Source organism: Mangifera indica, chromosome 3 (assembly GCF_011075055.1).
Source record: "Mangifera indica cultivar Alphonso chromosome 3, CATAS_Mindica_2.1, whole genome shotgun sequence".
Classification (NCBI taxonomy): domain Eukaryota; kingdom Viridiplantae; phylum Streptophyta; class Magnoliopsida; order Sapindales; family Anacardiaceae; genus Mangifera; species Mangifera indica.
In genome coordinates this window covers 19,935,566-20,079,744 of record NC_058139.1, presented here as the reverse complement: position 1 = coordinate 20,079,744, position 144,179 = coordinate 19,935,566, and the positions used below count along the sequence as shown (strand labels likewise).

The window sequence follows — 144,179 nt, the reverse complement described above, 5'->3', positions numbered from 1 at the left end:
CTGGGTGTCTTCTTCTCTTTTTGGTTGTCTTGGGCGTCTTCTTCTTCTCTGAAACACTGGCTGGAAGAAACAAATCTCTATGAAAAAAGTATGAGTTTTCTTGCCCTTTTATGATATAAATTAATTTATATAGATTTGAATTTAATGCATCTCTGGGCCAAGATTATAATTCTGTTGCGTCTTCCAGATTTGTTAGCTTTCCAAGATTTGTTAGTTTCCCAAGACTTTTATTTTATTATAAAACATATATTAAATTATTATATATACTCTACATTAGCCTGCCTTTTGCTCAAAGTAGAATTAGACTCCATTAGCCTTTGCCGTCAATTAGAGATGGTAATTTGGGCCCGACTTTAGGGGCCCCGACCCTAGCAAGGAGGGGATTTCCCGATAAAAACGGGGAAAGGGGTGGGGATGGAGATGAAAAAAATCCCCGTAATCGGGGACGGGGATACATATGTCTCCACCCCGCACCGCCCCTCCCCTCCCCTCCCCTCCCCACCCCCTAAATCTAATATATTAATATAATAATTTATAAACTATTAAGTTATAGAAATTTTTACATTATGATTTATTAAAACTATAACTTTAATTTTACTAATTTTTGAATTATCAATTATTAGCTTTTACTAATTTCTAAACTATTAATCTAATATATTAAAAAAACCCCAGAATCTCATTATCATAAAATACAAATGTACCAAATTAATTCTATTTCAACTTCGGTTAGTCAATCCACCAGGTTTTACACCAAAAAAAAAAAACAAATTATAACTTGATAAAATCAATTAAAGTGAATAAAAAGTATTAAATTTAATGTTATTATAAAATTACCCTAAATCACATACATGAAGAGCTACTAATGAAGAGATTGATTATTGCATATTGTTAGATTTTATGAAAACTTTGTATTTGAGCTAAAATAACAATGAATATTTGTAGCTCTTATAACAAGTGATATTTTTGAAGAATATAATTTATTTTATTTATTGAAATACATAACGGAATTAAAATTTATATTTACGGGTATGGGGAGGGGATTTTTCCCCGCGGGGATGGAAGGGGGATGGGGAGGGGATTTTCCTTTGCGGGGAGGGGACGGGGACGGGGATTGACATCCCCTCCCCGCCCCTCCCCATTGCCATCCCTACCGTCAATGCATGCTTTCTTCCAGATGTGTCAACCTCAACCTTGGAATTCTAATTTATTATAAAATATATTTTAAAACATTAAATTTATTTTTGGTACAAAATTATTTTGTTATATGTTATTTTAAATTGGTTGGAAAAAATCAATTGTTGTATTTTTTTAATTAAAATATAGGTTATTGTATTTTTTATAAAAATTTCATATTTATAAAAAAAACTCTATATTTTTTATATTTACACGTTTCCCCATGTTTCCGTTTCCTACTTTTTTAAGGAAATACGTTTTCACGTTTCCGTTTCCGTGCTACCTAGCTGGTAAGGATAGAATAGTTTGAGCGCCTAATGGTTTGTTTTGACTATTTCTACATGGAATGAGTTGAGGAACAGAAAGAGGGAACTAAGGTGGGCTAGACATGTCAATGGTTGAGTCACCCCAGCTCTGGCTTCGCCCATCGGGTTGAGCCTTAGGTCAGCATAGTTATAGGCCTTCGGCTAGGTTAACTCTTACAATTTCTATAACCAAAGGTCCAACCTTATATATATAGGATTTGGCTGGCCATTTAAACAGATTTTTTAAAAATTTTTAATTAAAAAATTTAAACATAAATTATTTTTAATTATTAAAACTGATAACAGTACCCTGAACATTTTATTTATAATTTTTCATTTGTAGTAGAGAAATACTGTGGTTATATGATGAAAAATAACACAAGTTTATAACATAATACAAATAAATTAATTTACATACTGTATAATTACAAACATAAATAAAATATATATACCATACAATTTATCTACTTTTCTTCAACATCCAAATTTCTGAATTCATTTGACATTGGATCCATTTGTAATATTTTATAATGATAAAATGGAAATGAAAATGAAGTTATAAATGCAAAAAATTATTATTTGCGAATTCAGACAGTTTTCAAAAGAGAGTTAATGAGAGAAAATGAGATTGAGAGATTTATAAATAAAATTGCAAATGAAAAAGATTTGAATTAGTTCATATAGAAAAAAGTTAAAATTTAAAACAATGATAGTAGCCATTGAAGGTTTTTGCTCGTGCTTGTGATAGAAGTAACTAAAGTTTCCATCATTTTTTTATTTTTTTATTTTTTTAACAATAAAACTATGTGTACCCACTTTGGGTACACAAATGTATACACATTTATATGTATCATCATGTGATTGGATGATTTTGAATTAAAAATAAAACAATAACCAATCATATGATAACACATATGAGTGTGTATACATCTGTGTACTCAAAATGGGTACACATAGTATTGCTCTTTTTTTTTATTATTAAACAGTATTGAGCTAAATTGAACCAACTCATGCGTATAATATTAAAGTTTACAATCTGATTCAGAAGGCTTATAGATCGAGTTCGATATATTACAGTGTCGAATTAAGCCTGAATTCTAAAGTTTGAGTCACACCTCTATTTGATTTGACCCAATTCACATCTAAGGTGGGATGACCTAATTTGGCATAAGAAACGTATTCCAAGGCATGTCATAATCCTCTAGCTAGCTATCAAACAAAGGCTCCTAATGCAAGGTAAACTGTTAAGTTGTGGGATAATTAATGATGCAACTTGTGTGTTATGCAGCCTTCACGAGGAAAGCCTTAGCCATCTCTTCTTCTAATGTGAGTTTAACTAGGGGGCTTGGGAAGCAATCTTGGGGAGACGTTTTAAATATAGTGCTTTGGATTGGCCCAACTACATTGATGAATCAGCAACGGAATGGAAAGGAGAACAATTGAAGTTTGTAATAGGAAAATTATACTTGGGAGCCACAGTTTACGAAATCTGGAATGAAAGGAATGTCAGAATATTTTCTAAGAAATGTTTGCCCAAAGAATTCCTCGTGGAGGAGATTAGACGGCTTGTTAGAGACAAAGGGTGAAGTTGTCTAATTTCTATCCTTCTAGTATCGCACTGTTAAAAATTGGAGTCCCCCTAACTATTGTTTCAAAAACTTTTCTCTTTAAGTGTCTGTCTTGATTATTTAGTCTTTGAGTGTAGGTTGTTGTTGGCTTAGAGTCCAGTTCATGTCCAATGATGCTTCTTGGTCTTTCTCCATTTGCTTCTGTTTCTTCGGCTTATTTGCTTAATCAAGGTTGTTGTTTTGTTGTGTCTGTCGTCTGGTGCTCTGCAGGTTCTCCACTCCTGTTGCAGAGTGGATTGCTTGTGGCGAATTTTGCTTGGTATGGAATGTCTGTTTTCTCTTTCTGGTGCGGTGTTTTAGCCTTGGTTGCCATTTTGACTTCTTTCGTTAGCCATCTGGGGTTCTTGTTTGGAGGTTTGTATGCTGTGTTTTGGCCTTCTTGTGCTTTGGAGTTGCTTACTGCAGAATTTTCCAATTTTGTGTCATGTTGTTTGGGTCTACTTCAAGTTGCAGTAGGGTCCTCCCCTCTTGGTGGAGTCTTTGCTTGCTTATGACAGTTTCAGCTTGGTGTGGAGCCTCTGTTCTCTTTCTAGTGCAGTGCTTCTGCCTTGGTCTCGCTCTCCGCCACTTTTGTTTGCAGTCTGGAGTTCTTATTCGGTGTTGTGCTTGCTGTGTTTTTACTTTCTTATGCTTTAGGGAAGATTGTTGCAGAATTTTGCAAATGTTTGTTTCCTACAGTACGGGTTTGCTGCTAGCTGTAGGTTCATTTTTGCCTAACTTTGCTGCTCCATATTGGCTTGGTTTAATGGAGTTTGTTGTTGTCTATTACAATGCTTTACCTCTTGGGCACTGGCTTTGAGGAGTGAAGATGGGCTTGTGTCCGCATTTGGGAGCTGCAGGATAGAGTTCATGATGAAGTGCATAGTACAATTTCTTAGTTTGTTCTCCTTTGGTGGCTGGTATCCTTGTGGCCTGCAGATCTTGTTTCAGGCTATTGCTTTGCTATTTTAAGATTTGGAAACTGGATACGATTGTGCTAAATTGGACATTCACACTTGTGACTTAGGATTATGACTTGTTTTGGTACTGTTAAGATTTTGGATACGTCCAGAGTTGTTTCCTTGTATACTAGAGCTTTGCCTTCCTCTTTTACTGAGGTTGAGCTTTGGTTGTATTGCCTTTAGACTTTTGTTTTGCAATGTATATATTTATTTACCCAAAAAAAAAAAAAAAACTCTAAACAATGGCACAAATGTCTACTTCTCATCATGCCAGAAACCTGTTTGACAAATGCACAAAAAAAAAAAAAAAAACTCCAACTCCATCTCCAATTCAAACTTCTACTTCTCAACCTCCAACTCCATTGTCAACCTATCATTAATTTGCACCGACTGATCCTTTCTGCTCACTTTCCCCACCCAACAGAACTATTATATTGAAGGTCAGTTGCCCCTGCTTATACAAGCTTCTGCTTGTTAAGTAATTATTTGCTTCCTTTGATTATATTTGTTTTCATAGTTGATAATATTTGCTTTCCTTATGTGATTGTAATTTATGCTTTTTTTTTTTTTGGCATAGAATTAGAATTTCTTATTGAATTGTATCTATATAAATTGAACAACTCTTCATTGATAATATATGCAATTATTTACACTTCTTTAGAGTGTCAAACATGCTCCGGTGCCCCTTTGTTCTAAATATTGACTTTTTCACCTTTCAAATTAGGTTTCTTCTTTTAAATTATTCATAATTTGTAGCATGTAATTTCCAACTATGCACATCTTCTAGTGTTGCTCCTTTTTTTATGGTACCCCTAATTCGGGTCATTCTCTTTAGCTGTGAGGCGGCCAAAGTATTGACTTGGATCAAATCTGTTGTTTTTCTTCCATTGTATAGTCCTTTTAGCCACCCTGCATCACCACTATTGAAGTGTAGTTCCTCCTTGACCAACACTTGAGTCCAATCTTTTAGATTCATCTTCAACCTATTTATGATAAATTCAACATGCAATCTCTACAAAGCCTCTGATCAAACAACGACTAACTATTTTATCGACACCAAATTTGTATTTAACTCTCGTTATAGTTGCATTCTCTGTTATAGATTTAGACTTAATTGAGTATCAAATCAATGGTTTAGGTCCAAAGTACCCAAGATTCATCACCTCTATATATCTTTGCACTTCCATTATATTTGATGAGTTGTTTGATCTACTTGTTCAAGAGGAGCACATGTAGTGGAACTACTCTAGTTTGTCCATAAATTGTTGCTATGGTTGTCGCTTGCTCGTCAAAATAGTCATCCATTTCATCTAGTTCTTCTAGAAAGTGTAATTCTTATTTATAAAGTCATGACAACTACGAGTGGGGCCTTGGTGGTCAATCTAGTCCTTGATAGTTGCCTCTAACTTCTTACCAACTTCCACTGCTTTCTGTTTCGATTAATGTTTTTTCTTAGGATACTTGTCAAATATGTAACAAAAACAGACAATCTGTTTAAATTTGTTCAGAACATAACAACTTTGCCTATAAAACATATGTCATGACTATACCTCTTCCTATTATGTCAGTGAGTGATCCCTCCAACTCCACTTAAGTTCTTGACTTTGGTGCCACACACCGTATGATATCTAATGTCACTACTTTATCCTCTATTCAAATCTCATATTGGTATGTCATTTGTTATTGAAAATATTCAATTTTTTTTAATTTCACATCAAAGATTTATGTGTCTGTTTAAGTCTCCTAAATTTGAGATTATGTTATCTTACGTTTTGTGTATATCATCCCTATATAAGAATTTGTTGCCAATTCACAAATTTATATTTGATACTTTTTATTTTTGTTTTCTTAATTTGTTTAGTTTTGTGATTAAAGTCAATCGGCTAGAACAAACCCTTCTTTATTGTTATAGAAATAATAGTTTCTATCACTTCTCTCGTCCAACCATTTGCTTACTCTTTGTTTTGTGTTTCATTTTATCTATTGCATCATAATATTGACCATCCCTCATCCCTAAGGGTCAAGACTATATTATATTAATTATGTTTATCTTATTAACTAGTCTGGTTTTATGATTAAAGTTAATAGGATGGAACATCAGTTGTCTTCTCCTATCATCAACGATTACTCTTTGTTTTGTGCTTTCTTTGATTTTTGACGGTCATCCCTAATTTTCCAAATCTGGTTAGTAGGGTCTCCCTTGTGGAATGTGTGCTTGGAAGACCAAGTTTTTCAAGAGAAAATCTGCGTCCTTGAAGTTCTTGAAAAAAGATTGCTTTAAAAGCTTCTTGGCCGAGGGGCTATTAGATGGATTTTGATGAAGTCTAGAAGCGATCATATCTTTAGAAGACTTGGAGAACTTCTTGCTCATGAAATGGTTTTCTCATAAACAGAGAATGGAAAGCGCTTCGTTATCTTCACGAGCAATGATTTAGGAGGAGGGAGATGCAAGAGAGGAGCCCTTCCATGACCGAGTTCAAGTGCAGTTATACCAAAAGACCAAATGTCAGTCTTCAAACTGTACCTAGTATGCGAGTGTATTACCTCCGGTGCCATCCAGTACGGCGTTCCCGCCATGTTAATGAGCATCAACGGCGATGATGAAGTTGATTGGCCCCACCCTGGGACAGTATTTGTCTCGTAAAAAGACGTAGAGACGCTAAACTCTGCAAGTTTAACGGAACCGTTAGTCAATATGAATGTTACCGGCCTTTACATCTCTTTGTAAATTGTAAGTAGCCTTGGTTGTGAAGATAGGACAAAGCGTCTGGAGTTTCTTTAAGAAACATGGCTCCTGTAATCCATCCGGAAAAGACGAAGGTATAATCAACTATAAAGAGCTACAAGACATGAAGGGCATAACATAACAACCCATCAACGGCAATGGACATTGAAAGAACAGCGGGCCCTGAGAATATTTGGGTGGGAGAGAAGAGACATGGCCTTGGTTTCACGTGAATTTTTTAAAAATCGGGGCGAGATTGGGTCAAGATCAATGGCCTTGATTTCCGTGAGAGTTGAGTCCATAGGGACGCATGGAGCTTTGTAAACAACAGCACTAACACCAATGCCAATTTCATCAAGAATCTTGTAAGCCTTTGAGTCAAGTGGGTATTGAATTTTTTACTGTTATATTCCTGTTCATGATCTCGAGCAACCATGAGTCATGTTTAATGGCTTTCTGATGAGAATTGTGGGATTGGGTTTATGAATTTCGCAGAAGAAAATATAACCATCTTGAAGAAGCAAAGAAAACAAGAAAAAAGGAGAAAAATTTTTGGGCGGTTTTCTAGTGAGGTTCGAACGGGGAAGAAGCTGCTATAGCCAAGCAGCAATCCAATGCAAAGAGTAACTTATTCTCATCATATATAGTATGGCAACCCGTGAAGCTATAAAAGGCACTGTAACCGTCTTGCCCGATTGTAATTTTATTTTGTGACATGATATCAATCATGTTTTATTTCCAAGCACAGCATGTAGGAATGATGAAAGAAGAGATAAGCTAAAGAACATAATCATGCAACTTTTTCTCGCAATCTCTTAAGTAATAGAGTGTTTCAATTCAATCCTAAGTAATGAAACAGGACACCTGAACAAGACTATTAGTCAAAAAGCCCTACTGCTAAGGTTAATGGAGATTTGGTGCGAAATGCAAATTCAGTGCTACAGATAATGAATCTGTCTGTATTAATTAGTATCACAGGTATGGATGCCCTGAATTCAAGCTTGAAACCTGAGAACAACGGAACCCAAGCACACGAAAACAATGGAGAGAGCCAGAGATGCGAGGCCAACAGAAGAAGGAACTCGCCCTTTATCCTTCCTCAATGTCATCCCTTCAATTATAGGGTAATTTACCCATAAGATGTAAAATGAGAGGAAAACTTGTCCAATCATCTCATTCCAACTCCCTAAAATTATCGTTCTGGCAAATCCTCCGGCAAAAGCGATCATGTTCAATATGACCAAAGAAACTAATGGAGCAAGAAAGTTGGTTGAGGTTTGGAAGTTGAATTTACCCGTTTGGTATAGAGTAACTTCTTCACTATCACAGACTTTATTGGTCGGTAAGAAAGTTGGTTGTCTCATGCCAAAACACTTCAAGATAGCATCTAGAGTTCCATAGGAATAAGCAGTGACTGATTTTATCATCCACATCCGTTGTTCATTCCACCACGTCAGGACTGAACCTCCTTTGACCAGAACCTCAGCTAAAGTGTTTAGTTGGGAGAATATAAAGACAGACGAAAAAATCATAAAACATGGACTTGAAGCCTGCAGACAAAAAGGAACATCAGATGCAGCTGGAAGTTTGCATATGAAGAAATAATTGAAATTTGCCACTCAAAATGGGGAAATTTCACAGATTCGGCTGTGAATGGGGCCAACCATTAGCCTCTATTTATTATTTGTATTCACCTTAGTTGAGATTATAGTAGGCTTCAAAATGACTATAACTATCAGGATGAACATAGTTACCTTGGGGTAAACTGGAATGCCATTTAAGAGACATAGCTGAGGAACAGTAGCCAAACACCACAAGGGCAATGAATAGAGGGGCTGAAGTGAGTAGTAGGCATAACACATGGTTTGAAGCACAGACATTCTTGATAGCCCATAAACAGGTGGGCAGAACTTTGAGAAGGTAACTTCAAGTAAACCACAGTTCCACCTTGTACCTTGAACCAATGCGTCATCCAATTTTGTGGTTGCAGTGCCTAAAAATGCTGGCCGTGATGGATTACAGAAGACAGAATTCCACCCATTGCAATGCAGGATGAATCCAGTTAAGTAATCTTCTAGCATAGAGTGGTACAAGAATCCTATCTGGTTTCAAGCCAAAAAGAAAGGTGACTTAATGACATGAGAAGACATCTATATGTATACCAAATTGGAAGCTGATGTTTGTCAGAGATTGCTTGCCTGTTTACCCCATTGAGTCTCTTTTTCATAGGTGCAAGAGGCTAAAAATTGGGCTTCTTCTTGTAGTATGCTCGATGAGGTACCGCTACACATGATGTTATGCTGTTTGTTATTCTTAAGTGACATGATGAATTCATTTGAAGGACCAAAAGCTTGTTTGAGAGCAGATAGATCTGAATCAAAATGAAGCAACTTGTAGGTCATATAAGTTGTACCAAGATGAATTCATTTGAAGGACCGCTATGTGTTTAATTTCACAACCAAGACAAAGACAACATTTTCCAATTCTATCATTTGTACCAAGATGAATCAGATGAATGATTAATAGCGGTCATATCAAAAACAGGGGTATTATTTTATTCTCAAATCTTGATTGACTACTTATTTGCAACATCGTTTTCATTTATTGTTTTGTTAGCCACCAACTTTATAAGAAAAAACTTGGGACTTTACGCTCTGATGACACAAGAAGGCAGTATGCATCATAAATAATGGTAAAGTGGTTTAAATGGCACATAAAGCTTGCAGCATGTCATTACTGATCCAAATAATCTCCATTAGCATTTGGATCACAAGCAATTTTGAATGCTAGTTCCATTTTAAGTACTCTGAACAAAATTTTAGTTGATTAGGATAACGTGTATACCTTTCTGCAAAAATTTTCCATATAATGCTTCTCTCTTGATGTAATAGCCAGTTCCAGACAACATCGGTCCCTGAATTCCATCAACACCCGGCCACCTTGTCTGAAACAACATCAAAACATGAAAGGTTCAGCAAAATGACTACAAACCACATCAAAATTCATAGTTCTGGGAACCCTGATGTGATGCATCTACATTCATGGACAAATTAGTATACAATGTCACTTTCATTGTTAACGTACCATGAATGTAATTCTGATCTGGCTATCATAGATGTCAGTCTTACTAATATTGTGGAATTTCTGAGGGAATTGAACATAAGCCAGGGAGGGAGAGATTTTTGGATCAAGGTGGAAACACATAGCTTGCCTGGTAGATGTTGAGTCATTGCAGTACATGTCACAATCTAGTATCAGTATGAAAGAGGAGTTGCTAAGAATGCTGGAAACCCGAAGCTGAAACAAATGTGCAACTGTTTAATTCAACTTCATAAGGGAAAATGAAGAAAAAAATGAAACAAGAGAGACAGGTTACATACAAGAACATTAAGTGCTCCAGCTTTGGAATGGTGTGGATAAGGTGGCCTTTTCTCACGAGAAACATAAACAAGAAGAGGCATCCGAGCTTGGTGAGTACCCGCCATATCATCTGACCTACCATGTACCACCTGAAGAACGAAAGATTTCAAACAATTTCATAGTTTTGGAATTGAAATAATTAGGTAATGTAAGTACTAACACAACACATGAAACCTTTACCCATTTAGCAAAAAAAAAGATTTTTGATGAGTTAAAAGGCTCTTTTCTATGGTTACTGCACATACCTCAACCATAGGAGGACGGATTTTAGCCTTGAGACTGCCTGCTTCTTTGATCACTGCAGTTTCTTCTTCTCTGTGAAGGCGCTCTTTAAACAGCTCATACTTCATCTGCAGTAGTGTTAAATTGGGCACATGATGCACAGCATTTATAAACTAAAAACGTATAAAACAAGATAAATTTTTAAATGGTCTTGAAGAAACAACACTACAGAACCAAACATGTTAAAATTAAACCTTGACTTTCTCTTTTTCTTCCTCATATTCCACACTCTGAGTGACACCATGATCATCATGCCCACAAGAAAAATACAACTTGGGACACCTAGTCTTTATTCCAAACCGACTACAAAATGGAAGCCACGACCTAGCAAATACACAAGCCTCTTTCAAAGCAAGCAAAGTTAAAGAAGAAGCTCCATCATCCGAAAGATACACATGAAGCTTCTCCGGGGGATAATCAAGGGCCATAGCCGATAAAACAGTGTTCATTACATCAAAAGGCGGCTCCTTGATGGGGTCTGCAGTGCAAATAAACACATCCAAAGCTGGTAGTTCCTCGTCTTGCTGCAATCTTTCGGGGAACACTGTGCGATGAACAGGTCGCCATGTAAAAGCTTGGTGAAGGAGCCAAAGAAGAGAGAGTAACAACTCGGAGGCAAAGACTAGAAGGTGGGTTGATGAGAGTGGTGTGGTTGATAGAAAGAAGAAAGTCTGTAGTAAATAAGTGAAGTTAAAGCGATGGAATGGAGGACAGTATACAAACGATTGATTATGGTGGATAGTTTCTGAGGTGTGCAGAGATGAAGAGGAAGAGACTCCATTAATCAGAATGAACTGCAGGCAGAGCTAAGTGAATGACTACGCTCAGATTATGCTCCTCCCCACTGCCCAACAAACAATTCTTTTATGGCCCAAATCATCGTGTTCTTCATTCTCTTTCCCTGCCAGCTTCCCTCTCACCTAGTCTCTCTCCCTCCATCTTCCGGAGATGAAGACAAAAACAAAGTCATTGTTGGGAAGGCGAGAACAAGTTGGCATCGAACATCGTCCCTAAAGAAAATATTTTATGTTTGTGTTTCATCATCTTTATTGATGAAGATATTTTACTTTAGTTTGAGACGGAAATATTTGATCTTAGTTTTTGATAAAGATTATTTTATTTTTGTTTAAGACAAAATTAATTTAGGTGAGTGGTTGGGATAGAGAAAAGGAAAAAGAAAACAAAGATAAAAACTATTAGGGGGGGTTTGATTTGATTAATATTTTATTATTAAAATAAAAAAATTATTTTAAAGATAAATTATTTAAAAGATTATTGAGTTTAAATTATTTATGTTTGATAAAATTATTTTACGTAAATACTTTTGAATATAATTATTTTTAAATATTTTTAAATTATTTATTATATTAATTAAAAATAAATTTATTTTTGTCTCAAAAAATTAATAAATAATAATATAATTATAATAAAATCAAGATTATTTTGATAATTTTTTAATACCTAAAGCGAAGACGATAATCATGATACCACCTATATTACTTGTCACGTCAATATTGATAGTAAAAGATTACCGTAGTATTTTATTATTAATAAACTAAACAAAATTATGTAAATAATAAAAAATAGATTTTCGAATTAATCTTTAAATCTCTGAAATCAAACAACCCCTTAGGGATGATAAAATTTAAAAACAATTTTAAAACTCTAAAGAAAAAAATAATTATTATTCAAATTTTAGATTAAAAAATATTAAATTTTAAACTTAAAAAATATAAATAAAATTTTAATTTTTAAAAATATTTTTAATTGAATAATATTTTTATTTTTAATTTTAATAATAAATTTTTACATAATAATATATATTTAAATTTTTTAAATTTAACTTGTGAAACTTTTTCTTTGGTTGGGATTAAGTCTTTTGGCCTTGTTTTATTCATTTGGGGTTTCCTTAACTTGTGTGCAAATTTAGGTAATAATAATTGAAGTCACCACCACTTTTTTTTTTTTTGGATAAGAGAAGGGTCTGAAGAGGTCGTTTGAGTTCAGAGATTTAAAAATTAATTTAAAAATTATTTTTTATTATTTATATTATTTATTTGGTTTGTTAGTAATAAAATATTATGATAATCTTCTATTACCAATACTAACGTGACAGGTAATATAGATGGTAATCTGATTATCATCTTTACCTTAAGTAATAAAATATTATCAAAGTAATCTTGATTTTATTATAATTATATTATTATTTATTCATTTTTTGAGATAAAAATAAATTTAATTTTTTATTAATATAATAAATAATTTAAAAATAATTATATTTAAGGATATTTAAGTATAATAATTTATTAATATTCTTTTATTATCTTTTATCAAATACAATAATTATTTATATCTATTAAATTTTATTAAATATAGTGATCATTTATACTTAATAATTTTCTAAGTAATTTATTTTTAAAATAATCTTTTATTTTAATAATAAAATATTATTTAAACGAAACGCTTCCGAAAATAAAAATTATTTTGCAAGTGTTATAAGAATAGTTGCTAAAGTAGAAGGCATGAGTCGTCATTCAGCAATAGACAACATATGAAAGCCTGTAATTGTTTTAAAATAATTCCCAACTAAATATCATTTTATTTCAAAACTTTATTAAATAGTTTTTTAATTCAAATTTACATCAGTTTTAATTAAAATAATAAAAAATTTATTAATACAATTATAGATAAAGTTTTAATTACATATATAATCATATGTTTAAGAAATGAATTATAATTTTTTAAAATATTAGAGATTAATAATATTTTTCAAAAGGTGTTTCAAGAATTAAAGCTATTTAAAATTTTTGTAAATTTTAATATTATATTAAATATATAAATTTTTAAATAAAATAAGAGAAAGTATTTATTTACTTTTAATAAATTTTAAAAAATTAATATTTATATTTTCATAATATTATTTACAATTTAGTTTAATTGAATATTATTATAATATTTTTTACTTTAAAAGATAAATATGGTTAATTACATATTTATTATATTATTTAAATAAAATAATATAAAATTTTTTTAACGTTAATAAGTGGATGAATATTATTTTTTTAAATTTAAAATATAAGAATTTGAAATTGTATCAAACTTTGGGTGGGCCATAGTGATTTGGCCTTTTCAAAGATTATCCTGCACAGATTTACATGTGCGAGCTCCTAATAGGTCCGAGCCGGCACTGCGGGAGATTAGGTCGGTCTGTTTTGACTTCTAATCCCCTTGTGTCTTGTTTTCTTGGGCTCCAACCTCCAGTCCCACTTTTAATTTTTCCAGTGTCACGGGGAATTTTATTCAAATTAAGCTGTATTTTTGGGTTGAATCAACCAGTCCGAGCAATGGCCTCATAATTATTCATCATTATTTTAATAAATTAATTTTGATATGATATTAACGAGCCTCAAATCGATTTTAAGTACTTTATCTCTTAAATTACCTGTTGAAACTTATCTCAATTCAAATTCGTTACAGCTTTAAATGACACATGCTTCGTACTTTTGACTATTGATATGTTAAGCTTAATTTGAATAGTATCGATTTGATTTTATAAGTTAATTTGATTTGACTCAAATTTACTTAATTCAAATTTAAGAGTTAAGAGATATTCAGTTTAGTTTAGTTTGAATTTAAGTCGAATTTATAATTCAAATATGTTATTCAAATTCATGACTTATTTTGATTTAAATTCATAGTTTGAATTAATAGTTCAAATTTATAGTTTGATTCGATTTGAATTTATAGTTTGAATAAATGGTATTGCCCATTATTTAAGTAAAACAATATTGTTTTGTCAATAAATTATGAAATAGACCCATCAATCTGAGTAATGAACTCGAACCATTGATTTAAATAATAAATTCAAACAAAACTAACTCATAAATTTAAATCATTAATTTGAGTTAAACTTGAGTTTAACAAAACCAAATAATTTTTTATTCAAATTAAACTTGAATTATTATTAATTTTGACTCGATAAACTGATACCAAACTTAAATCAAATCATTTTTTATTTAAGTCAAACAGTCACAATATTCAGCCTAGACCGGGTTTGAATCAATGTTGTTTTTACGAAGTACTCCCATAAACTCAGGATGGGGATAATAATTAAAATAGGCAAAATTTTTCCCGCTTATACCTTTTTAGGCAAACGCATAATAGTTTTATTTTTATAAGAAAATTCTTTTATAACTCCAAAAATACCCTTCCAGCCCTGTATACGTAAGCGCTGGAAGGAAAACTTGAATGCGTGAGTACGTGCGGAGTGCGTGCGGTGCGTGTGTGGTGCGCACGGTGCGTGCGTAGTGCGTGCGGTGCGTGAGCAATGCGCGCACCCTGATTAATATATATAAACAAAGTGTGAGGGTGCGCGTGCAGTGCGCGCACCCTTTCTTTTATATATATATATATATATATATATATATATATATATATATATATATATATATATATATATGTATGTATGTATGTATATATATATATTAAATAATATAATAAATACATATATATATATATTAAATATTATAATATTTAATATAATAATAATAATAATTTTTAAATATATATTATATTATTATATATTATAATATAATAAATATATATAATAATATAATATTATATATATATAAAAAAAATATATGCACAGTGTGTGCACTGTGCACGCACTGCACACACACTGTGTACACCGCGCGCACCACGCACTCCGCAAGCACTCTGCACGCACCCACGCACTCAAACCTTTCTTCCAGTGCCTACGTATACAGGGCTGGGAGGGTATTTTTGGAGTTACAAAAAAATTTGCTTATAAAAGTAAAACTACTGTACGTTTACTTAAAAAGGTATAAGCGGAAAAATTTTTACCTATTTTAATTAATATCCCCTCAGGATGACTAGAAGATTAATTAATTGTATAAAACTGCATAAAATATTTAAGTGTTGGTGTACACTACATGCCACAAAATTACTACATAAGAATGGGAGATCCCAAGAACAAGAATACAATGAAAACCAAAATGGAGACGACAGTGATTGATGCTGGAATTCGTCCCTTGTCCTTCCTTATTAGCATCCCTTCAACAATTGCAAAATTTACAACGAAGATGTAAGCTGACAGCACAACTTGTGCAAACATCTTGTCCCAGTTGCCCACTGCAACAATTCTAGCAACTCCTCCAAACAAGGCTGCCATGTTGAGTATCATCAAAGAAGCCATTGGAATGAGAAACATTGCTGATGTTTGGAAGTCAATTTGACCCATTTCATATCTTGTAACTTGTTCATTGTCCATAACTTTGTTGCTTGGGACAAAACTGGCTTTTCTCAGGCCAAGCAATTTCATTATGGCATCCAAAGTTCCAAAGGTATGACATGTGACAGACTTTATCATCCAAATCCTCTGCTCATTTCTCCATGTCTTGATTGAACCTCCTGTTGCAAACACCTCTTGCAGATGTTTAGCGATGGCCGACGCGAAAATGACAGAAAATATCTTAAAAAATGGACTTGAAACATCAGGGTAGAGGGGGATGCCGTGGAGAAGATACAACTGGGGAATAGTAGCAAAACACCAGAGAGGGAAGCAATATAAAAGTGGGAATAATGAGAGTTCTGCATAGCACATACTCTGAAGAAAGGACATTTTTAATGGTCCATAAAACAAGGGAGAGAATCTGCAGATAGCAACATCAATCAAGCCAGTGCCCCATCTGGTGCCTTGAACCAATAAGTCATTCAAATTTGTGGCTGAAGTGCCCAAAAATTGTGGCCTGGTTGGGTTAAGAAACGTGGATTTCCAGCCTTTACAGTGTAAAATGTACCCTGTAAAGAAATCTTCAGCCACAGTTGGATATAGAAAACCCACCTGATGTTCAGGAGAGAAGCAACCACTGTTATGAAATGCCATAATAATTTGGTTAACAGTAATTAAAATTTGATCCACTTAGTGATGATAAAAAAGCTTGCCTCTTCACCCCACTTTGTATGATGTTCATAGGTGCAGGAGGCAACAACTGCTGTCTCTTGCAGCAATGCACTGGGCAAGTTCCCATCAGTGACATTGTTATGCTTGCAGTTTTCTTGAATGGATTTGATGAACATGTTGGAGGAGCCAAGAGAATTTCTAAGTTCCTCAAAGTCAATACCTGTTTATTAACATCAAAGCTTAAGCCAATCACGAAATTCGATCTTTAGAATAATTAGTAATCTGCCAAACATTGAGAGATACCTTTTTGGGTAAAGTTTCCATAGAATGACTCCCTTTTAATGTAATAGCCAGTGCCAGACAAGACTGGTCCTCTCAGCCCATCCATACCTTGCCATAGTACCTTTGATCAGTGCAGAGTACATAAACAACACAAAGTTAGATTAATTTATCTATAGCTATGTTTTGTGCTTTGGACTAAGTTTTGATTTTGTAATTACCTTATATGCTGATCTAAATTGACTGTCATAAATATCATTCCTACTGATGTTATAAAACTTCTGGGGGAACTGAACATATGCTAATGTAGGAGAAATTTTGGAGTCAAGGTGGAAACACATGGCTTGCCTAGCTGAAGTTGGGTCATTGCAGTACATGTCACAGTCTAGGCCTAGTATGTGTGGAGAATTGCTAATCACGCCTGACACCCGAAGCTGTAAACAAGAGTGTCAACTTAAGCAATATAATTTGTATGCATACATAAACACTTATCCTGAAGTGGGTGCAGGGAGATTTTACAAGAGCATTGAGGGCTCCGGCTTTGAAATGGTGAAAATGATCAGGCCTTTTCTCGCGAGAAACATAAACAAGAAGAGGCATATTAACATGGTCTTCTAGCACAGTCTCACCCGAAATGTCTTCTATTATCTGTAGAAATTAGAAAATCCCACAATATTTAACATCTAAGTTATGCTTCTTCTAGTTCTCTGCTCTGTGTTGCAGGATACAGAAAATTTTTACCTCAATGTCAGCAGGGTGATTTCGGCTGTCCCCAAATTCCCCATCTTCTCCAGCTCTCATCACACTTTCCTCAAACATCTCATATTTTTCCTGCAACTTATAAACTATCAACTACATATACATTCCCCTGAAGTACTTTGAATTACAGAAGAGAGTTAATAATTTCATCAAACCTTGATGATCTTCTTCTCTGCCATAAACTCACTATGATCAATGTTAATTTCATCACCATGAGGTGCAGAAAAAAATGCCTGTGGGCACCTTGTTTTGATTTTGAACTTCCTGCAAAAGGGAAGCCACAATTTTGCAAACCTGTAGGCCTCCTTCATACCATGTAAAGTTACAGGAGAACCACTATCATCAGATAAATAAACATGAAGCTTCTCCGGTGGATAATCCAGTGCCATAGCTGATAACACAGTGTTCATCACACCAAAAGTAGGCTCCCTCACTGGATCCACTGTGCATATAAACACATCAATGGCCGGAAGTTTATCATCTTCCGGCAATCTTTCCGGAAACACAGTTCGAGAAACCGGATGCCAGAGGTACGCTCGCCCAATGAGCCATATAAAGGTTAGAAGTAGCTCAGAAGCAAAGACTAGAACCCATGGTAAAAATGGTATGTCTCTCGTTTCTTGAAAAAGAGAAGAAACTCTATAGTAGATTAAGAAAGCTATAGCTATGGTATGCACAAGTGCATGTAACCTGTTGCAGATGATGGAAAACTTGTTAACATGGCAAAGGTGGAGAGGGAGATCAGAGTTCTCCATTGTTAACTGATAAAATCTTTTTGGTTTAAGCAAGAGGCCAAGAAATTCTAGTCCTTTTAAACAATTGGAACATGGACTAGTATGCTTGAAAATGATCGTAGCCACCACTGTTGACTGAAACAGTGCTGCAGGCTAAATGTTGTTTTCTTTCATTTTCTTCCAGTTTTTTTTTTTTTAATTTTTATAAATAAAAAACAAATTCTGTAACCATATGAATGATTCAAGGGTAAGATTTTATTAGATAATCATAATTATTATAATAATAAATATTAATATTAATCAATTAAGAGAGTATTTAATTTAGATAATAATAATTATTATAATAATTAACATTAATATTAGCTAATTAAGAAAATATTTGATTAAAATAATCGAAAAAACAAGCAATAAGAATCGAAAAAAACAGAGAAATCGATTTGGTAAAGAATAGTAGAATAAATTTGGTTGAAAATGGGATTTTTGGTCTCAAAAAAATAGAAAATGATTAGAGGAGAGTAAAATTGATAGATTTTGACAACTTTGACTATAAATTAGTAGGTTGAAAAAGGTAATTTGACAAATTCTCAACTAATAAAGGAGACTGTTAGTATTATTTTATTAAATATTAATAATAATTGTGGTAGATAGTAATACAATTTTTCCTTCTTGTGATAAGATACTTGAGGAACCAAGTCAAGAGTTGTCTTTCATGTAGATAGAAAGACAACAATGTCTTGTTGTGATAAGATACTTGACGAACCAACTCTTGACAGAAAGCCAAGTCAAGAGTTGCATATGATGAAGGCTAAGTTGTCTTTCATGTAGACAGTAGGCTTCCCTTGGCAACCAAGTAGAAAGAAAAGTTAAACACACACACACACATACACACACACACACACACACACATATATATATATATATATATATATGTATATATATGTATATATGTATATATATGTGTATATGTATATATATGTGTATATGTATATATATGTATATTAAATATGCCGAAAGACTTATTCCCTCCCAAGGTATAGTGAATACTTATTTCCACCCACCAATTTTCAAAAACCCAAACACCTACCCATAGTTTGGAAAATTGACACCTACCCTCCAAAATTAAGATAACATTAAGGGTAAAATCATCATTTAACAATACTATTTAACATTTATATCATTTTACCCTCTTAATTTGAAAAACTAACAATTTGACCCAAAATTAAGTTTTGAAAAGTGACATTTTCCCCCTACCTAGGGTTTCTAATTTTACCAGCGAATTTCCAACCAATGATGGTCGATGATGACAGTGATGACAGTTTGGACAATGATGACAGTGATGACAATCTAGACGAAAAGTCAAAACTCTTTGTATGAATTTTTGTCATCCAAACAAAGTTGACTTCGTCTGGATAATGATGACAATTCAGAAGAGACCAATCTCCTCATCTGGATCGTCGTCCAGACGAGGCCGACTTCGTCTAGATGATGAAGACCCAAAAACGAAGAGTTTCAACTCTTCGTCTGGATTTCATCAAATTCAAACGTTGTCAGTCCAATATTAAGCACTAGAGGGAGTGACGACATCGAGAGGGAGAGAGATCGACCATTGTTGGCTGGAAATTTGCTGGTGAAATTGGAAATCCTAGGTAGGGGGAAAATATCACTTTTCAAAACTTAATTTTGGATGAAATTGTTAGTTTTTCAAATTAATGGGGTAAAATGATATAAATGTTAAATATTATTGTTAAATGATGATTTTGCCCTTAACTTATCTTAATTTTGGAGGGCAGGTGATAGTTTTCCAAATCATAGGTGGGTGTTTGGGTTTTTGAAAATTGGTGGGTGGGAAGAGGAATTCACTATACCTTGGGTGATAACAAGCGTTTTGGCCTATTAAATATAGCTGCAAATTGACACCTAAATCAGCAATTTACTGTCACAAACGGAAAGAAGACAAGCAGGGCCTCATGAAAAAAGGAGAACCCCCACCCTATAGAACCTTATAGAGCAATTGCGAAAAAAAAAATAAAAAACGAAACAAAATACTATATAGACAAAAAACCTGTTTTACAAAGTAGAGCGTCTGAGAAAGTGAGAATATAGAAGGATTGGAAGGTTGCAGAGTTATCAAAACCGGATTGGATTAGCTGGTTCAATCAGAAACTAGTTCTTAATCTAGTCAAGTTTGTATTTAATTGTGAATCAATTGAAAAGTCAGTCAAACCTAAAAAAAAAAAAAAAAACAGGTTAACGAGAAAATTTTTTTAAAGAAATCCGATTTCATCTAACTTACAATTTACATATTATTTTATTTAGTATTACTATTTAAAAAATTTTAAATTTAATATTTAATATTAAAACCATTATTCTATTTATATTAATAAATAGAATAATGGTATAATGTTATAAACTGTTAATTTAACTTTTTATAATCATTCATTCAATTATAGTTATTTAAATAAAAACTATCCGGTTGAATTAATTGAATCATATATTATTGAAATAACCTATTAGACTACCGCTCTGGTTTTAAAAACATTGGAGGGCTGTTCTTCTTTGAGCAGAGAAAATAGTGAAGATTGGTGAATTGGGTAGATGGTCTTTCCCTCTAAACGGTACTGAAAAATTTTATTTAAAATTAGAAAGTAATACAAATCATAATCAATCAACAAGATTTTATTACTTGAAGCAATTTCTTCTAGTACTTGAAACATATTTTCAAAGTTATTCAAGAACGAAGAACTGGTTGCTTCTTATTTGTTCTTTCCTGCAATCATCCCTCCTAGTATTGGTAAACTGAGGATCAAATTTATAGAGGAGAGGAAGAGCTGCCCAAACATCTGGTCAATATTATTTTGAAGGCTCACTCTAATCACCCCACCGAAGAAGCAAACTATGTTTAGCCATGCCAAGATTGCCAACGGAGCTGTAAACATTTTGGCTCCCTCGAAATCGAATACACCCTTTTCATATTTCTCAAGCCTCTCTTTGTCCACAGCCTTGTTAGTTAATCTTGGATTTGCTTTCTTTACGCCAATCCGCTTCATCACCATGTCTAAGCACCCAAATAGGCTTCCAGAAACTGATTTAATTATCCAAATTCTTTGTTCATTCCAAACAGTTCTAAGTGTGCCACCGGTTGAGAGGACATCATATACATGATGACAAAGGGAGGAGAAATACAGAGTCAAAAACGCTGCAAACCATGGACTTGAAACCTGATATTGCAGTCAACAAGAGCAATTAGTTGCAACTCGAATGCATAAGATGAAATAACAAAATTTAAAAGGGAAAACAGAATTTTCTGATAGTTTACCTTGGGGTACAAGGTAGTGCCAGTCAAGAGGCATAATTGGGGAACTATGCCATACAAGAGAAGAGCCACAGAAAGAAGGGGCTGGAATGTGAAGTATCCATAGCACATACTCTGTAAAAAGGACATTCTTGACATCCCATAAGTGAGAGGACTGAATTTGGAGAGAGCTACTTTGATCAATTCTGAACTCCACTTCATGAGCTGTACCATTGCATCCTTCATGTCAATGGTTGTGCAGCCCAAGAAACATGGCCTTTCTGGATAAAGATAGACCGACTTCCATCCTTTGCAGTGCAATAGATATCCTGTGAATGTACTCTCCAACAAGCAATCATACGAGAACCCAACCTGTATTAAGTATTCAGAGCTTTAAGCTTCATTTATTTGGTATCAAAACCAAACTTCAGGAAGGATAAGTGATGAGTAGAAATAGATCACTTGCCTCTTTGCCCCATTGTGTGTTTTGTTCATACGAACAAGAGGCCAAACGCTTGGCCTCTTCCACTGTAGATTCTGATGAATCTTCTTGCCTAGTGACATCTTGTTCTTTGTTAGGCCTCAGTGAATCTATGAGCTTGTTGGAAGTACCAAAGTTCTTTTCAGGCTCAGCAAGAAACTTATCTGACACACCAGAAATAAAGCTTGTGAACAACATATAACTCCATATAAGATCTAATATACCCAGATAGTTCAGGTTCAAGATTTTCTACCCTCTTGATTTGGACTTCCGAATAATGCATTTCTCTTCATGTAAAAGCCAGTGCCTGACAGTAATGGTCCTCTTAGACCATCCATACCTTGCCATTTCGTCTGAATCAAGTGGATCAAAACTTAAAATCGACAGACCTTTTACCATTAATAACTTAATTCATTAGAATGCAAGGAATAGGAATTGTTTCAAGTACCTTGTAAGCTGACCTAGATTGCCCATCGTAGATGTCATTCTTGCTGACATTGTAGAAAACTTGGGGGTATTGAACAAAAGCCAGAGAGTGCGACATCTGGGGATCAAGATGAAAGCACATTGCTTGTTTTGCAGAGTTTGGGTCATTACAGACCATGTCACAGTCCAGAACCAAAATGTAGGGAGCATTGCTGATTATCCCGGAAACTCGGAGCTGCAATAACATGATTCATTAAATACTGCAAATTTCACTTGAGTTTGGTGCATCAATGTGAATATCCAATGTAGGTACTTACAAGGGTGTTGAGAGCTCCAGCTTTGAAACGATGAGGAAAGGATGGTCTTCTTTCACGTGAGACGTAGACAAGGCGAGGCATCTTGGTTTCTTCATCTTTGGACTCGAAATTATCGTTTCTTTTGTCATGTATTATCTACAATAAAACAGCCATGTACACAGTTAAAGATAACCCTTTAACTTGAAGAGCTTTATCCACAAGAATTTTTTTTATTTATTCTCCATTGAAGCTCCACCATAACAAGGGCTTGTTGAAATTGACTGATTTGATATGAAAAATTAAATAGAATAGCTGATAATGATATATTATTGTAGTGATTTTTTATTGAGTCAAGATATCATATTTGGGATAGATTTGAGCTGAGTCAAATTCAAACAACGGTGGATTTAAAATTGACTCAAATCTAGAGACTCTAAATTGAGTTAGAGCTTACTCAAACTAATAACGAGTTTGCAGATGAGTTGTCAAAAAGCCACCAAAGAAGAAGCATATAGGTCACTAAAGAAGTAGAAGAAGAAGATGGATCCACCACCATTGTCAATGAAAAATCGTCTAAGAAGATGAATTTGTCAGCAACTTTTTGACAACACAACAAAATCGACCCAACTTAACTCGAATTTGAGCTGAGGCTACCCTAGCTTAAGTTTAGAGTCATTCTAATCAAACACCACACTAAGTCTGAATTAACTCAATTTAGATGTATCCTTAATCATACTAATCTTTAAAGTAGTTATTTAAGTGTATAAATACAAAAGAATGTTGATTAGAAATAAGGTGTGTGTGTATATATATATATAAAATCTTTATGAAATAATAAAATTATGTGCACTTAATTTTATATATCAAATTAAGTATTTAGATTATATATCATCATATAGTACTCAATTATATGATGATACATTATCTGAGTACTTAATTGAGTATGAATAACATTGCTTAAACTAATTTTTAGCAGCATACCTCAACATAAGGGGGTCGATCCATCGACACGCAATTGTTTTCGTATTTTTCACCTACTTTCTCCACATTGCTCTTGAAATTTTCATATTTTGTCTGTAAAGATGATATATATACATATTATAATATCAGCTTATTGAAGTATTGATGTTTGTGAAGATTATAGTAGTAATTAATAACAATATTTCTACTAGACCAACCTTAATCTCCTCCTCCTGGACCTTGAATTCATCACTCCAAAAAAGCCTCTCATCATCAGCTAGCATCGAGAAATAAGCCTCAGGACACCTAGTTTTGATTCCATATTCCTTGCAAAAGGGAACCCAACTCTTAGCAAATTCAAATGCTTCTTTTATAGCATACAAGCTTACATAAGAACCCCCATCATCCGAAAGATACACAGACAATTTCTCCGTTGGATAATCAAGTGCCAAGGCCGATATAACAGTGTTCATCACCTCCACAGCCGGCTCCTTTTGGGGGTCAGCCGTGCATACAAACACATCAATTCCTGGTAGTCTAACATCACTGGGAATTTTTTCGACGGACACCGTCCGAGACACTGGGAGCCAACGAAAAGCTTGAGTGAGGGTCCAAATGAAAGCGAGGATGAACTCGGAGACAGTGATGAGAGCCCATGCAAAGGACAGTAGTGGGTTATTTTGGTGGAAAAGATTTGTAAGGCGATAGTAAAGCAAGAAGGATATGGCTGCCAAGTGGAAGAAAATATGAAGCCTGCTGGTTGTGGCACGAGATTGGTGAACTTTGCATGTGTGAAGAGCAGATTCGACCTCCATAGTGTTTTTGAGTTCTTGACTGGTTGGGGATGATTTTATGAGCTCACAAACTTGTTGATTGTCCTTTATATAGAGTTGCCATTCAAATGGCGCACAAAAATGTAAAGATGCTTGGTTTTGTTCGGTTTAATTAATTGTGAAATTGATATTAGTTTTTAATTCATTTAAGTACAAAACTACCAATTATCGAGTGAAGGATTAGCTGTTGCACCAATTGAATATAAGACAATTCTTGGCATTTTAGTTACTGGTGGCGTATGATTGAAGAAGTCTCTATGCTCATACCATGCCGATTGTGTAAATTCGATGAGTTCAACTAAATAAGGGCAATATTGTAAATTAGAGGGAATTTGAGGCTGTTCTGTCTTTTGCACGGGGAGGGCAAAATAGTCTTTGTGCAGGCCATATTTCTTATACCCCAGGTTAGTCGGTGGATTAAAAACGTATTAAAGTTGCATTTTACTATTCTCCATTTCTCTCTAAAAAATTTGTTCTGGTAGGGTTTCTTGTAAACACTAAAATCCACTTCTTTCTCTTGATCTAGCGATCTAATCTTTGAGTTTGTCTATAGCAGTCACTGTGGTGCTTGGGTTTAGAGTAGATTAGTGTTTGTATATTTAGATCGGTCATTATCAGCTCTGTAAGTTGTATATCTTGTTCCGATTATTAGCGGATTTGTTAGAGGATTCTTCTACCTTGGATGTAGGATTTTGATTTTGAAACCTGAACCAAATATATGTTGTTGTTTGCTTATTTTGCTATTATTGAGAGATTTTTGAACATTCTTTTACTAGAATCTTGATTAATATTTGCATTTGGTAATCCTAAAATATTAACAAGTGGTATCAGAGCTTATTTGTTTCGAATATTGTTATTTTTGTTCTGAAGTACTTTGCTTGAGTGTTGTTTTAGCCATTGCTTATGTTATTTACAGTAATTCTTGTTTACATGATCAAGAAAAGATTTAGGGAAATTAAAATAATTACCCTTTTTTTTGGAGCAATATAAAATTTACCCCAAATTTTGGGTTAAAGCAAAAATACCCCTTATATTAAAGTATTTAAACGAAAATACTTCAAATATCCCCTTAAATATCAAAACTACCCTTCTTAATTAAATTATTATTTTTTTAAGGATAATAAACAAATTTACCCCTAATGTTGGGGTTTAAACCAAAATACCCTTAATTTAAGGCATTTAAACAAAAATGCCCTAAAATAATACCAAAACTATCCTTCCTTTATTTCTATATAAACCACATATCTTCCTTCATTTTTAACATATCTGAGAGAGATTTCTGAAAAGAGAAAAGAAGTTCGTGTTCAGGATTTCGGGCGAGAAGAGAAAAGTTCGTCATTTCGAGGTATTTATCTCTGCTATTACTTCAATCATTATTATTTTATTAATAATGCAATTATATGTGATATTTTATATAATAAATTATAGTTGTGTGTAATAAGTAAAATAATAAAAATTAGATAGACTATGTTGTAAATATTATAGTAGTATAGGATAAAATGATATTTGTTAATAAAGGGTGTTAGAGGATAGTTTTGAATAGACAATATTAGAAGGTAAAATGATATTTTACAATGAAAGGTGTTAGAGATATGTTAGATAATATTTAGGAAAACATGATATTAGACAATGTAAAGGTAAAGTGATATTTCCACAAATTAGTATAACATTAATTAAAATTTTAAATAGCACAATATATAATTGAATTATGGAAAAAGTATAATTGTGCAATAGACATTTGTAAATAGTATTTTCAGTCATATTATTTATGTTGATTATATATTTTATTGTAGGATTAATCTAAATGGCTAATTTCACTACATCAGTGTCGTCCTCCCCCCACAGTCTCTGCTGGAAAACACGGCTCAGATCAGCATATGTAACTAACTTATACCCATGAAAATATGTCTGGAGGATCCGATCTATGGCCTTCGATGGAATATAGATGTCAATATCTACCATATGACTAAATCGAAGGTCTGTCATAATAGCAAACTCATATGGATTGAATCTGACATCCACATCATTAACTCGAAACCATAACTCTTCTCGCGAGGTCACCTTATTTACCACTCGAAGGATGAAAGAATATATTAGAACCCTACTAAATCGACTATCCTTCAAGTCTAGGAAGTGTCTGAAACAGGTACGTCGAAAAATTTGTAATTGCCTCTCTGTTAATAATTTTTTTATCACGGCTCCCACATCTCTATATCCATAGTGTTTCTCGGAAGGAAATCACATTTCATCCTTGCCTTTATCCTTGCCTTCATCCCTTTTCCTTTTTTGTGTAGCTCCCTATTTCAAAATTAAATTACGATTATATTAAATTTATATCAATTTTATTATAAATTATTCAATTCTATACATAGAAGCCTTATTTAAAAAACCAGATATCAAATTCGAATTATGCATGTCAAAAATCCTTAAGATGGATAAATTTCAATTTGCACCTCATATGGAAAATATAAAAAAAAACCTAAAATTTTATATAATCGCATTCTACCCCTGATAACTTTGGAAAAGTTCATTTTGCCCCCACCACATGAATTCGCTTGTCAACCGCACGAATTCGGGGGGTTGACCATAATTTTGCATGTCAACGAACTTTTCCAATTTATACTTTGCCCTACCACACGATAAAAACTCGCATTTTCACCCCCAACCACACGATATCGTGTAGTCCACGAAGTTTGGAAAATGGACAAAACAGCCTCTTCTTCAACAAATCTAACCACACGAATTCGTGTGGTCACTGCGCCATTCGCGTAGTGACTGTCGAATTCGTGTAGTTACATTTCACCTCCTAAATTTCGTTTTTCAAACTCAATTTCAACAACAATCAACTCTACACCTAATCTAATACAAAAGCCTCGAAAGGAATTATCAAAATCACCAATAAATCAAGTATTTTCGACAAAAGTTTCAAATCGGAACCCTAACGCTAAACACCCAAATTTCACATCAAATCATGAACCGAAATGCATAAAGAGATTACAAAGGTTGTTTTACTAACCTTTTTGTCCATTTTCGTGGTTGAAAAAATCGCGAAATCATCGGAGAAAATCAAAGTTGTCGAGTGAGCGAAAACGTGTCTTTGAATTTTCTGTTTTCGTGTGTTTTGGCAGAGATGCGCATGGTTTCGTTGATTTTGATATGAGGGGCATTTTCGTCTCTACACATTTTTTGGGCATTTTCATTTAACTGTTAAATTTAGGGGCAATTTCGTTTTGCCCCCTAATCTTTGGGGCAATTTAATTAATTTCCCAAAGATTTAATAACAATGCTCAAATATTAATATCGGTTCAAACAAAAATAGATATAGATAGATTTTATGGTAAAGGAGATTTTAATATGTGGAGGAAGAAAATGCATGTTATTCTTGTCCACCAAAAGTGCGCAAAAGCACTTAGTGGAGAAAGTGCTCTTCTAAAAGAAACGAACCCTGCTCAGAAATATGAAATTTTAGAAACTGTTTATAGTCTTCTAATATTATATTTATCTGATAATGTCTTAAGACAAGTTGATAATGAAAACACTGTTGGTAAGATTTGGTTGAAATTAGAGCATTTATACATGACTAAGTCTTTATCTAATAAAATTTACCTAAAGGAACAATTTTTTTAATTTTAAAATGGATTTTGCTAAATCTCTTAATGAAAATCTTGATGAATTTAACAAAATTGTAATTAGTTTGGCAAATATTGAAGAAAATATATCTTATGAAAACCAAACAATTATCATCTTGAACTTTTTAACTGATTCCTTCAAAGATGTTAAGACTGCAATAAAATCTAGTAGAGAGTCTTTATCTTTAAATTATGTTTTGGGTGCCTTAAAGTCAAAAGATTTAGAATTTGAATTTGAAAGAAAGACTATAAATGGAGGACTTTAGGTTAGGGGTATAACTGATGAAAGAAATAATCAAAGGGATAAGAAAACCTCCAAAAGTAAGAAAACTTGGTGGCAGTGTCACAAAAAGGATCATTTTAAGAAGAATTGTCTATAAAAAAAAAAATGTATAATTATAGTAACAATAACTTTGAAAATCAGAATATAACAAATTTCCTAGAAAAATATGATAGTGAAGAGGTACTTATGTTAATTAAGAGAATGTTTAGTGAGGAATGGGTTATGGATTCACATTTTTCACATGACACTTAGAAAGGATTTAACTCACTGATATTAAATAATTAAATGAGGAAAAAATGTTAATGCGCAATGATGAGTCATGTGATGTTTCCGACTGTTGGTTGAGTCAAGTTTAAATTGTATTATAGTTCTTTTAAAATATTTGAAAATGTTAGGCTAGTGCTAGGTTAAAAAGGAATCTAATCTCCTTAGGATTACTAGATTCTAATGGATATACATTTAAATCTAAAAGGGATGTTCTTAAAGTAATAAGAGGGTCTTTAATGGTTATGAAAGGTAAACTGAATCAAGGGTTGTACATCTTGGAAGGGTTTGTTGTGTTAGATTCAATGAACTTTATTGTTAATTCTAAAGACACGTTGTTATGGCATAAAAGAGTAAGGCACATAAATGTTGTTGGACTACAATAACTTTGTAAACAGAAATTAATTCTTTCAAATTAAATTGGCAACTTAAATTTTTGTGAAAATTATGTCCTAAGAAAGTCACAAAGATTTAGATTTGTCTCTGCTACTTAAAGAACTAAGGTTATATTAGATTATATTCATTTTGATTCCAATTCTCTACCTAATACACATTACTTCATAACTTTTGTTGATGATTACTTTATGAGAGTATAGGTCTATTTTTTAAAACATAAGAATTAAACTTTTAATAGTTTTAAAGAATGAAAAACACTTGTTGAAAATTAAACTAATAAATAAATAAAAGTTTTAAGAACAGATAATAATTTAGAATTTTGAAATAAATAATTTTTAAGTTACTGTAAAAAATCTGGCATTCTTAAACATAGAAACACCATAACATAATGAGTTAGTTGAGAGAATGAACAAGACCATTTTGATCAAAGTTAGGTGTCTTATGGCTGACTCGGGTTATAAAGCCAAGTTAGTCAATTGATTAAAAGAGCATTAGAGTTACATTTTACTATTCCCCTTTTCTCTCTACAAAATTTGTTCTATTAGGTTATAAACACTAAAATCCACTACTCTTTCTTCATCTAGTTGTTTAATCTTTGAGTCTATGTATAGTAGTCACTATTGTGCTTGGGTTTAAAGAATATTAGCATTTGTATAGTTAGGTCGGTCATCATCGACTTTGAAAGTTGTATCTTGTTCTAAGAACTAATCAATTTGCAAGAAGACTCCTTTGCCCTGGATTTAGAGTTTTGATTTGAAAACCTAAATCAAGTATATTGTTGTTGTTTGCTAATTTGCTATTATAGATTTGGATGTTATTGTTGATACTTGCAAGATTATCGAATATTCTTTTACCATAATCTTGATTAATATTCAAACTTGGTAATCCTAAAATATTAACACACTATTATGTGCATCCAATTATGCATGATACTTATAGTATGACAGAATATGATACGACACAAACAAAAAATGATATATATTTAAGATATATAAAAATTAGTACAATACAATACATATTACTCGTATAGATCAATACACTTAATTAAAAGTCATAATATGATAGCCGATAAGGGTGTGTCTGAGAAAATTCAAAATTTTAAGTGTAATTATAATATTTTTTAAGATAATGATGTGATATTTAGAAATTTATTATTTTATTATTTCTATTTTTAAAAAAACTCATTCAACACAATATGATAAATTATATTAAATTATTTGTATTCTAATATTATGCATTATATTATTAGAATAAATAAATAGATTTAAAGTCTTATGTTGGTAAAATTGAGAATTTTTAATAGATAATACTTATATTAATTAATAGAATAATCCTATAATATTATAAACGGTTAATTCAACCATTAATAATCATTCATTTGATCTTAAATTAAAACTATACGGTTCAATCAAAGAAATTATAAACTAGTGAAGTAATTTATTGGACTATCATCTTGGTTTAAAAAACATTGGAGGGTTGTTTTTCTAGGAGAGAAAATTAGTAAAGATTGGTGAGTGGGGCAGATGGTGTTTCACCCTAAAACAGTTTTGAAAATATTTTATTTAAAATAAGAAAGCGACACTGTCATAATACCTCAAAAGCTAGCTATTGAGATAGAAGAGTCCAAGGTCATATAAACCCCACACTAATTGTCCATACTTTCCAATGTGGGATCCAAGGCCCATACCTTGTACTTGAGATCCTAACATACCACTACGCTCTGCAGCCCTGACACCCACGCGGGCTAGCTGTGTGCTAGCTCTCTGCTAGCCCTAGGCAAACACTGCAATGCTGATATCACCACCCACATCGCACAATTGTAACTGGGAGACATGGTGATGGCTTTGAAAGCAAATGATACGAACCTTAGGAGAATCACACCTTAAAAGCTAGCTATTGAGATGGGAAAGCCCAAGGCCATATAAACCTCACACTAGTTGCCCATACTATCCAATGTGAGATCCAAGTCTCATAGCTTTCACTTAGGATCATAACAACTTTGAAGCAATTTCTTATAGTACATGAAACATGTATTCAAAGTTATTCAAGAACAGAGAACTGGGTGCTTCTTAGTTGTTCTTTACGACAATCATCCCTAGTATTGGTGAACTGAGGATCAAGTTTAAAGAAGAGAGGAAAAGTTGCCCAAACATTTGGTGAATATTATTTTGAAGGCTCACTCTAATCACCTCAACGAAGAAGCAAACTATGTTTAACCAAGCCAAGATTGCTAATGGAGCTGTAAACATTTTGGCTCCCTTGAAATCGAGTAGACCCTTTTCATATTTCTCAAGCTTTTCTTTGTCCATAACCTTGTTAGTTAATCGAAGATTTGATTTTTTTTACGCCAATCCACTTCAATAACATCTCTATGCACCCAAATAGGCTTCTAGAAACTGATTTTATTATCCAAATTCTTTGTTCATTCCAAACAGTTCTAAGTGTGCCACCAGTTGATGGGACTTCATGTACATGATGACAAAGGGAGGAGAAATAAACAGTCGAAAATGCCACAAACCATGGACTTGAAACCTGAAATTGTAAGCAATTAGCTGCAACTTGAATGCATAAAATGAAATAACATAATTTAAAAGGGAAAACAGAATTTTCTGATAGTTTACTTTGAGGTACAAAATAGTGCCAGTCAAGAGGCATAATTAGGGAACTATGCCATACAAAAGAAGAGCCATAGAAAAAAGGGGTTGAAATGTGTAGTATCCATAGCACATACTTTGTAAAAAGGAAATTCTTGACATCCCATAAGTAAAAGGGCTGAATTTGGAGATAGCTACTTTGATCATTTCAGAGCTCCGCTTCATGAGTTGTATGTACCATGGCATCTTTCATGTCAATGGTGGTGCAGCCTAAGAAACATGGCCTTTCCAGATAAAGGTAGATGGACTTCATCTAGTGAATGTGCTCTCCAACAAGCAATCATACAAGAACCTAACCTGTAGTCAGTATTCAGAGCTTTAAACTTCATTTATTTGGTATTAAAACCAAACTTCAGGAAGGATAAGTGATAGTTGACTGGAATTAGATCACTTGCCTCTTTACCCCATTTTGTGTTTTCTTCATATGAACAGGAGGCCAAACACTTGGCCCCTTCCACAATAGAGTCTGATGAATCTTCCAGCCCAGTGACGTTTTGTTCTTTGGTAGACCTCAGTGAATCTATGAGCTTATTGGAAGTACCAAAGTTCTTTTCAGGCTCAACAAGAAACTTATCTGACACACCAGAAATAAAGCTTATGAATAACATATAACTCCATACAAGATCTAATATACCTAGTTAGTTCAGGTTCAAGATTTTCTACCCTCTTGATTTGGACTTCCGAATAATGCATTTCTCTTCATGTAAAAGCCAGTGCCTGACAGTAATTGTTGTAATTTTTAAAGAGAAAAGAAAACATAGTGTTGCTATTAAAATAGAGAGCAACATATTTGAAGCAAGAAAAACTACATTTTATTAACTTTAGAAACATTACAATTTAAAGCTTAATTAATAACAACCCACTAAAGTCATGGTCCTAAGATTATGTCATGATCAAGAACATGAATTAATAACAACCTACTAAAGTCATGGTTCTAAGATTATGTCATGATCAAGAACATGAATTAATAATAACCCACTAAAGTTATGGTCCTAAGATTACACCATGATCAAGAACATGAATAAAAAATAACCAACACAAAAAACAGGAACAATTTGAAACGTTCAACTAAGCAACATTTATGATTCCATATTAGCAGTCCTAAACATGTCTTCTAACACTCCTTCTTGCTTTAAGAGCTGCAAATGTAACATCCGAATTCAGGTGTGTCAGTAAACTCCACTTCCAAAATTACCCCTAGAGTTGATTTTATAACTTGTTGTGTAAAGAAATTGCAAAAGAATCATAGAAAACTACTAAATGAGCAATATTTTTTAAAGGGGGTAAAATGGTCATTTTATAAAGATTCAAGGGACAAAGTGGGAATTAAAATTGAAGGGCACACTTGAAATTATATGGTGGTGCTAAGGGTTTTTGGTAATTGACTAAGGATAAAATAGTAATTTATGGAAAAGGTTAAGGGCAAAATGGTCCAAAAGGCTTATAAATTATATAATCTATTCATCTTCTTCCTTATTGCCGAGAACTCCATGAAATTAAGCTAAAGTTTTTCTCTTAACCAAAATTCGTCCAAAAACCTAGCTAAACCACCTAATTTCCAGAGGCCCCAGTTATAAAAAGTGTAGATCTGTCAATTCTGGTCAGTTCTAAGGTAAGAAATTTAATTTTTAAGATATGTGAAATTTGGGAGTTTGATGGATGATCATATTTTTGGTTGATTAAGGTTGCCAGAAAGAAGAAAAGAAGGTGAATAAGCTTAAATCACCAAATCAGCAAAGAAAAGGTAAGAATTTCATACTTTACATACTTGAAGTAAATTTGAGTTAGGTTATTTAAATAACTTTTACTTATATCAGTATGTAAGGTATTAGAATTAAGGTGATTTATGCTTAAAAGGATAAAGAAATTCATTATGATTCAGGATGTAATTTTTGGCCATAAGGGTAAAAAGGTAATTTTGGCCATAAGGGCAAAAATGTCATTTTATGCGATATAGGTTAATGTTGTTTAATTATGTGCATGTTATGTGAAATAACCCTTATATTAAGCCTATATTGTATAATTGAAATTAATTTGAGGCATGATATATATATATATATAAATGCATGAGAAAATAACATGATGTTTGAGAAGGAATGAAAAGAATAAGGGAAAATAACAAGTGCGCATATTTCATAATATGGATATATATGCATACATGAGGAATCATAACATATGCATGATTTAGAAAAAAATAAAGAAAGAGGAAAAATATTTTCTAAGTCATGCATGCTTTCATAATGACTCATATGATACAGGAAAGCAGAAAATATACTTAAAATCCTTACACGCCAGCTGTACTGTGTGGACAGCAAATAAAATAATCGGTTGTACTGTGTGGACAACCAGCTGTACTGTGTGGACAGCAAATAAAATAATCGGTTGTACTGTGTGGACAACCAGCTGTACTGTGTGGACAGCAAAAGAAAAATATCAGCTGTACTGTGTGGACAGCAAAGAAAAATATTAGCTGTACTGTGTGGACAGCAAAGAAAAATATTAGCTGTACTGTGTGGACAGCAAAGAAAAAAAAAATGCGTGTAAGAGAGAATTATACTTGGTATGGTGACTGCAAGTACTATCATATGTAGTCTAGATCGATCAATGAGAAAGAGAGAGAAACAAATTAGTAAATATTTTATGAAAGTCATTTGCATTAGAATTATGCATACAAGCCTGTGTGGCCGATAAAGAGTTAAGAAAGATGTACGAACAGAAAATAGAAATGTCATGACACTCATACATGCATAAATCATAATGAGTGATTCATATCTGTATAATAAGGAAATGAATCAATGTGTGAAAGAAAAGAATTATGATATGTGTTAAATGTGTGTTCTGTGTCAATTATTTTGTTGTAAATAGTTCAGACACGCTGAGTATGAAAAAAATTATAAAAGATTAATACTGGTATGAAATACTTTAAGTGTTTAGTATGATTTTCTTACTGAGCCATAGTCGCTCACTCCGTTTAATTTAATATTTTACAGGTAAAGAAATGCAGCAAAGGTTCCCGGGGAGCACTAATGAGACATGAGACTAAGGGAGGAAGGCACCATAATTTTGTTGACTTAAATGTTATAATGTATATATATATATATATGACTAGTTTTGAAAATTGGTTATAAAGTTTCTGTGGGTGATAATTTTTATAATTGTTATTATTATGTATTTATTTTACTAATTGTGGTTAAGTTGATAAAAATCCAGTCAATTGGTAGGACTGGTTTGTGTGAATTACAAATTGGGAGTGTTACAGGGCATAATGAAAAAAGAGAAAAATATTCCCCGGGCCCTCTAAAATAGGGGAACTCATGCCGTTTTTCTGTAACACACCCAATGGTTAGGAGAGGTTACAGCAAACACCAAGTTTTGTCCTTATATATTCAAACTTGCTAACCGGCAGTGGCTTGGTGAAAGTATCTACAACCTGATCTTCTGTTTTACAGTAGACAAGAATAACAGCTTCATCTTTCTATACTTTCCTTAAAAAGAATTACTTAATATTAAAGTGTTTAGTGTTCCTATGAAACACAGGATTTTGAGAGATAGCAATAGCAGCTTGGTTGTCAACAAAAATCTCTGTGTTTTCCTCTTGCTCTAAGTTAAGATCAATTAAAATTTTCCTTAGCCACAAAGCTTGATTAACAGCAACTGTTGCAGCAACAAATTCTGCTTCAACAGTGGATTGAGCTATAATTTCTTGTTTTTTTGAGCTCCATGAGAAAACACCAGAACCAAGTGTGAAACAGTAGCCTGAAGTGCTCTTCATATCATCAATGGAGCCTCCCTAATCGCTATCTGAGAAACTAACCAGCTTAAACTCTTTGCTCCTTGTGAATTTAATGCCAAAATCACACGTTCCTTTCACATATCTAATCACCCTTTTTGCGGCCTTGAGATGCCATTCGTTTGCACAATGCATAAACCGAGACAAAATACTTACAGTATTCAAGATGTTAGGTCGAGTTGCTGTGAGATACATTAAGCAACCAATCAGGCTTCTAAAATATGTTTGATCAATTTTCTCTGTTCCATCTTCTTTATAGAGATTTTCTTTTGAGTTCATCGGAGTGCTCATTTCTTTGCATTCTTCGAGTTTAAACTTCTTCAGAATTTCTTTGGCACATTTCTTCTGACAGATGAAGACTTCATATTCATTATGTTTTATTCCCATTCCAAGAAAGAAGGTCATTAATCCGAGATCTGTCATCTCAAAAAACTTCGTCATCTCTTGCCTAAACTTCTCCACACTACTTATGTTATTTCCTGTCACGAGCAAATCATCCACATATAGTGAGATGATAAGAATGTCAGCTCCATTGTGCTTGACATATAATGTTGATTCAAATAAGCTTTTAGCAAATCCCAAGTTCTGCAAATGTTCATTAATCTTGTTGTACCAAGCTCTTGAAGCTTGCTTCAATCCGTAAAGTACCTTTTTAAGAAGATAGACCTTGTCTTCTTCTTCTTTCTTTACATAGCCTTCCGATTGCTTTACATAAATCTCCTCCTACAGAAAACCATTCAAGAACGCCGACTTGACATCTAACTGGTATACCTTCCAATTCTTTTATGTTACAGCGGCGAGTAAAAGCCTAATGGTGTTGAGTCTAACGACTGGTGTGAAGGTATCTAAGTAGTCCACACCAAGTATTTGAGCATATCCTTTGACCACGAGTCTAGCTTTATACTTATTGATTGAGCCATCAGCATTAAGCTTGGTTCTATACACCCATTTGACTTCAATTACCTTTTTGTTTTAGGGTCATTCAACCAACTCCTATGTTGTATTCTTTTCAATCATGAATAGTTCCTCCTTCATTACAGCAATCCAATTTTGATTCGTCTTAGCTTCTTCATAATCTGTAGGTTCATACACAACAATATTACATTTTTGATAAACATCAGAAAGTAGTCTTGTGCCTCTGATAGGACTGGCATCCACCAGTTCATTCTCCCAATCTCCAATGCTTTGTTCTGTTGTGTCCAAAATAGGAAACTTAAGATTTGGCTCTTTTGAGGTTGGATCCATCTTCTTTGCATCATCCCAATTCCACTCTTTGTCTTCCATAAAGTGCACATCCCTACTTATAATAATTTTTCCAGTTTGTGGCTGGAAAACTTTATAAGCTTTTGTGACCAAGCTGTAGCCAATAAAGATGTCTGGAAGTGCTCTTTTATCTAGTTTATCTCTTTTAATCTGTGGAACATGAGTGAAGCACAAACATCCAAATATTTTAAGAAAATTCATAGATGGTTTATAACCATAACATGCCTCAAAGGGTGTTTGGTCCTTCACTGCTCTTGTAGGAAGCCTATTTTGCAAAAAAACTACAGTATTTGCTGTTTCAGCCCATAATTGCTTTGGTAGATTCTTCTCATATAACATACATCGTGTCATCTCCAATATGAATTTATTTTATCTCTCACTTACTCCATTTTGTTGTGGAGTATATAGAGTGGTTAATTGATGTTAGATGTCTGCCTCCTCACAAAAATGATTGAATGCTTCAGAGGTGTACTCTTTGCCATTATCTGATCTAAGAGTTTGAATTTTACTATCATTCTCATTCTTAACTCTAGCTTTAAAGTTCCAAAAGATTTGAGCCACTTCTGACTTGTGTTTCAAAAAAAAGATCCAACACATGCGAGTGAAATCATCAATGAATGCAACATAATAAAGACTACCTTTCAAAGAAGGCGTTCTTTGTGGACCTGCAATGTCAGTATGAATTAATTGTAGTTTCTTTGATGCTCTCCATGTTGCCTTGGGAAATGGTTTCCTGTTTTGCTTTCCAAACTGACATGCTTTGCAATTTGGAATATGATCATCAAGTTCTAGAAGATCATTTGCTATCTTTTTGGATTTCATCTGCAGCAGTCCCTGGTGATGATAGTGCCCAAGCCTCTTATGTCATAATTCAGTGATATTTTCTTTGATTGGGAAAGCAATTTGCTCCTCCTCTAATAGATTTAAAGCAAAACTTTTCCCTTTCATTTTTATTTTGAAAATATCTTGGTCGACTGCATCTTTAATCAAGCAACTTTTGTCTTCGAACACAACTGAACAAGTTGAAATCACAACTGTTCCTTTTCCTTTCATAGTTATATACTTGCCATTTCCAACTCGAACCTTTGATGAGTTTGCGTTGCTTAGTTCCCTAAATAGATCCTTGTCATGTGTCATATGGTTAGTACAACCACTGTCAATAAGCTAACTCTCACTTGATTCGATGCCAGAGAAACATGTAGCAACGAACAAGTGATCCTCCTCCTTTTGATCAGCAGTCTTTGCCTCTTCACCATGTTGTTGATTTTTGTTTTTGCAGATAGTAACTTCATGCCCCATCTGATTACATTTAGTACACTTAGCATTAGGTCTTCTCCAGCATCTAAATGGAGGATGACCTTTTTTTCCACAATGTTAGCAAGGTGGATAGGATTTCTTCTAACTTTCATTCTTTTCTTTTACATTGGCTGATGCTTTACATGCCCCATTTGATTCAAAATCCTTCTTCTTCTTCCTTTTGTTTTTGGCCATGTTTTGGTGATTGGCTGCCAAAGCTCCTTCGATTGTTGTATTCTCCCTCATCAGTCTTCTTAGTTCTTGTGCTTGTAATGCATTAAGCAATTCTGCTAAGGAAATTTTTGACAGATCTTTGGTATTCTCCAAGGTAGTGATAGTTGTTTCATATCTTTTAGGTAATGTGACAAGAATTTTTTCTACAATTCTTAAGTCAGTAAATTCAGATCCAAGAAGCCTTACTTTGTTTGCAATACTAAGAAGCTTGTCGGAGTAATCTTTAATCGTTTCAGAGTCCTTCATTCTTTGAAGTTCAAATTCCCTGATCAAGTTTAGGACTTGCATCCATTTAATTTTTTCATCTCCTTCATATTTTTTCTTGAGATAATCTCATATCTCTTTTGCTAACTTCAAAGAATGATACGAGTGAAGATGGTGGATGAGACTACAACAAACAAGCAAGCCTTTGCCTTTGATTTCTTTGTCTTATTTTCTTTCTGTGCTTTTATTTGTGCCATGGTGGGATTGCTCGGAAGTGTAGGAATTTCATAGTCTTCTTCTACTGCTTCCCAAAGATCCAAAGCTTCCAAGTATGTCTCCATTCGTACTGCTTAAATCTTGGAAGTTGTCTCCGTCGAACACCTGCGGAGCAATTGCGGAGAGACTAGCTTTTGCTTCCATGATCATCAAATTCACACAGAGATCCCTTAAGAAGATTGCTCTGATACCAAATGTTGTAATTTTTAAAGAGAAAAGAAAACAGAGTGTTGCTATTAAAATTGAGAGCAACGTATTTGAAGCAAAGAAAAACTACATTTTATTAACTTCTGAAACATTACAATTTAAAGCTTAATTAATAACAACCCACTAAAGTCATGGTCCTAAGATTATGCCATGATCAAGAACATGAATTAATAACAACCCACTAAAGTTATAATCCCAAGATTATGTCATGATCAAGAACATGAATTAACAACAACCCACTAAAGTCATGGTCCTAAGATTACACCATGATCAAGAACATGAATAAAAAATAACCAACACAAAAAACAAGAACAATTTGAAACATTCAACTAAGCAAAATTTATGATTCCATATCAGCAGTCCTAAACATGTCTTCTAATAGTAATGGTCTTCTTAGCCCATCCATACCTTGCCATTTCGTCTGAATCAAGTGGATCAAAACTTAAATCAACAGACCTTTTACCATTAATTACTTAATTCATTAGAATGCAAGGAATAGGAATTGTTTCAAGTACCTTGTAAGCTTACCTAGATTGCCCATCGTAGATGTCATTCTTGCTGACATTGTAGAAAACTTGGGGGTATTGAACAAAAGCCAGAGAGTGGGACATCTGGGGATCAAGATGAAAGCACACTGCTTGTTTTGCAGAGTTTGGGTCATAACAGAACATGTCACAGTCCAGAACCAAAATGTAGGGAGCATTGCTGATTATCCCGGAAACTCGGAGCTGCAATAACATGCTTCATTAAATACTGCAAATTTCACTTGATTTGATGCATCAATGTGAATATTCAATGGGGGTACTTACAAGGGTATTGAGAGCTCCAGCTTTGAAACGATGAGGAAAGGATAGTCTTCTTTCTCGTGAGACATAGACAAGCCCAGACATCTTGGCCTGTTCATCTTTGAACTCTATATTGTCCTTTCTGCTGTCCTGTATTATCTACAATAAAACAGCCATGAATACAGTTAAAGATAACCCTTTAACTTGGAGAGCATTGCCGACAAGATTTTTTTTTATTTTTTCGCCGTTAGAGCCCCACCACAACACGGAGTTGTTGAAATTAACTGATTTGATATGAAAATTAAATAGAACAGCCGAAAATGATATGTTATTGAAATCAACTGATTTTCTTGTTGGCCCGTACCTGTATTGGCCCATACCTGTAACCTTTGGGTAACCCGTCTAAATATGGGTATGGTTTTAGAGTTTTAGACCCGTACCTATTTTAGACCCATAACTGTAAATAATGAATTTTTGCATGCGAGTATTCATGCTTACCCGATTTTTTCTTTTCATTTTCTTTTTTCACTTTAATATCAAACTTACAATACACCTAATACAAATTTTACATATTTTTCCTTTTTCTTACATAAAATGAATTCAAATCCACCCTAAAATAAAAAAATTTGTTGTGTTGAAAATAAATTTAAAAAATATACCTATTAAACATTTTATTATAAATATTTATTCTATGTTTAATGCTAAAAGTTTTCAAATTTATAAAAAAATATTTTTATAATTTAAAGTAAATTTTTGTTCCTCCATGGGATAATTATGTATTTAAAAAGAAAAATATTGAAAATTAAGAAAATAATACATTAAAATAATAAAAACAAAAAAGAAATAACGAGAAATTAATATTAACGGGTAACCCGCAAGTTTACTCATACCTATTAGGTCGGGTATGGGTTTAGAAATCATCACCTATATAACTCGATCCGTTTTTCAATTTGTATCTATTTTACCTACATCTGTATCAACTTGATCCGCACCGAACTTGTTTGCTAGGTCTAGTCACTGTTGTCAATGAAAAATCATCGAATAAGATGGGTATGTCAGTGACTCTCTAACAACTTGATAAATCAACTCAAATTTGAGCTAAAATAACCCTAATTTGAATTCAAACTCATTCAAGTCAAACACCAAACTAAGTCTAAATTGACTCTTTCGAATCTACTTCTAATCATACTAACCTTTAAAGTTGTTATTTATGTGTACATATACAAAAGAATGTTGATTAGATATAAGATATAGATGTGATCTTTACTAAACAATAAAACTTTGTGTATTTTATTTGTCATCATGTATTAATCAATCATATAATAACATAAAATCTGAATATTTAAGTATTTAAAACTAGCTACACAAGAGCAGCATACCTCAACATAAGCGGGTCGGTCCATCGCCACGCAATTGTTTTCATCTTTCTCGCCTACTTTCTCCGCTTTGCTCTTGAAATTTTCATGTTTTGACTATACAGATGATATATATTATAATATCAGCTTATTGAATTATTGGTACTTGGGAAGATTATAGTACTAATCAACAACAATTTGTGAACCACACCAACCTTAATCTCCTCCTCCCGGACCTTGAATTCATCACTCCAAAATAGCCTCTCATCATCAGCTAGCATCGAGAAATAAGCCTCAGGACACACTGGTTTTGATTCCATACTCCTTGCAAAAGGGAACCCAACTCTTAGCAAATTCAAATGCTTCTTTTATAGCATACAAACTTACATAGGAAGCCCCATCATCCGAAAGATACACAGACAATTTATCCGCTGGATAATCAAGTGCTAAGGCCGATACAACAGTGTTCATCACCTCCACTGTCGGCTCCTTTTTGGGGTCAGCTGTGCATACAAACACATCGATTCCTGGTAGTTTAACATCAGTGGGAATGTTTTCGATGGACACCGAACGAGACACCAGGAGCCAACGAAAAGCTTGAGTGAGGGTCCAAATGAAAGCCAAAATGCACTCGGAGGCAGTGATGAGTGCCCATGCGAAGGATAGTAGTGTGTTATTTTGGTGGAAAAGATTTGTGAGGCGATAGTAAAGCAAGAAGGATATGGCTGTTAAGTGGAAGAAAATATGAAGCCTGCTGGTTATGGCACGAGATTGGTGAACTTTGCATGAGTAAAGAGCTGATTCGACCTCCATGGTTTTTTATGTTCTTGAATGGTTTGGGATGATTTTATGAGCACAAACTTGGTGATTGTCCTTTAGATAGAGTTGCCTTTCAAATGGCGTACACAGATGGAAAGATACTTGGTTTTGTTCAGTATAATTAATTATGAATTTGATATTAGTTTGTACTCATTTAAGTACAAAACTACCAATTAATGGTGGCGTACAAAAATTGAGTGAAGGATCATCTGTTGAATTGAACCCATTGAATACAAGACAATTTCTGGTACTTTAATTAATGGTGGCGGATGATTGAAGAAGTTTCTAAGCGCATATATACCATGCCCATGGTTACGAGTATCCAACATACATGATAAATATAATATGATACAATATAATACGATATAGATAAAAAAATATATGTATTTTAAGTTATATAAAAAAATTAATATGATATGATGTATATTATTTATGTGGATTAATACACATAAAAGTGATGATGTGATAATCGGTAAGAGTACATTTGAGAAATTTAAAATTTTATGTAATGTTTATAATATTTTTTAAAATGATAATGTGATAATTAAAGTTTTTTATTATTATTATTATTATTTTTAAAACCCTATTATATGATACGATATAATATATAAAATTAAGTTTTTAATACATTAGGTTATATTCCTTTTTATAAGGAGTAAGTTCAGTTGAAAAAAATGAGAACTTGCTCTTTAAGATTGCGTCGTTATAGGCCATTCCAGGTGGAATAGACGTTCCAAGGAAAAATGACCTTGACTTGAGTTCCAAAATAAACATTTTAAAAGAAGAATCAGTGTTCCAAGCTGAATCTTCAAGTCAAGGCAGAATAGCAAATGGCAAGGGGAAGAATGGCATTTATGATGGAACGACCTTCACTTGAACTCTAGATTCAAGGCAGAATGACTAACAAGAGGAGAAATGGTTGACAGAAAGACTGTTACCTAAAGCTAGAAAGCGTGTTTTATCAACCAGGACGTTTGTTTTATCACAGATATAAATTTGGTAATTATATAGATTTATGTGTAAACGGAGAGATCTAGGCAAGTTTTTAGATATGATTCTCTGTATATTTGCTAGAACTTGGAGGCTAGGGTATTAAGAAGAATCAAAGGAGACCCAACCGGCTGGCTACATCCAGTGGATTGCTATTAGATGTCCAGTTATTTGTACAAACGGAGACAAGTTTGGCTAAACATCATATGTATCATACATCATAAAGTAAAATTGGTTAAAGATAGGTAATCTTGGCCCCCTACTGTTCGCCACTGCTCTATGCTCCACGCTTATGAATTTGTCAATTGTGCCAAATCAAATAATCAATCCTCAAAGTTATTATAGAGTGGCATATCTGTTAAAACAGAGAAGTAGCGATTTGCATGTAGATGATCTCCAATGTTAACTACTAAAGCCTCAGGATTTGGCACGTCAGTCCATCCACTGATTTTTAATGAAGAACTTGGAGGCCACCAACATCAGGACAGTAAGGTAGGCATTGTCCGCGTGCTTGGATGTGCCCATTGTTAATGCTGGCTGCGGGCAGGTCGGATGGTAGTGACAATAATATACAAGCCCTTCCGTAAAATAACCCATGTCTTTCAGATCCTCTAGAGATGGCAATTCGATATGCGAGACTAGGTCTTCGATTCACCCTTCCTTGAACATGAATAAGATTCTTCAATAAAGACAAAAATGGTGACGAAGATAGCTAAAATCTCCGTAGTTGAGGATGGAGATTACAATAAATATATTCTCAATCCATTATTTTTCTAATTTGTCTTTACAAACCTTTGTATATTGATTATCCTTCAAAATTTTAAATTATTACAAATATACATTAACACTTGTTTGGGAAATTATTAAAAATGGCCAAAATACCCTCCCACTAAGCAAAAATGCCCGAAATCACTATTTTCAAGCAAAAATACCCAAATTCACTATTCCTAAGCAAAAATGCCCATTACTTTTTCTAAAAAACAAAAATTACCCTTCCCTTCATTTATATAAACCTCCTCACTCAATAGAAGGGGTTAAATAAAATTTTATTAAAATTAAGGGGGTATTTTGATATTAAACATTATAACAGCATTATAAATTTCTCAATGAAATTTTAGGAATAGATAATTAAGGGGTCAAATGAAATGTTATTAAAATTTGGGGGGCATTTTGATATATCGACTCGTATTTTTCAGATTTCCGAAGAATTTTTCGATTGTTGCCATTCTAGGGTTTTTCAACTTTTAGAATTCGAATTTCAAATCCGTTTTTTCAAATTTTACCATTTTACAATATATCGACTCTATTTTTCATATTTCCAAAGAATTTTTCGATTGTTGTCATTCTAGGGTTTTTCAACTTTTAGAATTCGAATTTCAGTTTCGTTTTTTAGAATTTTACCATTTTACAATATATTGATTCGTATTTTTCAGATTTTCGAAGAATTTTTCGATTGTTATCATTCTAGGGATTTTCAACTTTTAGAATTCGAATTTCAATTCCGTTTTATCAAATTTCACCATTTTACGATATATCGACTCATATTTTTCAGATTTCCGAAGAATTTTTCGATTGTTGCCATTCTAGGGTTTTTCAACTTTTAAAATTTGAATTTCACCGTTTTACGATATATCGATTCGTATTTTCCAGATTTTCGAAGAATTTTTGGATTATTGCCATTCTAGGGTTTTTCAACTTTTAGAATTCGAATTTTAATTCCGTTTTTTTGAATTTCACCGTTTTACAATATATCGACTCGTATTTTTCAGATTTTCGAAGAATTTTTTGATTGTTGCCATTCTAGAGTTTTTCAACTTTTAGAATTCGAATTTCAGTTTCGTTTTTTTGAATTTCACCGTTTTACGACATATCGATTCGTATTTTTCAGATTTTCGAAGAATTTTTCGATTGTTGCCATTCTAGGGTTTTTCAACTTTTAGAATTCGAATTTTAGTTCCATTTTTTCGAATTTCACCGTTTTACAATATATCGACTCGTATTTTTTAGATTTTCGAAGAATTTTTTTATTGTTGCCATTCTAGGGTTTTTCAACTTTTAGAATTCGAATTTCAGTTTCGTTTTTTCGAATTTCACCGTTTTACGATATATCGACTCGTATTTTTCAGATTTTTGAAGAATTTTTCGATTGTTGCCATTCTAGGGTTTTTCAACTTTTAGAATTCGAATTTCAGTTCTGTTGTTTTGAATTTCACCGTTTTACGATATATCGATTCGTATTTTTCAGATTTTCAAAGAATTTTTCGATTGTTGTCATTCTAGGGTTTTTCAACTTTTAGAATTCAAATTTCAGTTTCGTTTTTTCGAATTTCACCATTTTACGATATATCAACTTGTATTTTTCAAATTTTTGAAGAATTTTTCGATTGTTGCCATTCTATGGTTTTTCAACTTTTAGAATTCAAATTTCAGTTCTGTTTTTTTGAATTTCATCATTTTAGGATATATCAACTCATGCTTAATAGTAACATCACTCAAATCACATATCCATATATAACCACAGATAAAGTATATCATACACATATGCACATACAATAGATATATACATGTAAACATAGGAAGAACGATAAATAAACAATGAGTCAACTAAATATACATCTGCGAGCTACTCGATACAGTGAAAATACAACTGCGCCGCTAAACGTCGGTGCATAGAGGTAAACGACTCTCGGGGAAAATCGTAGCTCCGTGACAACGCCAAACACTCAAAATAAACATGCCACAGTCACCAGAGCCTAATCCCTGCTGAGGGACATCCATCGCTCGATGCAAAGTGAGGGAATCACGTCGTGGAGTCCTCCCAGAAGCTATCCAAAAACTTGTCGCCTCTAATAACGCGGGAATGAATGTCATATACGGTTGCATGCGCTGCTCAAGAGTCCCCATATTTCCCGAATATGATACCTCTGAATCGTAAACTGTAATCGACTACTCACGAAAATCTATAACTCTGGCGACCCAATGTACGTTGTCGAAGTTTATAGGGATGTAAACCTATAAATAGTGACAAATTTTAGTTAATTATCGTTGTCGTCAACCAATTCAATGTAATAGAAATATATATATACTATACCTGATCGACCATCCCCCATGGTTTGTACAATAATCCCGGGGTGTACGCTGCATCAACCATCCCATGAAGAGCCCCAAAAACTCAAACTCATCAATCGGTGTGGTCTACCAACTCTTCCAAGCTATCTCAATATAGCCTCCGAAGAATGTGTGGGCAGTCATCCAACGCTGGGAAACAGTGGCATGGTGCTCGTCCTGCTGTCGACGTAATAAAGCCAAAAAAGAATCCACATGCTAAAATGGTATAAACAATTTCACATGTGTTAGTTATTGGTAAATATATCAAACTTTTTCCCGAATTATATAGTATAGACAACTTACATCGTCGGTCAGCCACTAGCACAACTCTACCACAAGCCGCCAAAAACTATCCTTTGACTTCGACCCGATAAAGTAGACATCATGTGCGTCGGAAGCCACAGCTCTAATGTACCACGTGAGGAAAGATTCCTCACGCTCTGAGGCAGAGGATGGAATGGTCCTAAGTTACCGTTTTGCCCTCCCTTTGGGTGGATTCGTATACGGGGTGTGAACCAGTGGACCCTTTCGGACGATCCAACCACGTGTTGTACGAATCATCTGCATGATCCCAAAAAATAATTAATTTATCATTCATCCTACGTAACAATTAGCATTAATTGATTTATTTTACCTTCTTCATGTATGCGGGAGGAGGTTTAGCTGGAGAATCCTGAATCACGATCAAGTCCACCACACGTGCTCCTTCAACGGACTAGAAAATTGTAATTTTGAACATCTCAGTGACCAATATATACGAATATTTATATACTAAGTATGATTGATATACCTCAATATGGATGGCCTCAAAATCATCCTCTTGGAAGTCCTCCTCTTGTAAACCAATATCCACTATCTTTTTGGTCGAGCTCAGGATATCAGCAAGTAACCTCAACTTGAAAAGACAGATCAATCAATGACATTTTTAAAAAAAAGTTAACCTCAACTTCCGAGAAAGGTGTTTGAGGAGAACTCTCGATCGATAATATATCAATACAAGTTCCCTATATGCATGAAAAGGACAAAATGGTAAACAATATTTCATATAAAATATAATATCACATCTAAAAGTCAATATAATGTATAATAATTATTATACCTCATGTGGAGGATCTAAAGAACCTATATGAGATCCGACCGGATGGCCTTCATGAGGAAGACCCTATACGAATATATATACCCTATATTAATCGATAACCGAACAATCATAAAAATAAAGTTTCATTGATAAGTGACATGCCTCAGCTCGGACAGGTGATGCAACAGAAGGGCTAACCGGTGCGTCCTCCTGGCGACTACCCTAAGATAATAGTAATAATAACTTAATTAGTAACATTTCATATATAACAATACTATAATATAATAATGATATTTAACAATAAATATAAATTTGAAATGTCATACAAACCTCGTGTGGGTGATGGGATGGTATTGCGGTATCAATGGAGGAGGTCGGTTAGATATCGTCGTCCCTCTCCTATACGAATGTAATAATAGTTGTCAGAATAATAACACTGTAGACATTTTTTATAAGTAATAAATTAGAAGTGGTTTTACAACCTGAGCGACGAGGGCTGGATATGTACGCATGACGATATCCTCTAAACGAGTCATACGATCCTCTAATTGAGTCATCTGGGAAGAGATATTGTCACGAAAACTCGATATCTCACATAAAATCGTAGTACCCCAGTGCGCTAATGTAGCAACTAATGTAGAAATACTAGGTGCTACGAATAGGGGACACTGCTCGGTGGCATGATGGGTAGTGCGGTCCTCCACTCCAAGATGGTCTATCGTCCGTGGGCTCTGAACTACAGGGGAACATATAGGATGCTCCATAACAGGAGGCTGAATAGGCTCCTTATATGTCTCAGAAGTCTCGACGGGTACAGTTGAAGATAAGGAGGAATCAGCATCGGGTAAACCACTGTACTCACGAATCTCAGTGTACCATGGTAAACCCTCCTTGATCGATGATGGACAAAGAGGGAATGTGACATCCTCCTAATGATGAAGATATATAAGTCAAAATAATTGTAACATATAATGAATTAATCGACTTATTAGTTAACGAGTACATACCGGATCACCAGTGAAAATACGACCAATATGAGTCCAACTAGGGACGTCTCGCATACGCCACCTAAACATCCGTGGGGACGCATAGGGATCAACAAGGTCAATCCAATCGTATAACGTGTCCAGAGTCTCATATATCCAATACTGCAATATAATCATTTACGATTTAAATAAATCAATTCATATTTTTTCCAATTAATATATATAATCAATAAATTAAAACTAACCTAAAATGCGAAAGGAAATCCGTAGAGGTCATATCTATGCATCTCAGGCATCCGTCCAGAGCACACTCTGTCACTTGCTTATGACATAGACTCGTATGTCATCTGCCACATGGGGATACCCCAAAGGTAGGAATTAAACCCGTCCAGATGATCAATCAACTATAAATACTCTAAAGACACCTTCTTTCGTCGATCATTCCCTAGCAAAACGATGTGAAGAACACACAATAAGGCCATCTTTACTGCGTCAATTTCGTCATCCCCCCACGGCCTCGACAAGAAAACATACTCTAGGTCATGATACTGCACCTTCAAACAACCTCAAAAGTATGTATCTTTGATCCTATGTCTGGAGGAGCAAGGAATATATGAAGAAATATCAATGCGTCGGCTAAACGAAAGACCCGTCACCAAAGCAAACTCAAACGGGCTAAAACGAACATCAACCCCGCTAATCCGAAACCAAAACTTGTCTCTGGCAGAGAATCGATATAGTTGCCGTTGTAGAAATGAATGAACTAATATACCAGAGAATTTGGTCTCAGGTAAACAAAGAAGATACCCGAAACATGTCCTCTCAAATAGTTATAGTTACTCCGGGTCAGTGTAGACGTAATCCTAGATAATGTTGTACGTTGTGCACGACATATCAGATCTATCCGGAAGTGTCTGGACTCATCGAGGATTCGCAGCTCACTTTCAACACGTTTTCTTTTGCAAGAAATATCCTACGAAAATTTACAAAATTCGTTAGTCATTCATAAATAGCAAATATGTAAACAAATGTCTCCATGGAAAAATCATAAAAAGAAAAAAAATACAAAACAATAAAAAAGGAGATCGAAAAATTTTAAAAATAAGATTTCAGGATTGTAAAACAGTTAAAAGAAAAAAAAGGAACTGAAATTCGAATTCTAAAAGTTGAAATACCCTAGAATTGCAACAATCAAAAAATTCTTCAGAAATCTGAAAAATATGAGTCGATATATCGTAAAACGGTGAAATTCAAAAAAACAGAACTGAAATTCGAATTTTAAAAGTTGAAAACCCTAGAATGACAACAATCAAAAAATTCTTCGAAAATCTAAAAAATATGAGTCGATATATCGTAAAATGGTGAAATTCGAAAAAACAGAACTGAAATTCGAATTCTAAAAGTTGAAATACCCTAGAATGGCAACAATCGAAAAATTCTTCGAAAATCTGAAAAATAAGAGTCGATATATTGTAAAACGGTGAAATTCGAAAAAATAAAACTGAAATTCGAATTTTAGAAGTTGAAAAACCCTAGAATGGCAATAATCGAAAAATTCTTCAAAAATCTGAAAAATATGAGTCGATATATCATAAAACGGTGAAATTCGAAAAAACGAAACTGAAATTTGAATTCTAAAAGTTAAAATAGCCTAGAATGATAATAATCGAAAAATTCTTCAGAAATCTTAAAAATACGAGGTCATTAAATAGTAAAATGTGTCCGAAAGGCACAAAAATCAAAAAACTTAATCTCAAATTCGAAAACTACATATTGAAAAATCTTAAAACAGAAAAAACGGATATAAAATTCGAAAACTACACGTCGAGAAACTCTAGATATGAAAAATATCAATTTACCCCATGAGAAAATTTCTATTACAATAGGTCCAAGATTTATCCCTTGCCCCCTCAGTAATTTTTTAGTCTATTACCGCCCCTGCAGTTTCAAAATAGTTAATTTTCACCCCAACCCACTGTTATTCACCAGCAATCCACTGTTACATGGGAAATTTCAGAAATGCCTACAGTGGACTAAACTATTACGACCAGATCCCTAAGTTTTTAAAAAATCCCTTAACCCCCTTAACCCACTGTCACAGTGGGACTGTTCTTTGTCACAGTGGGAAAGCGTCGGAGTGCCGAATGCTTCGGACTGATTTTTCGACCAAAAATCTGTCATTTCAGCCTCCAATTTCAACATAAATCGAATCTACATACTCTATAACACAAAACCCCTCAACAAATTCAACGAAAATAGCCAAGAATCAAAATATATTAAGCATTGTACAAAATCGAAACTCTAATATTTCAAACCGCAAAATCTCACTCAAATCTCAATAATATGAACAATAACTTGATTCAAACAAGATTACGGAAGATATACTAACCTTCTTGACCATTTTCGCTCATCGGAAAGCAAGAAAATCGACGAAAATCGGCTTGACAGTGGGACGACAGTGGGCGACGGTTCACAGTAGGAAAAATGTCTATTTTTCTTTGGATTTGCACAGTGACAGTGGACGTTTCACAGTGGGAAATATGAAATTTTGCCTTGTTTATATATAGGGGTATTTTAGACATTTCACAAATGTTGGGCATTTTTGCTTTAATATGAATTTTTTGGACAATTTCACTTAAGCCCCCTTACTTTTGCCTATTTTTATAATTTCCCTATATTTTATTATTTTTCTATAAGGGACTAAAGGGAAAATATGAGAAATTTTCTCCGTCAGACTGGAGAAAGAAATTTTTCTCTTGAACAAATAGAGATCTCCATCATCCCCATCTTGAAGCACTGTTGCAGTCCACACGGTTGTTCTCATGGCATCCAGTAAGTGGGTTGTGATGATTTACAATATTGGACAGTGAGTTTTTTAGTTTGTTTTAACTGTCACTGTGACTACCTTTGTCATCAAGATGGTACAAGTAACAGGCACCATAATTAACACAGGCAAAATCTCTCTAAATTCAGTTCAATAACAACAACTTGGCTCGGTAATAAACAATATAACATCCTCAAAGTGAGACATAAATCACATTTTCACCTAACTTTAAATCCAAGAACCCCTGATACAAACATTGAAGCATACAAAACTAGATCCTGGACTCAACCCGGCAGAGTCAGATCAACAGCGAAACTAGACCTGTGGTATAACTGCATATAACTCTTTAAACAGTTTTGGTTTTGGGAGCCTTTTTATTCACTTGTCTCCTTGGCATTGAGTTCTTCATGCCAATGAAAAACAGCAAAGCCCCATAAAGTGCCACGCTCTGCAAAAATAAAACGAAAAAGGACTTAAAACCATGCTGTGATTCAATCAAGCAGACAGATAAGAAATTTTGAACAAGAGGGAATATGGTTCCAACATAGCTTATAAAGCATATTAAATCTTAATATTACTAACCTGTGTGAACTTGGAAAAGATTTGACCGAATTCCTTCTTGTCAGCATCGTAGTTGTAGAAATCATATAATATAGGGGCAGCAATAGCCTGACGCAGAAGCTGTAACCAAAGAAAAAGATGGGATTAATTCAGTTAATTGGAGTTACCACTGATTTTAGAAGCCGGAGAGACTATAATACCAACCAAAAGTATGCTCCAAGAGAACTTCCAATGATGAAAAGAAGGCCTCCCTCACCCTTCAGTGCAATAGCAGCAGCAACTAGATACTTGATCTGTAAAGGAAAATCGCCAATATTTCAGTAAAATCACTAGATTATATCCCAACAGTAAAGTTCCCAGAAATTTATGGGCTTCGCACTTCAACTTCTGGAACTTCATGCTTTGAGAAGACGTTCAACTTTGCTTCCAATGCCTTGGATGCAGGCCAGCCATCAATGCCAAAATCGTTGAACCTATGAGCATGAATTAAAAATATAAAAATGCAATAATTAGAATCGAAAAGTCTGCATTGTTACAAACATACAAGCTGTGTTAGGAAACAACTGCAAAAGCAGTTTACAATCATCTGCTGCACTTGAAATCTTATTTGCACCAAATTAAGTAATACCAGTGACTTTGAACAGCTGCATGATGCAAGTCTGCATATAACAAAAGATGAGCTTCACCATAACATTGTTCCCAAATGCTAAAACTCTAGATGCTCTGCTTAGAAATGAAAAGCATTTCTGGCAGCTAACTGACAAGTATGGGTACAGAGCAGCCTATGCTTTATATACTGCATAATAATCTTATTCTCAACTGAAGAAATCCTAAATTCAGAGTACTAACATTTCCATTCCATTGTTGCAGTAATGTGCTTCACTTTATTACTCAAAACATCAGAGAAGCAACTCCTTATCGTTTGTAAAAGTAACAATACATTAAATGGAAAATGAAATAGAAGAAGTTAATCTAACTAACATTTCTACTTGCAGACGAATCTCATTAATTCAATATCCGCAAATCTATTCATTCACAACCAAAGTCTCTTTACAGTATTACACATTACAATTCCTAGACTACAACACCAAATTCAAGGTCAAAATAAAAAAGAAAATATTGTAGAAGCTGTTCAAATTCTTCAACTCAAAATTCATTCATCAGATCCAGTGTCCAACATGTTTCCCAACACCAATTTCATGCAATTTTGGCTGAATTAAATTCATGCCCAAAACCAAAATTTTAAACAAAATTCCATATACAGATTCTAATTTGCATAATATACGCAATACGATTCATAGAAAACATAACAAATACGTATCCTAGGCTCTGATACCAATGTTGGGAATAAATAAAACATGTCAGGATCAAATTCCGTGAAATCTGTAAATACGGATTTGTATACCCGTTTCAATTTTCGATGAACGTCTTCGAATACGGCATGAGGTGCTGACGTTAGTCTATTTCCACGACACCATTTGCCCATGTTTTGCTTTTCCAATTGGGAGATAGGATCTGTGCATTTTTGGTTTTGCAACATAAGAGAGGAGGGACCTTTTTTCTAAAATAACGTGATAATCATGAGGAGACAGTTTGGACAATTTATATATGTCCAACTGCCCTCCAACTCCTTCTCATAACTGCCCATGGTAGTTATATTAAACCTAGTCGGATCGACCCGTCATGGGTGGACCTGGATCCAATAACTAGAAATGTCTGATAGATAATATTTATATTAATTAATGAAATAATTCTACAATATTATAAACTGTTAATTCAATCATTTATTTAATTACAATGACTTAAATGGATATGGAAATTATCTAGATGAATTGATTGAACAATAAACCAGTGAAGTGATTAGTTCAACTATTAATCCAGTTTTAAAAGCATTGGAGCATTGCTCTTCTTCAAGCAGAGAAAATTAGTGAAGATTGGTGAATTCGACAGACGGTGTTTCCCTCTAAAACAGTATTGAAATATCTTATTTAAAATCAGAAAGCAATACAATCATAATGAAATACCCAAATCTTGGTTATAGGTGAAACTTAAGGGGGCTATACGAAATCTTGCGCACATATGGGGGTTAAGTGGAAATTTTTCCTTTTATTTACTAATAAAGTCAGTAGACTTTATTTCTTCAACAAGAAGAAAAGAAACAGAGACGCAGACGCAGACGGGAGAAAAGAGAGAAAGAAAGGGGAAGAATTGAAGAAAGAAAAGAAAAGAAAGAAGAAGAAAAGAAAGAAAGAGAAGGAAAGGGAAAGGAAGAAAAAAATGAATTTATAGGAAAAGGGAATAGGGTGTTTCATTTTGTTTAAAAATTTTAGGGTTTGATATTATTGTTCAATTTAGGGATTTCCAAAATTTTAACCATGTTGTTTTAAATTGGTTTGATTAGGTGAAGAAGAAGGAGAAATAGCAAGAGATTTCAACACCGGCTTAGAGACAACCCAAATCAGTGAGTGGGAATAAGCTTTTCTTCTTTATAATTTTTTTTTAGTATAAATTACATTTAAAATCTTGTGAAATTTTATGGTACTTATTGTGAATCCTTGAAAACAATAGTGGCATGGATTGGTGGAAATCTCTCAAAAATAAAAAAGAAAAAAATATATATATATATATATAGTTTTCTTTATGCATGTTATGGATTTAGGTTATGGGTGGTTATAGAGTAAAAGTTATATTATTATGTGGATTCAGAATGTTTAATTAAGTTATGTTTAAAACTCAGTTGGTGACCAAGTGAAATTTTGGAACTTGATTAAATGGATGTTTTGTATTGTGGTTGAGTTGAAAGTGTTAGTTGATCTTATGTGAGTTGGAAGTGTTTAGTTGAGCTTCATGTGTGATTTACATTTGCTTATGGTGGTTGTGGCGCTTGCCGATAAGTATTGTCCAAAAAGGTCATAATATCAAGTCATTTTATTATTTATATATGGTGATAAGATAGGTTATTACATATTATGCAATAAATACTCTGTCTGTGCAATATTTATACCAGGTATGACAAATTTAGGTGTTTTGCCTGTGCGATATTTATACAGGTATGACAGAATTTAGTGCTCTGCCTGTGCTTTATTTCATGTCAAGTATGACAGATTTGAGTGTTCTGCCCATGAGAGATTATACTGGGTATGACAGTTGTTTTCCTCTTATTCTGCCTAAGTGGGGACACCCCTTGGGTATGACAAATTTACTTTTATATGATATTTTGATGTATATCTTTATATTGAAATGATATGGTATCTTTATATTTTAGAATCTTGATATGTAAGGAAACCTATAAGATAAAGATAGTATTGCTATTGAGATGGAAGTGGAAATTCATGAATGATTGATATGTTCCTATGAGATAAAGGTAGTATTGTTAATATCATTCTTGTGACAATCAATTTGTGTGAGGTTATTGTATGATGAATATTTCAAGTTAATGTACATGAGAAGCATGTGGTCGTAAGCAAAATTAGCATGGTGTTGGATTAAGGTATGGTATGTCATAGTTGAATTGTTAATCTCCCTTTAAAAAGACTTAAAGATTTGTGTGTGTGGCTGATATTACGGCAGAGTATTATTTGTTTGACATGCATTAAATATTCTCAAAAATTTAAATTTCCTACTCACTGAGCTTTTAGCTCACCCTTATAAATATTTACTTCCAGGATATCCTCCAAATCGTGTTGGATATTGTTTCATTGGGTTGCACCACGGTGTAGCATCCTTAGTGGGTGTCTTTATTTGCACACATCTATATAGACTTTTTGTTGTTTTTTTTATAAACTTATGAAATGTTGAAGGTTCGGAGGCCTAATTAAACTATTCTCATGATTTTTTTTGAAATGAGTGAAGATGTAAATTTTTGTTATGTATATGATAAGGTCAAAGGCCTGATTACAGGTTTATTTTATGATTTCTTGGCTTTAACCAGGATTTATTTTGACATGTACTCATCTAAAGGTCGGAGGCCTGTAGATGATATTTTATTACATGCTAGGATGTGGTGTAGAAAAGTTTTTCAAACAGGAATACAGGATGCATTTCGCCCTTCTAAGCCTATATTGGTATTCTCAGAGGTTATAGGATTAGCGGGTCAAGATAGGTCTTGTCAACTTGGTATCAGAGCAAAGGTTGTAGATTCTACGGGCATTTCAAAAAGCATGCATATAAGTTTCTAAATCACTTTAAATTATATTTGTAGACACTAATATGAGGCGATGCGGCCAGCCTCGCACAAGACCTATTGAGGATTTATTAACTCCTCAAGTTGTAAGAAGGGAAAATGAACTAGTAGAGGAAGTGGTAGGAGAGTCGATTGCCCATGGACCAAATTCTTAAGTGCCACCTATAGACTCTATTGTACATAGTCTTGATGTAGGAGCTGAACCAATAGCTGAGCCAAATGTAGAGCCTCAATTTGATAGGATTAATGTTGAGCAAGCTATAGGCAGACTAGCTCAGTTAGTCACTAGAGTGGCTCAAAATCAGATTCCAATGCATTAAGAGAGTGTCAACACCATTTAAAGAGCAAGAAAATTAGGTGCCAAAACCTTTGATGGGATCGGAGATCTTACAGTTGCAGAGTCATGGATGATTAGAACCGAGTGTATATTTGAGGTGATTGAGTGTTCAGACTCTCAAAAACTACAGTTTGCTACCTTTCTTTTGGAGGGTAAGGCATATCATTAGTGGAAAATGGTACAACAAAAATACCAAGATTCGACAACAATAACTTGGGGAAACTTTTGTCAAAAGTTTTCAAATCACTACTATTCAAGGGTGTACCAAGATGCAAAAAGAAGTGAATTTCTTAGACTAATCCAAGGAAGTATGTCGGTGGAGGAATATATGAATAAATTCGTTGAGCTCTCTCGGTTTTCCCTGTTGATTGTAGGAGATGAGAGAGAGAGGTGTAGAAAGTTTGAAGAAGGTCTCCGAGGGTGAATTAGAATAGTAGTGACTACAAGCTCTTCCTCAAAGTTTGGGAAATTAGTAGAAGCAGTCATAAGAGTTGAAGGAAGCCTCACAGAGACAGAGAAAAGAGAGTTTCAAGGATAAAAGCAGAAGGTTAGTGGTTAGGTTTCAGGTAGGCATAAAGATAAAATGTAGAAAAAAGAAGGCAAATTTTCTAGACAGTCAAGTGAATCATTCCAGAGTGTGAGATCCAAATCTCAAGGGGGTCAAAGATAGTTTCAAGGGCAACAATCAATGGGGAGTAACACTTGGAATCAAGGGTCTTTGGGAGGTACACCTTAAGGTAGTAAAGGTCAACACTTTCAATGTAATAATTGTAGTAGATTCCATTCAGGAAAATGCCAGAGAGAGGCCCTGAGTTGTTATTTGGTCATTTTAAAAAGATTGCCCTTTGTCATCTCAAGTTAGGAGTGTCACTCAAGGATCAGTCAAACAGAATTTCCAAAAGAGTAGTGGTCAGTATCAAAGACACCAAGGGCCTCAGATTGGAAAGAGGTCTAGTGTGGGTACTCAAGGGCAGGTTAGTGGTACTCATAGTGGCAGTGGTCAGCATAAAGGACTGGGATGACTTCAGGCTCAAGCACGTGTTTTTGCCCTGACTCAATAAGAAGCCTATGCCTCTCTAAATGTGGTTACGGGTATATTGTTCATCTTTAATCGAGAGGCTTTCACTTTAATTGATACTGGTTCTACTTATTCTTTTGTTTCTTATGCATTTGCAAAGCATGCCAATAAAGAGTTAGAACCTTTGGAATGTAAAATGGAGGTAGTTACTCCTGTAGAAGAGTCAATTTTAGTAGAGAATGTCTACAAGGGTAGCAAGGTAAAAGTGGGAATCCATGAGTTAGAGGCAGATTTGATTCTTTTGTCCATCCAAGATTTTGATGTGATTCTAGGGATGGACTGGTTAGCTTGTCACCGTGCTACCATTGATTGTTTTCGCAAGGAAGTAACCTTTAGAAAACCGAGTAAACCAGAGTTCATTTTTTATAGGGAGCGTTGCATTATTCCTTCTTATGTCATCTTTGTTGTTATTGCTAGATGATTCTTTCAAAAGGGATATCAAGCTTATATAGCACATATCGTAAACACTAGAGTTGGTGAATCAAAGATAGAAGATATTCCAATGGTTAGAGATTTTCTAGATGTATTTCTTGATGATCTACCTGGACTACCACTGGATGGAGAGGTTGAGTTTTCAATAGATTTGATTCCTGGTACAGCTCTTATATCATTGGCCCCTTATAAAATGGTTCTGCTTGAGCTGAGGGAATTAAAGGTGCAATTGCAAGAACTAGTGGAGAAGGGATTCATTAGGCCTAGTGTATCTCCATGGGGAGCACCGGTGTTATTTGTTAAGAAGAATGATGGAACTTTCAGATTATATGTTAATTTTAGACAATTAAACAAAGTGACAGTACGTAATAAGTATCTATTGCCTTAGATTGTTGATTTGTTTGATCAGTTACAAGGCGCTAAGGTTTTCTTTAAGATAGACTTACGCTCAGGATACCATCAACTAAAGATTAAGGAGTCAGATGTTCCAAAGACTGCTTTTAGGACTCGTTATGGACATTATGAGTTCTTGGTGATGCCTTTTGGATTAACTAATGCACCGACAGCATTTATGGATTTGATGAACATAGTATTTCGCTCTTTCTTGGACCGTTTTGTCGTGGTATTTATTGATGATATTTTGGTTTATTCCCAAAGTAAGATAGAGCATGAAGAACATCTTAAATTGGTCTTACAAATTTTACGAGACAAACACCTCTATGCTAAATTTAGTAAGTGTTAATTTTGGCTAGATAAAGTTGCATTTTTTGGGTATGTCATTTCAGCAGAGGGTGTTTGTGTCAACCCACAGAAGGTAGAAACAGCTCTAAACTAGGAGAGACCTACTAATGTTACTGAAATTAAAAGTTTTCTTAGTCTTGTTGGGTACTACCGAAGATTTATTGAAGGATTCTTAAAAATCGCAGCACCGTTAACTAAACTAACTCGAAAGGAGGTAAAGTTTGACTGGAATGTCGAATGTGAGCAAAGTTTTCAAAAGTTGAAAGCAAGATTGACTTCAGCCCCTGTACTTACCTTACCCTCGGGTACAGATGGATTTATGGTTTATAATGATGCTTCTAAACAGGGTTTGTGTTGTGTATTGATGCAACGTGGGAAGGTGATAGCTTATGCCTCTAGACAACTCAAGAAGCACAAGATGAACTACCCAACTCATGACTTAGAACTTGCAGTTGTAGTATGGGCATTAAAAATCTGGAGACATTATCTCTATGGGGCAACTTGTCAAATTTATACGGATCACAAAAGCTTGAAATATTTATTTACACAGAAAGAGTTGAACCTTCGACAAAGGAGATGGACTGAGCTTATTAAAGATTATGATTGTTCAATCGATTATCATCTGGGAAAGGCAAATGTCGTCACAGATGCACTTAGTAGAAAATCTTAAGGTGTTGTAGCATATGTGAAGGTGAAACCTTGTTCCTTGTTGATGGAATTAAGGACCCTCAAGGCGAAACTAAGTATGAGTACTTCAGGAGTTTTATTAGCTAGTCTTCAAATTCGACCCATCTTAATTGATCGAATCTGAGAAATGCAACATTTAAACCCTCATCTAGTGAAGTTAAAGAATGAAGTAAAGAAAGAATTGCGGGCGAATTTCATAATAAAAGATGATGGCATGCTTATGATGGGAGATAGAATTTGTGAACCAGATCACAAGGAATTAAATAAAGATATTTTAGAAGAGTTTCATGCCTCAGCCTATGCCTTACATCCAGGTAGTACTAAGATGTATCGTACCTTGAGGGATCGTTATTGGTGGCAAGGAATGAAAAGAGAGATCGCAGAATTTGTTTCCAGATGTTTAGTGTGCCAACAAGTGAAAGCTGAACATCAAAGACCTGTTGGACTTTTACAACCGCTTCCTATTCCTCAATGGAAATGAGAGCATATCACCATGGATTTTGTGTCAGGCCTTCCTCATACCAAGAATGGGTATGATGGAATTTGGGTCATTATGGATCATCTAACAAAATCAGCCTATTTTCTACCAATTAAAACCACACACTCACTTGATAAGTTGGCGAGTATTTATGTAGTTGAGATTGTACGTCTTCATGGTACTTTAGTATCTATAGTATCAGACAGAGATCCTAGGTTTACTTCTCTGTTTTGGCCAAGTTTACAAAATGCCTTGCGTACAAAGTTGAAATTCAGCATAGCCTTTCACCCTCAAACTGATGGACAGTCAGAAAGAACTATCTAGACCTTAGAAGATATGCTAAGGGCTTGTGTGATGGAGTTCAAGGGTAGTTGGGATAACTATTTACTTTTAGCAGAATTTGCCTACAATAATAATTATCAAGCTAGCATTGGAATACCTCCGTATGAAGCCTTATACGGTAGAAAATACAGAACTCCAATGTGTTGGAATGAAGTAGGTGAGAAGGTATTGCTAGGCCTTGAGATCGTGCGAGACACAAATGAAAAAATTTGTATTATTCGAGAAAGGCTGAAAGCAGCTCAAGATAGACAAAAAAGTTATGCTGATAAGTGTATAAGAGAATTGGAGTTCCAAGTAGGTGAAAAGGTGTTTCTACGAGTTTCACCTTGGAAAGGTTTACTAAGATTCGAGAAACGAGGTAAATTGAGTCCAAGATATATTGGCCCATATGAAATTCTTGAAAGAGTAGGTGTTGTCGCTTATCGACTAGCCTTACCACTTGAGTTATCTAAGATTCATAATGTTTTTCATGTTTCCATGTTTCGCAAGTATGTGCCTGATCCCACTCATGTTCTTCAGCAACAACCGTTCCAATTAAAAGAGGATTTGAGTTACCAAGAAGGGCCAAAGAGAATTATCAATGTGAAACAACAAGTGCTTCGTACTAGAACCATTCATTGGGTTAAGATGCATTGGAAAAATCACTTGGTGGAAAAAGCGACTTGGGAACGAGAAGAGGATATGCAGGCTCAATATCCAGAAGTGTTTCAATTAGGTACATAATTTTGAGGACGAAATTTTTTCTTTTAGGGGGAAGGGTTGAAATACCCAAATCTTGGTTATAGGTGAAACTTAAAGGGTTATACGAAGTCTTGCGCAAATATGGGGGTTAAGTGGAAATTTTTCCTTTTATTTACTAATAAAGTCAGTAGACTTTTCTTCTTTAACAAGAAGAAAAGAAACAGAGACGCAGACACAAATGGGAGAAAAGAGAGAAAGAAAGGGGAAGAAGGGAAGAAAGAAAAGAAAGAAGAAGAAAAGAAAGAAAGAGAAGGAAAGGGAAAGGAAGAAAAAAAAGAAGTTATAGGAAAAAGGAATAAGGTATTTCATTTTGTTCAAAAATTTTAGGGTTTGATATTATTGTTCAATTTAGGGATTTCCAAAATTTTAACCATGTTGTTTCAAATTGGTTTGATAGGTGAAGAAGAAGGAGAAATAGCAAGAGATTTCAACACTGGCTTGGAGACAACCCAAATTAGTGAGTGGGAATAAGCTTTTCTTTTTTATAATTTTTTTTTTGGTATAAATTACATTTAAAATCTTGTGAAATTTTATGGTATTTATTGTGAATCCTTGAAAACAATAGTGGCATGGATTGGTGGAAATCTCTCAAAAATAAAAAAGAAAAAAAAAAATATATATATATATATATATATATATATATATATATATATATATATATATATATATATATATATATATATATAGTTTCTTTTATGCATGTTATGGATTTAGGTTATGGGTGGTTATAGAGTAAAAGTTATATTATCATGTGGATTCAGAATGTTTAATTAAGTTATGTTTAAAACTCAGTTGGTGACCAAGTGAAATTTTGGAACTTGATTAAATGGATGTTTTGTATTGTGGTTGAGTTGAAAGTGCTAGTTGAGCTTATGTGAGTTGGAAGTGTTTAGTTGAGCTTCATGTGTGATTTACATTTGCTTATGGTGGTTGTAGCACTTGCCGATGAGTATTGTCCAAAAAGGTCATAATATCAAGTCATTTTATTATTTATATATGGTGATAAGATAGGTTATTACTTATTAAGCAATAAATACTCTGTCTGTGCAATATTTATACCATGTATGACAAATTTAGGTGCTTTGCCTGTGCGATATTTATACAGGTATGACAGAATTTAGTGCTCTGCCTGTGCTTTATTTCATGTCAAGTATGACAGATTTGAGTGCTCTGCCCATGAGAGATTATACTGGGTATGACAGTTGTTTTCCTCTTACTCTGCCTAAGTGGGGACACCCCTTGGGTATGACAAATTTCCTTTTATATGATATTTTGATGTATATCTTAATATTGAACTGATATGGTATCTTTATATTTTAGAATCTTGATATGTAAGGAAACCTATAAGATAAAGATAGTATCGCTATTGAGTTGGAAGTGGAAATTCATGAATGATTTATATGTTCCTATGAGATAAAGGTAGTATTGTTAATATCATTCTTATGACAATCAACTTGTGTGAGGTTATTGTATGATAAATATTTCAAGTTAATGTACATGAGAAGCATGTTGTCGTAAGCAAAATTAGCATGGTGTTGGATTAAGGTATGGTATGTCATAGTTGAATTGTTAATCTCCCCTTAAAAAGACTTAAAGATTTGTGTGTGTGTGGCTAATATTACGGCATAGTATTATTTGTTTGACATGCATTAAATATTCTCAAAAATTTAAATTTCCTACTCACTGAGTTTATAGCTCACCCTTATAAATATTTACTTCCAGGACATCCTCCAGATCGTGTTGGATAGTGTTTCATTGGGTTGCACCATGGTGTAGCATCCTTAGTGGGTGTCCTTATTTGCACACATCTATATAGACTTTTTGTTGTTTTTTTTATAAACTTATGAAATGTTGAAGGGTCAGAGGTCTAATTAAATTATTCTCATGATTTTTTTGAAATGAGTGAAGATGTAAATTTTTGTTATGTATATGATAAGGTCGGAGGCTTGATTACAAGTTTATTTTATGATTTCTTGGCTTTAATCAGGATGTATTTTAACATATACTTATATAAAGGCCGGAGACCTATAGATGATATTATATTACATGCTAGGATATGGTGTAGAAAAGTTTTTCAAACAGGAATACAGGATATATTTCGGCCTTCTAAGCCTATAATGGTATTCTCAGAGGTTTTAGGATTAGCGGGTCGAGATAGGTCATGTCATATATTAATTCAACAAGAGTTTAATTTCTTATAGTACATGAAACATATATATTCAAAGTTAATCAAGAGCAAAGAACTGGGTGCTTCTTATTTGTTCTTTCCTGCAATCATCCCTCCAAGTATTGGTAAACTGAAGATCAAGTTTAAAGAAGAGAGTAAGAGCTGCCCAAACATCTGGTCAATATTATTTTGAAGGCTCACTCTAATCACCCCAACGAAGATGCAAACTATGTTTAACCATGCCAAGATTGCCAATGGAGCTGTAAACATTTTGGCTCCCTCGAAATTGAATATACCCTTTTCATATTTCTCAAACTTTTCTTTGTCCACAGCCTTGTTAGTTAATCTAAGGTTTGATTTTTTTACGCCAATCCGCTTCATCAACATGTCTATGCACCCAAATAGGCTTCCAGAAACTGATTTTATTATCCAAATTCTTTGTTCATTCCAAACAGTTCTAAGTGTGCCACCAGTTGACAGGACTTCATGTACATGATGACAAAGGGAGGAGAAATACACAGTCGAAAATGCCACAAACCATGGACTTGAAACCTGAAATTGTAAGCAAGTAGCTGCAACTTGAATGCATAAGATGAAATAACAGAATTTAAAAGGGAAAACGGGAATTTCTGATAGTTTACCTTGGGGTACAAGGAAGTGCCAGTAAAGAGGCATAATTGGGGAACTATGCCATACAAGAGAAGAGCCACAGAAAGAAGGGGCTGAAATGTGAAGTATCCATAGCACATACTTTGTAAAAAGGACATTCTTGACATCCCATAAGTGAGAGGGCTAAATTTGGAGAGAGCTACTTTGATCAATTCAGAGCTCCACTTCATGAGCTGTACCATGGCATCCTTCATGTCAATGGTGGTGCAGCCTAAGAAACATGGCCTTTCCGGATAAAGGTAGACCGACTTCCACCCTTTGCAGTGCAATAGATATCCGGTGAATGTGCTCTCCAACAGGCAATCATACGAGAACCCAACCTGTATTCAGTATTCAGAGCTTTAAGCTTCATTTATTTGGTATCAAAACCAAACTTCAGGAAGGATAAGTGATAGTTGACTGGAATTAGATCACTGACCACTTTACCCCATTTTGTGTTTTCTTCATATGAACAGGAGGCCAAACACTTGGCCTCTTCCACAATAGAGTCTGATGAATCTTCCTGCCTAGTGACATCTTGCCCTTTGTTAGACTTCAGCGACTCTATGAGCTTGTTGGAAGTACCAAAATTCTTTTCAGGCTCAGCAAGAAACTTATCTGAGACACAATAATTAAAACTTGTGAACAACATATAAATCCCATAAAAGATCTAACATGCCCAGAAAGTTCAGGTTCAACATTATTCACCTTCTTGATTTGGACTTCCGGATAACGCATTTCTCTTCATGTAAAAGCCAGTGCCTGACAGTAATGGTCCTCTTAGCCCATCCATACCTTGCCATTTTGTCTGAATCAAGTGGATCAAAACTTAAATCAACTGACCTTTTACCATTAATTACTTAATTAATTAGAACGCAAGGAATAGGAATTGTTTCAAGTACCTTGTAAGCTGACCTAGATTGCCCATCATAGATGTCATTCTTGCTGACATTGTAGAAAACTTGGGGGTATTGAACAAAAGCCAGAGAATGGGACATCTGGGGATCAAGATGAAAGCACATTGCTTGTTTTGCAGAGTATGGGTCATTACAGAACATGTCACAGTCCAGAACCAAAATGTAGGGCGCATTGCTGATTATCCCGGAAACTCGGAGCTGCAATAGCATGCTTCATTAAATACTGGAAATTTCACTTGATTTGATGCATCAATGTGAATATTCAATGGGGGTACTTACAAGGGTGTTGAGAGCCCCAGCTTTGAAACGATGTGGAAAGGATGGTCTTCTTTCTCGTGAGACATAGACAAGGCGAGGCATCTTGGCTTGTTCATCTTTGAACTCTATATTGTCCATTCTGTTGTTATGTATTATCTACAATAAAACAGTCATGAATACAGTTAAAGATAACCCTTTAACTTGGAAAGCATTGCCCGCAATATTTTTTTAATTTATTCGCCATTAGAGCCGCACCATAACAAGGACTTGTTGAAATTGACTGATTTGATATGAAAATTAAATAGAACAGCTGAAAATTATATGTTATTGTCAATTATTTTCTTGTTGGCCACTTCCATGCGGAAGTTCTTCCAGGAGTTGTTGTCATCTGATATGTGTTGGCAGTGTTGCTATGGGAGCTAGCCAGCTACTACCTCATTTTCTCTATGGTTGGCTGTTTTTTGTAGTTGTTTTTTACAATGGCTTCCAACCCGAATTTGACTCAGGATAGAGATGGAATAGAAAATAAATTGAAACGTGTTCATATATATAAATTAGTAATAACCCGTACGCATCACGATAGTATATTATATATAGAACCAAATTAATCTTGGACTAACATGGATTTGAGATGAGATGAGTTCAAATAACAGTTAGTTTGAACTCGGTTCAAATCTATAAAGTCTATCTAGAGTTCGAGTTCGCTCAAGGTGACAATGAGTTTCAAATAAGCTGCTGGAAAGCTGCCAGAGGAAGATTAAAGCCAACCAAAGATGAAGAAAAGAAATAATCGAAAAAGATGGATTTGTCACCATTGTCAATGAAAAATCATCAAATAAGATGGATATGTCAATGACTCTCTGACAGGTTGATAAAATCGACTTGGTTTGACTTGAATTTGAGCTGAAGCAACCTTAATTTGAATTCAAACTCTTTTAAGTTAAACACCAAACTAAGTATAAATTGATTTAATTCGGATCTACTTCTATTCATACTAACTTTTAAAGTTGTTATTTATATGTACATATACAAAAGAATGTTTATTAGAAATAAAGTATCGATGAAATCTTTTTTAAACAATAAAACTTTATGTATTTTATGTGTTATCATATGATGATATATAATCTCAGTATTTAAGTACTTAAAACTGGCTACACAAGAGCAGCATACCTCTACACAAGCGGGTCGGTCCATCGCCACACAATTGTTTTCATCTTTCTCGCCTACTTTCTCCACATTGCTCTTGAAATTTTCATATTTCGACTGTACAGGTAATATATATATTATAATATCAGCTTATTGAAGTATTGATTCTGTGAACGTTATAGTAGTAACAAAACAACAATTTGTGAACCACACCAACCTTAATCTCCTCCTCCCGGACCTTGAATTCATCACTCCAAAAGAGCCTCTCATCATCAGCTAGCATCGAGAAATAAGCCTCAGGACACCTGGTTTTGATTCCATACTCCTTGCAAAAGGGAACCCAACTCTTAGCAAATTCAAATGCTTCTTTTATTGCATACAAACTTACATAAGAACCCCCATCATCCGAAAGATACACAGTCAATTTATCCGCTGGATAATCAAGTGCTAAGGCCGATACAACAGTGTTCATAACCTCTACTGTCGGCTCCTTTTTGGGGTCAGCCGTGCATACAAACACATCAATTCCTGGTAGTTTAACATCACTGGGAATGTTTTCGATGGACACCGAACGAGACACCGGGAGCCAACGAAAAGCTTGAGTGAGGGTCCAAATGAAAGCCAAAATGAACTCGGAGACAGTGATGAGTGCCCATGCGAAGGATACTAGTGTGTTATTTTGGTGGAAAAGATTTGTGAGGCGATAGTAAAGCAAGAAGGATATGGCTGTTAAGTGGAAGAAAATATGAAGCCTGCTGGTTATGGCACGAGATTGGTGAACTTTGCATGAGTGAAGAGCTGATTCGACCTCCATGGTTTTTTGAGTTCTTGAATGGTTTGGGACGATTTTATGAGCACAAACTTGGTGATTGTCCTTTATATAGAGTTGCCTTTCAAATGGCGTACGCATATGGAAAGATACTTGGTTTTGTTCAGTATAATTAATTATGAATTTGATGTTAATTTTTATTCATTTAAGTACAAAACTACCAATTATTGAGTGAAGGATTATCTGTTGAACCAATTGAATATGAGACAATTCCTGGTATTTTAATTAATGGTGGCGGATGATTGAAGAAGTTTCTAAGCTCATATATACCATGCCCATGGTTATGAGTATCCAACATACATGATAGATATGGTATAATATAATATGATATAATATAAATGAAAAATTATACGTATCTTAAGATATATAAAAAAATAGTACAATATAATATATATTACTAATATAAATTAATACACTTTTTGAGTATGTAATAGTTGGTCGAGTATTTTGGATTAATGGAAAGTGGAAGAATGTCATTCCCGATGGAACGACCTTCACTTGAACTGTAGATTCAAGGCAGAATGTCTAACGAGTAGAGGAATGTTTAACGGAACAGCTGTTACGAAAAGCTAGAAAGGGTGTTTTATCAACCAGAATATCTGCTATATGACAGATATAAATTTGGTAATCAAATAGATTTATGTGTAAACGAAGAGATCTAGGCAAGTTTTAGATATGTATATTTGCTAGAACTTGGAGGCTAGGCTATTGAGAAGAATCAAACGAGACCCAACCGGTTGGCTATATTCAGTGGATTGCTATTAGATGTCCCTTTATGTGAACAAAAGGAGACAAGCTTGGTTAAGCATATAAAATTGGTTAAAGGTAGAATCTTTTTCTTTACCCACATTGATTACGCAATTATATATACATTTATATATATCATCATATAATTAAATATTATTTTATCTTTAATTTGAAATCATCTAATCATATGATAATATCTATAAATATGTACATATTTGTATACCTAAAATAGGTATACATAGTTTTACTGTTATACTTGTGTCTTAGTTTTAACACGGGATTATTGGCTATTTGAATTATTTTGTTTTGTTAATTTAATTAGCCAGTCTAAATTAAAGCAATATTCTCAAATTAATTTTAATCCGTTGACTTAACAGAAGGAGTAATGTTATGTGTATATATTTTTTATACATAATTTTGATACACAAATGATATATCATATGTGTATAGCTTAATCAATGTGCGTAGCTCAACGGTAGTCCTTTGTAACCTGGAATTTAGAGCATCTGTCCATATTTTTTTGGAGGTTGAAATAGAGTTAAAGAGACAAAACATTAAACTTAAATCAGACTGATTAACGGCACTGGTGATTAATTAAATTGTTGAGAGGATAGGTAGAATTTTTTTTTTTTTCTTTTTGTTTGTTTAATTTATGCTTTCCCAATTGCCACCTTCATACGATACCAATTTCTTTTATTATTATTATTTTTTTTAGCATATTTTGCCTGGAGTTAGCTGCAGGCCAGTCCATTTCTTGGAGCCAGACTAGTCATTATAAATGAAAGTTTTAGGTGAAACTGGATTGTCCGTATAGAATAAGACTGCTATTTCGTTGATACTGTTTCATTTATTATTACTCTGGAATAATATGTAATATTTATCATTTTCTGGACTTTGTTGTAGCCGCCTGTGCTGATTGAGATCGTATTACAGGTTTGACCTAAATAGTTCCTGTTTTAGACCTTCTCGAAAGAAAGATAATCAATCTCCTTTGCTTTGCTTGCCAATCAAGTTCATGTGATTCTCCTCAATTCTTCCGCTGCCGAAATACCATACAATTTCCTTGTTTCACTTTCAAAAAACTTCTTTATTCTTCTTTTCTGTTCTTTTTTTTCCTTCAAAGAAGGAGAAGGTGTTTTCACAAGCATATTTGTCAGTTTTCTCTCTTTCCAATAGCTTTGTTATCAACGATTAGGATCCTCATATTCATCTACTATCCATTAGTATCTTTATCATAACCCCCGGCTGCTTTGTCATTAAATTATTTGAAGCTTGTGTAAGTGAAAATGCATTAGAACAATTGATCCCAAAGACAAGAAAATGACTGAAAAACGAGAGAAAATCTGTGTCCTTCACAGTCATTCCTTCAATGATTGGGCAACCCATAATCAATATATAAAATGACAGAAGATTCCAATCTCCTGTGATGCTTATTCTAAAAACTCCCCGAAAAGAAAGCTATAATGTTCAGGATAGTGTTCCATAGAATTCAACATTTTGTTAATCCAAGCATAGACAATATGGCATTTAATGTTCCATAGACAATAAAAACAAATTTAAACAATGAAGGAAGAAAAAGAAAACAAAGATTTATAACCACTTATAAATAATAGAGAAATCATTAATATTGAAGTTTAGTATAAGGAAAACAAGAGAGATAAAAGGGTCACTCTAATATCAAGTGAAAATACTTAAAACCCTAATCTCTCTCTTAATATTGTGTAAAACTCTCAAACAGAACCAATTTAAAGCTGTGATAGAATTCCTATTATGGAACTTGAGTTTTGGTCATTCAAATGGCAATGAGAGATGTTCAACATTCTTCCATGATTTTAAGATTTAAGTGAAACGCCTAAGCTTGGAACACTTATTCTACTATTGGAACACCCAGTCTGCAATCTAGAATGCTCATTCCAGAATTCAGGTCTATATATCATACAACTCTAGCTTGACACGAATTCGCAAGCATAAACAAAACCAACTTCAATCTTCAACGTAATTTTCTACCTCTTCCACAAAAGCCATTGAAGGTAAATCTCAACACTTAATATTAGTTGAGTTCAAACAATGCTTGAACTTGCTAATAGGCAAAGGTTTAGTGACCATGTTAGCCGGGGTGTCTGCAATACTAATCTTCTTGATGGAAGTATCTTCCTTAGCAAACACATATCTTCTATGAAATGATATTTGACATCAATATGATTGGCTCTCTCGAATTAATTACATCTAATCTTTGTTTAAGTGAATTACACTTTTATTGTTATAATGAATAACGGTATAAGTAGATGTAAAAGTGATTTCACTAACCCAACTTTTGAGCCAAATTTTCTTCCTACAACCTTTACAAGACCAAGTATTTTGCCTCCATGGTAGACTAAGCAATGATGGGTCAGAAAGTGATCTTCTAACTAGTTGCACAGCCTCCAAGGTGAACACATACCGGTCAAAAATCTTATTTTATCAAGATCTCTTGTATAATCTGAGTCCATAAAACTTATCAAACTGTCACTGTTTCTAGCATACTCTAAACATGCATCTATGGTGCAAATCAAGTATCTAAGGATACACTCAACGACTTCCCAATATTGTTCGTTTGGATTTGCTAAATACTAACTCATGACACTGATAGCTTCTAAAAAATCTAGTCAGGTACATACAATCATGTGTAATGTTGTCAATTGCAATGGCATACAAAATCTATGACATGTGACTTATATCCTTATTTGTTGTAGGACACAAGTTTATTGAAAGTTTGAAATAAGCGGCAAGAATAATAGGAACCAATCTAGCCTTTTTCATGTCAAACCTACCCAATACATTTTCTACAAAAGCCTTTTGGGAAAGATATGGCTTTACATTTGGTATGTCTCCAATGATTTCAATCCCAATGATTATTTTTTATCAGCTACTAAATCTTTCATAGCAAACTCAAAACTCAATTATTGTTTCACCTTCATCATCTCAATCATGTTCGATGTTGCAACTAACATATCATCAATATATAATAATTACATACTAGTAGCATCTAGAAGCTTCTTAAAGTAAACATAATTGTCATAATTGGATCTATTGAACGCAATACTCCCTCTAGCATAATCAAATCTTTTGTATCATTATCTAGGTGATTGTTTAAGACCATTCAAGGATTTTTTTAACAACAAAAAAAAACATGATCTTATTTGCCTGGAGTTCCAAATCCCTCTATTTGACTCATCTAAATTTGCTTATCAAGTTCACCAAACAGAATAGTTGTTTTCACATCTAGTTATAGTGTTAAATCATTTGTTGCAACTAAATAAAGTAAAATAGGAATGGAAATATGCTTAACAATGAATGAGAAAACATCATTGAAGTCAATGCCTTGTACCTGATTGTAGCTTTTAGCTACTAATTTGACCTTCTATCTAACATTTGGGACACTTGAATTAACAATTTTTATTGAAGACTTGCTTATAGCCAATAATAATCTACTTTTCTAAAGGTTCCACACGTGTCTAAGTTTGATTCTTTTATAAAGACTAAATCTCTTCTTGCATAGTTGAGAATCAACTTGTAGCATTTTCTAAATATATGACTTCTTTATACTTTTGAGCTCATTGTACTCCACATTTTTATTTGTTACAAGAAAATAGATAAAATTTAAACAGTTGTACCTTTTAATGGTCTAATAGTTCTTTTAGGTCTGTCTTCTGTGAAGTTATAGGATTGCTCTTGTTGATCTTCTTATACCTCCTTTGACACTTTAGAACTTCTTTCATCAATCTCGGAATCACTCTATGTTGAAGTAGAACTATAAAGTTGATTAGGTTGAATAGCAACTTCAAACTCCACATGTTCATGATCTTTCTCTTTGTCCTAAACTAATTTGTTGTTTCACTTTTGCCTTTAAGCATTGAAAATTTATCTAAGTCACATCTCTACTAATCATGAACTTAGAACCTTTCTAATCTAAACATCATAATCTGTAACCCGTCACACTAGATGAATACCCAAGAAACACGTACTTCTTTGTTATGTATCTAGCTTTCCTTCATTTATGTGAGCATAAGCAAAACATCCAAACTTCTTCAAGGCAGAGTAATTAGCTAGTTGGTAAGACCATACCTCTTCTACAAATTTGCGTTTGGTGGATATTTTAAGAGATCGATTAGCTAACCAAAATATTAGCAACAAACTTTGACTAAAAAGACTTTAAGTCTTTTAGAAGGTTGGTAGGATATGATTAGTGGTATCTTGGGTCATAATTTTTTAACATTTCTATCATTGTTTATGTGTTTTTAAAGGTTTGTTCATCTAATAAAGTGTATCAATTCAAAAATCAATACTTTTATGCTTTCCAAGTGTTTGAAAGAATTCTTGATTGAGTTCCTTTGTTATTTTTTCTTTATTCTTTTTGTTATAACTCCATCAAACTTAACATCTCATATCAAATATAGGCTTGAGACTTATAAAAATTTTCCAAATGGTGAACCGTGATACCCTTAGGTAAATCTCACATCACTAAAGCACGAGAAAAATGTTGGGTCTATCTATGCATCTCACATTGGTTAAAGATGAAAATTTGACTTATTAAATAACCTATAAGCTCTTCAATTGTCAAAATGCATTTTGGATTCCAAAGTCTTAAAGCAAAATTATATTGGACTGTGTATCCAAAGTGGACAATATCTTGACAGTGGGTCGGGGTATTAGACCAGGGATTTTACAATGGTATCAAAGTGACTATGTGTGTCCTCTTGAATGATAATAGGACAAATCTTAGTGAGGACATAGAGTCTTGTAAGGGGATGTATGTGATACATTTAGGCAAATCTCATATCAGTAAAACATAGAAGAGATGTTAGGTCTGTTTGTGCATCTCACATTGATTAGGGATTATTAGTGAGGACGTTGAGTCCCGTAAAAGGGTGATACCCTTAAGCGAATCCCATATCAGCAAAACATGGGAGAGATGCTAAGTCTGTTTGTGCATCCCACATCGATTAGAGATAAGAAAATTTGACTAGTTAAATAATTTACAAGTTCCTCAAACTATCAAAACGTGTTTTGAATTATAAAACCCAGAAGCAAAACTATGTTGGACTATGTGACCAGAATAAACAATATTTTGACAGTGAGTCAGGCTACTGAACCAAGGATGTTATATGATTAATCTTAATGAAGTGAATCTCTCACAACCATCAGTTCAAATTTTTCAAGGCAACAATTATGAAGTTTGGAGTACGAAGATAAGAACCTTGTTTTCATTCTCAAGACCTATTGGATTTAGCAGAAAATGGTTTGATGCTCTCATAAATATTCAAGTAGAGACGTCAAGGCCTTATTTTTCATGCAACAAGCTATAGATGGCTCGTTGTTTACTCATATTACTATTGCAACAAGGTTTAAAGAAGCCTAGGATTAGACTTGGCCATAGGTTGGTTTGGCCCGTGAACCAGACCGAAATCGACCCGGATAAAACCAGAACCGAACCGGAACCGGATTGAACCATAACCGAAACCGGATTTTGGTGGTTCGATTTCAGTTTATATAATTTTAAACCTTAAAACCGTTGGTTCAATCCGGTTTATGAACCTGCGGTTTACATCTTCTAAACCGGTAATTTTATTTTATTTTTTTTATTTTTTTAAATTTTAACAAAAAGGAACCAACAGTTCCCTAACCGTTGGTTCCCTACAAATATGCAAGGGACCGGTCCCCTGCATATTTTCTAAATTTCCTTTCACCCCCCTCCCTTTTTAAAATTCTTTTTTTTTTCTATATATATCCATTCAATCTTTCAACTCTCCTACACTAAATCCTTCAAACTCTCTCATTTACTCTCATTCTCATCTTTTCAATTCTTAATACTCTCTCAATCTTTTAATCAAATTCTCTCAAATTTAATTAAATTCTTTCTTTATTTTTTATTAATTTCTATTTCTATTTTTATTATACAATTCATAATTAATTATAAAATTTATTCCTATAATTAATTTTATTTATTATTTTTTTATTATCTTTCATAATTAATCATATAATTTATTTATTATATAAAAGTGGATAGTTCAAGAGCCGAATTATATCAACAAGATATAAAAGTAGACTTCAATGAAGAATCGTTTGATTTAACTACAGATAGTTCGATGACGAGAAATAATAATCAAGATAGCGGAGGTGAATGATAAGGTAAGAGGGTGTTGTTGGCTATTGAATATGCAAAGGTAAAAGAACTGCATAGACTTTGATTCTTCTAAACTCCAAGAAGATATGTGGGAACTTTAATTGAAAAATTAAGTCCAAGCTTTTCTTTTAATTTTCAATTATTGTAATTAATAATTTAAAAATTAAATCAAGATCATGTATTGACAGTTCAATGTCGGTTTCCAACCGGGGTCATGAACCGGAACTGTCAGTTTTGAACCGGGGTCATGAATCGGAACTGTAGGTTTCGAACCAGGGTCATAAACCGGAATCGTTGGTTCTGAATCGGTTACAAACTGTCTTATTGCGGTTTCGATTCAGGGTTCTTATTTTTTCGAACCGAAACCACCGATTCATGAACCGTAGCCAGGACTACCTAGGATGCATTGTTGAAAGGGACTAAGGTACTATAAGGTGGTAACTGCCAAACACCAAACTCTTCCTAGAAAATTTGAGGGTTTATTTATGAAAGAGTTTGATATCATGCATGATTATGTTTTAAACATGAGTAATGTTGTGAATCAAATTAGAAAATCGAGTGAGGGTTTGAATGAGCAAAAGGTGGTGAGAGAATTCTCAAGAGTTGGCCAAAAAAAAAAAATGATCATATTATAGCTACAATAAAAGAGTTAAAAGACTTGGATCGACATGTATTCAAGTGATTGTGCACAGGTGGTCTCAAGTTTGGGCAATCAAGGTTGCTTATCCTGTCATCGATCAGTCTTGAATTATTGTGTTGATTACTAATGCCTTAAGGGACAATTACAAGCCTAAAGTGTGTTGCTTGTTGGGTAGGATTCTAGGTCCTACACTCAAAAACACCTCATTGTCGTTTCCACTGAGGGAGCTCTTGATGAGAGGCCGATAGTTTGGGGCATGATACATGTTGGAGGGAGTTCAGATTCTCCTGTTCGGAGGCACTTTGTCGTCGTCATTGATGATGATAAGAATAGTCGGTACTTGTGTGGCAAGTTGGTGTTTTGAAGAAAAGGGTGTTGTTGAGGCAACATCGTATGTTCATTGGGCAACATCACGAGGTTTATCATTAGTTATGCTTGGTTGTGCAACCATTTGGTTGTTAGTTACAATGGGCTAGCTGATCTTCGAAGGCATGTCTAAAAATAAGGAAAAATATTAAAAAAATTTCCTTGATAAATGCATATATATATATAGTTAGAAACTGACTCTGATGTAAAATGTTAAATAATTTTTCTTTGAAGGCTTTTAAGACTAATTTAGATTTATCTGTTCGGTTGTCTTAATCTGTTCTTGTTCACTGCATCAGTCAGAATCATTTTTACAGTTCCAAAAGTTTTTTATTCATATCTCTTTATCAATCTCAAAAAATGATAGATAAAAAAAAAATATTTCTTGATGCACATGGCTAAAACCTTAAAGTAATTATCTGCGGAGGGAAAGACGATTTCAGAGCTTTTAGGTTTTAGCTAATAAATTGTTACAGAAAACCGAAGGAAAAATAGTTGTAATAACAATAAACATTTGCCATAGAATTATCTTTGAATAAGAAAAACTTACTTCCCTACCTACCAGCCTGGAAGGTGCTTTGAAGATTTTTGTACCTTCATTTCATGATTATGACACCTTATAATCACACAAAAATCTATAAAGGCTTCAAGAGTTTAAACACACGAAGTGTCCAAGATCTTAATGTACAACCAAAAGCATGGCAGTTTATCATCCGTAATCCGCGAAAATTGCAATATGAAATCCTAATTGTGCTAAGAACAATGAAATGTATTGCTATCCAATCACTTTCCAAAATGACAATATACCCTGTGAACAGGGACTGTCTGCATAACAACCTCTAGAAAAGGAAAAAGAATATTAAGATTTTGGGTACTTGACTTGCAAAAACCTCCACAGATTGGTATCTGATGCTGCACTGTCAGTGGAAATCCCAAAATTTTGGCATGCCCAAAAGTGCGATTCGACTTAGACAATAGCTTACCTAGTATATTAACTTGTTTTTGCTTTGGGAGTCTTCTTCTTGACTTGCCTCGTCAGAATTAAGTTCTTCATTCCAATAAAGAAAAGCAATGCACCAAAAAATGCAATGTTCTGCCAGAAACACAAAACAATGGATTTAACAATCCAAAGGTTGCACGCACAGATATAATGAAAAACACCATAAATTTAATTTTCAACAAACCTGCAAGAATTCATTTAAGAGAGGTACGAATTCAGGGTCCTTTGGGCTATAGTTGTAGAAATCAAACAGAAGTGGGGTGATAAGCACCAAGTGGACAATCTGCAATAGGGGGAAAATAAATATTGATTGACATTAATGTTTGTCGACTATTGGTAATGGCTGTAGTTACTAGGTGAAGTTCATTTGTAACTTCATCTTCAGAGGTAATTACTTAGTGACCCAAAAGGAAAAAAATTCTCACCAGAAGAAAAGCTCCAAAGGTATTGCCAATTACAAACAGAATACCTCCAATTCCTTTTAAAAAGATAGTAGTTGCAACTATATGTCTAACCTGTTAGAAAAAGTTTCTGAATCAGTCAAACAGATTAAACATAAAACAAGATGAAATCCAGATCTAACTACTACTACAGATTTAAAAAGCCAGAAATAATGAATGTTGAAAATAAAAGTTCAATTTTATTTAAAAAGGGGGGCAAAACACTTACTTCTATATCAGGTATTGCTAAACCTAACGTTGAAGACAGACGCTTCTTAGCAACGGCAAGTTTGGGTATCAACTCTTTTGCCGCAGGTCCACCATCGACCCCAAAATCATTGAACCTAAAACATGTGCAATTCTAGTAAGTTTCAAAAACCCAACATCAATATAGTGTCCCCATCTCAGTAAGAATGCTGTTCAACAGTAACAATCAACTGGAGATTGGTTTATCAAATGGCAATGCCATTATATACTGGTACCACTGAAAATTCATGTCAACAAGAAAAAAGGGGAAAACCACAAGTTGCCGGGCAAGACAAAGTGTCATGCAATTTCTCCACAACTGGGTCCATTCCCATCCCATGTGCTCTCCCAATGATATAATAGGACCAAAAACAGCATTATATTCTTCTTGACATTAAAGAATCTAATTTTTCACTTTTGCACCCAAAAAAAAAAAAATACATAAATTTATCTACAAAAGATTGTCAAAGGGATTGTCAACAAAGGAAAAAAGAAAAGATAATAATAATAACTTCATCTTATTAGTAACTGGAATAAATTCTGTATTCAGAGATCCATTACATGAAATTCTGTTGTTTAACAATCCTCTTTAAATCCAATTTTCCCATAATTGTTATTGAACATGGATATAGACGGATATCGCATAATGATACTTAATGAGAGCATTAAAATCAAGGCAACAATGCAAAAGGCAAACTAAAGTTGGATCATTATTCCTATTCTTGAAAATTGTGAATTATAGAAAACTGTCTACTTCACAGTTCACACCATGAGGCCAGACATTATCAGTTAAATAAGTTGAAGGGTATAAAGACATCTGTAGTCAGAAAATTTTAGTCAGCACATGTATACTATGTACAAGTTATATTGCCAAAAGGTTGTAAAATATATATCATTACAATTCCCTTTCCACTTCCAATGAAAGAAAGTATTTCAAATACAGCTATTCATAACCAGAAAATATTCCATGTAATATGTATTATAAGTATACACAATTCTGAGGATTCCTTTCAAATCAAAATTTAATTAATACTAACTCAACTTTGATTTTTGCCGAAGGAAGTGGATTTATGCAGCAAGAAACTAATAAAATAATTAGGATAGCTGCTCAAGTTCCAACTTCACTAACTTGATAACTAAATCTCAACTACCTTAAAACACACATATTCATAACAATCAACAACTCTTAATTCCGAATATTTTACAAGTTTTGACATTTACCCAGAACTTAAATATTCAAATCATATCACAAAAATTAACCATGACCGCCTCTTTTTAATAAAACTCAAAAAGAAACTGTTTCACTGAATTTAAATTCTCAGCAAGGACAACACGCCAGTCAAACAAAGGTTTAATCAACACAAAAACAAATATCCCATAAGCCCATAACAAGACCAAACACTTAGCAGATCTAACGAGGGAAAATTGAAACATTACAAGCAGTTGAGATTTGGTAGATCTAAATAAAGTACGGAAAAAGAGAAAGCTTACATTTGCCAGGCGGAGAGAATGAAGAGAGAAGCGAAGAGGACTCGTCCGAGGAACGAAAAGAAACCCATTTGTGTCGTGTTTCACGCAGGGAAGTAAGAGCGAATCTCGGGTCGGGTTTCCTTGTTCTCCTCGAAGGAGAGAAGAAGTCAAGATATAAATAGAGTTTCCTTCTCGTTCGTGGTGAAGTGGATGGAGTAAGACACAGCGTTGGGTTCGGTGGGGGGATGATTTTAATATAAAAATATATATATTAAAATTAAAGCAAATTAAAGACACGAGAGAGTACAGAAAGTTTACATGGACACGCAAGTAGCTGATAGTTTCTAAAGATATTCTATTGTGTCTACTTCCACTGTGGTTTCCGAAACCCCATATATTTTATTAATTACAAGGGCACCCACTTCATCTCGTTTTCATTTGTTCCTCCCTTGCCAGCCAAATTTTACTTGGATCTAGTCATCAAAGGCTGTTGTGACTTGTTAGTAGGCATGGCAGGCTCTGGTCCCCCATATTTTTGGAAGATCGACAAGGGCATAGCCAACAAAATTGTAGATCATGCTAAACCCATAAGGTTGTGCAAGTGCAATAGGATAAGATTTACAAGTCAGTCCAATACAACTCATAACGAAATAAAAATTTAAAAATAATTAAAAAATTAAAAAAATATGAATTATATAATTTTATGAATTGGTCTACTAAAGACCCATAAAAAACACAATCGAAAGGTTTTTGGGTCACACCACAACCTTGAGATGTTAGTGGGCTAATCCGGCCAGCTAGAGGACCATGGTGGGTTGTGATTGAGTTGGTTTGATACAAAACATTATCATGTCTACTTGTTTAATCAAATAATGTTATGTGTATCTAGTTTTAAATATAAATAATATTATATATATAAATTTATTTGTATAAACTGAGTTTATATTATTTAATTGAATGATTTTGAAGTAAAAAAAGATAAATAATTACATCATTTAATCATAAATTATCACTTAAATTTATATAATATAATTTTTTTTCTTAATATCTAATTTAACACCCAGATTCTTTTAAATTATATGATAAAATAATTTAAAAAATAAATAAAATAATATTTAATTATATAATAATAAATTTTTAATAAAATATTTAAAATTAAACATACTTAATATTATTCGAAATTATAACCCTATGCATTGTAAGTCATCGTGGCTGACAAAATAACCAGAGTTTATTTTCGCAGTAGAACTCTTAATAATAAGTAAACGTTATCGAGTACCGCAAATCTATCAACTTTTGTTGTTCGATTTCCAAAGCAGATCAAAATTAATTATGAAGATAAATACAAAGGTTAGTTTGGCCAACAACCATTGCAAATATCGAGATGGCTTATTGAATTGCCAAGTTGAAAATTGAAATATTTTATTATTAGACCTAAAAATTAATAATATATTAATTTTTTTAAAATAAAAAATTAAATTTAAATTTTTATTATATTTATAAAATTTTAATTTATAAAATATAATAATTATATACTTGATTTCTATATCTCAAATTTATCCTTTTATATGTATATATATATTTTATTGTTGAGCGGCAAAGCATCTGATTCATCTGCTTTAATCTATGTGTTATGCCTTGCAATCGGCATGCAGATGTATCTGAGTTGTTGTCTTCACGTGCTGCCGCATCTATTTATCAATGGGCGGTGATACCTCTCTTGCTTACCGTTTTCCTATTAAAATATAGTCTTGTTTTAGTTCCAACCTTTCAAAAAGTAACAATTTAGTCCTGCTACTGGAATTATGTTAATAGTTGGAGTATAGAAAGACACGTATACCCCTACAGTGATAGATATGATATAAATAAATACAACTTAGAAAATTTACTTCAACGTACATAATTTAAAATGGGGCTCAATTTATATGAATCTAAGCTCGGTTTAGGTTTACCTTTATTTGTGATTATTATTAGACTCAAATCAACCCAATTAACTTGATTTGATGTTTGATTCAATTTGAGTCAAATTCAAATTAAAATTTTATCTCAATTTAAGATTTAAAAAAATTAAATGACCATAAGATTAAAATATGCAAATAGGAGACAACTTCATCTTTAACATTTGGGATTACTATTCTACCCTCGACCTTTTGAAAACTGACACTTTATTCCCATTCTCACTTTTTTTACCTCAACACTACGCTGTTATCCCTGTCTTTTAACATGTGCGATCTCTTGGGACAACAGTTTTATTTTCTGAAAGTAGTGCGATTCTGCAATAGCCAGCGGCCAGCCTGACTTGAATACTGTAATCAAATGAGAGAACATGCAATTGTTGATGATTATAATATATATTTCATTACTCTATACTATCCTCAACTTGATAGGTATCTTCTATAATATGGCCATGTTGTGTTTTATTTTAGGTTGAAAGAGTACTTCTCACCCAAGATATAGTGAAATTTCAAAGTATCATTTTCTAATTTTTAAAAACTTTAAATACATATTTATGAGTTAATTTCTATTAAAAATATCAGTTAGAATCAAGGATAAAATTGTTATTTAATAAAAATATTTAAAAAACAAAAAATTTATCACATTTTCTCTCTTAAATATTAAAAACTACCAATTTTTCTCTAACCCAAAGTTTGAAAACTAACCTTTTCACCCCTAAGGTTTATTTTTCTCCTTCTCTATAGATATCTTTGCTCCAATCGTCGACCAACTTTGCCCCATCTTCAAGGTCAACCGATCTTCTCTTTTTGGTAACTATTTTTGTCAAATGAAGACAAATCATTTTCGTTCAATAAAGAGACCAAAAGTCTATTTTCATCTCTTTCGTCGGATAAAGATGAATCGTCTTTATCTAACAAAGAGACATAGAGACAAAGAGTCGATCTTCATCTCTTTGGTCAGATAAAGATGATTCATCTTTGTTCAACATTAGAAGAATCATCTCACAGTCAAAGACTTGTCATCAAGACGATTAAGGATAGGAAATGAGACAATCGGTGTTGGCGACTATTTAGAGTGGATAGGGGATATCATTGATGTTGGAGATGGTGACCAAAGGTGAAGAAAAAAAAACCTAGGTTTGGAGAGGAATGTGATTTTTCTAAACCTAAAAAAGTTGTTGAAAGGGATGAATTTGTGAGTTTTTTAAACCTAAGGGAAGAAATTAATAAATTATATATATTTTTAATAACATTATTAAAATAATAATTTTATCTCTAATTTTAATTGAAATTTTTAACATAATTTGACTCATAGGTGAATGTTTAAATTTTTTAAAATTGAAGAATGATACTTTAAGATTTCACTATACCTTAAATGGGAACAAGTATTTTGACGTTTATTTTATTCCCAAAGTTTCCTTTAGCAAGTCTCTATTATTAGTCAAGATATGTGTCTAATGACTTTAGCCATTATACTGTCTTGAACCACACGGTTCAATCCACTTAACCACATTAATTCATGGTTAAACCATCAATTTTAATGTGATTCAAGCCCACGTTGCTTTCCGATATCTGTTGAGCATGGGCACTACTGTCATTCCACAAGTTTCATTTGTGGTATATCATAAATATTGATATATTTAAATAGTATGACATTAGACTTCTGATTAAATCAATGTCTAATCTCACAGTAAAACTTTGGTTTAAAAAAATAAAAATCGGTTAAATGACTATTTCCCACCCAAACTTAGGTGAAATGACATTTCTCATCCTTTAAGTTCAAAGATTTTTTTTTCAAATTATCTGTCAAAGTCAAATATTTAAGCTCAATTCAACTCATAAGAGTCAAATTCAAATTCAAATTCAAATTCAAATGTAACAAGTCTTAGAAAAAGTTGAGTTCGAGCTAATTAGTCAAGTTTGAACTCAGACTATAACTACTTAATTTTGACTCGTTTTAAATCAAATTGAAAATCAAAATCAAACTAATTTAATTCAAATATAATCTTAATTTCATATAATACATGTGAATAAAAAGGAAAAAAAATCCTCAAATAACAACACCTAGAAGGTTAACATTTGAAATTACTATTATACCCTTGACCTTTTGAAACTAACACTTTATTCTCATTTTAACATTTCTTGTTTCAACACTTATACTGTTATCCCTGTCTTTTAACATATGTAGTTATCTCCAAGGACTGAAGTTTTATTTTCTAGAGAGCAGTGGGACTGCGAACCTTTATCACTCTTGGCAAATGCTTATGATTTGGCCATCAAGATTGAATACAGTCTTCAATTTACCCATTTATCCAATTCAAAGGAAAATACTATCTTCAACTTGATATCCAATTTTGTAAATGACCATTTTGTGCTTTATTTTAGAATAAAAATAGGTGTACCAATTTTAAATATATAATTAAATACTTAATTTTATTATTTATTTTATTTCCAAAGTCTTTTTTGGCAATTGTCCATGATTCGTCAAGATCTGGCGTCTACCAAATTGAAATTCAATGAATCACACGTCATGTCGACACGCTCTTACCCTATGGAATAATTTCTAATGTCTAATCACATGTAAAATCATTGTCTTTTCTTGTTAATTCAATCTAACCATCCCTATGATTAATCCCCATCATCTTCCAACTATATTTCCCATTTTATTTTCATAATATAAGCTTCTAGTTCATTTAAAATATTGTTTTCAAGCCCCCGAATTAGGGCAGGCAGGACTTGACTATTGAACAAGGTTTGGTGCGTCTCGATTGATTATTTTAATTAGGCCAAAAAGATACATAAAGTTTGAAAAATTCAAAGTTTCACTTTTAAATTAATTATCGCTAAAATTTTCTATTAACAAGAAAAATAAAATTATCGCTTTATTAATAAATTTTAAAACCCTAAAAATTTATATTATTTTCTCTTCTTAATTTGAAAAACTAATAATTTTTATCATGATTAAGTTTTAAAAAAAAATCACTTTTCCCCTTTAAGGTTTCAAAATCCCTTCCATTTTCTGACAATCGGTTTCGATTCTTCCTTCATCGTGGACAATGAACAATAACACCTTACCTCCATTAGCGACGGGGCAATCAAGACAACAAAGCTTTGTCATCTCGGTTGCCTCGTCGCTGGTGAAGGTAAGGTGCTAGAGTGTCAGCGCCAGTGATCTGAGAAGGGAAAAAAATAAACTCTTGGTTTTGAGGGGGGGGGGGAGTGTTACTTTTGAAAGTTAGAAAATTTTAGATAGAAATGAAGTTATTAGTTTTTAAAACTTATGGGGAAAATATAATGAGTTTTATATATTTTTTAATATTATTAGTAAAATGATGATTTTGCTCGTGTTTTTAACAAAAAATTTAATAACAATTAGCATATAGGTGAGATTTTGAGTTTTTCAAACTCTACAGGTGTAACTTTGAGTTTTTCAAACTCTACGAGTATGACTTTGGAAATACATCAAAACTTAAGTGGGAATAAGTCTTTTGGCCTTTAAATTATGTATAATTTTATGAGAGAGTGCTTCTATATTATTAATTTAAACATATAAAATATATTATCTAAATATTTAATTAAGTATGATTGAATTTAATTCGAGCTAAGGTTGAGCTTTCCTCAAAGTTATTCTAGCTCGTCAAACACTTTTTAAAGTTGTTTAAGTTTAGTTCGTTTAAGAGAAATCAAGTTTGAGTTCAACTATAGTATCAAGTCAATTCAAACTTGAGTTCAACTATGGTGTTGAGTCGAATCCAACTTTGAGCTCAACTTGCTACTATAGTTGAACAAAAAATAACTAAAACAACTATATTTTGATGTGTATTGGGTAATATAGTATTATTTTAGTTAATTCGTATTAAACTTTTCAAGGCCTACGAGCTTGATAAATTTAACACTTCTTAAACTCAAGTTCAAACTTGAATATATTTAATTTTCTAGTTTAAATTTGAACTCAATGTCATTTGAGCTAAACTTATTTCAGACTCATTCTAATCAAATTTATTTTCACACTTAAATAAACTTGATTCAAATTTAACCTTATAATTAATTAGTTAAAATAGGATGTGCTTTGTTTTATTGCATTAGATAACTTTTTTTTTTTTAATAACTTGAAAATCTGTCCAACTCCACTAGATAAATAAACTCTGAAGTGTAGTGACTGACTTATAACTACTATATCTAATAATTCAAAATTTTGTTTTGTTGTAATATCTTTTTATTCGATCTCAAATTAATCAATTCAAATTTTGGTGTAAGACATGTCGTATTGATAGAACCCTAATCTTTTGTAAGGGGTCATTTCTCTTAACACAAACTATTCCTTTGGCTGTGGATTGCATAACTCTTACCAAAGACCTTTTGAAAATAATTGAACACCCACTACCTTCAAATTTCAAAGTCACCACTAGAACCCAAAAATTTCAAAGTCAGGGGTACAATCGTAAATTACTTCCCATTACAGGCTTATTTCTTGGCAATACTACCGAAATCATTAACAAATAAATTTTCCTACCACTCTCCGCAAACCCAAATCTATTTGCACACTCTCTCCACGTCAACTCTCCAATCACGTTACCACGCGTGTCCCCAGACAAGACATGTGACACCTCAGCATAGCGACTTCCTCTTTTTTTTTTTACACGCAGGAGTACATGTAACATCGCTGTCATAACTTTTTTTTTCTCTCTCCTCACGGCCATCTTTATAAATCGCCGTCCCTTCTTTTACTCTGCCGTGTTCTGATTTTACAAAGCCCGGTTAGATTCAGTCTGGCTGCTAATATTTTTTCACAGTAACAGCAAAAGCTCGATATTCTGCTCGGTCCTTGTCTGAAAAATGGCTTTCGCTTCGTTTATCGGAAGAGTCATGTTCGCATCGGTTTTCATTCTATCGGCCTGGCAAGAGTAAAGCTCTAAACACATCTTCAGATCTGCTCGTTTATTCAACTTCGCCATTCTGCGTTTTCTTTTTCTTTCTCTTTTTTTTTTTTTGTTTTTGCCTTTTGAGTAAGCGTGTAAGGAGGGAAATTTTGAATTTTAGATACATGTAAGTTTAAATTTATGGTTTTGCTGGTTATCTTTGTGTACATTTGCTTGTTCTGCTTTGATGCATCTGGATCTGATGAATGAATTTTGAGTTGAAGAATTTGAACAGCTTCTATAATATTTTCTTTATAATTTTGATTTTGAATTTGATGTTGTAGTTAGGAGTTTTAATGTGTAATACTGTAAAGAGACTTCGGTTGTGAATGAATGGATTTGCGGATATTGAATTAATGAGATTTATTTTGTCTGCAAGTAGAAATGTTAGTTAGATTAACTTCTTCTTCTAGTTCATTTTCCATTTAATGTATTGTGACCTTTTGAAACAATAAGGAGTTGCTTCTCTGATGTTTTGAGTAATGAATTGGGTAACATTACTGCAACAATGGAATGAAAATGCTTTGTGTAGTTATGTTGTTTAATTCCGACAGGTGTTTTGTATTAAGTGGTACCTCGTTTACTAATTTGAAGTTTAATCATGATTACAAATACTAATATTCAGGTAATGGGTATTAATGTTGAAGTTCATTTTTAAAATTTGTTTTTTGGGAAGGAACAATTGAAACTTCATGCAGTGCATAACTTGGAAGGATTGGCTTAATTGAATTGAACCATTCATTATAGTTGCGCTGCTTGTTCAAAATGTGTTCTGTTAATGACAGCGGTTGCCTAAACTTGTAAACTTTTATTTGATTGATGGTATTTATATTTTCATAATTGAAACTGTTTATTCACAAGTCTTAATGATTCTGTATTCAGAAATAGTAAATAATTTTATCCATGGGCAGCATAAAATAATTACGGGATAGTTGTGTTTATTTATCTTTTAGTGACTTTATCATGTGATGACAAAATTTAATGATACATTCTAATAATTATTAATTAGTACAGTGCGGCTTCCATTACTTTCCTCTACTTGGATCCCTGCTATGGTTTATGTGTTGAAGAATATGGGTTGCGGCTTCCATTTTTTTCTGAAATTCGTTAGTTGTTGCATGTTTTGCTTGTATCCTTGTTAGGTAGTTAAGTGATTTAAAACATTGAGAAATTTTATTATTGTTTGCATTACTAGTCCTTATGTGTACTGCATAAATAGAAATTTTGCTTAGAGGTTTCAATTTTTATAGCTTTATTACTGTGTCAACGTTATGGAAATCCATTAGATATCATGGATTTCTTTTTTAAGTGAATGATGGTTGACCTCATAGCTGAATAATGCTATTTACTATTCATTGCTATGTGATCGGTTAAAAAGTTGGCATCATAGGAGAATCTGTGCACGTTTTTTTCTCAGTATATCTATGTTCTCACGAGTACTCAGAATTTATGCTTTCTTCAGTTGCGAATAAGATTATTATGCAGTGTGTAAAGTATAGGTTGCTCTGTACCCATACTTGTCAGTTAGCTGCCAGAAATGCTTTTCATTTGGGAACAATGTTGTGGTGAAGCTCATCTTTTGTTATATGCATACCTGCATCATGCAGCTGTTCAAAATCACTGTTGTTACTTAATTTGGTGCAAATATGATTTTAACCGCAGCAGATGATTGTAAACTGTTTTTGCAGTTGTTTCCTAACACAGCTTGTATGTTTGTAACAATGCAGACTTTTCAATTCTAATAATTACTTTTTATATATTTTTTATTCATTCTCATAGGTTCAATGATTTTGGCATTGATGGTGGGCCTGCATCCAAGGTATTGGAACCAAAGTTAAACGTCTTCTCAAAGCACGTGAAAACTCATACTGGGGTGCAAGTTCCAGAAGTTGAAGTATGAAGCCCATTAACTTCTGGAAACTTTACTGTTGGGATATAATCTAGTGATTTTTCTGAAATATCGGCATTTTTCCTTTACAGATCAAGTATCTAGTTGCTGCTGCTATTGCACTGAAGGGTGTGGGAGGCCTTCTTTTCATCATTGGAAGTTCTCTTGGAGCATACCTTTTGGTTGGTATTATAGTCTCTCCGGCTTTTAAAATCAGTGATAACTCAAGTTAACTGAATTAATTCCATCTTTTTCTTTGGTTACAGCTTCTGCATCAGGCTATTGCTACCCCTATATTATATGATTTCTACAACTACGATGCTGACAAGAAGGAATTCGGTCAAATCTTTTCAAAGTTCACAGAGGTTAGTAATATTAAGATTTAATATGCTTTATACGCTATGTTGGAACCTTATCCCTCTTGTTCAAAATTTCTTATGTGTCTGCTTGATTGAATCACAGCATAGTTTTAAATCCTTTCTCGTTTTATTTTTGCAGAGCTTGGCACTTTTTGGGGCTTTGCTGTTTTTCATTGGCATGAAGAACTCAATGCCAAGGAGACAAGTGAAGAAAAAGGCTCCCAAAACCAAAACTTTCTAGTTTTGCAGTTGATCTGACTCTGCCGGGTTGAGTCCAGTATCTAGTTTTGTATGCTTCATGTTTGTACCAGGGTTTTTTGGATTTAAAGTTTAGGTGAAAATGTGATTTACAACTCACTTTGAGGATGTGATAGTGTTTATTGCCAAGCCAATTTATTGTTATTGAACTGAATATAGGGAGATTTTGCCTGTGTTAATCATGGTGCCTGTTACTGGTACCATCTTGATGACAAAGGCAGTCACAGTGAAAGTTAAAACAGACTAAAAAACTCACTGTCCAATATTGTAAATCACCACAACCCACTTACTGGATGCCATGAGAGCAACTGTGTGGACTGCAACAGTGCTTCGGTACTTCTATTGCAGGCTCAAGTCGGTTGCCAACTTGGTTGCAATTTGGTAATTGTATTTGACACCAATTATGGAGATGGAATAGAGGCATGGGGGAAGACGTGGCCAAATTGGACTCTGACAAGGGGCTACTTTCCTTTGTTTCCCCAGCCTCCTTCAGCGTGTACAGCGAGAATTCAGCATATGTTGATAATTTGAAATTTATTATTTTAATGTCGTATCAAATATGCATTTCATTTATTATTTCGTATGAAAACCACTTTATGATTTGCTCTCTTGTGCCACTTAGCGGCGATACAATGAGCACTCGAGGCATTTAATGAAATTGAGAGGTGTTACTGCATGAGACTCTTGGAGATGGCAGTGGTTCCTGTTCTTGCATGACAAGATTTTTTGGTTTCCGTCATGTTCTTGATATAAGGATAATAGAAAATTCTATCCTCCCTTCATAAGGAAAATTTCTCTATCCTATTCTGCCTATTCCCGTAAGAAAAATTCCTCATACTTTTCCTTTCATATTTGTTTGAATAAATAATATAATATTTCTTAAGTAATATAATATATTTATAATAATTAAAAACTTTTAAGGGTAATTTAATACGTAAGGGTTTAGAAAATATGTTGGGAGTAGATGAATTAGGAAATAAACAGATTGTAGATATATTTATTGTCGTCTTTACCTCCGATCATAGGGATTTTAGCCATTTTTGTTGTCCTCCTTATTTTATTAGGGAATTCTCTTCCTATTCAAGGAGGGACAAGTCAAAGATTCGGTTTTGCAAGCTGAATTGCCATCTTTAGAGGCTTTTGGGCTGGATCAAAATCACCTGAATCATCTGAAAGACATGGGTTATTTTGCGGAAGGGCTTGTATATTATTGCCACTGCCATCCGCCCTGCCTGCAGCCAACATTAATAATCGGTACATCCAAGCACGTGGGCAATGCCTACCTTACTATTCTGATGCTGGTGGCGAGCAATGTTATATATGTATAATTTGAGTACATAAATATATATACATTTATATGTGTCATCATATAAGTAAGTGTTATTTTATACGTAATTTAAAATTATCTAATTATATAATGACACACTTTAAATATATACTTATTTATATATTTAAATTGAATATGTATAATTTTATTGGCTGGTGGCCTCCGAGTTTTTCATTAAAATCAGTGGATGGATTGACGTGTCCTCAAATCCTGAGGCTTTAGTGGTGAACATTGGAGATCTTCTACATGCAAATCTCTACTTCTCTGTTTTTCCAGTTATATCTACTCTCTAATATCTTTGAGGATTAATTTATAGTGTGTAGCTTATGCAGCTACGATTTGTTTGATTTGGTACAATTGGCAAATTCAAAAGCGTGGAGCATAGAGCAGTGGCAAACAGTAGGGGGCCAAGATTATCAATGTCCAGCTCCAGTGAACCAAAGACAGAGGGATCCTGTAAGAACCCTAGTGCTGGTATACACCTTTAGTTTACAGCACATAAAGATTACTTTAACAATTTAGTTTTTATCATTAAAATTATTTTGTTTAATTTTTTATTATCAATAGTGATATAATAGGTAATATAATTATTAATTATATTAAAAAATTCTATTATCAATGATGATGTAATATATAATATAAATGATACTTGTATTATCAATTCCATTTTAGGTATTAAAAAATTATTAAAGAAATATTAAATTTATTATAATTTTTTAAACAAAAATACTTTCATTTTTAATTAATATAATAAGTAACATGAAAAATATTTTAGAATAACTATATCCAAAGATATTTAAGTAAAATATTTTAGTATTTTTATTACATTCAATTAAATAAAATAATTATTTATATTTATTGATTTTTATCAAAACAATAATAATTTTTATTAAATAATCTTCTAAATAATCTATTTAACTAATAATATTTTATTTTTAGTAATAAAATATTATCCAAATCAAATACACTTTTAAACATAAATAATAGTTTTTGATCAAAACTTAAATTGTTTAAAAAATAAAATTGATGATATAAAAACAAAATAATAATTTTATTATGGACTAATTTTAAAAATAAAAACAATTTTTTACCATATTTAAATGTTTTAAATATTATAATTTAATTCTTTAAAAGCTTTGATACTCCCGATATTTTTCTTTTGGGATGTAATTTTTATTTTTAAAGTTCTCAGGAGACAAACTGATTGCTACAAGGTAACTTAAAATATTGTGATGAGGAGGCCTGATAATTAAATATTGCAACTTGCCTTGTCAAACCACATATAATTGCCAATATTTTGTTGACATTATTATTATTTTTTGGCATAAACTTAGACAATCCACTTACCAATGAGCTGGATGAAAGAAATATTATACTAAATTATTACTAAAAATTAAATTAACAGGAGAAATAATCTCATTAGAAGAATAAATATATATTATTAAATAATATAATAAGATATAAACTTCGTGTTGCCTATCTCTCAGTCAACTCCTACCTACGAGGAAAGAGACTAAGAAATTTAGTTTATATCATCGTAATTACCGTATGCTGGGAGGTTGATATTTGGGGAGGTTGGAAGTTTGATCCATTTTATAAGAAAATATGAAAGCTCGATTATTTTAATAAAAAATTCTAAGAGTTTAATCTTTTTTGATTAAAAAAAAAAGAGCAAAGTTGGTAATTTCTATAAAAAAATATGATAATTCAATATCTTCAATTGTTGTTATCTCTTATTATTATTATTATTAAAATTCCTCTTTTAAAATGATCAATTTTGAACTAAATTGAAATTTTTTAAAAATATTTTCTCCATAAATTGAGCTAAGTTTTGGTGTGTTAAATTAACATTTTGTCCTTTAAAAATGATCATTTTTTGATGAAACTAAATTCATCCCTAAAATGAATGTTAAGCTTTAGTTAGTGGATAAAATTAAAATTTTATCTTTTAAAATGATCATTTTGGAACGAAATTAAAATTGTTTTTAAATTAAATAAATTAAAATCGTTTTTAAATTAAATATTTGTTGTAGTGATGATACCACTAGACTCATGAGATGAAGCATGACTTGCTTTAGATGAATTGAATTTCCCAGATTCAATTTTCTATATCAGAAAACCAATTTTGTAGGTGAGTTTGTGTGAGAGAAATAGAAAGATTTTAATATCATGAATGAAATAGAAAGCAATGGTTGTTGTAAGTATGGAAGCTTGTTCATGAATTCTAGAAGATGCAAGAGTACTTAAAAAGATCAATGCTATGTATACATATTTTTTAAAAATAATTTGAAAATACATATCATGTATCATTATGTTATTAAATATTACTTTATACTTAATTCAAAATCATCCACTCATATAATATCATATCATCTGTGTTTATAAATTGTGTACATATAATTTTATTGTTAAAAAAAAGGTCAAAAAACTTATTCCCACCCAAGGTTTAGTACATTTCCAAACTCTCATCTGTGAAGTTTTAAAAACTTAAATCTTCATTATTCTGTTAAAAATCTCTATTAATGTTAAGATAAAAATATTATTTAGATAAAAATATTAAAACAAAAACTAAAATTTTATTACAATTTCCCCATACTAGCGCTCCTTCCAGACTCTTAGATGAAGACGAATTGTTAGCCGACCTCTGATTGGCCAACAATTGGTTTTCGTCCAAGAGTTTGGAGGGAGTGGTGGTATGAGAGGTTGGCTGAAGAATGGTCACTAGAGAAGGAGGGAAAATGAAACATTTCAAAATTATTTGCAAGAAGAAATTGTTAGTTTTTAAACTAAGGGAGATAAATGTTAAAATTTTTTTAATTTTTTTAATGTTTTTAACTAAATAATATTTTTACCTCTTAACTTTAACACAAATTTTAACATAATGGTGAGTATTTAGGTTTTTGAAATTTCATGAGTGAGAGCTTGAGAATACACTAAATCTTGAGTGGAAATAAGTCTTTTAGCCAAAAAAATAATAATAATACATAAAAAAGTACTTGGTGGCCTACCACAAATTCTATGATCAAAAAGCCAAAAAACTCAAGGCAAAAAAGTCAGATATCCATGCCACCTTCCGCAAAAACTTATCTTTCAGAATCAATAAACAAGGCAATTAATTTTGACAAATCAAAGAGATGATACATCAATGTTATGCCTTGGTATTTTCCTTTTCTTTTCAGTTCTGTTAGGTAATACTAGACAATAATGCACGTGAAAGTTCATTTTTTTGGGCTAAGCAAGATACATGACATTTAAACAAGGCTGAAAGACTAGTTCCCACCCAAGGTTAAGTGTAATCTCAAACTTCTACCTTACAACTTTTAAAAACTCAAACTTCTATTATGAGCAAAATTTTGTTAAAAACTTAGTTAAAGTTAAAGATAAAATCATCATTTAATAAAAATTAAAAAAACTAAAGTTTTATTACATTTTTCCCCTTTCAGTTTGTAAACTAATAATTTTCTTCCACCTAAAGTTTGAAAAGTGGCAATTTCTCTCTAGGGTTTTGAAACTATCATCGAAGATGACAAAGTTCATCGTCTTCGATTTTGTTGGCTCTCTCTCCCAGCTTATCTCCTCCTACCAATCAAACCCCACCCACCAACGACAATGATTTCCTTTGACGAAGACGAAATTGTCTTCGTTGGAGGAAATCAATGTCGATAATAGGTGAAAAAGTCACCAGGAGGAAATAAGCTAAGAAAGAGAGGCAATGTAGCTGAAGACGGCAAACTTCACCATCTCAGACGATGGTTTCAAAATCCTAAGGGAAAAATTACCACTTTTTAAACTTTGGATGAGAAAACTATTAGATTTTCAAATTGGGAGGGGGGATTGTTATAAAACTTTAGTTTTTTAATTTTTTATTAAATGATGATTTTATCTTTAACTTTAACTGAGTTTTTAATAAAATTTTGCTTATGGATGAGAGTTTGAGTTTTTAAAAGTTAAAGAGTATGAGTTTGAGATTACATGTAACCTTAGGTGGGAACATGTCTTTGGGCCTTTATATAACAATCACTATCAATACCCTCCATTGTTAGGTAATATTAATAATCACGAGCGAACCTCTTTTATATGAAACAAATAGTTCATGAATCAAAATTTTTTTGTGGCAGTAATTCAATTTGAAATTGAAACAAAGATGATGAATGAATGAAGATTACACAATTCGGTTGTCTTCGTTCTACTTGTTTTCATTCCGTTTCTCTTCTTCTAATCAGCTTGAGCTTACTTTACTTGAATCCATGTCGTCAAGAGCCTTAAAAACTAGGTGTACATTAAACATAATGACATAGATTAGATACTAAAAACTAGATGCACATAGTCTTAATATATCTTTAATCAACATGTGGGAAGTCTTTAAAAACTGCCTCCATTTCAACAGTTTAAATTTCTAACCATCAGGCCAATTAAGAAAATTGATTCAAGGAATTCAGCAACCTCATTTATTGTAAATTAGCTCCATATGAGTAAAATCCATATAATTTATTAGTAGGCTATAACGAGGTAGCTTCCTTAATGATTATCATGACCTCATTCTCTCTTGTTACAAGAAGGAAAGCTTCTTTTTTTAATTTTAGTTGGGTGTGAGCGCATTTTCAGTTTGCTATAAATAATAAGATAATATACCATTTGATTTAAGTTAATGCGAAATGCTTATGCATTGGAAGAAGTCGCCATGGGGAGGAATCATGCTAGCGAATTGCGTGTGCAAATTGATTTGTTTCATCGAAGACTATGACATTTTCCTACAGCTAGAATGAAGGATTTTTCTGATGTATTTGTTTCGAAAAATAAGGAAAAGAAAGGGCCTTATGATATTTGCCACCAAGTTGAACAATATCAAAAGCAGTTAGAAATTAAAAATCTATGAATATTTTTTAGCTTGTTCACATAGACACTTAACGGAAACCAAAGCTGAAACTACAATTCAGAAAATGTGTTAAGCAAATTCGATCTGACAATGCATTAGAATTTGTCTTAGGAAATTTCAAGAGATTCATATTCAATGAACGGATTATTCATCAAACCACATGCCCACAACAGAATGGAGTTGTGGGACAAAACACACACAGGCACCTTCAGAAGCGATTACAGTTGAAACTGTGGAGTGACTTCACAGCTTAAAATGTTCAAGTGCAGAGGTTCCTTTAAATCCTTCTGGCTTTGGATGGACAAATTTGACTTTTAAATAATCATTTGCAGTGGTTTCCCTGTAAACTGGAGGATTCTCTTCTGAAAGCAGCTCTTTTATTGGACCGTACAATCTACGATCCTTCCCTTGCGCTCTGAACACACATGCCACCGAGATTCTTGGGCCTGCATTTTTCGACAAAACCCTGTGGTGTACACTTTTGAACTTGTCATTGGATATTAGCTGTAGGAACACACAAGATTAATAAAACCAATCACGGCTTCGTATAACTAAATTATGTTTAATTAATGGTAAGTTCGTTGACTTGCCTGTAACATATCTCCGATGTTGACAATTAGAGCTCCAGGAATTGGGTTAACACCTACCCATTGATCCTGATGGAGTACTTGAAGGCCACCCGTTTGGTCTTGCAAAACAACGGTGATGAAGGCACTGTCAGTATGCTTGCTAAGCCCCAAAGTCCGCTCTGGTTCCGGGCATGCTGGGTAGTAATGACCTACACAGTTTAGCCCTCCTGCGCAACCCATTTCAATCATGTGGTTGGATTTCAGACCAAGAGCTTCCGAAATTAATCCAAACACAGTCATCCCAAACTTCCGTATTTCATCACAGTACTCGATCAGTATATCTCTGCAAGTTAATCAAATTATCAGGGCTAAAGCCCTATCCCTATGTAGCATGGAAATGGAAATTCAGAAACAGAAGAAACATAAACGTTGAAAAGTGTATAAAGATGAACAAAATAGTTGCCGGTGTTATTGCATACCTGCAAACTGCAGGCAAGCCATCAAGATTAGGTGGGCGAGGAGCCATAACGCAAGATAATGAATCTCTCCAATTAGCTACTGGTGCTCTATATAAATCAAAATTACTATGATAGATCGCCGTTCTTGTTTCATCACGAGAATAAAACTCTTTCTTTATGTCGCTATCTTGCTCATGAAAACTCCGTATGCCATCAATCATATCCCCCAATATTTTTAATGGTATCCCATGGTTGACCACTTGCAAGAATCCCCACTTCTCACAAGCATTTCCAACTTTTCTGATTATCTCGCGGCGTAGACTCGGATCTTTGTCAATGCCCTGAAAATCTATGGTCGGAATAGTGAACTTGTAATCTGCAGAACCTGATTTGTCACAGGACTCAGATTGCTCATCAATGAAAATCCGTGGAACTTTTGAAGCTCCAGCATCCACTATTCCTTTTACACCCGTTTTTGATTCATCAAAAGCCTTTAATTCACTTATTCGGTCATATGTAGAAACCCCTTCTGCCTGAATTTTGCTTGAGCTCGCCATTTTCTTTCTTATGCAAATAGAAGTTGTATACTAGTCTTAAGTTATACTATAATAAAAGTTTTCAATGAACGAAATAGAATAAAATATACAAGAAAAAGAAACAAGAAAGCTTGCAGCACAATTGTCCGATTCCCTTGACGTCTACACTATCTTCATTCAACATGAGACAATAGGTCCATTTCAACAATTAAAATTTCTAACCATATACAAATCAAGAAAATTAATTTCAGCAATTTTGCAACCTCATTTATTATAAATTAGTTCTGATACATATTCGACCACCTCTTCACTTTTGGCCTCCAAACCTACCCCAAGCCTACTTACCACACAAGAAGCTAAGGAGCATGAATTTCCAACAATGCACCAGCCTATGAATGTCAACCTTCTTCATTTTTGGCCCAAAACCACTTTTGGGTATAATTTCATTACATGCACCCAAGGTCCAAGTGAATAGTTTGCTCCAATTAATCCAAAAATGTAACTTTTGAAGCCCACTATTGGCCCCAACGTCCAAAACTCCTTTTTGAAGTCCAGAGAACTCAAAATATACCTTTAGTTGGTTTTGAACTAGAAGAGAAGATGGTTGCCTTAGTTAGGAGATAAGTTTCCTACATTTAAGAAAAAAATGTACTATTTTATCTTGTATTCATTAATTTAGGTATGAGTTTAATTTATGATGGATGGCTTGGTATACATTAGCGACTTTAGTTGATTTTATATTAATTTTGTTGACCAAAGTGTATCATTGCCATGCATGCCTTCTATATAAAGGAGTGAGCTTTCATTTGTAATTTTTGGTTGACATTTGAATGAAACTTGAATTAAAGCATTTGAAGCTTTTTCCTTATTTTCCTTTATCCAATCATCTTGATAGAAGATTGGTGGTGAAAGACCCCAAGGTTGGTGGATCTCTTTCCTTTATGCCTTGGTTTTCATTAATGTGTTCCTTAGAATCCAAATTGCATGCATGTGAAGGGTTTTCAATCTTATGACAGAGAGTTGCAATATAATTATTATTTCTGCCACTGTATTCTACTTGTAATTTGATTATCTTATTCTACATCAATTGTATACACTCATAGCTTGAAAGAAAGTTCATTGTGTTGTGATTATGATGAAATGAATTCGGTTGGATTTGAAGTTGATTTAGTTGGTTAAACTGGAAGAACAAAAAAACTGCATATGCCACATAAACAATGAAAATAGTTTTTATTTCTTTGGCTTCTTGTTGCATGTTTGGATGAATATGCACCAAGTTCCCTTAGGAATAAAATCCATCTCATTTATTAATAGGCTATAGCGAGCTATCTTTCTTATCTACAACAATATTTTTTTTTTCTATATCTAGGTGTAAGCACATTTTCGGTTTTCATAAATATCAAGATAATATTACTTTTGTTTTATATTGGTAAGAACACAAAATCTGTCATTATATCCAGATCTAATTCTTTTTCTTTATTTTCCTAAACATATATTCAAGTTCACCAATTCGCCATCATCAACCATGAGCACCATTTCTTCTTTTGCCCAACATAATTTCTTTCTTACGTCTTCAGATTTCAGACGCAATCACAATTATTAATCAACTTTTTTATTAACATGATCATTGACTTCAAATTTGTGCATCTCAAGATTGTAAAAGAAGCTTGGGATATGCTTGTCAAATGCTACTCTACCGTTAGTGCTATTTATCAATTCCACTTCTATGGTGCTCTTAGTAGCATGCATCAAAAACCCATTCAGTCGATACCTGCACTGCTCTATAGGACCATTTGTCTTTGTTTAAACCAAAATGACAAGATGTTTAAGTTGTAGTTTTTTTTTCTAAAGAATGAGATGAATCTAGAGTTTATCGGTGTAGTATGGCTTGAATGATTATTTTGAATCAGTTAGATTATTTTTACTACATAGTGGCGGTGTTGATCTAAGCTAGGATGAGTTAGACATGATACAAGCCTTCTCAATGAGGATGTTGAGTTCAACAGGTAGGGGAATTCTATCACACCTTTAATGATTGAGACCCCGAAAACAAGGCCAAATGAGTAAAAGGCTTGGGCCAAGACAAATTACACTGTGTGGCAAGGCCGACGCAGACTGTCCACGTACATTGATTGGGCATACGAACCTATTGAGTTATTTGATAGCAGAACATATGGGGATGATAGAGCCATGTCTTATCTAATCCAAAACAAGGCTGGTTGGCTGCCGGAGATGGCTGACAAAAGAGAAAGAGGCAAAGTGCACAAATTGGTTCTAGACAAGAAGCTTGGATGGGCTTGCCTGGCTTTGTCGGAGAGCATGGTGCGGTTTGAACAAATTTGGAGCTGGCATTGCTAACAGCAACTGAATTTTGGCAGGTGGTTTATATTGCCCAAGATGCTACAGTTCTTGGACAAGACCCTAGGAATATATTGTGGGCCGTTGTACGCAAGAACTGTCTTGCTCAAATTCAAACCAATGTAACCATTTGTAATTGCCTTGTCTGTGTGCCCTATAAATATGGGCATGGCCCCTGCACACGTATTGAGCGTTGGAATAACTTTTACATGTATAATTTCCTTTGTAATCACTTGATGCAGATTAATAAATGTTGGGAGAGACTTTGGCCGTATATGCTTGTGTTATGCCATTTACTTGATGTTATTTGTTGCCTTGTTGCCTTCTTGATGATTGTTGCATGTATGCCACCCGCACGCACTATTGTTGCTTGTTGAACTTTCTTCATCTTGACCCTAGCACGTTGAGTTATTATTGGACCAAGTTTGAGAAGACTGGGCTGCATCATAGGCGCCAGTATGAAGCACAATCGCCATTGAAGAATTGGTCCTGTGACACAGGCCATCTTATGCAAAATCCAATCTTTCAGAATCAATAAACAAGGCAATTTTGACAAAACAAAGAAATGAAACACCGAAGTTATTCACAGTTTTTTTGGCATTTTTCTTTCCTCTTCACTTCTATTAGGTAATACTGGCTAATAACGCTCCTGACATTTCAATTTTTAGGCTAAGCAAGATTCATGATATTTACGTAATAATCACTATCAATACCCTCCATTGTTGTGTAATTCTAACGATCATCATTAATACCTCGAAGCAGTAGGTTAGTGATAGAGGAATGAAATTTTAAATATGAGAATAAAAGTTTAAATTCTTTCGATGATATTTCAAAATTAAATTTTTTACTTAATTAGTGTCAGAGTAACTGTTTGACTCAAATAAGTTTTACGTACAAAAAAAATCCCTGTCAAACCTCTTCTATGTGAAACAAATAGTTCAAGACTTAAAAAATTTTTTATGGCAGTAATTCAATTTGAAATTGAAACAAAGATGATGAATTAATGAATGAATGAAGATAACCAGTTTCATTGGTCTTCGTTCTTTTTTACTTCCGTTGCAAATAATGTATTAAGAAGAAGAAGAATTTTCTATTTTAAAAATTCGAATAAATCAGTAATCAAAATCTGAATTTGACTATTTGAATTATAATTTTTAAAATTTAAATTCAAATATCAAATTTTTCAGAATTATTTATGTCTAGATAATTTGATGTTTACAATTTTAACTCTTAAAGCTCGAATTATTCTATTAATTATTAAAATATAATTATCTACTTCAAGAAAATAATATATCATTAATGATTAAAGAAGTTAATAATTAATGAATAATAAATTATTTTCACATGTTTTTCAAGAAATAATCAATTATTCTTAATTTTAAATTATTTAATCAATTGAAAAACCTCAGTCATCTCCAACATAATCGGTATATCATAATATTATAAACTAATAATTGTGGACCCAATTTGAATTTCTATTCATGAATATTGTTATTGTGAGGAAACTATTAACTTTTCAATAAAATTATGCGTTCACATTTTTTATATATTATTAGAATACATAAATTATATATAATTATGCGATAAGAGTATTTTAAATTAATGACTAAAGTAATACCCAATTACGTAATGACGTATCATCAGTATACATAAATTATGTATCAAAAATATATATACATATCATTGCTTTTAATTTTTTACTCAAAGCCATGGAATCCACATTATGAATAACACTCTCATCATTTTTGAGTCATGTTCTAATATACAACATGAAAACTTGCATTCAATGAGATGTCATCCTTTGATATATCTAAATCACAAGTGAATAAACATGGAGGCAATTATTCACTCTAAACTAAGATAATCACATGAAGGATTGTTGAAATGAATTGGTTTAATCAAATAAAATTATTAATTAATCAATTACATTTTTAGTTTTGGTCTACAAAATTCACGTAGAGTTTTTAAAACTGCTTACAAGTCTATTTAAAATTATATAATCATATAAAAAAATATTATTCAAATTCTCAATTAATTACTCAAATTAGGTGCACGTAATTTTGTTGTATCTTTAATCAACATGTGGGGAGTCTTTAAGATTGTCAACCGGTCCTTTTGAACAGCTAAAATATCTAACCAACCTGCAATTCAAGAAAACTGATTTCAGGAATTCTGCAACCTCATTATTGTAGATTAACTCCACAGGAATAAAATCCATCCAATTTATTTATAAGAATAATGTTATATATACACATTTTTTAGTATATAATTAGATATATAAATTTTATATTATCTTATAATTGAATGTTACTTTATATTTAATTTAAAATTATTTAGTTATATAATAATACATTATCTATATTCTGAATTGTGTATTTAAAAATTTGTACACATAATTTCATCATATTTATAGGCTTTAATGAGCTAGCTTCCTTAACAATTATAATGATCTCATACACTGCCGAACAGAATGTAATTGTGGAAAAAAACAGGCTTTAATGAGCTAGCTTCCTTAACAATTATAATGATCTCATACACTGCCGAACAGAATGTAATTGTGGAAAAAAACACAGGCACCTTCTGAAGCGATTACAGTAAAAGCTGCAGGTTGACCCCTGCTTCCAAATCGAAAGTGACTTCACAGCTTAAAATGTTCAAGTGCAGAGGTTCCGTTAAATCCTTCTGGCCTTGGATGGACATATTTCACTTTTAAATAATCATTTTCAGTTGTTTCCCTGTAAACTGGGGGATTCTCTTCTGAAAGCAGCTCTTTTATCGGACCGTACAATTTAGAATCCTTCCCTTGTGCTCTGAAGACACTTACCGCTGAGATTCTTGGGCCTACATCTTTCGCCAAAACCCTGTGGTATGCACTTTTGAACTTGTCATTGGATATTAGCTGTAGGAACACACAAGATAAGCAAAACCAATCACGCCTTAGTATAAATTAATTATGTTTAATTAATGCTAAGTTTGTTGACTTACCTGTAACATATCTCCGATGTTGACAATTAGAGCTCCAGGAATTGGGTCAACATCTACCCATTGATCCTGATAGAGGACTTGAAGGCCACCCGTTTGGTCTTGCAGAACAACGGTGATGAAGGCACTGTCAGTATGCTTGCTAAGCCCCAAAGTCAACTCTGGTTCCGGGCATGCTGGGTAGTAATGACCCACAAAAGTTAGTCCTCCTGCACAACCCATTTCATTCAAGTGGCTGGATTTCAGACCAAGAGCTTCCGAGATTAATCCAAACACAGTCACCCCGAACTTCCATATTTCATCACTATACTCCTTCATTACATCTCTGTAAGTTGGTAAAATATATATCCAGGAGAAAATTAAGTTTCAAATTCAGAGGAACAAAATAGTCCATTATTGGTGTTGTTGCATACCTGCAAACTTCAGGCAAGTCATCAAGATTAGGTGGGCGAGGAGCTATAACACAATATAATGAATCTCTCCAATTAGCTACCCGTACTCTATATAAATCAAAATTGCTGCGATAGATCGCTGTTCTTCTTTCATCACGAGAATAAAATTCTTTCTTTACGTCGCTATCTTGCTCATGAAACCTCCGTATGCCATCGATCATATCCTCCAATATGTTTAATGGAATCCCATGATTGACCACCTGCAAGAATCCCCACTTCTCACAAGCATTTCCAACTTTTCTGATTATCTCGCAGCGTAGACTCGGATCTTTGTCAATACCCTGAAAATCTATGGTAGGAATAGTAAATTGTAATCTCCTGAAATAGATTTTTCAGTGGACTCATGTTGCTCATCAATGAAAATCCGTGGAACTTTTGAAGCTCCAGAATCCACAATTCCTTTTACACCCGTTTTTGATTCAATAAAAGCCTTTAATTCACTTATTCGGTCATATGTAGAATCCCCTTCTGCCAGAAATTTGCCTGAGCTCGCCATTTTCTTTCTTATGCAAAAGGAAGTTGTATACTAGTCTTAAGCTGTGCTATAATAAAAGTTTTCAATGAACAAAATACAATATAATATTCAAGAAAAATTAACGAGAAAGCATGCTTGACGTTTACACTATCTTCAATCAACATGTCGGAGTCTTTAAAATTGCTTACATGTCCATTTCTACAATTAAAACTTTTAACCATCTGCAAATCAAGAAAATTTACTTTTATAGCGAGCTAGCCTCGTTAATCCTTATCCACAAGAAGAGAAGTCTTTTTATCTGGGCCTGAGCACATTTTCATTTTGTCATAAATAACAAGATAATATACGTTTTATTTTAAAAGGTAGGAACACAAAATCTGTTGTTATATCTGCAGAGAATTTGCAGTCTTTGACTAGAGGAATAACTATTAAAAATTTTAATAAACAAACAAATATTTTGTAAAAATCTTTTCTAATTAATTTATAAATATGTTATTTACACTTACAGGGTATTTACTAAATATACCTATAAAAGCAATTGAACGAGAAAGATTACGAAGTTGCTCCCAAAACGAGGTCTACATGGAACACAAAGGAGAAAAGAGATTAAAACCACGCTCAAAGGATACTGGAACTTTGAGGATGATATGTGTGATTTGTATGAAATTCACGGGAAGGAAGTGAAATTTATACATGCGGATAGGTTTTTTTTTATGTGCATATGCGCCGGCTTCTTTCTTGTTTATGCGCATATGCGCCGGCCTCTTTCTTCCATGAAGTTTCTTCCGTGAAAAGAATATACGCATAATGTGCGCCAGCCCTTTTTCTACCATGGCTCCTTCTTCCGTTTGAATATGTCCTCATTATTTTTATGTGAGACACTTTGTGTGTATATATACACTTGCTGGGTGCCACCCATGTGAGTTTTATTTTATCATATATATATATATATTTTAATTATGAATCGAGGTTGGATTTATCCAATTGGATAAATTCAATCAAACATTGTATTTTCTCCATACAATCTTAACAATTTAGGATTATTTCAATTTAGTCTATAAGTGTCATAAAATATACTTTCGGGTGTAAAGACTTTTCTAAGACTTGAAATCCTCAATTTAGAATCCAGATGACATCAGACTAAAAAAATCTGATACTTTCAAAGTTCAATCAACTTCTTTTTATATGTGACTTATAAATTCTTTATTAAGTTAGTAGTGACTAGATTCATATCGAATTCTTGATCCAGCATCTATCTGAACACAGACCAAAATTGGCTTTTAGCAAAACATCATAACCACTCAATTAGTGGAGTGTCAGTACATGACTTCTAACCTGTCAGTGATACGATTACTTATATAATTTGATATTTTCGTCATATGATATTTCTTCAAAGTTGAAGTATAGATAAAGTTTCTCTCTCGAGGATTATTGAGTTACAAAAACTAACTTTTGTCAGTCATGAAAAAAAAATCAAATTGAGCATCAACTCAATTCTACTATTGCCATAGGTTTAATTGATTGTTGCCACTTGTGGAGGGGCCTAACTAAGATATTAGCCTAAGTGATAAATCCTCCATTGATCCATCATAACCTAAGTACAGATTTTGATATGACAAATCACCATCTTTTTGAGAATGCTTTGATCGGATTATATTATGCTGGTGTCAAACCATGTTGATCTTTTGCACAAGAAAGTCCAATGATCTTAAGTCTAATGATTACATGTACTTTTTTCACTAAGAGGATATATTCTATAAACATTGGAGCAACCATCATATGAAATCCTCTTAGTGGGTCGGTCTGGTAAACATATCTTCAACATGCATTTATGTATTATACCAAGTTGTTAATAAATAACTTTAACCTGTGTGAACTATCATCCTCTTTTGATGAGGTCATTCAACACTATGAATAACTTTATCATTATTACCCATGAGTTTTTCATGGTAATATCAAAATTTACGAACGTTTAAAAAAAACAACTACTTATTGTGCTTACAGGGTTCTCACGATCAAGTATCGAACACTGATCCCCTCATCACAATTCAACTATTTTAAAAATATTTATCTGAACATATATTAATATACTCTATGGACAAAGAATACCACAAAAATTATAAATATAATCTTTATTAATAAACTTTTGTCGTTATGGGGATTGGCTTTAAGGCACCAACCCCAATAATATCCAGATCTAATTTTTTTTTCTAGTTTCAAAAACATATATTCAAGTTCAGCAATTCAACATCATCATCCATGAGTGCCAATTCTTCTTTTGCCAAACATGTTTTCTTTATTGCCTCATTAGATTTCAAATGCAATCATAATTGTTAATCAACTATTTTTAAACAAGATCATTGACTTCAAATTTGGTTGTCTCGAGACTGCAATAAAAAGTTTTGGATATGCTTGCCAAATGATATTTTACAACCAATGCCATTCATTGATCTCAACTCTATGGTGCTTTTAATTGCATGCATCAAAAACTAATTCAATCAATTAATGGTTTTTTATTTGAGATGACTACTTCATGGGGCTAACTATCTTTATCTAAGCCAAAATGACATGATGTTCATGATGTAGTGCTTTATGCAAAAGAATGAGATGAGTATAGAGTTTATCATTGTATTGTGGTCTTGAATGATGAATTTGAATCAATCAAATCATTTTTGCTACGTAGGGATACTTTTTTCGATCTTGACACAATGCTATAGAATTATGTGTTGAGGAGACTCGATTAGGTACCGTAAAGTCTCGACAATCTTTACTATCCATTGATATTATTTTGGCTACTCTTGCCTCCTCTTCATTGCCGCATAAAGTGACTTGTCGATATTCTCACAAACTTGGTCATGTCATCTTTGAATGTTTTAAGTTGTAATCCAAGTACGGTGTGGGACGATAAAGTCAATCCAAGTGTAAATCTGGTAAGGATTTTGTTTATAACACACTTTTTGCTACCATAAATGTTTGTTTTCTAGTCTTTACATTAGATGAGCTTCTTAGTCAAGTAGACCTCGATACTTTGAAACAAGCTATAACACAATCGATCACTTGTACCTCCACTTCTTCTGTTTTATTTGTCATTCCAAGTAAATCCTTTTCTTGGTACTTTAACTTTACATGCTACAATCATACGACTACTGATTTTTACATGTTTACATCTAAAAAGGTTATGTCTAATTCTCTTATTATTCATACTCTTGAGAATTATTGTCTATCTAATACATTTCTTTTTCCTAAATTCTTAGTAAATCTTGGGCAATTATGTGATCTTAAACTTGATATACATTTTTCTCATCATGGTTATTATATGCAGATCCGTGGATGAGATAAATCTTTAGGAGCAGGCATAAAGTTGATAGTCTATTCGAACTAATGTTTCTTTAACTACCTTCCCAAATTACATTATTCATCCCATTCTGTCAAAGTGTGTTGTCTTTGTGTCTTTTTCTACTTGTCATTCTTGTCTTGATCATGCTTCCTCTTCTTATTTGAAGTATTTATGTTCTAGTGGTTATTTAAGAAATGTTATGATGGTTTTGATTGTGTATCTTGTGAACTTGGCAAATATTATTTTTTATCCTTTAACAATAATAGCTTTATTTCTTTTACTAATTTTGTAATTTTCATTGATAATTATTCTCATTTCACTTGGATAAATTATATGAAAAATCACTCTCATTTACCATAGGTTTATGTGACCTTTGCTGCTTATTGAACTAATAATGTCATTGAGTACACAAATGTTAAACTTTTTAACCTTCTTTCCCAACATGTACAAGTGTTCATCGATCTTATCCTAGTATCTCTCAACAAATCAGCCATGCAGAATATAAAAATTGATATTTATCTCATGCCCTGAACAATTTGGGGGAGAAGTAGCTCTCATTATTATCTACACAATCAATTATATTCTTGTTATAGTAACTGATAACCAAAGTTCCAATAAACGTTTATATGGTAAACTCCCTAATTACAATACTTTTTGAGTCTTTAGATTTGTTTGTTTTGTTTTTCTACATCCATATGAGCGGTCTAAACTAAAAAATAGTATATTCTCAGTATATTCTAACATGTGGAATCCCTGGTTGAATGTTGCTTGAGCTTGTGATCACCATTTGCTTTCTCATGCATATAGAAGTTGTATACTACTAATAAGCTGTAGTATAACAAAATTTTTCAATGAGCCAAAAACAATAATAATATACAAATCTAAACAAGAAGGCATACAACACAATTGTTTGATTCCTTTGATGTTTACACTATCTTTAATCAACATGTAGGTGTTAGAAATTTTCTGATGTAGGCTAACAATAATTATATTTTTGGTTTAATAAAATCAGATAATTGAATAGTTCAATGTCAGGTTACAGATGAGCTTAAGTGATCAATAAAGATAAACTTAATATATTTCAAGTGTATGATCTGGGTGGATAATATAAATGTAGATCTTGCGGTTTATTGAATCTTGATGGGGGGTCAATTAACCTACTATTTATAAACACCTTTTCTGTGCTATGATACCCATTCTTGAGTTGATCCCATGCCTCTTTCGACTTTGTTGCTATTGAAATTCGAAGGAAAATTGCATCATCTATAACTTGTCGAATAAAAAAGAGAGCCTTGACGTCTTTCTTCTAAACATCTCTTAAAGTGTTAGCTGCCACACCTTCTTCAGAATAACCTCTCTCTACAAATTCCTACAGATCTTGGGAAATGAAAAGAGTCTTCATCTTTATACTCTAGACCTCACAGTTGGTGCCTTAAAAAACTGGAATTGCAAGTTGAGAAATACTCAAACCATTTGAATTGTTTGCCAATGTTCAGAGACCTGAACCTTGCTTTGAAACCAGATGTTAACTGAGACAGAGGTTTGAAACAAAGTGATTGAAGAAATAACTCTAAGAGGAATTTACTCATATAACTGAAAGACACCCTAGAGTAGGAAACTTGTATGCATTTTTTGTTCATTTAAGAAACTCTTAAATATAAAAACTCAACAAATAGCAAATGTTTAGGAATCATTATCTCATGACTAACTGATATCAATAACAAACCATAAAAATAAGACTTTTTAATGATAACTCTTGACTGACCCAAATACCATGTGTACGACATGATATAGACTGATATATGGAAAAATAAAACAAAATAACAAGACTTATACCAGATTTTTGCTTTAATCACTTACAGATCTATCATAGCAATTTTGATTTATATAGAGCATCGATAATTTGCAGGTATGAAATAACACCAATATTGGATTATTTTGTTCTTCTATAGAGGGCTAGGAAGCACAATGCATTTCTGCATTTCTGAAATGCCCTGAAATTGGTACACAACTTTTTGGGGGCGTTTTAGAAATATAAATAAATTCTTAAGGCATTTTAGGAAAATAACTTATTTTTTAATCGATTTCCGTTTTACTCTCCTTCCACAATGTCAAACCTTAACTCTGATTTTGTCTCATCTCCTTTCCAGCATATGAAGCTTCTCTTCTGTTTGGCATGTTAACACTTATTTTCTCTCCATCACCAGCTTCTCCAATTGTGAACGAATGCCCAAAAAATCGGCTTTTTGAAGTTTGATAGACATTGTTTTATAGAAAAAACTTTCAGTGTTTCCCTTTTCGCGTTTGCATGTTTCTATGTTTCTGTATCTATGCTACATAGGTACTGGAGCTTTAGCCTGATATATATTTGAACAACTTGCAGAGATATACTGATCGAGTACTGTGATGAAATCTGGAAGGTCGGGGGGACTGTGTTTGGATTAATATCGGAAGCTCTTGGTCTGAAATCCAACCACCTGAATGAAATGGGTTGCACCGGAGGACTAAATTTTGTGGGTCATTACTACCCAGCATGCCCAGAACCAGAACTGACTTTGGGCCTTAGCAAGCATACTGACAGTGGCTTCATCACAGTTGTTTTGCAAGACCAAACGAGTGGCCTGCAAGTCCTCCATCAGGATCAATGGGTAGATGTTAACCCAATCCCTGGAGCTCTATTTTTCAACATCGGAGATATGTTACAGGCAAGTCAACCGACTTACCATTAATTAAACATAATTTATTTACACGAAGGCCTGATTGGTTTTGTCTTCTCTGTTCCTACAGCTGAGAGCCAATGACAAGTTCAAAAGTGTACACCACATGGATTTGGCGAAAAATGTAGGCCCAAGAATCACGGTGGCATGTGTCTTCAGAGCACAAGGGAGGGATTCTAAATTGTACGGTCCAATAAAAGAGCTGCTTTCCAAAGAGAATCCCCCCGTTTACGGGGAAACAATTGAAAATGATTATTTAAAAGTCAAACATGTCCATCCAAAGCCAGAAGGATTTGAAGGAACCTCTGCACTTGAACGTTTTAAGCGCTAAAGTCACTTTCGATTTGGAAGCAAGGGGTCAACCTTCAGCTTCTGATGTTATAGCTTCATAAGGTGCCCGTGTTTTGGTTCCGCAACTCCGTTGTGGGGTGAGTGAACATGATGTATGATGAATAATCCCCTCATTGAGTTCGAATCTCTTGAAATTTCCTGAGACAAATTCTAATTCATTGTCGGATCTAATTTGCTTAACCCATTTTCCGAATTCGATTTTCATTAGTTTGACAACATGATCGAATTCTAGCTGAAGGAAAGTGTCATAGTCTTCAATGTGAAAAATCAACTTGCAAAAGTAATTCTGCCGCGCATACCCTTCTCAAGTGATCTTGAATGAACTGATAGAGAACCCTTTTAGACTACACGATCCAATCACCATCTTTCTAGCAAGGTCCTGAATCAAACATTCATTTTGTAGAAAGAGAACAGAACAATTCAGATCTTATGTCAGTTTGCTTATTGATATCAGATTGCAATTAAATTCAGGCAAACGTAATGCACGTTTTAAAGAAATAAAGTCATTTAATTTGACATCTCCAATAATTGTTGCTTTTGCCTTTTCTCCATTAGGCAAAGATATATTGATTGGTTTGGAAAGTTTGGTAGTTTCCCTCAGTATTATTGCATCTGAGATGATGTGGTCAGATATCTAAGGGTCAAGATATGGTTTTAACATAACCAATACAGTTGATGTTGGTCTAATTTTCCCTTGCCTAGATTGCCAACAACGGGTTATATTTCTCGTGCAAAGCCAGCTTGTGCAGTATTTGGTTGAGCAACATCCACGGCTGCAATGTGTGCTGAGTGCTTGGTCTTTCTCTTTCCTTGCCAATTTGAACAATATTTCAAAGCAATTTTCTTTGATGTCAGACGAAGACAAAAGTCTAAGATGAAGTCTGAGACTCTGTCTCTGATGAGGGAGGGAAGAAGGAGGAGAGCCAAGGGAGAAGAAGGAGGGAAGGTCAGCCGACAGCCATGAAGAAATCAGTCGTCAGAGAGAAAACCTTAGGAGAGAATTTGCCACTTTTCAAACTTGGGATAGGGGTTAAATGTTAGCTTTCAAATTGAGGGGGGGGAGGGGGGAAATGTAATCAAACTTTAGTTTTTTAACTTTTTTTTTGGTTAAATAACGATTTTGGATGAGTATTTAAGTTTTTGAAAGTTAGAGGGTGAGACTTCGGGTATTCACTATACCTCAAATCGGAAGAAGTCTTTTGGCTTTTTAATAATTAATAGAATAATTCAAATAGTTAAAACTGTGAACATCAAATTATCTAGACATAAATGATAATAAAAAAGTTGATATTAAAATTTAAGTTTTGAAAATTTATAAAACTCAATTTTCGAATACCTTCCTGGAGCTCTGATTGTCAAACATTTGAGATATGTTACTGGCAAGTCTTAGCATTATTTGCGAAACTCCATTACAGTAACCATTACTTTATATTTCATTCATGATATTAAAATCTCTCAATTTCTTTCACACAAGCTCAAATACATGGTTGTCTGATATAGAAAATGGAATCAAGGAAATTCGATTCATCCAAAGCAAGTCATGTTTATATCTCATGCGTCTAGTGATAGCACTATGGTGCCTTCATGTGCATCTATGAAGAGGAAAGCAATACAAATTGAAGCACCTCAACTAGGTGCAAGTGGTGCAGTAGAACATGTTGAGATTAATATTGCATTTGACAAAATTTTTTGTGCTTTGCATGATGAAGTTGAAGTACATGAGCTATTTTCTCCTAGCCAATCAAAATATCTTCATTATTTTATGTATTCCCTCTAAGTTCGATTAATATAAAAATAAATTTATAAATCATATTTGAATTAGAAATTCTTAATTATCTTATTTGAATGTAATTTCTTTTTCAATTCCAATAAATATAAAACACCATCGAGAGAGGGAGAAAAGACAAAAAAAGGGTACAACAGTACATTGTATCTTGTATACATTCTTTTTAGGATATACTTTATAATATCAACTAATACCTACAATGTGGATGTAAGTTTTTTTATCATTAGACTAAATTACTTTGAAAATCTTGTGTCTCATTTTCTTTTTTCATTCATATATTCGTATATATTGTAGTAGAAACCAAAATCTTATAAGATCTTAATTGCTATTATCATCGTCTGACTTGTATAAGACTATGAATTGCATACTTTAATTGGTTCAGGAGATCTCATCAACATTCTTAAACCAATGTTTTGACACATATATCCTTATTAGGCATAACATAGATTATATATATTTTTAATGATTTAACCTGTTTTAAATTATCCAACTTGTAAAAGGTAAAACAAAGAATTTAAAATTGAAGATAGTTATCTTATCATATTTTGTTATGATATTTCAACTTTTATTATAAAACACTTAAGACAATACTAAGATAAAAAATATATATAATGTTTTGTCAAAAGCAGTATTGTCAAAATTGGATCGGATCATCGGTTTACCCAATTTAATCATAAATAAGTTATTAATTCAATCTGATTTTTATGCGATTGTTAACCAAATGTTAATCTGGACAAACTTAGTAAAAACCTGTGAACCAAAAAAAGAAAAAGCAGTAAACCAGTTTAACTAGGTTCACACTGTATACAATTTAACTAAATATATAAATTTTAAAAAATTAAAAGTTTAAAGTTTAAACCTAAATTAAAAGAATCCAAAATTCTACCATTCTCTAACTCAACCCTAGATAAACTCTTCTGTCTTCTCGCCTCTTAATCTGAAATTGCAAAGCTCAACACCAACCAACCCTATTCTTACTGTGAGGCTCGTCAATCATGTCCATCCAAAGCCAGAAGGACTTAAAGGAACCTCTGCACTTGAACATTTTAAGCTGTGAAGTCACCTTCGATTTGGAAGCGGTGGGTCAACCCGCAGCTTGAAGCTTCTCTTGTTATTGCGGCAAAAAGTCTTATTTAAGAAGTTATAAATCTATAATATACTTGTTCTGAAATTATAAGTAAAGGTCCTACAAAGAGTTTAGAGATTCTTTAAGAAGTTAGAATTTTATATATGAAATATGGAATGTTGAAAGAAGTAGCATTTTATTGTTATAAAAATACGGATTTTGTCTAGTTCTTCCAAGTATTAAGAAACATTAAAAAAGCCTTTTATCTATAATGGGTGAATGAAAAACAATGTATATTTTATTAACCCCAAGAAGTACACACTGCTTGATATAGAACTAATCAGTAGCATTAAGAGGGCTACCTTCTAGATCAAATGCAACCAATTTGTGGCTTTTGAGACAAGGTCATATTAGCCATAACAATATACAAAGGCTCACGAAAGATAGACCTCTAAGTTTCTTAGAATTAAATCTTTTACCACCAACGTGAATCTTGTTTGCACGGGAAATGACAAAAAAAAAAAAAAAAAAACCCTTTTATGATCAAGGGGTCTTTGGAAGGATAACTAGATTTGGTGCGTAATGATGCTTATGGTCTCATGAATGTCAAGACACAAGCTGGTTATAAGTATTCTATCACTTTCATTGGCATTTACTTTGGATTTGTTAAATTTGTATACCTAATATGTCATAAAAGCGAAACCTTGGATAAGTTTCGAGTAGAATTGGAAAACCAATTGGGTAGATATCTATAAAATCACTTCGATCGTTAAGATATAGGTAGTGAATACCTATCTGATGTATTTTCAGAGAATTTGGTGGACCATAGGGTAATGTTCTAGTTGACTGCAACAAAAACTCTACAACAGAATAATGTAACAAAAAGAAGGAATGAAACCGTGGTGGAAATGACAGAATTCATAATGAGTTATTAAACCTTTTTAGGGATATGCTCTCACAATAATATATTATATCATGAATGATGTCCCATCTAATCAGTTTTTAAGACTTTATATGAATTATGGGAGGGCAACAAACCACCTCTAAATCACATAAGGATTTGGGGGTCCTACTCCCGTGCTTAACAAGGAAGTTGATCCACATACGAAATTATACTTGCTTGTGGTATATCCTAAAGGGACTATAGGGGGGATATTTCTACAATCCAAAGGATGAAAAGGTCTTGATTTCCACTAATGCAACCTTTCTTGAGTATATTTACATGGATGACTTTAAACCTCGAAGTAAAGTGGTGCTCGAGAGGAAATGTCAATCGAAGGAATCAGTTAACTTAATCCAGAAATTGTAAAGAATTTAATAATTTCTGGATTAAGTTGAGGAAATGATTTCTTGAGTAAACTGATTTCTGAAGCTCTGTGGCTTCACCTCAATTACCCGAACGACATGGGTTGTGCAGAGACCATCTTCGTACCCTGCCATTACTATCCGGCCTGCCCTGAACCCGAATTGGCGATGGGCACAGCCGCACATGCTGACTGTGGCTTTCTCACTGTGCTTCTACATAACCAAATCGGTGGCCTTCAAGTCCTCTATGAAAATCAATGGATGGACGTTGCCCCAACTCCCGAAGCTCTTGTCGCGAACATAGGAGATTTAGTTCAGATTAAGTCCATCTCATTATGTATGAACTAGGTTGGCTAAAAAATGAAAGGAAAAAGTTATTAATTTTAAGTTTTTTTTTTTAATCATAATATGATAAAATAATTATCTTTTGACATTAGCATACTTAACTTTAATTCAACTGAAATTTCAATTAATTTAAGTAAATTAGATGCTAATCTACTTAAAAAAATGAAATTTTCAAGACATTATAATTTATCTAATTGGATATAATTAAATTAAAAACCTTATTATCTATCTAATTTACTTGAAATATAATAATTAAAATTGAGTTTCAGTGCCACTCTAAATCAATGGAATTGGGCAATTGGGTTTTATAGAGTCCAAATCGAATGGTTCAATTGGTTTTAGTATTCGTATTGGAACATAATCAGCTCTTCTACCAGTGTCCATAACATTTAGGGTGTGTAAAAATCAGAGTGGAAGTGGAAACATTCAGAATCAGCTTCAATCAAATTGATTTCGGTTTGGGTTTTGAAGTAGTGGAATCATCGTTGTGTGGGTAGGTTGTTCCATCACTTTAAGGAATTGAAACTGACCTGAGAATTAATCGGATCCAAAACCAAAACCAAACCAAAACCGGTTAATAATATTAATATTAATCAAGGTGTTTTTTTGCTGCCTTTTCTGATTCCTCCACTGTCGACTTTCATTTCCTATGTCACATCCTCAAGGTGCTTTTTTCAAATTATATTAATATTAATATTAATCATAGTGGATCTTAGGCTCCATTACTTTCTATTTAAAGTGTTACGGAAGTGGCCGGTTAATAATATTAATTAGGCCAAACGACTATTTCCCACCCAAGGTTTAGCGTTTTCTCAAATGTCCCCCTTTTAACTATGAAAACACCAAACACCCACCCATGACCGGTTAGATTTAATAAAACCCTAACGGTGGTAAGGGTAAAATCGTCATTTTCGCTATAATATTAAAAATAAACTAAAATAGAAATAATTTTGCCCCCCTAAACTTTAAAAACTAACATTTTTCCCTAGCCTAAGTTTTAAAAAACTGCAGTTTCACCCTAGGGTTTGGTTTTGAAATCTCCGGCGACCTCTTCGGCTCCGTTGCCGACGGCCTCTCCCTCCTGAAGCAACCTCTCCTTTTGGCGATCTCTTTCCTCCCATTTGGAGGTCCGATCGGCGCCCGGAGACGCCGTGGGAGACGAAGAATTCGTCTCTGGGTGCCGATCGGACCTCCGAATGGGAGGAAAGAGATCGCCGGAAGGAGAGGTTGCTTCGGGAGGGAGAGGCCGTCGGCAACGGAGCCGGAGAGGTCGTCGGAGATTTCAAAACCAAACCCTAGGGTGAAACTGCGGTTTTTTAAAACTTAGGCTGGGGAAAAATGTTAGTTTTTAAAGTTTAGGGGGGCAAAAAGAAATAAAATTTTTAGGCGTTAGGGTTCTGTTAAATCTAACCGGTCATGGGTGGGTGTTTAGTGTTTCCATAGTTAAAGGGGGGACATTTGAGAAAACGCTAAACCTTGGGTGGGAAATAGTCGTTTGGCCTATTAATTAATCGGATCCACTGTGTCACCTTGAGGATGTCGTCAATGGAGACATTACTAATATTAAAAAACAATGGCGCAATATGATTAAAATTAATCATATTAACAATATTAATTCTCAGGCTCCATTACTCTTATAGTGGATCCGATTAATAATATTAATATTAATATTTTTTACAGTTTAAACGACATCCTCAAGTTGTTTTTTTATTTTTTCAAATTATATTAAAAAAATTCTATAATCATAGTGGATCTTAGGCTCCATTATTAGATCTGCAATGCCAATACCATAGTTCATCTTGTGCAAAATTATAAATTGTGTACATTAGTTAATAATGAAAATTTTCATTAAAATGCCCAAAATTCTTGTTGTTAACGGAGACAAGTTAAGGGATCATTTGTTTATTGATTTTTTCAGTTTACTTGAAAATTGTATGAAAGATGCAATGAGTCCTATAATTTGAGATTTTTTGGTCACTCAAATTTCATGTGCATTAGATGGAAGTAGTTCATGACATTGCAAAAGGTGAAAAGTGCTCTCTCTTTTTTATTTTTAAATTAAATTTCGTGTGAAACATATTTGTATATGAAAAATCTTTGGTTTTGTTATGGGATTATGCATTGTGATGGATTAAATTTGATTTCAAGATATTTTGATGGTTCAATCCATGCCATTTTCGAGGTTTTATTTTTTTCCTTTCTCATAAATTTCTACTATTCTGTGAACGATGTTAGAAAGAAACCAGAACCAACTAAATAGGTTACGAGTAAAAACTTGTCCTCATAGGTTTCTAATTAGAACCTATCCTCACTAAATTTTGTTCTTAAATCTTAGGAATCATTTAGATCCAGTTTTGAGTCTAATTCTCATTTTCTTAACATGGTTATTTATATTAGGGTTGTTTCTTTTATGTATTCACATTTATTTAGAATTTCATTAAAAGGATGTGATCAGTAGACACAAGTAGAGAGATCCCTGATATTATATTTTGCTCTTAAACTTGGATTATTTCCGTTGCATGATTCATGGGATTCCACACAAATACACACCAACTGCAATTTTCATATATGGAGGTTACGGTTGTCTCTCCTTAATTAGGAACCAGTTTGGACAATTTTACTATTTATCTTCTGCCAATAAAAATGGATTATTTCCATGTACTATATAATTCCACCTAAGTATTTTTGTTTTTTGTTTTTTTTTTTATGTTTTTCTGATTTCTGCAGCTCATTACCAACGACAACTCAAGGGCCCAAGAATCTCATTAGCAAGTATTTTCAGAACAAGTTCTTTGCCGGAGTATAACTGGAGGCTGTATGGTCCAATTAAGGAGTTGGTATAGGAAGAAAACCCACCACTCTATCGCCAAATTACCATAACAGAAATGATCGCTCAGTTTCGCTCAAAAAGAACCGCAGGAGTGTCTGCATTGGCACCTTTTATACTCTGATGTCTGCCGTCGTTACTTGTGGCTTCTTGGAGCTGGAGTTGCACCTTCTTACTTCTTAAAATAAGGCCAACTATATTTGGGGTTGTTAGGAACTCAAGTTTGAAGATGTCTTTGCTTATGTCGATGCTTGTGTGGTTTGAGAATAAGCCCGTGCTTATGCTGGATTTGTGGATGCTAGAAACCTGTGTTTGAGGATATCTGTCTTGGATTGATGAAAAATTCTCTGGTTATTCTCAATTCAATAAAATAATCATAAAGGATTTGCGTATGAATGAATTTTTTTGAGAACCTTGTTTGTAAGTTGGAAATAAGGGCTAAAATTGCATGTCTTTCTGTAGTTAGCTGAATAGACTTGAGTTTTGAACGCCAGTCTTCTGTATTAAGAAGTTTAATAATCTTGACGCATAAAGGAAAATCAAATTCCTTCTTGAAAATGTTGTTGGTTTTCGACAGCAACACCTGACTAGTCCCTATTTTATGCTTATATTACAATGAAATGAATTTAAACACTCTTGAATTATCTCATTTTCTGGATTTTGTCATTTAAATTTATCACAAATGTTTCTAATGCTTCTTACAAAAAGATTCAGGTTATTTCAAACAATAAGTTTTGAAGTGTTGTCAGGGTTGCTTGAGGTACAAACAATCATGTCCTTTGTGTGTCAAAAACTGCTAATTCAGAGGATACAAGGATTTTTTTTTAATCTTTAATAGTTTTAAAGATAAAACTTTCTCTTATGCATTAACACCTAACCCATTTTTCAACCGATATGGAATAACCCAAAAATCTTCCCTCACATCACGTCATCGGTTTGACAACTCTCACAACCATTCATTCAAAAGAGTAACGAGCTTTATTTGAATATTCAGGTTAACTGATCATTACTGTTTCTAAAAGATGAAACTTTTCTTCACCCTTATATATTAATACTTATTCTTTTTCCCAATCGATGTGAGACAACCTAACAATCTCTCTTTCCCTCACACATTGAACCATTAGTTTAATACATTTTACAACCAGCCATTTGGAGGAGCAATGTGTTACTGGTTAGTCGACCTTCATATTAACTAGCTACTCCTGTGGACTCTTGGGGTGATTGTTGTAACCGGCTTTTTCACCACTGGTAGCTACAATTGGGCATCTCTCACCCCAAAAGCTAGCTCAACGGTGAAGTTTTTCTCCATGCTTATACACTAGCTGCTATCCCTTATCCCAACCAATAAATGTCAACCCAACAAGTTACAAAATATTTACCAAAGCTAATTTATTAACTGTTGTGCTTTCAGCGAGTAGATACAATAGAAGTAAAATGAAAAATGATTTTTTATTTTTAATTGAGCAAGTATGGTTGTTTTTCCTTTCAACATGTATGAAATTGTTTTGCAGAGACAGTTCAGTGGCGTAGATAGAAAATGTTTCCAGGCTAAGGAAAACTCTATTTGAACTGTTATCGATGGCTTTAGTGCTGAAACCTGAACATTTAAAAGAGATGGGGTGCACTGAAGGATTTAGCATCGCTTGCCACTACTGTGCATCGTGCCCCAAGGCAGAGCTTACCTTGGGAGCTACTAAACACTCTGATCCTTCTATCCTGACCAAATCGTTGGTCTTCAAGTCTTCCATGAAAATCAGTGGGTCGATGTTGAAGCCATCGCTGGAGGTTTGGTGGTAAATATAGGGAACTTTCTCCAGGTTATATCGAACAAAAACTTTAGAAGTGTTGACCACAGAGTCGTCGGCAATGGATTTGTTCCGAAGATTTTTGTAGCATGCTTTTTCACTGGACATGCTACTGGAACCCTAAAGCTCTAAGGACCAATTAAAGAATTGACATCAGAAGAAAATCCACCTGTTTACAGGGATTTTCTTATTTCTGAATATTTGAACTCATATTTTGCTGGGGCAGTTGGTGATAAGTCATTGCTTTATCAGTTCAAGCTGTGAAGATGGAGAACACTTGAATAAAGTTTGCAACTTTTATACAAACAATTAAATGTATTGAGGACTGCTATTCTCAAGTGTTTCAAAGCAGAGTTAAATATTTCAACAATTTGTGAGTTTTTAATTCCTTCTTGCAGCAGCCCTTTTGTTAACAACAGGAGCATCGGGTACTCTTGATCTTGGTTCGTCTTGATGCTTCCAAATACAAATTAAGATTTGATATCCTTCCTGCAACTATCTTCTATCAGAAAACACATTCAATTCATTTTATCTTCTCCATAAGACGCAGAAAAGTGAAAGTTTTGGTTGAGACAACACATCTACTTGTCAGTTAATCTTAACTTGGAACCAATAGAGGTACATATGGCTTAAAAAGGCACTTGCAATGAATCACATCGTAAAACATATGTCATATATAATAGAATATTGAAGTAGTTTTTGCCGGGATATAGTTACACGCATTAGTGGGTCAAGGTAGGCCCAAGGCCTGTGCATAGTTGAGGGCTTTCAAGCCGGGCCAACTTGGGAAAATCATTTTCAAATGATATACAATTTTTTTCTATTACTAATTGCCCTGTTTAATTAAAAAAAAAATTTTATTTTATCGGTGGTATCGTAATAGACTTGTTTTCTCTAATTGTGTCTTCTTGAGTTTCTGATACTTGAGCCAAAACAACTATTTTTCATATGCTCAATCACTAAGAAGAACTAAATAACTCGCATGAGTGGTCATCTAACATTGTCTCTCACACTTTTTCTATAGATGCTATTACCACTATTTTGTTAATGTCTATTAATAACTTAGTTTCTATTTTGCTTTTAAAATTTTGTTAATTATTAATTTTTTTAAAAATATTTTGATAATAAAAACATTTAATATGTTATAAATGAAACATGTATTTAAATGATTGGAACAACTTTACTTTTGTAGAATCAATTAATCAAAAAGGAGTGTAATGTAAACACTATAACAAAGACTGTCCATGGTCTTTATTACAGTGTTTATATTATACAAATTCTTGATCAATTAAGTTTACAAAAGCTAAGTTGTCTCAATCACTTGCACATTTTATCTATTTAGAGCTTATTAAGTTTTTTTATTGTTTATGTAAAAAAAGGTTTTTTCAGTATGAAATTAAAGAAAAATAATAATTAATAAAATTATGAAAACCAAAAAGAAATTTTGTTGTTAGCAAATATTAAGGGAATTGTGGTAGTAATAAGTATAACAAAAATTACAAGTAATATTGTCTGAAAGTCAAATGTATGAGTTAATCGATTCTTCCTGTTGACAGAACGTATGAAGGAAAACCAAACTCGTTGAAGAAACGAAAGCAGAGAAGAATAATTCGGACGGCTTCTCGTCAAAGATCGCCGACGAGGAGAAGACGGAGAGACAAGGAGACGAGAAGACGACTTCTCCTTGCTTCCGTTTCTTCGGCTATCTTCGACGAGAAGACGAGGAGACGGATGGCCTACAGCCTCTCCCGAGCATTCTAGTGTCATTCTCCTGATGATCGACCAGAAGCTGTCGTTTGCTGTTGTTCATTATTGGTGGACTCGGGTTGGTTGGCTGACTAGTGGTGATAGCATTCTACTTTTTCTGTTTCAATGGTCTAAAAATCTTAAAAGATTGTTACTGTTCATGTTGCGATGGAGAGAGCGGTGACTTTATTGTCTCAGGTGATGGCAAAATTCCTTTAAAAAAATAGTTATTTTTTAAATTTTAAGTAAAAAAAATTTATTTTTAAATTTAGAGAAAAAATTATGAATTTTTATTTTTTAAATATTTTTAGTTAAATAATAATTTATTTTTAATTATAACAATAAATTTTAATAAAAAATATATATTTAAATTTTCAAAAATTAACTGCATAAATCCGGATTTGCATTAAACCAGGGGTGGAAATAAGTTTTGGCCTAATTATAATTAGAATCTGGTTTCGGTTGTGCTTCCGTGTCATGCCAATGACTCATTGACCAATAGACTGCCCAATTGAATGTTAAGTATGGAAGGGAAGCAAGTGAAAGAGGAGATCTAAATTTAATTATTTAAATGCAAGTGAATGGTAGATATTAAGGCAATTATAACATATTTTAAACATTGATTATTAATTAATTCACTGCATTTAAAAAATCAAAGTTTTTGTTTGTAGGTTTGTTGGCATAGCAGGTGGGAGTCGTTGAAAAATCGCGCCATTAATTAAAGTAATAAACAGGCGATGTTATCTCGGTCCTTGTTGGCTACGGAGCTCAACTTTGTCTTCTTTCTTTGTTCAAAGAATCCGCCGATAATAAAATTTCCCCATGCATGTCACAGGCACATGGGAACGTAGGGATACAATGTATACTACTAATTAATTGTTGGGCTCTCATTTCTATGACTTTTTATTACAAAAGTCCATTAACTGACCATTATGTCTGGGTCAAAGGACTAGTTTTCACTCAATGTTTAGTTTATTAATAAAATCTTATTTATTAATTTTGGGTATTATCGAAAAAATCTTTCAGTAATATTTAAAATTAGGGTTTTATTTTTTTTATTTGTTATAGTTATCCATTATCTTTTAGAAAATTGTAATTACATTTGCACAACTGCATTCTTTCTTTCCAACCATTTATTTTGACACTTTAATATTCATCTTGTTGACACACTCTCTCTTATCGGTAATATTTCTGATGTGTTTATTAAGGTTTTCTGGCCAGTGAATCACACGTCTATGAAACACACTTTGTCACGATCCACCAAACTGAAAATTACCTACCACATAACTACTTGACTCTCTTTGTGAGATTGTTCTTGAGAAGAGCCCTTTTTGGCACAATAGGTTGCCAAATTTGTGATTTGATTTTTACAATTATTGATTAAAAAAATTTGTTATAAAATGAGAGTGAAAATGGTGATGGATGTGAAGGTTGAGCAGCTAAAGAGAGTCTTACTTAACCATTATAAAAGTGTCTTTAAACCCGGCCAGATTTTGCCCATAAATTCCATCTCTAATTCCTCACATTGCTACGTGCTTAGCTAACACATTTCATTCAAGCTTACATGAATAATAACATCACTATTATGTAATTATGTTCAGCTTCCATTTGTCGGTATTGGGTTAATTCATTTTGTTTCTGAGTTATGTTTCGTTTGTGAGTAATATTTATCACTTACCAAGGGTTTAGTTTGAGTGACTATCACCGCTTGGAGCCGCCGAGGGAGGGCGATGATATTTGGCTGTGTGGTGGATCTGTCAAGTCACCCAACTAAAAGGGTCATTCTGTGAGAGCGTGACAATAACATCACGGGAGCATGAGTGCTCAAAATTTATTCAATGTTTTAGAACATCAAAGAATTTATTGAATGAATTGTTGGAGTGCAAACCATTAATCAATTCGCTTAATGGTCTTCCGTGCTTCTAAATCTCATAGAGGTTTGTCTCAACTTGTTTAAGCAGTACTCGTTCTCAATAAAAAAAACCATAATATACACATCAAAAATATCACCAGGGAGGGTGAGAGTGTTGACAAGATGAAAATTACTATGTAAATAAATCATTGAGAATAACAATTGCTAAAAATAGATAACACAGTTGTGGGGTTATAACTATAATTTTCTGAAAGATAATGAGATGATTATAATGAGTAAAAAAGTAAAACTCTAATAGTGAAGGGAAAATGTAAGTTTTCAAAACTAAGTTAAGAGAAATTATCAATTTTCAAAATTAGGATGAAAAAATTAAATAAAATTTTAATTTTTTAATATTACTAGTTAAATAATATTTATAACCTTAACTAATCGATTTTGCTAATGGTAACAGTTGATAATAGTTATTTAAAATTTTCAAAATTAATAGGTAAAATTTTGTGAATGGTTTAAACACTGAGTGGGTCAAAGTCTTTTGGCGTTATATTTTGTTCAGTTTCAAGGGTGATTATATACACCACAAATAGATATTTTTTCACAACGAACCCTAAGATAAAATTTTAAAGAGTTAATATTGAATAAAAATAAAATATAACTGTTACAAAAGATGCAAAGAAATTAAAGAATAATTATTGTAAAAATATAAAATCTATGAATTTTAAGTTTTTTATGACATTTTATTTTTTTGGCATAAACTTATCAATGAGCTGGCTGAAAGAGATATTAAACTAAATTATTACTAAAATATAATATGAACTAGAGAAATCACTATATCATAAGAAAAAATATATTATTAAATATTATTATAGCACATTATTAAATATTATAATGAGACATAAACTTAAATAATTACGTTATCTATCCTTGAGCCAAAGATGGCAATGACTTAGATAACATTGTGTTGGGTTGAACCATATCGGAGTAAGCAGTATTAGATCATTTCATAAGATTTGGATAGTGTTAGTTATGGATAAAACTATATTTATGATTTGGTTTATAAAATAATATATTGCTGGAAATGATAATCTTATGAGATATGTTGGTGGAAACTTAAGAATAATTTGCATTGACACAAGAGTTAATTTTAAAGGATGTCCAAATATAACAAACTATGATAATCATACTGCACACATTGAAATGAAACTCATCAGTGCCAACTACGGTCTGTTGCCTCACGAATCAGGTTGTCCAAATATTTATCCTTAGGAAGGACAAGTTGGGATAGTGGAGAATCCAGAATGCAATGGTAAAAGGGTGGCTGATAAATTCCGTGGACTCGTCGCTGATTGGAAATACATTACCCAAGCGTGTCTTCTAAGTTGATGAAGACATATGGGACACAATTCTCGGTATTTGCCCATAAAGTAATACGAGTGTGACATAATTCTGAATAATCAAAAAACTTTACTAGACTTTTCTCTATTAATAGCATGTGATAAATATTCCAATAATAGACTTGTCACTATTAATAACATGTGATAAATAGCAAACAATTTAAATCTCTTTTAAATTATTTGTTCATTACTTGACTTTGGAAGATAAAGTGAAGTAACAAACAATGTCGGTATAAATCTGAACGATTGTCAATAAACTTCACCATTATTATCTTCCTTCTTATCATTTTTCTTGTACCAGCGAACCAGAATATGGACATTTCAAATGCCAGTAAAGCATCAGATTATGACAGAGCCGAAGAGCTTAAGAGCTTTGATGCCACAAAAGCTGGAGTTAAAGGATTAGTAGACTCTGGGATTGTGAAAATTCCCAGGATATTCATTCGACCAGCGGATGAACTAGCGCAGGAGGAGTTGACCAGTCATCAACACAACTTTCAAGTACCAGTCGTAGATCTTGATGGCATCAAAGACGACAGGCTCAAGGAGATTGTTGATGAGGTCCGGGTTGCATCCGAGACATGGGGATTCTTTCAAGTTGTGAATCATGGGATCCCCTTAACTGTGTTAGAAGAAGTGCTTCATGGGGCACGAAAATTCCATGAACAAGACCTTGAGGTGAAGAAAGAGTTATATTCTCGTGATCCAAAGAGAGACATCAGATTCTTCAGCAATCCAGACCTGTATCAATCTCCAACTGCTAATTGGAGGGATACTTTGGCTATTTCTACTTTAGCTTCGAACCAATTTGATCCAAGTAAGATACCAGAAGTCTGCAGGTATATCTTCTATTTCCAAACGAATTTTAATACAACAAATTGTTGACTGCACTATAATCCGGTAAGGAAAGAAGACAGAAAAAATCAGAGGATACAAGGGTTTTATTTGTTTATTTTTTTTTTTTTGAGTGAGTATTTTTTGGCATCACATCTTAGAAAAACTCTATTTCAACAGCCATATAACTGATGCATATTATTATAACTTCTATTTTAATCATTTATGACACCTATCCAGTTTCCTAAACTATATGTGTCAACCCACCAAGTTAGAAGATGTTTATTAAAGTTAATTTATTAATTGTTCTGCTTTTAGCGAGTAGATATAATAGAAGTAAAATGAAAAATGTTTTTTTTTTAAAAAATTGAGCAAGTATGGTTTTTTTCATGTACGAAATTGTTTTGCAGAGACGGTTCAATGGCGTATATAAAAAATGTTTCAAAGCTGGGGAACTCTCTATTTGAACTGTTATCGATGGCTTTAGCGCTGAAACCTGAACATTTAAAAGAGATGGGATGCACTGAAGGATTTAATATATCTTGCCACTACTATGCATCGTGCCCCCAGCCAGATCTCACCTTGGGAGCTACCAAACACACTGATCCTTCATTCTTTACTATAGTTTTGCAAGACCAAATCGGTGGTCTTCAAGTCTTCCATGAAAATCAGTGGGTTAATGTTGAACCCATTGCTGGAAGCTTGGTGGTAAATATAGGGGACTTTCTCCAGGTTATATCGAACAACAAGTTTAAAAGTGTTGACCACAGAGTCGTCGTCAGTGGATTTGTTCCGAGGATTTCTGTAGCATGCTTTTTTACTGGACATGCTACTGGAACACCAAAGCTCTATGGACCAATTAAAGATTTAACATCAGATGAAAATCCACCTGTTTACAGGGAATTTCTTATTTCTGAATATTTGAACTCATTTTTTGCTAAGGCACTTGGTGATAAGTCTGTGCTTTATCAATTCAAGCTGTGAAGAGGGAGAATACTTGAATAAAGTTTGCAAATCTTGTACGAATTATTAATAGGATCATATTTGAATAAAGTTTGCAACTTTAATACAAACAATTAATATATTGAGGACTGCTATTCTCAAGTGTTTCCAAATAAAGCTAAATATTTCAACAATTTGTGAGTCCTTAATTTCTTCCTGCAGTAGCCCTTTTGTTAACAGGAGTACTGGGTACTCTTGATCATGGTTCTTCTTGATGCTTCCAAATACAAATTAAGATTTGACATCCTTCTTGCAACAATCTTCTATCAGAAACATATTAAATTCATTTTATCTTTTCAATAACGTACAGGAAAGAGAAAGTTTTGGTTGAGACAATACATCTACTGGTCAGTTAATCTTCGCTTGGAACCAATGGAGGTGCATATGGCTTAAAAAAACACTTGCAATAATGGTATCAAATACATTTACTTGCTCCCATCATTACAACATAATCATTCAATTGTTTCGTTATATACTTTTAAAGGGATTGGCCCAGATATATTAAATATATTTATTAAATAACATTCAGCAAAAAAGATTTCATTTTTAATCTAGTAGTATTTCTACTTGGTTACAATCTCAAAACTTAAATTTGATTTCCATTTTTGTAAATATGAATACAAAAGTAAGATTTTTCAGATAATCAATTAATTACAACAATAAAATAATACTAATAGTCCAATAGCTAGCGTAATGGTTACTATTGATACAAAGTACAATCTAATAACATATAGCACTTATTATTAATTATTGAAATGGGAAGCCCTTACGAATGCGATGTCAGTGAACTGCAAGCTTTCTGATGACTACAAAGCTGGAGTAAAGGGACTTGTAGATGCTGGGATATTCATGACTTCTGCATTAAGAATATTGTAACAACCATATATTAACTAAAAGGGAGAAACAAAACATGGTTCATAACTCCACACATTGCCGTTGCATTCTTGATGGGAGAATGCCTATTTAAGGTTTCAAAAAGGGTCCTCGGGTGAGCTTTTTCTGAAAAAACACATACACCATTTTATGTGAAAAAGAAATCACCTAAAAGACGAAAGCTTACAAACAATTTTCAGAGGATTAGTATGCATCAAATTGTCAAGCAATGGTCAGAGGTTAGTATTTAATATTCCGCAAATTTTAGTTTTAGTTTCTATCTTGCATATTCAATATATATATGTTTAGATAGAGACCATATACATGTCTTACATTTGGTATCAGAGCAATTTTATGTCTCTGTCTTGCTTTCATGTGTATTACATACTAAATTTTATGTTATCCTGAATTTCTTTAGAAAGAGAAAATTGGCTGTTGGTTTTTTTTTGTTTAAAATTTTCATTTAGATGAATTCTACATAAAAAACTGAGAATTTTGATATATAGAACGTTAAAATCGGAGTTTTGGAAGCTGATTTAGAGTGCAAAATGTATACGGGTCTGAACCCGGATCAATCGACCCGAATCTTGACCCAGCTGGAGATTTGCTTTTGGTTTCTGCAGATGACGTGTCATACGCGTTACTTCTGCCTCCATTGTATTGCACTGCCAGCCGACATGTCATCTACATTAATACGCAGCGGATGACATGTCATTCATCTGCTTTAATAAAAATGAAAAGGTTTACTCTTACTCTCAAGTTTTGAACTCAGACCATAGGGCACAAGGTTCTGGCTGAGTGATTCACCACCAAATCAATTTTATTTTGCTGAGAATTTGGGCAAACTGTTTATTTTATATATTTTAGTTTCAGTTTTTATAAAATTTTAGCTTGCTTGAATCCGTGACCTTGCTCTGCTATGAAAGATAAAAGGTGCTAAGGTTATTCAACTCTACAATATATGTTCATTATGGGTTATTTATTAAATTTATATATAGCCGAATTACGATTTTACTTTTTCCATATGCTTCGATTTTTCGACTATGAAGACTTGTGTATTTAATATATTATACATTTTGGCCTTCAAGAGACCAACGAATACACGCTTATATATAAATAGAACAATAATTTAGAGGTAGTTGGTTACTCCGATTCAGATTTTACTAACTGTGTTGATTCAAGAAAATCAATATCTGAATATATTTTCTTGTTTGTCGACAGAGCCAAATCTTAGAGAAGTGTCAGACAGTCATTGATTGTTACATCTACCATGGAGGCTAAGTTCGTTTCTTGTTTTGAGGTTACATCACATGGTGTATACTTGAAGAGTTTCATATATGGACTTAAGATTATGGATTCTATTTCCAAACCGATTAAAATTTATTGTGACAATTCAGCTACTATTTTCTTGGGTAAATATAATAAAAGTAGTAGTCAAAGTAAATATATCGACATTAAGTATTTAGCCATTAAAGAACGTGTAAAAAAGAATAAAGTGGTCATTAAACACGTCAGCACTGAATTGATGATTGCTAGTCCTTTGACAAAAGGTATGTCACCAAAGAGTTTTAAGGATCATGTAGAGCGAATAGAAGTTGGTCTCATATTGTAATTGTGATGAGAGTTGGTTCCATCATGCGATTTGATGTATATACATTTTCTATAATAAAATTATTTAGTTTTTAAATTGATTAGTTTTTCTTATAATTATGTGCACATTTTGATTGAGAAAATAATCAATTTTGGACCTAGAATAAACATAAGGTTTATTTATTAAGTTATAAAGAAATGAATATATGGTGATACATAAAAGATAATACTCATTCTTAGAGGACTTACCGTCATGATTCGTGTATTTTATTTCTTTATTTCAGTAATTGGAGCTGTGGGTTATAGACCAAATGGGAGAATGATGGTTCTCTCTTCTGCATTAAGAATATTGTAACAACTATATATTAACTAAAAGGGAGTTACAAAATGTTGTCCATAACTCCACACATTGTCGTTGTATTCTTGATGGGAGAATGCTTATTTAAGATTGCAAAAAGGGTTCTTGGGTGAGTTTTTTCTAAAAAAACACATACACTATTCTGTGTGAAATAGAAATCACCAAGAAGACAAAAGCTTACAAGCAATTTTTAGAGGATTATTCTATATCAAATTGTCAAGCAATGACCGGAGGTTAATGTTTAATATTCTGCAAATTTTAGTTTTGGTTTCTATCTTGCATACTCAGTATATATATGTTTAGATAAAGATCATATACATGTCTTACAATTCATTCATAAGATACAAAAGCTCGGTACTGAGACACGTTCCTCTGTTTCAAACATCAATATTCCAGTCATAAATCTTCAACTTCAAGGAGTTAAAGCTGATGAAAGTTCACACGATGAAATAGTTGAGAATGTTAAAAACGCTTGCCAGAAGTTTTGCTTCTTCCAGGTGGTCAATCACAGAATTCCATTTAGCCTCTTGGATCAAGTGATTGATGGGATCCGTAAATTTCATGAGCAACAGGTTGATACCAAGAAAGATTACTACTTACGCGATTACTCCAATAAAAGGTTACTCTATAATTCCAATTTTAATCTGTTTGAAGCCCTAGTGCTTGCTGGAGGGACACTTTAGTTATGGCAGCAGATTTTTCCAATCCTGAAGAATTGCCCGCAGCATGCAAGTAGGCATTCATCAGTATCATTTTTTCAAGAGAATTCATAAGTTTTTTCAAAGAGTTTTTCCCCTATATATTCTTTTTTGTTTTAAGAGACATAATGATGAATTACCAAAAAGAGGTGCTGAAATTAGGGTTTTTTTTTTTTTACCAACTGATTTCTGAAGCTCTGGATCTTCACCCCAATTACCTGAATGACATGGGTTGTGCAGAGGCCATCTTCATTCCATGCCATTACTATCAGGCATGCCCTGAACCCGAGTTGACAATAGGCACAGCCGCACATGCTGACAGTGGCTTTCTCACTGTGGTTCTACAAGACCAAATTGGTGGCCTTCAAGTCCTCTATGAAAATCGATGGATTGAAGTTGTCCCAACTCCCTGAGCTCTAGTCGTCAACATAGGAGATTGAGTTCAGGCAAGTCCATCTCATTATATTTGAACTAGTTTGGCTGAAAATTCAAAGGAAAAAGTTATTAATTTTAAGTTCTTTTGTCATAATTTTTAAAAATAACTATCTTTTGATATTAGTACCATATTTAAATTTAATTCAACTAAAAATTCAATTATTTTAAAAAAATTAGATGCTAATCTACTTAAAAATAATTAAATTTTAATGGCATCAATTATAATTTATCTAATTGCATATTATTAAATTAAAAATCTTATTATCTTTAAATAATATTTAAAATTGAGTTTTGAGTGCCACTCTAAATTTATAAAATTGGGCAATTGGGTTTTATAAAGTCCAAATCGAATGGTTCATTTGGTTGAAGTTACTATCCCTTACTAAACCCATTAAAAGACATGAAAAGTTGGTTAGTACTCGAATTACAACAAAATTAGCTCATTTACTTGTCTCCTTAGCGTAAGGGTGTGTAAAAACCCAGGTGGAACTGGAACCACCAGTAATCGGCTTCAATTAGATCAATTTCAGTTTCGGTTGCCAAAGTGGTAGAATTGTTGTTGTGTGGATGAGTTTTAGTTCAACCACTTAAGGAACCTGAGAAACGAATCCAAAACTAATGGTAAGATACTCAGTCCTTAAAAAAACTGTAACAAAATGATGTTGTTTTGTTGAAAAACAATACAATATTGTTTTATTCAACATAGAAAAGACATGGAAAAGAGAAAATGCTTGTTCAACTTTGCCCTACACCCAATTTGCTCGACTTCTTTGTAAACCCTAAAATCTATTTCTCTACAAATCCTCCTCGCTTGGCTTTCTAATTCCTTTTTCTTTCACTTCATCTCATCTCAAATTCAACACATCCATCACTGACTCCAACTCTTATCAAATAGCCAGGGAGGTTTTGTTGCTGTCCACTTCCATCCTTGGTAGTGACACTGTCAACTTCTCGACAAATAAGGACGTAATTCGTTCTGTTGTTGCTTCTTATCCTTCCTCCACTATCGACTTTCTTTTCCAATGTCACATCCTCAAGGTGTCTTTTAGATTATATTAAAATTTTAATTATTAGTATCATTAAAAGTGTTTACCTTCTGTTTGGTTAGTGAGAAACTTAGTGAAAAGAAAAGAAAAATGACCATATGTGCTGTTGCATGGTAGATAAAGATGACATTAAACATCTCTCAGACCAAAGAACACATCTTGCCAATTGAAACCCACTTCATGTCATCCACTCACAATGAAAAGTAATAACTTCTTGTCTAATTAGTCTCAGTCATGATCAAATCATCAATATAACAATTTAGAAAGTTATTTAATATCATAACAATAGACATATGCTCTCAAGCAATGACTCAAACCACATTAAAAAAAAATCGTTATGTGTCCAAATCCACCTGTGTCTGTAAATTTAACTTCTATAATCAATAGTGGATATTTGGCTATACTATCAAGTCCTCAGCGTCACCACTATAGCCTATCTTGCAAGACGTTATGAATTTTATACATCAGTTTTTAATGAAACATTCATCAACATTTATAAAACAAGATTGATGGGTCTAAATTGCTCAAAATTCCTTGTGTTAACCGAGACAATTTTGGGGAACATTTGTTTTTCCTTATAATAATTTTTTTAGTTTACTTGAAAATTGAATGAAAGATGCAATGAGTACTATAATTTGAGATTTTTGGTCTCTCAAATTTCATGTGCATTAGATGGAAATAGTTCATGACTTTGAAGAAGGTGAAAAGTGTTCTCCCTCTTATAATTTTTAAATTAATTCTACTGTGAAACAAATTCGTGTATGAAAAAATATCTTATTCTGGTATGGCATTCTGTGATGGATTAAATTTGATTTCAAGTCATTTTGATGGCTCAATCCATGCCATTTTCGAGGTTTTTTAAAACCTTTTCATGAATATTTCCACTATTGTGTCAACAATGTCAGGGAGAAACAAGACTCAACTTGGTAGGTTATGGGTAGAAACTTGTCCTAACAGGTTCCCGGTAGAAATCTATCCTCACAGATTTTGGTTCCTAAATCATAGGAACCATCCAATTTCAGTTCTGGGTCTCATTTTTAATTTTCTTGATAAGGTAGTCGAGTCAGTTCACCCCTAATAATATGTATTTGGAAAAACGAAACAATTTCCTATTGTGGTTTCACATATATAACGGCAACTGTTAAAAGATACAGTGTTGGTTGTGGCCTCGTTTATGAAATAATTTAATGCAAATTGAGTCTAAACGACAAGCCAGTCATGTCTTATATCAATTTTGTTATATTAGAAGTTTTTAATAGGATAATAACTACTAAATTAAAGTGAATCTTTATTTTTTTTTTTTAAATTTTAATCTAAAAATTATGATAAATTATTATTAAGGATGTGTATAGTTTGATTTAGTGCAATTTGAGAGTTTTTTCAAACCAAACTAAAAAAAAATTTTCAAAAATTTTCAAACCAAACTATTTTAGGTTTCAAACTAAATTAAATCAAACTGAAAAAATATAGTTTGTATTATGATTTGAATAATAGTTATTAATATCTTATAATACACGATACTTATCTTATAATATGATATAATATATGTGAAAACTACACATATCATAAGGTGTATCGAATTAATATAATAAAAAAATATATTTTATAATACGATACATATTACCAATTCGAATTGATATTTTTTTAGAGAAAATGATGGTGAGATAGAGGAGTTTAAGAAAAGTTTTCAAATGTTAAGGGTGTTTATGATAATTTTCAAAATAATGACATGCTAATTATAATTTTTTATTATTTTATTTTTTAAAAGGTGCATCATACGATATGATATATGATACATGATATAAAAAATTATATTTTTGATACACAATATGACACATAATTTGACTACATAGTTTGAACCTATTTAAATTTTTTTTATATATATGGTAAAGAAATACGATTTATAGTTTGATTCAGTTTAAAAATCGTCCAAACCGTAACTCAAACTGAAAATAGTGGTTTAGAAAATTTTCAAACCAACTCAAACTATTTTACAAATCAAATTAAACTAAATTATAATTTTAAAACGGTTCGGTTCAGTTTTATAGATTTTAACTAAATTATGCACACCTCTAATTATTATCGTATTTACATTTTAGTTGTTTCTTTTATGTATACACATTTATTTAGAATTTTATTTAAAGAATGTGTACCTACTAGTAGAGAGATCCCTGATATTATATTTTGTTGTTAAACTTGGATTATTTTCGTTGCACGATTCAAGGGATCCCACCAATATAAGCCAACTGCATTTCCCATACATGGAGATTACTTTTGGCTCTCCCTTGGGCATAAGTTTAGACATTTTTACCATATATCTTCTGCCAATGAAACAGGATTAATCCCCATGTACTATATAATTCCAGCTAAGTATTTTTTTATATACAAATGTGTTTGTGAATTGTGCAGCTCATTACCAACGACAAGTTTGTAAGTGCCCGTCACAGTGGTGGCAAGCAAGAAAGGCCCAAGAATCTCAGTGGCAAGTACTTTCAGAACGAGTTCTTTTCCGGAGAATAACTCGAGACTTTAGGGACCAATTAAGGAGTTGGCATCGGAAGAAAACCCAGCACTCTATCAGCAAATTACTATAACAGAAATAATCGCTCAGAAACACTTAAAAAGAACCCAAGGAGTGTCTGGATTGCACCCTTTAAACTCTGATGTCCGCCGTCGTTACTTGTGGCTTCTTGGAGCTGGAGTTGCACCTTCTCAGTTCTTAAAATAAGGACAACCATATTTGGGGTTGTTAGGAACTGGAGTTTGAAGATGTCTTTGCTTATGTCTATGCTTGTGCGGTTTGAGAATATAAGCCCGCCTTTATGTTGGATTTGTGGATGTCAGAAACCTATGTTTTCATAAACGAATGGAACGTCAAACCTTATTTTGAAATGAGAATAGTATATTTCATTTGGGGAAATTAATTAAATAGGCAATCAGTTTGCCGCGTAAACTTTTTTCGACAGCAATTCTTACTTTTTATCTTTTTTAAGAAAATTATATTTTTCATTCTAAAAATACCCCTTATTTACCGCAACTTTTCATAGATTAATTGCTTACATTTCAGATGATACGTATTAAAATCAAGTTTTCAGACAATATATTATTGATATATAATAATAATATATTAAATATAATATAATATTATAATATATAATAATAATAATATATTATTAATATATTATATAATATATTAATATTTATAATATATTTATAATATATTATATAATATATTAATATTTATAATATATTATATTATTAATATAATATATATTATTATTATATTATAAATAATATATTTATAAAGGGATGCAGGAGATATGTTTCTCCCTCACCCATTTTATAATTCTCGCACCATTTTTATATTTTACATATTTGTTTATATTTTCACGCACCTGTTTATATTTTCACGCACCCTTTTACATTTTCACGCATCTGTTTGTATTTTTACTCACCCGTTTTGTATTTTCATGTATCCCTTCATATTTTTACGCACCCGTTTTGTATTCATCATTTTCACGCACCCCTTTTATAATTCCCGCACCCCCTTTATATTTTATATACTCGTTTGTATTTTCACGCTCCTGTTTGTAATTTTATGCACCCGTTTTGTGTTCATCATTTTGTAACGGTATAAAGGTATATAAATATCAATTATTACATCCTAAATTAATCTATTTTTCATTTGGAAAATTTCCCGCACCCTTTTCAAAATTCCCGCACCTTTTTCCAAGTTTCCGCACCCCTTCACGCACCCGCACCTATTCCCGCACGCACCCACACCTATTCCCGCACCCCTTTCCAAATTTCTGCACCCATTCCCACACCTACACTCCTTCCCGCACCCCTTTTCAAATTTTCGCACCCATTCCCGCACCCGCACCCCTTTCCAATTTTCTGCACCCATTCCTGCACCTACACTCCTTCCCGCACCCCTTTCCAAATTTTCACACCCATTCCCGCACCCGCACCCTTTTCCAAATTCTCGCACCCACACCCTTTCCAACTTTTTGCACCCCTTCACGCACCTGCACCCATTCCCACACCCTTTCCAAATTGTCGCACCCTCTCGGAGAAAACACACTGTTTTCATTTTGTAACGGTATAAAAGTATATAAGAATCAATTATTTTATAAAAAATTAATCTGTCTTTCATCTGTAGATTTTATTCATAACAGAAAACTTAATCTTAATGCATATCATCTAAAATGTAAGCAATTAATCAGCGAAAAGCTATGGTAAACGCTGAGAAATTAAATGAGGGGTATTTTTGAAATGAAAAATATAATTTGCTTAAAAAGATAAAAAATAAGAATTGCTGCTGAAAAAAGTTTACGCGGTAAACCGGCTTCCTATTTTAATTAATTTCTCTTTCATTTGTATATGTAATAGTACAAAAGAGTGTCTATTTATATAATACAATTAAACTATATAAAAGGGAAAATCTATACAAATTACAATTACTATAATTAAGGTTAATCGTTTTAATTAGAGTGTCAATCACTAGCTATGATTAAGGGTCAACCATTATGGTAAAATTAATCACGATGATTAAAGTGTTAATCACTATCATTAGGATGCTAATTTCAATGATTAAGAGTCAAACACCATCACAAAATTAATCATTATGATTAAAGTGTCAATCACTATGATTGACAGTCAACTATTATAATATGATTAATTACCATAATTAAGATATCAATTACTATGATTAGGGTGTCAATCACTATCAATCATGCAATACTCAAGAATCTCGACAATTATGTTATCAGCCCCCTCCCCCCTTTCAAACTCAAGGTGATATAGTTAATGCCAGTTTGAGTTTGGTGACTAATTTTTAAAAGTGACCAAGGAGATGAGATTTGGTGAAGACATTTGTTGTTTGATTTGCTGAGGGTATTGAATTAAGATTGACAACACCTCAAGAGACATGATGACGCACAAAATAACAATTAAATTATAAATGTTTAGTGTGTTCATGAAAGACATCGTTGTGAGAAATTTGAATAGTACTCCGATTATCATAATGAAGAATAGTGGCAGAATAGTGTTTGACACCTATATATTCTAATAGCCAATAGAACCAAAGTAATTCTGATGTAGCATTTGCAAGGGCACAACACTCTGATTCTGTATTGGACTGGGTTACCACAGTTTGTTTTTTACTTCACTAAGAAATGAGAAAATCACCCAAAAAGAAACAATAACTAGTGTTGGATCAATGATCTAAATGTTTATACAACACAAAAGAAGAATGACCAAAAAAATGAAGACCATGAAAAAGAGTTCCTTTGACATAATGAAGAATTTAGAAAACAAGGGAGAAGTGAGGTTACCGTGTTACACCCATAAATTGGCTAACTAAGTAAACTACATATGCAATATTAGACTAAGTCACTGTGTGATACACTAAACTACCGATAGGTTGTCGATACAATATAGGATCATCAAAGAGAGTGTCATCAATTGGAGTAAGTTTGACATTAAGCTCCAAAGAAGTAGATACAGTTTTGCTATTAGTGATACCTACTTGAGATAGAATATTTGAAGCATATTTGGCTTGTGAAAGATACTATCAATCAGAATTAGAAGATACCTCAAGCCCTAAGAAATAACTAAAGGAACTAAGGTCTTTCATCTCAAAGTATTGACTAAGATATTGTTGTACTTTGGAAAAACAAGCTACACCATCTCCAATGATATAATGCAATCAACATATAATAAAAGAAGAACAATACCATGATTAGTATGATGAATGAACAAAGTTGAATCATAAGTATTAGAGACGAAACCAAATTGGGCAATAATTGAACTGAACTTTGCAAACCAAGCCCTTGGTGCTTGTTTCAATTCATATAAGGCTCACTGAAGTCGACGAACCTGTTGAGGAGGATCAACGTAACCAGATTGAGGATGCATGTAAATCTCTTCCTGCAGGTCACCATTAAGAAATGCATTTTTCATATCCATCTGAAGAAGGCGCTATTGTTTAATGGTAGTTTATTTAAGGTCACCATGATTAGTATGCCTACAAGTTTATTTAAAATTATATAATCACATAAAAAAATGTCATTCAAATTCCCAATTGATTACTCAAATTAGGTGCACATAATTTTATTGTATCTTTAATCAACATGTGGGGAGTCTTTAAAGTTGTCAACTGGTCCTTTTGAACAGCTAAAATATATAACCAACCTGCAAATCAAGAAAACTGATTTCAGGAATTCTGCAACCTCATCATTGTAGATTAACTCCACAAGAATAAAATCCATGTCATTTATTTATAAGAATAATGTTATGTATACACATTTTTGAGTGTATAATTAGATACACAAATTTTGTATTACCTTGTAATTGAATATTCATTTATATTTAATTCAAAATTACTTAGTTATATAATGACACATCATCTATATTTTGAATTGTGTATTCAAAACTGTATATACATAATTTCATTGTATTTATAGGCTTTAATGAGCTAGCATCCTTAACAATTATAATGACCTCACACACTGCCGAACAGAATGTAATTTTGGAAAAAAACACAGGCACCTTCTGAATCGATTACAGTAAAAGCTGCAGGTTGACCCCTGCTTCCAAATCGAAAGTGACTTTACAGCTTAAAATGTTCAAGTGCAGAGGTTCCGTTAAATCCTTGTGGCCTTGGATGGGCATATTTCACTTTTAAATAATCATTTTCAGTTGTTTCCCTGTAAACTGGGGGATTCTCTTCTGAAAGCAGCTCTTTTATCGGACCGTACAATTTAGAATCCTTCCCTTGTGCTCTGAAGACACTTACCGCCGAGATTCTTGGGCCTACATCTTTCGCCAAAACCCTGTGGTATGCACTTTTGAACTTGTCAGTGGATATTAGCTGTAGGAACACACAAGATAAGCAAAACCAATCACGCCTTTGTATAAATTAATTATGTTTAATTAATGCAAAGTTTGTTGACTTACCTGTAACATATCTCCAATGTTGACAATTAGAGCTCCAGGAATTGGGTTAACATCTACCCATTGATCCTGATATAGGACTTGAAGGCCACCCGTTTGGTCTTGCAGAACAACGGTGATGAAGGCACTGTCATTATGCTTGCTAAGCCCCAAAGTCAACTCTGGTTCCGCGCATGCTGGGTAGTAATGACCCACAAAAGTTAGTCCTCCTGCACAACCCATTTCATTCAAGTGGCTGGATTTCAGACCAAGAGCTTCCGAGATTAATCCAAACACAATCCCCCGAACTTCCATATTTAATCACTATACTCCTTCATTACATCTCTGTAAGTTGGTAAAATATATGTCAAGGAGAAAATTAAGTTTCAAATTCAGACGAACAAAATAGTCCAATATTGGTGTTGTTGCATACCTGCAAACTTCAGGCAAGTCATCAAGATTAGGTGGGCGAGGAGCTATAACACAATATAATGAATCTCTCCAATTAGCTACCCGTACTCTATATAAATCAAAATTACTGCGATAGATCGCTGTTCTTCTTTCATCACGAGAATAAAATTCTTTCTTTACGTCGCTATCTTGCTCATGAAACCTCCGTATGCCATCGATCATATCGTCCAATATGTTTAATGGAATCCCATGATTGACCAACTGCAAGAATCCCCACTTCTCACAAGCATTTCCAATTTTTCTGATTATCTCGCAGCGTAGACTCGGATCTTTGTCAATACCCTGAAAATCTATGGTAGGAATAGTAAACTTGTAATCTCTTGAAATAGATTTGTCACTGGACTCATATTGCTCATCAATGAAAATCCGTGGAACTTTTGAAGCTCCAGAATCCACAATTCCTTTTACACCCGTTTTTGATTCAAAAAAAGCCTTTAATTCACTTATTCGGTCATATGTAGAATTCCCTTCTGCCAGAAATTTGCTTGAGCTCGCCATTTTCTTTCTTATGCAAAAGGAAGTTGTATACTAGTCTTAAGCTGTACTATAACAAAAGTTTTCAATGAACAAAATACAATATAATATTCAAGAAAAAGTAACGAGAAGGCATGCTTGACGTTTACACTATCTTCAATCAACATGTGGGAGTCTTTAAAATTGCTTACATGTCCATTTCTACAATTAAAACTTTTAACCATCTGCAAATCAAGAAAATTGACTTTTATAGCGAGCTAGCCTCGTTAATCCTTATCCACAACAAGACAAGTCTTTTTATCTGGGCCTGAGCACATTTTCATTTTGTCATAAATAACAAGATAATATACGTTTTATTTTAAAAGGTAGGAACACAAAATCTGTTGTTATATCTGCAGAGAATTTGCAGTCTTTGACTAGAGGAATAACTATTAAAAATTTTAATAAACAAACAAATATTTTGTAAAAATCTTTTCTAATTAATTTATAAATGTGTTATTTACACATACAGGGTATTTACTAAATATACCTATAAAAGCAATTGAACGAGAAAGATTACGAAGTTGCTCCCAAAACAAGGTCTACATGGAACACAAAGGAGAAAAGAGATTAAAACCATGCTCAAAGGATACTAGAACTTTGAGGATGATATGTGTGGTTTGTATAAAATTCACGGGAAGGAATTGAAATTTATACATGCGGATAAGTGTTTTTTTATGTGCATATGCGCCGGCCTCTTTCTCCTCTGAAGTTTCTTCCGTGAAAAGAATATACGCATAATGTGCGCCAGCCCTTTTTCTACCATGGCTCCTTCTTCCGTATGAATATGTCCTCATTATTTTTATTTGAGACACTTTGTGTGTATATATACACTTGCTGGGTGCCAACCATGTGAATCGAGGTTGGATTTATCCCATTGACTAAATTCAATCAAACCTTATATTTTCTCCATACAACCTTAACAATTCGGGATTGTTTCAATTTAGTCTATAAGTGTTATAAAATATACTTTTGGGTATAAAAACTTTTCTAATACTTGAAACCCTCAATTTAGAATCCAGATCAGATCTGACTCAGAAAATTTGTTTTTTTCAAAGTTTGATTAACTCCTTTTTATGTGTAACCCATAAGTTCGTTATTAAGTTAATAGTGACCAGATTCATATCAAACTCTTGATCTAGCATCTATCCGAACACAAACCAAAATTGGCTTTTAGCAAGATATTATAACGACTCGATTAGTGGAATGTTAGTACATGACTTTTTAACCTGTCAGTGATACGATTACTTATATAATTTGATCCTTTCGTCATATGATATTTCTTCAAAGCTGAAGTATAGATAAAGTTTCTCTCTTGAGGATTATTGGGTTACATAAACTGACTTTTGTCAATCATGAAAAAAAAATCAAATTGAGCATCAACTCAATTCTACTAGTGTCATAGGTTTAATTGATTGTTACCATCTGTCAGGGGGCCTAACTAAGATATCAGCCTAAGTGATAAATCCTCCACTGATCCATCATAGCCTAAGTACAGATTTTGATATGACAAATCACTATCTTTTTGACAATGCTCTGATCGGACTATATTAGGTTGGTGTCAAACCATGTAGATCTTTTGCATAAGACGGTTCAATGATCTCAAGTCTAATGATTACATGTACTTTCTTTTACTAAGAGGATATACTCTATAAACATTAGAGCAACCATTATATGGAATCCTCTTAGTGGGTCAGTCTGGTGAACATGTCTTCAACGTACATCTATGTATTGTACCAAGTTATCAATAAACAATTTTGACTTGTGAGAACTATCATCATCTTTTATTGAGGTCATTCAACACTATGAATAACTTTATCATTGTTACCCATGCCTTTTTTATGGGTAATATCAGAATTACAAACGTTAAAAAAAAAAAAAACAACTACCTATTATGCTTACAGGGTTCTCACGATCAAGTATCGAACACTGATCCCCTCATCACAATTCAACTATTTTTAAAACATTTATTTGAACTTATATTAATATACTCTATGGACAAAGAATACCACAAAAATTACAAACATAATCTTTATTAATAAACTTGTTATGGGGATTAGCTTTAGGGCACCAACCCAATAATATCCAGATCTAATTTTTTTTTCTTGTTTTCCAAAACATATATTCAAGTTCAGCAATTCAACATCGTCATCCATGAGTACCATTTCTTCTTTTGCTAAACATATTTTCTTTATTGCCTCTTTAGATTTCAGACACAATCATAATTGTTAATCAACTATTTTTAGACAAGATCGTTGACTTTAAATTTGGTTGTCTCGAGACTACAATAAAAGTTTTGGATATGCTTGCCAAATGATATTTTACAACCAATGTCATTCATTGATCTCAACTCTATGGTGCTCTTAATTGCATGCATCGAAAACTAATTCAATCAATTAATGATTTTTTATTTAAGATGACTACTTCATGGGACTAATTATATTTATCTAAACCAAAATGACATGATGTTCATGATGTAGTGCTTTATGCAAAAGAATGAGATGAGTACAAAGTTTATCATTGTATTGTGGTCTTGAATGATGAATTTGAATCAGTCAAATCATTTTTGCTATGTAAGGATACTTTTTTCAATCTTGACACAATGCTATAGAATTATGTGTTGAGGAGACTCGATTAGATGCCTTGAAGTCTCAACAATCTTTACTATCCATTGATATTATTTTGGCTACTCTTGCCTCTCCTCATTGCAGCATAAGGTGACTTGTCGATATTGTCACAAACTTGGTCATGTCATCTTTGAATGTTTTAAGTTGTAATCCAAGTAAGGTGTTGGACGATAAAGTCAATCCAAGTGTAAATCTGGTAAGGATTTTGTTTATAACACAATTTTTGCTACCATAAATGTTCGTTTTCTAGTCTTTACATTATATGAGCTTCTCAGTTAAATAGACCTCAATACTTTGAAACAAGCTATAACACAATCGGTCACTCATACCTCCATTTCTTCTGTTTTATTTGTCATTCCATGTAAATGCTCTTCTTGGTACTTTAACTCTACATGCTGCAATCATACGACTATTGATATTTACATGTTTACATCTAAAAAGGTTATGTCTAATTCTCTTATTATTCATACTATTGAGAATTACTGTCTATCTAATACATTTCTTGTTCCTAAATTCTCAGTAAATCATGGGCAATTATGTAATCTTAAACTTGATATACATTTTTCTCATCATGGTTATTATGTGTAGATCTTTGGATGAGACAGATCTTTAGGAGTAGACATAAAGTTGATAGTCTATTCGAACTAATGTTTCTTTAACTATCTTCCCAAATTACATTAATTCATCCCATTGTGTCAAAGTGTGTTGTCTTTGTGTCTTTTTCTACTTGTTATTCTTGTCTTGATCATGCTTCCTCTTCTTGTTTGAAGTATTTATGTTCTAGTGGTCATTTAAGAAATGTTATGATGGTTTTGATTGTGTATCTTGTGAACTTGGCAAATATTATTTTTTATCCTTTAATAATAAATGCTTTATTTCTTTTACTACTTATTTTGTAATTTTCATTGATGATTATTCTTGTTTCACTTGGATATATTCTATAAAAAATCACTCTCATTTACCATAGGTTTATGTGACCTTTGCTGCTTATTGAACTAATAATGTCATTGAGTACAAAAATGTTAAAATTTTTAACCTTCTTTCCCAACATGTACAAGTGTTCATCGATCTTATCCTAGTATTTCTCAACAAAACAGTCGTGCAGAATACAAAAATTGATATTTATCTCATGTCTTGAACAATTTGGGGGAGAAGTAGCTCTCATTATTATCTTCACAATCAATCATATTCTGGTTATAGTAACTGATAACCAAAGTTCTTATAAACGTCTATATGGTAAACTCCCTAATTACAATACTTTTTGAGTCTTTAGATTTGTTTGTTTTGTTTTTCTACATCCATATGAGCGGTTTAAACTAAAAAATAGTATATTCTAAGTAGGCCAAAGGACTATTTCCCACCCAAGGTATACTTTTTCTGCACATTCCCACTCGTTAACTTTGAAAAGCTCATTTACCTACCCATGAGTTGTTAAAAAAAACGGATTTAAGGGCAAAATCATCATTTTATCTGTAATATTAAAAATAAATTAAAATTTAATCTTTTTTTTCCCCCTTAACCCCTAAAAATTAACCATTTCCCCCTAGGCCAAGTTTTGAAAAATAGCATTCTCCCCCTAGGGTTTAGTTTTCAATCCCTAACGCCAAATTCGGCCCCATCGCCGACGACGAAGCCTTCCCGATGCACCACTATGCTCCGATGGTCTCTCTTCTCTCCTCTGGAAAGCTGATCAGCCCAGATCTGTCGTCGTCTTCGCCTAGAAAGTTGACGACGACCTCTTCTCCATCTGGAAAGACGATCGCCAACAGCATGCAGGTACATGTTCATCAATATCTTTTTTTTTTTTTAAAGAATTAATCTAAGTTCTTAAAATTTTTTTCTTCTGTGTGCTCATCTTTTTCTCAGAGACATAATGATGAGTTACAAAAAAGAGGTACTAAAATTAGGGTATTTTTTATACTAACTGATTTCTGAAGCTCTGGGGCTTCACCTCAATAACCCGAACGACATGGGTTGTGCAGAGACCATCTTCGTACCCTGATATTACTATCCGGCCTGCCCTGAACCCGAATTGACGATGGGCACAGCCGCACATGCTGACTGTGGCTTTCTCACCGTGCTTCTACATAACCAAATCGGTGGCCTTCAAGTCCTCTATGAAAATCAATGGATGGACGTTGCCCCAACTCCCGAAGCTCTTGTCGTGAACATAGGAGATTTAGTTCAGATTAAGTCCATCTCATTATGTATGAACTAGATTGGCTAAAAAATGAAAGGAAAAAGTTATTAATTTTAAGTTTTTTTTTTTTAATCATAATATGATAAAATAATTATCTTTTGACATTAGCATAATTAACTTTAATTCAACTGAAATTTCAATTAATTTAAGTAAATTAGATGCTAAACTACTTTAAAAAATGAAATTTTCATGACATTATAATTTATCTAATTGGATATAATTAAATTAAAAACCTTATTATCTATCTAATTTACTTGAAATATAATAATTAAAATTGAGTTTCAGTGCCACTCTAAATCAATGGAATTGGGCAATTGGGTTTTATAGAGTCCAAATCGAATGGTTCAATTGGTTTTAGTATTCATATTGGAACATAATCAGCTCTTCTACCAGTGTCCATAACATTTAGGGTGTGTAAAATCAGAGTGGAAGTGGAAACATTCAGAATCAGCTTCAATCAAATTGATTTCGGTTTTGGTTTTGAAGTAGTGGAATCATCGTTGTGTGGGTAGGTTGTCACATCACTTTAAGGAATTGAAACTGACCTGAGAATTAATCGGATCCAAAACCAAAACCGGTTAATAATATTAATATTAATCAAGGTGTTTTTTTGATTGTTTTTCTGATTCCTCCACTTGAGGATGTGACATATGAAAAGAAAGTCGATAGCGGAGGAATCAGAAAAGGCAGCAAACATCCAAAATGGCGCCTTTTCTGATTCCTCCACTGTCGACTTTCTTTTCCTACGTCACATCCTCGAGGTGACTTTTTCAAATTATGTTAATATTAATATTAATCAGATTACTACTTATATTACTTATTACGTCAGTATTAGTAATAGAAAATTACTATAATATTTTATTACTAACAAATCAAATAAAAAAATAAAAGATAGATTACCAAGGTAATTTTAAAAAATTGGAACCAAACAGCCCCTTAAAGTATTACAGAAGTGATCGGTTAATAATATTAATTAATCGGATCCACTTTGTCACCTTGAGGATGTCGTTAATGGAGCCATTACTAATATTAAAAAACAAAGGCGGGATATAATTAAAATTAATCATATTAACAATATTAATTCTCAAGCCCCATTACTCTTATAGTGGATCCGATTAATAATATTAATATTAATATTTTTTACAGTTTAAACGACATCCTCAAGGTGTTTTTTTTTTCAAATTATATTAAAAAACTTCTATAATCATAGTGGACCTTAGGCTCCATTATTAGATCTGCAATGCCAATACCATAGTTCATCCTGTGCAAAATTATAAATTGTGTACACTAGTATAATGATGAAAAATTTCATCAACATTTATAGAATGAGATTAATGGGTCTAAAAATGCCCAAAATTCTTGGTGTTAACCGAGACAAGTTAAGGGATCATTTGTTTATTGATTTTTTCAGTTTACTTGAAAATTGTATGAAAGATGCAATGAGTCCTATAATTTAAGATTTTTTGGTCCCTCAAATTTCATGTGCATTAGATGGAATTAGTTCATGACATTGCAAAAGGTGAAAAGTGCTCTCTCTTTTTTATTTTTAAATTAAATTTCATGTGAAAAATATTTGTATATGTAAAATCTTTGGTTTTGTTATGGGATTTTGCATTGTGATGGATTAAATTTGATTTCCAGATATTTTGATGGTTCAATCCATGCCGTTTTCGAGGTTTTATTTTTTTCCTTTCTCATAAATATTTCTACTATTCTGTGAACAATGTTAGAGAGAAACCAGAACTAACTAGATAGGTTACGAGTAAAAACTTGTCCTCATAGGTTTCTGGCTGGAATCTATCTTCACTGAATTTGGTTCTTAAATCTTAGGAATCATTCAGATCCAGTTTTGAGTCTAATTCTCATTTTCTTAACATGGTTATTTACATTAGGGTTGTTTCTTTTATGTATTCACATTTATTTAGAATTTCATTAAAAGGATGTGATCAGTAGACACAAGTAGAGAGATCCCTGATATTATATTTTGCTCTTAAACTTGGATTATTTCCGTTGCATGATTCAAGGGATTCCACATAAATACACACCACCTGCAATTCTCATATATGGAGATTACGGTTGTCTCTCCTTAATTAGGAACCAGTTTGGACAATTTTACTATTTATCTTCTGCCAATGAAAATGGACTCCCATGTACTATATAATTCCACCTAAGTATTTTTGCTTTTTTTATGTGTTTCTGATTTCTGCAGCTCATTACCAACAACAACTCAAGGGCTCAAGAATCTCAGTAGCAAGTATTTTCAGAACAAGTTCTTTGCCGGAGTATAACTGGAGGCTGTATGGTTCAATTAAGGAGTTGGTATCGGAAGAAAACCCACCACTCTATCGCCAAATTACCATACCAGAAATGATCGCTCAGTTTCGCTCAAAAAGAACCGCAGGAGTGTCTGCATTGGCACCCTTTAAACTCTGATGTCTGCCGTCGTTACTTCTGGCTTCTTGGAGCTGGAGTTGCACCTTCTTACTTCTTAAAATAAGGCCAACCATATTTGGGGTTGTTAGGAACTCGAGTTTGAAGATGTCTTTGCTTATGTCGATGTTTGTGTGGTTTGAGAATAAGCCCGTGCTTACGTTGGATTTGTGGATGCTAGAAACCTGTGTTTGTCTTGGATTGATGAAAAATTCTCTTGTTATTCTCACTTCAATAAAATAATCATAAAGGATTTGCGTATGAATGAATTTTTATGAGAGCCTTGTTTATAAGTTGTAAATAAGGGCTAAAATTGCATGTCTTTCTGTAGTTAGCTGAATTGACTTGAGTTTTGAACGCCAGTCTTCTGTATTAAGAAGTTTAATAAACTTGACGCATAAAGGAAAATTAAATTCCTTCTTGAAAATGTTGTTGGTTTTCGACAGCAACACCTGACTAGTCCCTATTCTGATTTATGCTTATATTACAGTGAAATGAATTTAAACACTCCTGAATTATCTCATTTTCTGGATTTTGTCATTTAAATTTATCATAGATGTTTCTAATGCTTCTTACAAAAAGATTCAGGTTATTTCAAACAATAAGTTTTGAAGTGCTGTCAGGGTTGCTTGAGGTACAAACAATCATGTCCTTTGTGTGTCCAAAACTGCTAATTCAGAGGATACGAGG

The 144,179-nt window shown here is 33.2% G+C and overlaps 8 protein-coding genes and 4 pseudogenes across 9 annotated transcripts; 3 read left to right on the top strand and 9 right to left on the bottom strand.

Moving 5' to 3' along the window:
• Window positions 1–6,232: 6,232 nt before the first annotated feature.
• On the bottom strand, window positions 6,233–7,208 carry LOC123211624 (annotated as a pseudogene).
• Window positions 7,209–7,550: 342 nt separating this feature from the next.
• Window positions 7,551–11,601, bottom strand: LOC123210728 (annotated as a pseudogene).
• A 3,764-nt stretch (window positions 11,602–15,365) lies between these two features.
• On the bottom strand, window positions 15,366–18,225 carry LOC123210387 (cellulose synthase-like protein G2). Its single transcript, XM_044628713.1, has 7 exons — window positions 17,591–18,225; window positions 17,418–17,507; window positions 17,196–17,324; window positions 16,898–17,110; window positions 16,701–16,800; window positions 16,439–16,617; window positions 15,366–16,337 (listed from the first exon to the last, which is right to left on the bottom strand). The coding sequence occupies exons 1-7, from the start codon at window positions 18,188–18,190 to the stop codon at window positions 15,441–15,443; spliced, it is 2,208 nt and encodes a 735-aa protein (XP_044484648.1). The 5' UTR covers window positions 18,191–18,225; the 3' UTR covers window positions 15,366–15,440.
• A 2,697-nt stretch (window positions 18,226–20,922) lies between these two features.
• Window positions 20,923–24,439, bottom strand: LOC123211623 (cellulose synthase-like protein G2). Its single transcript, XM_044630418.1, has 8 exons — window positions 23,843–24,439; window positions 23,646–23,738; window positions 22,686–22,820; window positions 22,391–22,603; window positions 22,196–22,295; window positions 21,928–22,106; window positions 21,486–21,833; window positions 20,923–21,387 (listed from the first exon to the last, which is right to left on the bottom strand). The coding sequence occupies exons 1-8, from the start codon at window positions 24,437–24,439 to the stop codon at window positions 20,923–20,925; spliced, it is 2,130 nt and encodes a 709-aa protein (XP_044486353.1).
• A 6,659-nt stretch (window positions 24,440–31,098) lies between these two features.
• LOC123211622 lies at window positions 31,099–41,906 on the bottom strand (annotated as a pseudogene).
• A 20,826-nt stretch (window positions 41,907–62,732) lies between these two features.
• Window positions 62,733–66,428, bottom strand: LOC123211621 (cellulose synthase-like protein G2). The gene is made up of 8 exons (XM_044630416.1): window positions 65,832–66,428; window positions 65,639–65,731; window positions 64,490–64,591; window positions 64,196–64,408; window positions 64,002–64,101; window positions 63,733–63,911; window positions 63,287–63,634; window positions 62,733–63,197 (listed from the first exon to the last, which is right to left on the bottom strand). The coding sequence occupies exons 1-8, from the start codon at window positions 66,426–66,428 to the stop codon at window positions 62,733–62,735; spliced, it is 2,097 nt and encodes a 698-aa protein (XP_044486351.1).
• An 8,541-nt stretch (window positions 66,429–74,969) lies between these two features.
• LOC123210375 lies at window positions 74,970–77,771 on the bottom strand. The gene is made up of 5 exons (XM_044628697.1): window positions 77,537–77,771; window positions 76,029–76,143; window positions 75,785–75,874; window positions 75,544–75,642; window positions 74,970–75,452 (listed from the first exon to the last, which is right to left on the bottom strand). The coding sequence occupies exons 1-5, from the start codon at window positions 77,602–77,604 to the stop codon at window positions 75,351–75,353; spliced, it is 474 nt and encodes a 157-aa protein (XP_044484632.1). The 5' UTR covers window positions 77,605–77,771; the 3' UTR covers window positions 74,970–75,350.
• Window positions 77,772–84,166: 6,395 nt separating this feature from the next.
• On the top strand, window positions 84,167–87,048 carry LOC123210077. 2 transcript variants are annotated; one of them, XM_044628268.1, is made up of 5 exons: window positions 84,167–84,374; window positions 86,169–86,283; window positions 86,370–86,459; window positions 86,544–86,642; window positions 86,776–87,048. In XM_044628268.1, exons 1-5 carry the CDS (start codon window positions 84,307–84,309, stop codon window positions 86,875–86,877), a joined length of 474 nt encoding a protein of 157 aa, XP_044484203.1. In that variant the 5' UTR covers window positions 84,167–84,306; the 3' UTR covers window positions 86,878–87,048. The 2 variants fall into 2 exon arrangements, with proteins under 2 accessions (XP_044484203.1, XP_044484204.1); XM_044628269.1 differs by having other exon boundaries at window positions 84,180–84,516.
• Window positions 87,049–93,076: 6,028 nt separating this feature from the next.
• On the bottom strand, window positions 93,077–94,919 carry LOC123211126 (1-aminocyclopropane-1-carboxylate oxidase homolog 1-like). The gene is made up of 3 exons (XM_044629664.1): window positions 94,146–94,919; window positions 93,688–94,009; window positions 93,077–93,601 (listed from the first exon to the last, which is right to left on the bottom strand). Exons 1-3 carry the CDS (start codon window positions 94,679–94,681, stop codon window positions 93,341–93,343), a joined length of 1,119 nt encoding a protein of 372 aa, XP_044485599.1. The 5' UTR covers window positions 94,682–94,919; the 3' UTR covers window positions 93,077–93,340.
• A 4,737-nt stretch (window positions 94,920–99,656) lies between these two features.
• Window positions 99,657–136,217, bottom strand: LOC123211620 (annotated as a pseudogene).
• LOC123210895 (1-aminocyclopropane-1-carboxylate oxidase homolog 1-like) lies at window positions 121,774–123,446 on the top strand. Its single transcript, XM_044629388.1, has 2 exons — window positions 121,774–122,315; window positions 122,721–123,446. Exons 1-2 carry the CDS (start codon window positions 121,789–121,791, stop codon window positions 123,292–123,294), a joined length of 1,101 nt encoding a protein of 366 aa, XP_044485323.1. The 5' UTR covers window positions 121,774–121,788; the 3' UTR covers window positions 123,295–123,446.
• A 4,680-nt stretch (window positions 136,218–140,897) lies between the features above and the next one.
• On the top strand, window positions 140,898–143,492 carry LOC123211619 (deacetoxyvindoline 4-hydroxylase-like). The gene is made up of 2 exons (XM_044630415.1): window positions 140,898–141,066; window positions 143,269–143,492. Exons 1-2 carry the CDS (start codon window positions 140,898–140,900, stop codon window positions 143,490–143,492), a joined length of 393 nt encoding a protein of 130 aa, XP_044486350.1.
• The last annotated feature ends 687 nt before the right edge of the window (window positions 143,493–144,179 follow it).

Bases quoted from the DNA above. Each gene is read 5' to 3' on its own strand.
- LOC123210387 (XM_044628713.1), bottom strand. From the start codon at position 18,190: ATGGAGAACTCTGATCTCCCTCTCCACCTTTGCCATGTTAACAAGTTT. The intron at 17,508-17,590 runs GTTTGATGAAAT...TATAAGTTGCAG, and splicing joins CAGAGAAGAAGATCATCAAG to GAAAAATATGAGATGTTTGA. The intron at 17,111-17,195 runs GTAAAATCTCCC...TCTTGTTTACAG, and splicing joins CCGGAGCCCTCAATGCTCTT to CTTCGGGTGTCAGGCGTGAT.
- LOC123211623 (XM_044630418.1), bottom strand. From the start codon at position 24,439: ATGGAGGTCGAATCTGCTCTTCACACATGCAAAGTTCACCAATCTCGT. The intron at 22,821-23,645 runs GTATGCTGCTAA...GTTTTATTGTAG, and splicing joins ATCGACCCCCTTATGTTGAG to ATAATACATGACAAAAGAAA. The intron at 21,388-21,485 runs GTAAACTATCAG...CTGCAATATCAG, and splicing joins GCACTACCTTGTACCCCAAG to GTTTCAAGTCCATGGTTTGC.
- LOC123211621 (XM_044630416.1), bottom strand. From the start codon at position 66,428: ATGGAGGTCGAATCAGCTCTTCACTCATGCAAAGTTCACCAATCTCGT. The intron at 65,732-65,831 runs GTTGGTGTGGTT...TTACCTGTACAG, and splicing joins TCCGGGAGGAGGAGATTAAG to TCGAAATATGAAAATTTCAA. The intron at 63,912-64,001 runs GTGAATAATGTT...ATTGTGTCTCAG, and splicing joins CGGAAGTCCAAATCAAGAAG to ATAAGTTTCTTGCTGAGCCT.
- LOC123210375 (XM_044628697.1), bottom strand. From the start codon at position 77,604: ATGGGTTTCTTTTCGTTCCTCGGACGAGTCCTCTTCGCTTCTCTCTTC. The intron at 76,144-77,536 runs GTAAGCTTTCTC...CACATGTTTTAG, and splicing joins ATTCTCTCCGCCTGGCAAAT to GTTCAATGATTTTGGGGTCG. The intron at 75,453-75,543 runs GTTTGTTGAAAA...TGTTTCTGGCAG, and splicing joins TCTTAAATGAATTCTTGCAG to AACATTGCATTTTTTGGTGC.
- LOC123210077 (XM_044628268.1), top strand. From the start codon at position 84,307: ATGGCTTTCGCTTCGTTTATCGGAAGAGTCATGTTCGCATCGGTTTTC. The intron at 84,375-86,168 runs GTAAAGCTCTAA...TCATTCTCATAG, and splicing joins ATTCTATCGGCCTGGCAAGA to GTTCAATGATTTTGGCATTG. The intron at 86,643-86,775 runs GTTAGTAATATT...TTATTTTTGCAG, and splicing joins TCTTTTCAAAGTTCACAGAG to AGCTTGGCACTTTTTGGGGC.
- LOC123211126 (XM_044629664.1), bottom strand. From the start codon at position 94,681: ATGGCGAGCTCAAGCAAAATTCAGGCAGAAGGGGTTTCTACATATGAC. The intron at 94,010-94,145 runs GTATGCAATAAC...ATTAACTTGCAG, and splicing joins GGCTTGCCTGCAGTTTGCAG to AGATATACTGATCGAGTACT. The intron at 93,602-93,687 runs GCAAGTCAACGA...GTGTTCCTACAG, and splicing joins ACATCGGAGATATGTTACAG to CTAATATCCAATGACAAGTT.
- LOC123210895 (XM_044629388.1), top strand. From the start codon at position 121,789: ATGGACATTTCAAATGCCAGTAAAGCATCAGATTATGACAGAGCCGAA. The intron at 122,316-122,720 runs GTATATCTTCTA...ATTGTTTTGCAG, and splicing joins AAGATACCAGAAGTCTGCAG to AGACGGTTCAATGGCGTATA.
- LOC123211619 (XM_044630415.1), top strand. From the start codon at position 140,898: ATGGGCACAGCCGCACATGCTGACTGTGGCTTTCTCACCGTGCTTCTA. The intron at 141,067-143,268 runs GTATGAACTAGA...TGATTTCTGCAG, and splicing joins GATTAAGTCCATCTCATTAT to CTCATTACCAACAACAACTC.